This window comes from Strongylocentrotus purpuratus, unplaced genomic scaffold (genome assembly GCF_000002235.5).
Source record: "Strongylocentrotus purpuratus isolate Spur 01 unplaced genomic scaffold, Spur_5.0 spur5_scaffold_17, whole genome shotgun sequence".
NCBI classification, from domain to species: domain Eukaryota; kingdom Metazoa; phylum Echinodermata; class Echinoidea; order Camarodonta; family Strongylocentrotidae; genus Strongylocentrotus; species Strongylocentrotus purpuratus.
In genome coordinates this window covers 13880488-14016436 of record NW_022145602.1, presented here as the reverse complement: position 1 = coordinate 14016436, position 135949 = coordinate 13880488, and the positions used below count along the sequence as shown (strand labels likewise).

The 135949-nt window shown below is 38.5% G+C and overlaps 3 protein-coding genes across 4 annotated transcripts; all 3 read right to left on the bottom strand.

Moving 5' to 3' along the window:
* Nucleotides 1-36250: 36250 nt before the first annotated feature.
* Nucleotides 36251-80890, bottom strand: LOC115924910 (fibronectin-like). The gene is made up of 7 exons (XM_030987761.1): nt 80742-80890; nt 74594-74864; nt 68504-68770; nt 66866-67138; nt 46848-47114; nt 37337-37606; nt 36251-36647 (listed from the first exon to the last, which is right to left on the bottom strand). Exons 2-7 carry the CDS (start codon nt 74721-74723, stop codon nt 36337-36339), a joined length of 1518 nt encoding a protein of 505 aa, XP_030843621.1. The 5' UTR covers nt 74724-74864; nt 80742-80890; the 3' UTR covers nt 36251-36336.
* Nucleotides 80891-91422: 10532 nt separating this feature from the next.
* LOC583153 (synaptotagmin-1) lies at nt 91423-98781 on the bottom strand. The gene is made up of 5 exons (XM_030987760.1): nt 98285-98781; nt 96387-96628; nt 95128-95309; nt 92171-92351; nt 91423-91455 (listed from the first exon to the last, which is right to left on the bottom strand). The coding sequence occupies exons 2-4, from the start codon at nt 96424-96426 to the stop codon at nt 92220-92222; spliced, it is 354 nt and encodes a 117-aa protein (XP_030843620.1). The 5' UTR covers nt 96427-96628; nt 98285-98781; the 3' UTR covers nt 91423-91455; nt 92171-92219.
* Nucleotides 98782-102259: 3478 nt separating this feature from the next.
* LOC105437023 (fibronectin-like) lies at nt 102260-134200 on the bottom strand. 2 transcript variants are annotated; one of them, XM_030987759.1, is made up of 7 exons: nt 133775-134200; nt 132031-132276; nt 116406-116660; nt 114051-114329; nt 108262-108516; nt 106522-106800; nt 102260-102421 (listed from the first exon to the last, which is right to left on the bottom strand). In XM_030987759.1, the coding sequence occupies exons 1-7, from the start codon at nt 133815-133817 to the stop codon at nt 102369-102371; spliced, it is 1410 nt and encodes a 469-aa protein (XP_030843619.1). In that variant the 5' UTR covers nt 133818-134200; the 3' UTR covers nt 102260-102368. The 2 variants fall into 2 exon arrangements, 1 of the variants encoding a protein (XP_030843619.1); XR_004064466.1 differs by lacking the exon at nt 102260-102421 and adding an exon at nt 103042-103186 and having other exon boundaries at nt 104154-106800.
* Between the last annotated feature and the right edge of the window lie 1749 nt (nt 134201-135949).

The following is a 135949-nucleotide window of genomic DNA, read 5'->3' as shown; positions in this document are numbered from 1 at the left end:
AATGTTGAATGGCCTTGGGGGGGATACAAAGGCATATGGCATTAGCTGGCAAGCATAATTTACCAGTCCGCAAGATGGTTTTTCTCACATACCAGTGTTTTCTCAGAAATTGCGAGGCAACTTCCCATGAACAAGCCCCAAAACCCATCTGTGATATGAATTTATATAAAACGGCAGCAGAAATTCCACCACAGAGCAGCGGCAAGTCGCGCAGGCGCACTACTCACCAAAAAAAAAAAGAACAAACACTTACAGTTTTTATGGGGTTTTCCTTTAAAGGTAAAGACCAGTATTGGTAACGCCCCAATTTCAAAAAATGAAATGGAAGCTCTCATTACCAATCATGTGAAAGACTATGTTTTGACTAATACATGATGAAAAAAAAATTGCCGGGAAACCGCCTACTACTTCATATATTTGGTAAATTTGTTTCTCTCATGGTCCTGTGAGGGATATAGGGTAGTCCCATATACATCTTTCTGTGTATAGTGCTTGTAACTTTACGAAGAATGGGCCAAATTTCTTATCATTTTGATGATTCCAGAACCTTGCAGATGCTAGATGCTAGATGATCAACCTTTTCTGATCGATTCCACAACGTTTCTTTCACAATGCAATCGCATGACCATTACTGGTCTTTACCTTTAATGTAAATGGCAGTAAAAAAAAAGGTAATGGTTTTTAACAATATTTCCTGCCCCCCGTCTATTATTTAGAAAATGGGACCTACTGTTACAAAGTCACGTGACCCTTTTGTCTTTGCATGTCAGCCTGAAAAATGCTAATTTTCGTGATCCGTGTACAAAACAAATGGAAATATCATTTTTTCAAAAAAGAGATAAAACATTGGTTATTTGGTCTTGTTTAAAGTTTAGGTGTTTGTTTAGGGGTCAAAATAGTTGAATCAAAGTTAGAAATGAAAATTAAACGTCAAGCGTAGCATCCCCTACCAGGCTACAAATGGCCTATATACAGTGTGTCTCTAAAAAAAGTAAACCCAACTTCAACGGCAAATTTTCAGAAAACTATAAAATATTTACACATTATTTTTTATGGTTAGATAGTCCAATAAGTCCTCTGTCCAATGATACCACGTAGGTTATGTAACTCTCATGCATGACTGAGCATGATTCAACTTAGTGAATGGGTGTGAAATCATCACTGTGGCAAGTTAGAATTGGACTGGAAGTTCATCAATCAAATGACATAGGAAATGTCTGATTTCTTACAAGCATAGCTTAGGGATGTGTACCCTCGACATGACCGCCATTCCTTTCCATGCAAAGCTCGCAACGCCTCCTCATGTCCCTGATAGCACGCCTGATCATTCCCTGATCTTGTCGTAATCGGTTCACTTCACCTGTTATCTGTTGCCTCAGCTCCTGAATTGTGGCCGGTGGGGTTTGGAACACTTTTCCTTTAAGATACCCCCAAAGAAAGAAATCGCATGGTGTCAGATCTGGTGAACGTGCAGGCCACTCAACTGGGAAATGAAGAGCAATGATGCGATTGCCAAAGAGTTCAGTCAAACGATTCCTCACAGCAATAAGTCTGTGGGCTGGGGCCCCATCCTGAGCCCACCAGGCCCTGCGGAATGCTCCACGTCGTTGTCGGGGGAAGATCTGTTCCATCTCAGGCACAATAAAATTGTTCAGCATGTCAAGGTACGCCCTGCCATTGATGTTGCCTTCAAAAAAGTAAGGTCCCACCAATGAACCATTGCCACAAAGACCAATCCAGACACTCACTTTCTCCCTGCTCATGTTCTTATTAAAAGCATATCCCGGTGGATGATGGAGTTCAGCATACTCGTGCTCATTGTGGGTGTTTACCATTCCATCCATGGAAAACGTTGCTTCATCCCCGATGGTAAAAAACTGGAGGAACTGTCGATCTCGGTTGCACCGGTTCACAAACCATTGTGAAAATTGAAGTCGTCTGGGAAAATCAGCTGGTAGAAGTTGGTGCTGAACATGAACATGATATGGATGGAGATGCAAATCCAGTCTTGCTATTCTGTTAAAAGTTGCGCGTGGTATTCCAGTATCATTTCTCCTGGTGCTTATGCGTGGGTTGGCTTGGATGGCCTCTCTTACCACTTGGATGTTTTCAGCAGACCTCCCAGTTCGTCTGTGGCCAGAGTGTCCTTTATTCCTGTTCAAACTGGTTCCGTGATCAGCATACTTTCTCACATTGTACCAGATGGCTCTTTTTGTTGGAGGCTGCCTCTCGGGGAACTGCACCCGAAAAGCATCTTGAACTTCCACGAAACTTCTTGTTTCCTGGTATCGAGTTACCAGGAATACTCTCTGCTCAATTGTCAACTGTACCATGTTTGGAAAGCATGTGAAGTGTGCCTGTGTTAGGAACCACCTTTGCTGAAGTTGTTATGTAATCATAGGCCTAACATGTGACAAAAATTTAACTTCAAATAGGCCCTGAATGCATGACAATAGCAAGAAATAACTTGCCACAGTGATGATTTGACACCAGTTCACTAAGTTGAATCATGCTCAGTCATGCATGAGCGTCAGATAACCTAAGTGATATAATTGGACAGAGGACTTATTGGACTATCTAACCATGAAAAAATAATGTGTAAATATTTTATAGTTTTCTGAAAATTTGCCGTTGAAGTTGGGTTTACTTTTTTTAGAGACACACTGTACAATGTACGTCAGAACAAGTTACCTCTATGAGACTACACTAGTACACTACTAGGCAAGAAAGTTAACCACATTTTCGCATATATCATTAGGTATTTTTGCATATTTAATGAGCTTTGACCTATCATCTTTTACCTACATACTTCGACATCAAACTTAGGCTGTGTTTTGATACCATGTTCCCTTATATCAAATTTGATTTAAATCTGTCAAACATTACTAAAGTTATCGAACGGAAACCAGATTCGTATATTTAACGAGTTATGACCTTTGACCTACATACTCCAAAATCGAACTTAGGCTGTGTTTTGATACCATGTACCTTCATATCAAATTTCATTAAAATCCGTCAAACATTAGTAAAGTTATCAAACAGAAACAAGATTTATATTTTTTCACATATTTAATGAGGTATGACCTTTGAACTTTGACCTACATACTTCGAAAATCGAACTTACGCTGTATTTTGATACTCTATGAGACTACACTAGTACACTACTATATAGGCAAGAAATTTAACCACATTTTCGCATATATAATTAGTTATTTTTGCATATTTAATGAGCTCTGACCTATCATCTTTTACCTACATACTCCGACATCGAACTTAGGCTGTGTTTTGATACCATGTACATTCATATCAAATTTCATTAAAATCCTTCAAACATTACTAAAGTTATCGAACGGAAACCAGATTTGTTACGAAAAGAAAGGACGGACAAGTGGACGGAAGGACGGACGGAGTGGACGGAAGGACAGACAGCAGCGTTTCTATATCCCCTCAGCGACAAAGTTGCTGAGGGGATAATAAAACAACAGAAACCATAAAATACCTAAGTTTAAAAAAAAAAAAATACATAAGAAATTATCAAAACAATAGATAAGATAATGAATAACCTGGCTCTTCCCAATGTTTTTTGTTGTATTATTATTCCAAATGGATATATGAAGTGAAATCGAATTTTTAAATATGAAGAATATATGATTTATGAGTAAAAATGTGAATTGAATGACCTTATTTGCATTAATTACCATAAATATACAAATTAGTGATTTGTCAAAAAAAAGAAATTACCATAGTATTCTACACACTTCACTCGACATGCATGCACAATTTCGCAGCGATCAGCCTTAAATCTTGGGGTGGGGGCAATAATGCCCCCCCCCCCCCCTCCGGTCGTAAAAAGACCTCAAATACCCCGGCCTCATCAGGGTTTAGCAGCTTACATTCCAGAAGATCCTGATGAGAACAGGAATTAAGAGGCAGTTTTTAGACAAGTTCTGCTTGACAAACTTTAAATAATATCTTCAATTTTTAAACAAACAGATGAAAAGTAGAAAGAGAAATTTTTCTTGCTTTAGTTCATCTTTGCAAATACTATTAGAGTAATAATGTATGACAATCACCACAGAGGCACTTAAAAGAAAAGATGAGAAAGTATGTGTGTCTAGATTCACAAACTAAGCAGGCTCAAACTAGGGTCAGATGCAGTTTCAAGATCTCTGTTTAAAAGACAAAGTGGGGTAAAATGCAGTCTCTTTTCAGAAAATTGGTTTTCCTGCATCAATTTTGTTTGTTTAATGTTCTTTTTCAGGTCTCTGTAACAAGACTGAGAAGATGAAAGCAGAAAATATGAAAAATATGATAGTATAGTAATAATGACTGCTATGAGAGACATAGTTGTTTTTATAAGCTCAAGGGGAGATTACATCATGCTATCGCCCTAAGGCGTGCATTCCGAGGAGTGATAGCACGATGTAACCTCCCCAAGAGCCTATAAAAACAAGTATGCCTCGAATGTTAAAGCAGTCATAACTTTTAAATGACAGCAGCTTATTAAAGCTATTATCTTCCTATTTATCATCTAAAATTAAAGATATCTGGCCAAAAAATTGAGAGCTCACTAAAACTGTGCATGAGCTTTAAAGGGATAGTGTTCCTCTCTGTTTTCTGCTTCTATTGAAACCAACTTTTTATCAGGTTGGACTTCCCAGTATATTAGAAGAAAAAGTTCTTAACAAGATGCATGCCTGTTTGAAATGGATAGTCTGCTTCTGCTTCTTTATCACCGGTCTTGAAAGTGACAGTGGCCGTGTACTCTGTGTCTGGTTCAAGCCCTGTTATGTCCCGAAAGAGGAATATTGCTCTGTCACCCTGGAAAGTTCTGCCTGATGGACTTGTAGTAATCTTGTACGTTTCATACACTCCTTCGTGTACTCTAATGCCCACTGCAAAAGTAGTTGGAGAAATCATATATCTAGAAATTCCTGGTCTCACTGGTCCTGTGGGTACAAGAAAATATGTTTGTTTGCGTTTACCATAATAGTTCAGATTCTTCTCATTTACTAAATTAATCAGCTTTCCATCCTCAAATTGACAACAATTAAACATATTTTCCACTCCTTCTTACTTTGAAGAAAAAAAACTGAAATGTAGATTAAATGAACCAATGTAAAAGAAAATTGCAAAAATGTTAACACCAAAATTTGACCATTTATACACTAAAATATATATTTTATATTTAACACTGTGTTGCCAATAAAAAGACTTTATTGACTAGTTACAACTGAATTGCTCTTAATTGAGAATGGCACAGAGTACTGCATTGGAAAGACACTCAAAATTTGTAAGGATTTTTAGCTCAAGTATAATATATAATTCAGAGCATTTTGGATCAAATTATAATGCAAAAAAACATCACTAAAAGGAGACACTGTTCTGCTATGGGTTAAAGTGTACCAATTTCCTAAATAATAAATTGTTTGTTTGTTTGTTTGATTGATTTTATTTCTGCGTTCAAAAATATACAAAAATTCAAATTCAAAGTACAAAAATTTGAACAATAACAAATACAATGAATAAAATGTTTACAAAAGTAATTAAATAGAAAATCATGTACAATTATATCATACGATAAACATGTACGAAGCATACAAATAAGATAAGAAGTACGAAATATTTTTCAATAAATTAGAGAGGTAATTTAGAACGCAGGAGACCGCCATCATGAGCACCATTGTGTACAGATAGAAAGTATAAAATCAACATAAAAAAAAAGCTTTCAACTGCACTCGTTGGACTAACGGAGTATGAAGAAAATAAAGAATAACCTAAAAATTGCGCACATAGAACCAAATTCGGCCTTGTGCTCCATGCAGGCCCTATCTTAATACTTTTCAAGTTATCGCAATAACAAGATATTTTCTGGCATTTTTCAACACTTTTCTGACCCTATGACCATTGAACTTTTCCACCCAAAATATAATCATTTCATCCTTGTATGTTCATTCATAATTCGTCCAAGTTAGGTTTAGATTGCTTTAACGCTTTTCATATGATCATGGTAACAAGATATTTTCTGTTCTTTATAACATTTTCATGACCAAGTAACCTTTGGCCTTTGACCTTTTCCGCACATATTTGAGGAAGACAAATTTGACTCCATTAGACGTTCAAAATACTCTGTCAAGTTTGTGCTGTGTACATGTACTTAAAGCCCATAGGAAACTTTCATGATTTTTTTTCTCCACCTTTTCATGCTTACGTGTTTCTGGCCATGGCACAAATATTGATGCCGTCCTTCCCTATCCCTTAAAAAAACATTGTCAATCTTGTCAGATATTTTGACACAAGAAGAAACTCTGACATGCTATAAATCTGACTTTTGCAAACGAACTGTTGCTGCCCCTCCCTATATACTCCCTGGAAAATAATCCTGGACCCACCACTGAAGCTCCCGACTTACTGACAGTATATGAAGTCTGCGCTAGCAAAGCGCTTTGTCCGTCCATGCCATTAACATACAGAATAAAGACATATCTCTTGCCACGGGTCAGGCTACGGATGGTCACCGAGAGGTCAGTGAGGTTGGTCAGATCACTATTGTTTAGGTTGCCGTTATCCGGAATGTACACCAGGTTGATGTAATCAGCGCCATCAGGTCTCTGCCAAGAGACTGTCACAGCCTGGCTATCACCAGCCACGGTTGAGGTCATCACAAGATTATCAGCTGAAAGGAAATAGTATAGAGGAAGCTAATTCTTAATGTGCTATGGGGTTTTCTTGTTTCAAGATTTTACCAAAGATTTTGCTCAAAAACTGTTGATTCAGAGCCCTAAATAATATACCAGTTCAGGAGTACAAAAGGCAGAAGATTCTGCATGCACTATCCATTTTTGTTGTATGACCACACTGAGTTTCACACCAGGAATTTAAAAAAGGAAAATATGATATAAAATCCTTTAATTGGCAAAACGTTTTCGGAGACATTACAGAACAAAATGTGATCAATTTAGCCTATACAAATTCCTGTCCTGAAAGGTGTGAGACTAATCTTTCATTTTTTATTAATTTGTATTATTTAATACCCCAACAACTTTGTTTTACCTGACTTTTTCTCTTCCTCTAAAATATTAAGGTTTAAAACTTGCCCATTCTTGGGCCAATCAGCCTGTCAAGCCTCAATAGGCTTTCAATAGGGACTTTTAGATTGAAACGTCGACATAGTGGACTGCTACGTATGACGTCCTTTTAAGGCACTGCCAGTGCCTTAATATGGTCCTTTTATTCGTATTTTATATGAATTCATTTAATGTTCATTGTATTTTACATTCCAAATGCTTTGTATATATTGTATTGTTACCCATAAAAGTCATTTTAGCTGTAAAATAAAAAGTCATATTTTGCACGCTACTCCGAATACGAAACCGGAGCAGGCAATATTTGCCATATTGCCCTCTTCCAGGTTTTGCCCGTAGACCACTGTACTAAATCAGATGGCAATATTCTGCCATATTCCACTCTTTCTTGTCAGTGCGCTTTTATTAAAGCGCATATGTGCAGTATCGTGTACGCATTATTGCACGCACGGTAACAATTTACGTCACAATGACATTTTCATATACATTTTCATCTCTGGACAAGCGTAGGGGAAATACATGCATACACGGTAAGTACAAATCATGTTTGATACCAAAGTTGTTTATCATTTGTAAAAAATGCCTTGTACAGGTAACAATGATTTTATTGACAGGGCTTCTTTCGGGGTAACACCACATTGCCCTCGTCCTCGACTCGGGTCAATATGATCTAAGCTTGGTCAATATGTCTGATGTACCCCTCAAGCCCATATATAATAAAAATGTTGCATGTCTTTTAAACTGAAGCATGAATAAAAACAGAACTTGATTAATTCACACAAGATGCATGAGTTACTAAGGTGTCTTTTTGTTTGTTTCTTACATGCAACAAATATCCTACATGTCCATGTACTCACTTGTTTGCATGTTATGAGAAACATAAATGTAAAGGGCATTACACTTTAATACATTTATGTCATAAAAAACACTGTGGTTTACCCCATCATATTTTGAATGAGCCTTAAAAGGGCTACCCAGATCTTTGGAATAAAAAGATTAAAACGATTACTTGTTCGCTGAGTGGCGAGGGCCGGCTTCCCCTTAAATCCGTCAACAACGGTGACCACACCGATGGTGTAGAGTGTGCTGGCATCAAGGTTCTCTACCAACACATTCAGATCATCATCTGGATAAACAGTTCGCTCTAAGACAAACACTGGAGGATTGCCATGTCTGACAAAAACCTTATAGCTGCGTTCAATCAGAATTTGAAAAAAAAAAAATACAAGGACGGTGTCCAACAATTGCTCCTGGCTTGATACCTTTAAAAGTATGGGGTTAGGGTTAGGGTTGCAATCAGGTTTTAGGTTAATAGGTTTAGGGTGAGGATTAGGGTTAGGTATAGTGTTGAAGTTGATACTGAAGTGGTGAATACCTAATACTGAACTTAATACGCATGGTTGCTTGGAGCTTGCATTGGATATGGATATGGTAAAACCTACAAATATATTATTTTGAACAAATGGTCAATAATCAATATAACCATCGGAAAATGGCCAAGAGCATAAATATGCTAATTATGATCATCGCAATCTAGATCATGTGACAAGCTGTGGGCCAATCGCCCCCTTGTATCTGTAAGTAAGTAGGTAAGATAGCAACTCGAAGGGAGTGTTAATTTGGTCAGGATTGTAAAATTTTAATTTTTAGTATTTCCTGAATGAGTATACATTCCTCTATGTAATATCAAATTTTGAAAACACCTAATAGTCTACAAGTTGAATTTTGGGCAGTTTTGTACACCTGTTTGTCTGATCTTTAATTTGTTGTAGTAAATTCTTTATGACCTTGGCTACTAGTCTCATAATCATAGGTTTTGTTGAGCTGGGTCACATATTAACATGTATATGTATACTACACTCAGCAAAGAAAGAAAGTAGACACTATTCATAATATAGATTTTGAAATAAATATTGCAATTTGACAATAAATGAGTCTCTGAACAAAATTGCAAAACAGACAAGCATTTTCATCCTGAGTCAAATTAAAACAATGAAGAAAAAAAATATCACAAGAAACATGAAAGAAGAGGCTTCTATACCATGCTTACATTGGAGTCCTGACACTTCAGTTGACATCCATAGCTCAATCCTCCTCATACTTTCTCAATCTTTCTTTTCACTGTTGAACAAGAATGTCTAACAGATGACATGTCCATTAACATTTGAATGCCTATTCGCTCTCTTTTTTGCAATTTTCTTAATCAGACCTTATAACTGTTAAAGCATGACAATTCAAAACTTCATCTTAATGATGTTGGTAGAGTATCAATTTTCCTTTCATTCGCTATATATTTTATTATATTTTTTTGTTGTTGATTTGATTTGATTTCTGCATTTTTTCCATATAAAATATAACTGAATAACAAAGTACATATAAATGTAAGGTATAATACAAAATAAATAAACTATAATTTCTTCATGTCAAAATGTTTTTTTACATAATATATGTACATATAATAACGAAACTTAATATTTCCATAACATATAATCATAAATTTAAAGTATTAACCGAACTATTCTGTTGGAAAAGTGCAGGAGACCGCAATCATAAGCAAAGCTTGACAAGGATGGCGGCCTCAAAAAAAAAAACAAAAAAAAAAATCTTAAGGTAAACCTTAAAATGAAAAAGTGTTTAAACGATCTTTGTGTAGAGTTGGTGAGGGTATTGTGCAAATGTATATATATATATATATGTATTGTGTTTGTGTGTGTGTGTGTGTGTGCGTGTGTGCGTGCGTGCGTGTGTGTGTGTGTGCATGTGCACGCGAGCGTGCACATATAATATAATATAATATAATATATTATATTGATGCTTTATGTGACCATTTTTACAATAAACAGTAAAGAGTGTCCACTTTTTATATTTTTTTACTTTTTTGAGAGTAGAAATTTGAACACACCTGTGAAAGTTCCCCTCTGGTGGAAGCCAAGCGAAGGTCAGGCAAGTTTGGGAAGAGAAGATTACAGTTACATTCTGGGCATCACTTGGACCTGGAAACAATATATGAAGTTCATAATTTTTCAAAACTTCATACCATTGTGTTCTTTACAGCCCTACATGTATTACTGGTACATCATTTGTATTTCTATTTCTGATAATCTGTTTATTACTTTGTAAATTTCACTCTTTCTCTCCTTCTCGAAGACCTAAAAAAAAAATTGTATTGTCCTTTAGGTGCCAAAACATGGGTTGGTCGGTCTGAATTTTTTTTTCTTCCCCTCTTTGGGTTGATATTTCTCAGTTTTGAATGCTCAAATATTCTGTTCTCTCTAAAAAACTGTTAAAACAAAAAAAGCTGACCGTAGATTTCAAGATTTTAGGGTCGTTCGCAAAGGGCAATACAACATCTTTTTTTGTTAGGCCTAATTATAAAGCACTTTAACCTTTAAAGAAAAATCCAACCTTTATAGACATCTACTCAGAGAGAAACCACCATTAGAAGAGAAGCATACAGGTAAAGGAAATCAGACAAATAATTAAAAAGTAATGAGTTTTAGAAAGTTGTAATCACTATATGTATGGGCACTTTAAATTGGCTGAATCAATCACTGTGATGAAGTGTCAGAAAACTTTCCTATTTGTTTCAACACACACAAGTACTACAATGTGAATTTTTAAACATGTATGACTCAGGAGGGTTATTTTCTTTTTAAAGGACCTAAACAAATATGCTACTCATAATACATTTTGAGTAGTGCTCCAAGGGAATAGAAAATTAATTATATTTTTGTACATGACAAATGGAGGAGTTGTTCCTGACTGTATCACAATCAAATGAGCAAATAGCCAATTTGGGATTTGCATAGATTTAGTGATCACAAATTTTTCAAACATTCATAACTCCCTCATTATTAGTCAGATTTAGTTCATTTCAAACTTTTGTCAATCTGTTTCTCCTTACTTTTAAGCTTTCATAAATATGAACTTATTACAATGGTTGGACTGCCATTTAACTGACCAAAGTGCCTTATAGTATTAGTATCCTGGTCAGTGGATTCGATTACTTTCCTATACATTACAGTACACATTCTCCACTCCCTGGAGAGCACTCCAGCTAGTCGCCTGTTTACGGGCACGCACAATATGCCAATCTAACCACAATGACGTTCACATCCTCCTGGGTACCCAAATAACACACGAGTGGAGAGTAACAATGTAGATGAAATGCCATGCTCAAGGAGATAAGTGCTGAGCCATGGGTCTAACCTTGCATTTGCAGTCAAGTGATTAAACCACTCAACTACAACACCTCTACGATAATTCAGGCTCGTTCAGATATGACGCAGCGAAATCACGGCAGTATTTTCATGACGACATCAAGTGTAATACGCTTCATGTACAAATCCTATGTTGCACACGGTTGCCAGTCATTTACACGTTTACAAAAACACAGCAGCATTTTTTGCGGCAGTTTACCGCGCCATAACTGAACAAGCCATTATTGAGGATAAATGTTTGCAATCACAGTGGTACACAGTGGTATCGACATGACATACATGAACTCTCTTGTACAATCCCAAAAATAAAACTAGAAATTGAATTTGTCATGATGACGAATTAGGTGGTCTGTCTTTAATTCTTATGATCATGCTCATCTTCAATTCAATGATCCAATATAATGTTAATGTAAAATTATGTATTAATATATGAATTGATGAATGACGTACTGATGAAATGAACTGATAGATTAAACTGATGTGAAATGAACTGAATTGATGAGCTAAACTGACGAACTGATGAATGAACTGATAAACTGATAGATTGAACTGTGACCTGAACTGAAGTGATAACTTAACCCTTACTGTACTGGGGGGGGGGGGGCCTGGGAGGCCCCCCCCTCGACATTTTCGGAGATCGCGCCGCAACCACTTGGAATTTTGAATTGTTGTTTCATGACTTTTTTCCCTCAAGTCTTGCGCACATTTTGATCCCATTTTCGTCAAAATCGGATATACCTGTAAGGTGTTACATAACAATTAGTATGCGCATGTCATCAAAAAAGTGCTATAATTGCATATATTCATGTACAAGCAGAAATGTGAAGATATGAATTGATATCAAATTGCTTTTATATGTTTCTCAGAGTAACTTGATGTATTCCAGAACAAAAGAATACATTAGAAATAAAACAATAGATATTATAAGAAATAAAAAACAATAAAATACATAAGAAAATAAATAGTTGAAAATCGCATCAAATTTGCATAAATTATCATTATTAATCACATCAAATATAAATAATGAGTTTCAACATTCAAAAAGTGGAGTCTGACAATTTTTGTAATGATTCTAGTTCCCTAAATATAGTTCCAGATTTCATATTCATGAATGCGTATTCATAATTTATGCAAATTAACCTATGCATCTTCAAATATCATAAAAATAATGAAACCTCATGAATTTGAGATGAAGGAAACATTTATTCAATACATTTTCAAGATTCTTCACAAGTCTACGGTCAAATATGTAGAGTTTTCTGTAAAATGCATAAAATTAGCATTTTGCATAATTAATTAGGCTATAACGATAAAAATTTGCATATTAGGAAAAAACTAATTATACCATCTTGTTCCTTACGTAAATATCTACAAATATGCAAATTTTCGTGTTCATCGGACATTCGACGGCCGAGATCATAGGGGGGGGGGGCCTCCCAGGCCCCCCCCCCCCCAGTCAGAGGGTGCTCAAAATAGCCCAGTACAGTAAGGGTTAACTGACGAACAAAATATTGAGAAAGTATTATGATCAAAATCATGATCATAATGACATTTAATGAAACAAGACTGGAATGTAGAATGCAGATTTTAGAAAAAGTCACCTCCCAGAGGCATGACACGCAAATTAAGAAAATTCTGACATGTCGCATTTAATCAAAATTTTGACTATGATGACGTCATCAAAATGAAAAATGGTGAGAAATAGAAATAGATAGAGGGGAGAGGGAGACGTGTTATAGTCATGTAAAAATACATGAGCTAGACAGAGGGGTGAAATAGGAATCAGAATGCACTTGGAAGGAGAGAGGATAGTTATTAGTATAAGGAATCATGACAGGGGTTAAATAAGAATACTAAGGGCAAAGGAAAGAGCTAGAGAAAATTAAGGAATATCCTAAGACATAAAAGACGAAGTAACGTAAGGCACACTTACGATAGCTCACCAGTATCATATATAACATGCTTAAATGGGGGGGGGGGGTAGAGCAAAAATAAGCGAGATACTGCTCAAAGAACAATAACATGTAGATGCATGACGTGAATGAATTTAACCTTCAATAGGCATAACACGCAAATTAAGAAAATTCTAATATGTCGCGTTTAATGGAAATTTTCATAATGATGACGTCATCAAAATGAAAAATAGTGGCTACTGATCTTGTAGACAATCATCTTAGCTACAACATATCAAAATTTGGAGGAAAATCGATAAATGTTGACAGAGTTACAATCCCTTTTGCACAAATATGACGTCATAAAATGCAAATTCATATTTTGAGTTCCAGTACAATTATGATGATGTCATGATATACTTAATTGCCAAATGAGACATGAAATCATATCTCTGACTCATACTCTATCCAATCATGAACAAAGTTGGGTATCCCAAAGCGCCGTTTACTAATGTTTTTCAATTCATGTTTCTGTCCATGGTAAACATTGTAGGGGTGAAATAAGAACAGAAAGGACAAAGGGTAGAGCTGTATGAAATTTCTGAACATTACAAGACATCGTAGATGGAGAACGAGAACCAGAGGCGGGAAGGGCAGAGGCAGAGAGAGACAGAGCAAGAGAATAAGAGGGAGGCAAGGCAAAAGAGGTAGAGTGAGGCACAAAGAGAGAGAGAGAGGGGGTAAAAGAGTAGAGAAAGAGAGATCGAAAAAGAGAGAGAGAGAGAGAGATGCAGAGACAGAGCAAGAGAATAAGAGGGGGGGGGGGCAAAACAAGAGAAGGGAAGAGAAACAAAGCAAGAGAGAGAGAAGAGAAGAGAAGAGAGAGAGAATGCAATGGAGAACGATGCACTAAATATTTCCAGCATAAATAGAATTGAATATTTACTCTATAGACAAGAGAGAAGTTTGTAAACTGTCCGTGAGAGAGAGAGTTAAACATTATACTTGAACTGAAAAGCTGGAAAAAGTATAAATGTCTGGAAAGGAGACTAGCATCGAAGAAATTGGATGATTTGATATTGTTTTAGACTTGGGAGATTAACCTTATATAGGTTTAATCCATGACAAGGAATCCGATTTCCCATAGGGTTGTACAAAAATATTGACATTCCTCTCCCACAGAGAAATAACATGCAAAATTAGGCATTCTATTGAGTTGTTTGTGATTGTATATGTTATGACAATCGAAGAAGGTGATCAAATCATATGTAAAATGGAACCACAATTTTTGTTTGGACCCACTGGGAATCAAACCTTCGAGCCTTGGTCGATTGAATGGGAGGCAAGTGCTTTAAAGTAAAATTTCACTCCACTGAAAAGTTGAGCTGATTAGATAGACACAAATCTAAAAAGCCCATATATAATTTTAAAAATGGTGCTCAGACTTTTTTTTTTATGAGTAAAAAACAAGTTAATGATCGAGTCAGTTTTCCCCCCAATGCATTTTTTGTGACGTTGGGTCCTCACAACACAGATTCGTAATGTAACCGAATTTAATACATACGTCTTTGTGAGGTGCCTCGATACAAACTATTTAATTCACCTGATATGACTAATAAAATACTATTATTCTTATCAGGTAAATGAAATAGTTTACGCGCGTTTTTTGACCTGACATTGACCGGACAGATATTGACCTTAATCATGATAAATATGAATAAGAAATGCCTTTCCGTTATGAAGATATGATCCTGAGTAAAAAGTACCCCAAAAAAAACACAAAATGGCGCCTGGATGACGTCATGAAGACTTGATGACCTTGAAAATGTTCCTGTCACGTCTCATGACAATGACCTATGACTGTGCCAAAATTGAACGAAATTGACTGAACTGATCTTGAGTTATCCTCTGAACAAAAAAGGGGGGAGAAATAAAAATAAAGGAATAAATAAATAATGAAGAAAGAAAATTTGAACAAAAACAATAGGTAGTCTGTCGAAGACAGACCACCTAAAAATGCATTTACTCACACATAGTCTGTGTAACAGTATCAGTGATTGTGGTGCCGTTTACATAGAGCACTACAGTGTACTCCACTCCACTCATCAATCCATCGAATATGTATTCTAACACAGACAGATCCAGCTCCCTGACGATGGGGGTGGAAGATTCGGGCGTGGCCACAAGTGTGAAACCGGTTGCAGTGGCCTGGTTAGTGTTTCCCCAGGTGAGGGTAATGCTGTCTGCCTGCACAGAGCCCACATTGAGTTTCTCCTTTTCAGGGCATGCTAAAATGAACAAAGAGAATAGATAATAACTAGAAATGCAATCGTGTCACAACGATGTGCGTGCAATGACGCCATGTTTCTACGTGTCAAACGAAAGAGCTTCTCTCGGACTAGCCAGAGCAATTTGTACGAAGTCTGTAGCCTCTGTGGTACTGGAGATAGGTAGGGCGAAAGAAAGGCCTCAACAGTGACCTTGATGGGATGGTAGTGACTATGCCTACAAAGTTTGAAAGAAATTGAGATAGGGGAAAGAACCTAGAAAGGGCTCGCAAGCACTGCCTGCAAAAACCAATGGGATTTGGTGCATGTTCGTCATTGCAATGAAGATCGTTCTGGGGGCCAAAAGCGTGAACCCGATATGCCCCATAGACAATGCGTGTAATGCATGGGCGGAAACGTACAGGATCTGTATTATGACCGGAGTTAAATTGTTTTTTCTCTCTCTCTTTACGTCTCTTTATGGGCCGTATTTGGTATCATTAGAAAGAGAATTTCATGGTTGTTATTGTAAACTACTCTCTTTTTTTCTATGATAATCCTATCGAAACACGTGATGTAAAATAGATTTAAAGGACAAAATGGCGTCTTAAATGGCCCCCTTGACCAATTTCAAAAATCCGGCTAGAAGGTGCCCTGCGTATTGGAACTCGGCATGTCACTGCAAATTTTCAAGGAAAAAAAAGGACGTTTGAGGGGCGAAAAGCAGTCTGAAAAATTACGTCATAGCCGATACGTGTTAGATTCGGGCGGAAACTCGGCGGAATTCGTGTAGTGACCTTTGTTCAAATGCAATTTACTCACAATTTTCTGTGTGAACATATACTATACTTGGTATCATTCAAAAGGGCACTTCATTGCGGTCAGTTTGACACCATTGTTATCTGCGCGCAATGTATTGCACGCATTAAACGCGCTATTACGTAATGCATAGTAAATTCATCATTTTTGGCGATAACTTTGCGCTGACATATTCGAATTTTACCAAACTTTGCAAACAGTTGTCAGGTATATCGATACATATGTCTGCCAAGTTTCATTGATGTAGGTATAAAGATCGCCATTTTAGAGCAAGTTGAAGGTATTTTGGAATTTTCTTGAAAATGGCGAATTTGGAGGGCATTTTTCTGAAAGTCGGTCAGTGTTAGGGTATATAATTTTGTATATGGCTGGAAAGGGCATATCTTGTAGTATCTAAATCCAAAAAAGGGTACGGGTTTGCCAAGCCATAATGGAGATACGGCCACAGAAAGAAAGCCAATTCCAGAACTTTAGAGGGCGCTATTTATGTTTTGCACAGCCATTGGAGCGTGAAATTTTGCTTTAAAGATTTAAATACAAAACGGAATTTATATGAGAAAGTTATGGCAGTTTTAGATTTTTAGGGGTCCATTTTTCAAGAATTTGAGAGATTTTTGACGGAGTCGGTTTCAGATTTTAATTTTGAGTACGAAGATGGCATTTATAAGGTCAAGTTATACGTCGCAGATAAAAGAACATCTCTAAGACTATCTAGAGGAATTTGTTAGAAGTTTGTAGGATCTAGGATAGTGGAGATGGGAAGGAAGAAAGAAAGGCCTTAAAAAGGACCAGAAACAGACAAAATGGCGCCTGGATGGTTATGCATGAGTGATTTCGAAAATCGAAGAATGTAGTGACCTGGACGAGATGCTAGAGATGATGCCTACGAAATTTGAAAGGAAAAGGACTTGAGGAAAGTACCTAACTAGGAATGACAAGCACTACGTGCAAAACGAATGGGATTTTTGGACGATAAGGAAAACAAGAATACTAGAAATGCAATCGTGTCACAACGATGTGCGTGCAATGACGCCATGTTTCTACATGTCAAACGAAAGAGCTTCTCTCGGACTATCCAGAGCAATTTGTACGAAGTCTGTAGCTTCTGTGATATTGGAGATAAGTAGGGCGAAAGACAGGCCTCAACAGTGACCTTGATGGGATGGTAGTGACTATGCCTACGAAGTTTGAAAGAAATTGGGATAGGGGAAAGAACCTAGAAGGGGCTCGCAAGCACTGCGTGCAAAAACCAATGGGATTTGGTGCATGTTCGTCTTTGCAATGAAGATCGTTCTGGGGGCCAAAAGCGTGAACCCGATATGCCCCATAGACAATGCGTGTAATGCATGGGCGGAAAACGTACAGGATCTGTATTATGACCGGAATTAAATTGTTTTTTTTTCTCTCTCTTCACGTCTCTTTATGGGCCGTATTTGGTATCATTAGAAAGAGAATTTCATGGTTGTTATTGTAAACCACTCTTTTTTTTTCTATGATAATCCTATCGAAACACGTGATGTAAAAGAGATTTATAGGACAAAATGGCGTCTTAAATGGCCCCCTTAACTAATTTCAAAAATCCGGCCAAGAGGTGCCCTGCGTATTGGAACTCGGCATGTCACTGCAAATTTTCAAGGAAAAAAAGGAAGTTTAAGGGGCGAAAAGCAGTCTGAAAAAATGACGTCATAGCCGATACATGTTAGATTTGGGCGGAAACTCGGCGGAATTCGTATAGTGACCTTTGTTCAAATGCAATTTACTCACAATTTTCTGTGTGAACATATACTGTACTTGGTATCATGCGAAAGGGCACTTCATTGCAGTCAGTTTGACACCATTGTTATCTCCACCTAATGTATTGCACGCATTAAACGCGCTATTACGTAATGCATAGTAAATTCATCATTTTTGGCGATAACTTTGCAACAAGGGCATTACAATTTATTAAACTTGGCAGACAGTTGTCACGTATATGGATACATATGTGTGCCAAGTTTCATTAATGTAGGTATAAAGATCGTCATTTTAGAGCAAGTTTAAGTTATTTTGGAATTTTCTTGAAAATGGCGAATTTGGAGGGCATTTTTCTCAAAGTCGGTCAGTGTTAGGGTGTATAATTTTGTGTATGGCTGGAAAGGGCATATCTTCAAGTATCTAAATCTAACAAAAGGTACGGACTTGCCAAGCCATAATGGAGATACGGCCACAGAAAGAAAGCCAATTCCCAGAACTTTAGAGGGCGCTATTTATGTTTTGCAAAGCCATTGGAGCGTGACATTTGGCAGGACTATGTGCAATTATGAGATAAAGATACTGTGAGATTTAAATACAAAACAGAATTCATATGAGAAAGTAATGGCAGTTTTAGATTATTTAGGGGTCCATTTTTCAAGAACTTGAGAGAATTTTGACGGAGTCGGTTTCAGATATGAATTTTGAGTACGAAGATGGCATTTATAAGGTCAGATTATACGTCGCAGATAAAAGAACATCTCTAAGACTATCTAGAGGAATTTGTTAGAAGTTTGTAGGATCTAGGATAGTGGAGATGGGAAGGAAGAAAGAAAGGCCTTAAAATGGACCAGAAACTGACAAAATGGCGCCTGGACGGTTATGCATGAGTGATTTCGGAAACCGAAGAATGTAGTGACCTTGATGAGATGTTAGAGACTATGCCTATGAAATTTGAAAGGAAAAGGACATGAGGAAGGCACCTAACTAGGAATGACAAACACTATGTGCAAAACGAATGGGATTTCTGGACGAAAAGGAAAAGGAAAATATTAATGGGGCAGAATGTGAACGAAGACAAGGCAATGACGAAGGTCGTCATTGCAATAACAAGTCAACGCAAAGCGTAGCATCCCCTCGCAGGGTACAAATGGCCTATATACATCAGAACAAGTTTCCTCCATTGGACTATTTTATTATATTACTAGGCAAGGAATTTCACATTTTCACATATATAATTAGATGTTTTTGCATATTTAATGAGCTATGACCTTTCACCTTTGACCTACATACTCAGAAATCGAACGAAGGGGCTGTAAATGTATTTTGATATCATGTACCTTCATATTAAATTTTATTAAAATTCATCTAACATTACTCAAGTTATCTAATGGAAACCAGATTTGCATATTTAATGAGCTATGACCTTTGACCTAAATACTCGGAAATTGAACTTAGGCTGTGTTTTGATACCATGAACCTTCATATCAAATTTCATTATAATCCGTCAAACAATATTAAGTTATGGATCGGAAACCAGATTCGCATATTTAATGAGATATGAACATTGACCTACATACTCAGAAATTGAACTTAGGCTGTGTTTTGATACCATGTACCTTCATATCAAATTTCATTAACATTTGTCAAACATTACTCAAGTTATTGAATGGAAACCAGATTCGCATATTTAATGAGCTATGACCTACGTACTCCAAAATCGAACTTAGCCTGTATTTTGATATCATGTACCTTCATATCAAATTTCATTAAAATCTGTCAAACATTATTATCGATCGGAAACCAGATGTGTATTTTTTCGCATATTTAATGAGCTATGACCTTTGACCTTTGACCTACATACTCCAAAATCGAACTTAGCCTGTATTTTTTTACCATGTACCTTCATATAGAATTTCATTAAAATCCGTCAAACATTACTGAAGTTCTTGATCGGAAACCAAATTTGTTACGGACGGACGCACGGAAGGACGCACGCACGGAAGGACGCACGGCAGCGGATAATAATAGTACACTAGAGTGCACACAAGACATCTATCAAAATATGATCTTTGACCCTATAAAAGACAAAAAACTAAAGGCAGCAACACCAAAATCTATAGGCTTGTAGATTATACTAAGATATTCCTTCGTTCAAAATTTGAACGAAATTCCTTTAGAAATGTGGCCTATAGAGCGCACACAAACCATCCACAAAAATATGGCCTTTTACCCTATAGAAGACAAAACACTGGGGGCAGCATCACCAAAAGTTATAGGTGTGTAGATTTTACCAAGATACACCTCGCTACAAAATTTGGAAGAAATCCGTCGAGGAATGTGGCAGTCAGAGCACATACACAAGAATATGACGCAGCGGACGCGGCGGTGGACGTGGCGTAATGCTGCTAAATCCAAAGTACCCCACCGGCATGTTGCCGGGGGATACAATAATAGCCTGAGGTTATACAAGACTTAATACATCTATGATGTCTCTAGTGCTTCACGATATATGATTACCCCGGTATAGGATTCAGGCTTGCCGACACACAATGTAAGCACATTCTTCACTCCCTGGGAGGCATTCCAGCCAGGTCCTATTTTACCAATGCTTACATCCTACTAGGTACCAGTTAAAACACCTGAGTGGAAAAAAAGCAATGTAGATGCAAAGATGGAAATTATACTTCCTGAATTTCTAATTACAACAGTTTATTTTTTCATTTTGAAATACAGAAGAAGGGTTTTCACAACTGCCTACTGATAGCTTGATAGCTCAGTGGTACAACGTCTAGATGTACAAGCGCCCTTTAATAAGGCATTGATTCTCATTACCAAATCTCCCAGAGAGGACTTTATAGGCATAAGTCTCTTGGTTGCTTACTTTACAAGCATACATATGCTCTCTTAGCAGTCAGAAAAAAAAACCAACCAACATATAATCGTATAACAATATATGCTTCAAATTCTTCACCTCAACATTCAAGACAGACGTGAAATATCCTGCTGTACTCACTTGTGCGTACGCTGGCTACGTAGGGCTCGCTCCTGGCTGTCATTTGAAGGGTAACAAAGGATAACTGATATTCCTCGTTGGCTTGTAGAAGAGTCAGAGTGTACTCGTTGCCTTCATCGTGATTGAGCACAATTGGTGACGGGTTGGTGCAGGTGTCGGGGGCGTAACTGATCTCTATCCGGTCATAGCAGCCAGAGGGCGCCATCCAGCTAAAGGTGACTGCACTGGAGTTGATGAATTTCACGACGATGTTTCTTACTTGGTCAGGCACTGTTTGAAATTTTGGACAAAAACAAAACTTTTCCCATAAATTATCTGTGATTGTCTACCTGTAGCAACACCTAATGGTGTCTGCTTGTTAGTCTCTGTATTGAATGGAATCAAATACATTGGAAGGTAATCAAATTGAAATGAGTGGAGTGAAAATGAATAGAATTCAATCAAAGTGAATTGAATGGAATTAAATATATTACAATTATTATCATTATTAATACTATGACTACTGTTTTATCATCATCATCAACTTTATTACTAGTATTATTATCATTATTATTACTATTATCATTGTTAGTAGTATAATATCATTATTATTATAATATTATTATTATTATTATTATCCTTACTAGTACTACTTCTACTACTATTACTACTACCGTAAATCTCCGTGTATAAGGCGCACCTGTGTATAAGGCGCACCCCAATTTTTAAGACTAAAAGAAAAAATCAACAACAAAAAATCGAGAAAAAAAAAATCAGGAAGAAAACAAAAATCTGGAAATTCTTTTTGCTTTTTTTTTAAAACCAGATCAGATCCCGTCTTATTTCAGCGTTCGGAAATACTTTCATTTCATTACGAAGCACAGTTGAAGTGCTTGTGAACTAAGTTAGACCTTCCCTTACAAAAATGTCCTGTGGTAATTCCTGTGGTACCTGATTTTACCACACAAAATACCACAGGAATATTATGTACCACAGCAACTCGTGTGGTAATGTCACTAGACTCCTGTGGTAATGTCAACAGCTGGCTGTGGTAACTTTGTATTTCCTGTGGTACTTGATGTTACCACACAAAATACTACAGGAATATTTAGTACCACAGCAACTCGTGTGGTAATGTCACTAGACTCCTGTGGTAATGTCAATGGCTGGCTGTGGTAACTTTGTATTTCCTGTGGTACCTGATGTTACCACACAAAATACCACAGGAATATTTAGTACCACAGGAACTCTTGAAATAGTAACTCGACTCCTGTGGTATAATGTCAAAGGCTGCATGGCTGTGGTAACTTTGTATTTCCTGTGGTACCTGATGTTACCACACAAAATACCACAGGAATATTTAGTACCACAGCAATTCGTGTGGTAATGTCACTAGACTCCTGTGGTAATGTCAATGGCTGGCTGTGGTAACTTTGTATTTCCTGTGGTACCTGATGTTACCACACAAAATACCACATGAATATTTAGTACCACAGGAACTCTTGAAATATTAACTTGTCTCCTGTGTATATGTCAAAGGCTGCATGCATGGCTGTGGTAACTTTGCATTTCCTGTGGTACCTGATGTTACCACACAAAATACCACAGGAATATTTAGTACCACAGCAATTCGTGCGGTAATGTCACTAGACTCCTGTGGTAATGTCAACGGCTGGCTGTGGTAACTTTGTATTTCCTGTGGAACCTGATGTTACCACACAAAATACCACAGGAATATTATGTACCACAGCGACTCGTGTGGTAATGTCACTAAACTCCTGTGGTAATGTCAACGGCTGGCTGTTGTACCTTTGTATTTCCTGTGGTACCTGATGTTACCACACGAAATACCACATGAATATTTAGTACCACAGGAACTCTTGAAATATTAACTCGACTCCTGTGGTATAATGTCAAAGGCTGGCTGTGGTAATTTTGTATTTCCTGTAGTAGGCTACCTGATGTTACCACACAAAATACCACAGGAATATTTAGTACCACAGGAACTCTTGAAATATTAACTCGACTCCTGTGTATATGTCAAAGGCTGCATGCATGGCTGTGGTAACTTTGTATTTCCTGTGGTACCTGTTGTTACCACACAAAATACCACAGGAATATTTAGTACCACAGCAACTTGTGTGGTAATGTCACTATAGACTCCTGTGGTATAATGTCAAAGGCTGGCTGTGGTAACTTTGTATTTTCTGTGGTACCTGATGTTACGACACAAAATAGAGAGCGAGATCTTTATTTTCAATTTCAATTCCCAACGGCGCATTTCCACCATTACTTGCCATTTTGCCAGATTTGTCTTCCTTTAAAACCCAGAGTATGGAGGGAAAAGGTTAGATTTACCCCAGGAAAGACGAACTTTAAGTGTATTCCAGAGCAAGAATTTAACAAAATGGGGCAGGATCGCAGAGTTTACCATACCAGGCCAAGTTTAATACATGACTCAGACTGTACTCCCACACAGCCACTCATGTGTGGGGAAATACAAATAGTCTGTCTGCAGGAAACGATTAACTTTGCTGCTCTGGACTGCTAGCTGCTGGAGCTACTTTAAAGATCATCATTTTGTCCAGGTGGTGAGTAATAAAATTATACATAATTCAATACAGAATTGTGTATGCTTTCTGTACAAAATAGGAAATTTGGTTAGTAAATCTTACTCTTATAAATTTGGTTCATGAAAAAATGAAAACCGATCGCATTTGATGAAGGTCGTAGATGGCCTACTGTACTGCATCTATGACGGTAGGCCTACATAATTATAGTCACCTATATTCTGTGTACCTACATGTAAGGCTTTTCATTGGCAGTGAAATATCAAACATGAATCTTAATTAGTACAAAATGCGTCCTAAAAAATGAGGATCGTCCGCGAAAATTTTGCCGAAGTTTTTTTTTTTCTTCTGCGGGTTTTGGGTTCCCGATCAGTCTACTTTCATGGGTTGTCCGTCTTCCCTAGGATTTATCGCTCAAAACGTAAAAGTCTCTGTAGACAACAAAGTAAATGTAAAATTATTGCGGAACCCGTTTTTCGCATCGCCAACGTGCGGATCGGAAATCAGAATCTTCAGCGAAAATGCGAAATCTGAGAAATAAATCTTCAATACACATCTTTGTACCAAGGCAATTATCTCGACGAACATAAATTGAATTAACTTACAGCGTAATAAAATATTTACATATATCCAATATCTGTGTGTGAATATATCTTCATAACTTTATTTCTCTACACTTTTGGCCATGACAGCTCATTGCTGGTATAGTTGATGCCAGTATTGTGTAACACTTTATAGATGTGTATTCATGTATCTATAGCTTTTTTTTAGTATTCATTTAAATGCATCTGAAGACTATTCATGTTTGACAATTGACATCTTTTGACACTTGACAGATAGACCTAGCTGCAAGTGCTATTAATTAACACTTTTAACATTGTTATGGATGTAAACTTATTTATGTATTGTATACCTTTAATTGCCTTCACATGTATTCATTCATATACATTTTTTAAGAATTAATTTTTGGACTGTTTATGTTCGTCATGATATCTCATTGAAACTTGCCAGATAGCCTTGCTACTGGTATGTAACATTTTATAGTTAATATACAGGGCGTATCATAATAAAGGATATTGAAGTTTAATGACGATTTATATGAAAACTACTGATTTCATAATCAAGCATTTTATGTCTGTTAAAGGACAGAATGTCCTCTTTTTAATGACACCCCGATCATACTACTACTGTCACAGTTGACTGAATAACAAAGCATTGCTGTCCACCATGTGAAAGGTGCACTGTGCCAAGTTTGATAACATTTCCTTCTTAGACACATAATCCACTCATTGTTCAGCATTTCAATATGTCTGGGCTGACAAGCACTAATCTTTAGAATTTATCTGTGAATGCTAACTTGTCACAGTGCACCTTTCACATGGTGGACAGCAATGCTTTGTTATTCAGTCAACTGTGACAGTAGTAGTATGATCGGGGTGTCATTAAAAAGAGGACATTCTGTCCTTTAACAGACATAAAATGCTTGATTATGAAATCAGTAGTTTTCATATAAATCGTCATTAAACTTCAATATCCTTTATTATGATACGCCCTGTATATACATGTACATGTGTATCCATGGACTTGTACACATATCCACTTAAAGGTAGTGAATCCTTTTTGCTGCCAACATCAATTTCTGTAGAACTTTGCAGGAATTTTAAATATATCACGTATGTCCTATCTGTGAAACTAAACCCTATTTAGCCCGGGGGGGGGGGGGGGCTTTAGAAGCCCCCCCCCCTCGACATTTTTCGCGATAATTTTTTAACGCAAGAAAATCTTGCACTGAAATTTTGTGACTTTTTTCTTTCGAGTCTTGCGCATCTTTTGAAAGAAATTTTTCGAAAATCGTACCTACCATTACAAAGTCACGTGTCCTTTTTTTCTTTGCATGTCAGCCCGAAAATCGCTCATTTTTGTGATTTGTGTACAAAACATATGGAAATCTCATTTTTCAAATAAAGAGATAAAACATTGGTTATTTGGTCTTGTTTATAGTTTAGGTGTTTATTTTGGGGTAAAAATAGTTGAATTATAGTTGGAAATGAAATTAAAAAAAACAAACAATAAAATACAAAAGTTAAAAAAACAAAGAAATACATAAGAAATTAATAAAGAATAACCCTGATTTTTCAATTTTTTGTGTTGTATTATTATTCCAAATGGTCTAACAAATATATGTAGTGAGAAAGAATGCTTAAATATGAATAATGTCTGATTTATGGGCAAAAGTGTGAATTTGATGACCTTATTTGCATAAATTACCCTAAATATGCAAATGAGTGAATGTTTCAAAAAATTGAAATTACCATAGTATTCTATACACTTCACTTGACATGTATGCAAATTTTCGCGGCGATCGGCCGTTTCACGGCCGAGATCATAGGGGGGGGGGGCCTTAGAAGCCCCCCCCCCCCCCCTGGGCTATGCAGTTTCAAAATAACCCGGGCTAAATAGGGTTAAACGTTAGCAGTATCCAAGTATTCAAATTATGCAAGGAAACCCATTTATTTTCTAGACTTCACTGTCAGACACTATGAGTGACTGACTGACTTCTTTTTTTCTTGGGTAATATCCTTGCATAAAATGAGCTGTAAAGGGTACATGAGCATTTGTACACATCAATAACCTGTTTCTAGTAATGCATGGCCAAAAAAAACTGCATACATTTCCAAATTTGAACCAAATCTGACCTTTTTGTGCATTGAATGTATCTAAGAATATATCAAGGGTTTTATTCTAAAATGTTTGTTTTGCATGTTATTTGTTATAAGTCTAGTTTTGTCATCTCAAATTCCTGTGGTAATGCCTGGTATATGGTAGGCATGCTAGGTAGTCCTGTGGTACCTGCAATGCGGGAATCCTGTGGTAACTGGCGTGTGGTAATTCTGTGGTAACTGGCGTGTGGTAATTCTGTGGTAACTGGCGTGTGATAATCCTGTGGTAACTGGCGTGTGGTAACTGTCCTGTGGTAATGTCCCCCAAAACCACACAAATTACCACATAAATATTCCTGTGGTAATTTGTGTGATAATTTTATGTGGTAACTGGCATGTGGTATTCCAATGGTAACTTGCGTGTGGTAATCCTGTGGTAACTGGTGTGTGGTAATTCTGTGGTATTCTGTATGGTAACCGGTGTGTGGTAGTCCTGTGGTAATGTCCCCCAAAACCACACAAATTACCACATAAATATTCCTGTGGTAATTTGTGTGATAATTCTATGTGGTAACTGGCATGTGGTATTCCAATGGTAACTTGCGTGTGGTAATCCTGTGGTAACTGGTGTGTGGTAATTCTGTGGTATTCTGTATGGTAACCGGTGTGTGGTAGTCCTGTGGTAATGTGTGTGGTAACTGCTGTGTGGTAGTCCCTGTGGTAACTGATGTGTGGTATTCCTGTGGTAAATTGGGACATTCCCACAGGACCATTGTATCTAGTACCACATACTAATCCCTTCTGTGGTATCTGTTACCACATGTTAATCCATGTGGTAACTGGCGTGTGGTAATTCTGTGGTATTCTGTATGGTAACCGGTGTGTGGTAGTCCTGGGGTATTCCTGTGGTAAATTGGAATGTCCCAATTTACCATTATTGTATTTGCCGTCGTAAAGGCCGCACCGCCGCATAGGCCGCACCCCCAACTTTGACATTTCGTAGAGAGAAAAAAAAAAAAAAGGAAAAAAAAAAAAAAGGAAAAAAAAAAACGGACCAAAGAAAATAATCATAATTTTCTTGTAGAACTCTATTTTTCCTACAAACTAATACCAAAATTATCAATCATTTTATAAACTTACAGGAAGTTTACCTAAAAAATGATCGTAATTTAGCAAATCTTCATCGATTTTTAGGCAGATTAGCACATTCATTGGACACTAGAGGGCGCTTCGCATGCATACAGAAACATGAATGGCCTGCCATAACCAAGCTGTGGCCATAATGTTATCCGGTCTTACCCCTATCCTACCGCCGAATGGAGAAAATAAACAAGCTTTTGTATTGTTATTAGAGATCTACCGAGGTTAGTTTGTCGCTTTAATTAATTAGATAGTCTCAATTATAATTCAGAATTATCTTACTGAAAAGTTAAGAACACCGACGATTGCGCGCTATGAATCTCCGAAGCTGCGTTGGATTTGTTGCAACTCCCAGCCCGGTAGCTCCCCACCACAGAGTGTGTGAGCGAGGTATGATTTTGGTTACCGGGCCATGCGCTGTCTAAGCCAAGGACATTTTTACAAAGTACGATTTTTAGTACGAGTTTCTGGTCAGTTTTCTTCTTATTTCTTTGGTTGCACAACGATTAAAAAGATAACTTCTTCAAATTTGCTGCTGACGTGGTTCAGACTAGATCTTGTCCGATGTGTTTTCAAGTCAATTTTGTTAATATATTTTTTTGTATGAAGTTGCCTACAAATAATGGACGTGCTGTTTTGCCTTGCGATTTTTACTGTTTCGGCGTATACGCCGCACCCCGACTTTTTGATATTTTCTCTTCCAAAAATACTGCGGCCTTTACGCCGGCAAATACGGTATGTGGTAACTGGCATGTGGTAATCCTGTGGTAACTGGCGTGTGGTAATTCTGTGGTATTCTGTATGGTAACCGGTGTGTGGTAATTCTTTGGTAACTGGCGTGTGATAATCCTGTGGTACAGTCCTGTGGTAAAGTCCTGTGGTACAGTCCTGTGGTAATCATGTGGTATTACCACAGGACATTTTTGTAAGGGTTTGTGCAACAACAACAAAATTCAGCGGTGAAAACAGCACGTCAATTTGAACATATGGGACTATGAACGGTAGGATGACTAGAAAATGGTACAGGACAATTCTAGAATAACTCCACACAACTTACCAACAATTTTATGTTGCATTGTTGATATGAAGACGAAAATAAACTGCATAACTTATTTTTATAATAAAATCTGCCGGTAGATTTAGATCTAAGTCTGTACCATTGCATCGCCAAAAAGTTAAAGAAGGGACGTGAAAGATCGTTACTCACGGAGCTAGCTGCCGCGCAACGCAACTGCGCAGGTTAAAGTCGCAATTCCGTATTACACTGCACATCGTGGTAGGATACCAAATCTGCCCCCGTGTAAGTGAGCTGCATGATACAGGTGAGTGAGCTGAAGACACGGGAGAGCTTCGGCCGGCAAAGTGCTTTGTGAAGGGCATAATTTATCGAGACTAAAAAAAAAATACTAAAAAAAACTTCAAATAGTAGATTATATTCTTTATTTGCATTATGTAATTCATGTTGAGACACAGAGATTTTTGAAAACCACTAAAAAGTAGCATTTCGAGGACTCAAAATATCCTATACATGTGTATAAGGCGCACCCCGACTTTTGATTTTTCCCCCGACGGAAAAAGTGCGCCTTATACACGGAGCTTTACGGTACTATCATTATTATGAAGTTGAACGCACCTGCTATAAACTCTGCATTATCTCCACCAATGCCAGAAATAGCATATCTGGCACCAGGCGTAAGGTCGTCAAATGTCGCCGCTCTAGAAGTCACTTCCTGTTCAGGTGGTCTTTCCGCCATGCAGCTTCCGATGGGAATGAGTCCGATGGGGGATTCAACAAATCCAGTCCCCCACCAGGTGAAGGATACAGACGTTGAAGTAAGGTCGCGGATATTGACCTCGTTTTCTTCGCCATAGCCTTGTAGACATAGAAAGAGTGTACAGTTAAGAACTAAATTAGTCAATCCTTACAAAGCTTTGTCATTGAAAAAACGATTTTTCCCAAATTCTTGTTTCTTGAGAATGTGAGATATTAATGCTTACATCTAAAAGTATTCAACAAAACTATGCAACCAGTTCACCTTTCATTCTTGAGATACAAAAAAGGAAAAAGGAAAAAGAAAAAAAAGGTAGAAATAATTTAGTCATTTTTTGTACATGAATGAAGTACATCACGAATCAGGTTTAAATCTTTATAATAATAATAAAATACCGTTCTTGTAAACAGCATATCACATTATGGTATAACTTCTCTATGCACTTCCAAAGGACATTGGATATTATTACCCCGACTTTAGCTACGGCAACCATAGTGCTATGTGAATTCAAGATACATGGACGTAGTAGTATAACGCAGTGGAATTTTGTTTATTTAAAGTATATTATGCTTCACATTTCCATATTTTATAACACATACCAGTAGCAGAGGTAACAAGTAGGACCTTCGTTGCACATTTGCCATGCATTTACAAGAAGAAAACAAATCTTGGGGGAAGGGATTGTTTTGGGCGGATCTACTGCATCATATACATCACTGTTACTCTTAAAAACTTTAGTAGCAGAGAGGTTTGCCAAAAAGAGAAGCTTAGAGAGGACCTGTTTTTTAAAGTTGTTATTTAGAGGTGCTCTGTTTTGGAGAGAACAAGTTTGAAATTCATCTAAGTACTGTTTTTCTGTTTCCTAGCTGGAATTCTGTTCATTGCCCTCCACATAATGGCAAATTGGGACTACAAAATCATTGGAATATTCAACAAATTGTTTGACTTTGATGGAAAGTCTATTAAAAAAAATGTAAAGGTTAGGGGCTTCTTTTTGGCAGTTTACTGCATCATCTGAATGAGGCTTCACTGTTAATGAAAGAAGAGCTAAATGTACAGAACATGTACCTGTTGTAACCATGTCAAATGCTGGGTCACTCTCAACGTAGGTGCCTTCTTGCCCCATGATCGACCTAATACTGACATTATACATCTGGTTAAACTGAAGTCCAGTGATGGTCAATTCTTCTTCATCCGGCCCTAATTCTATGGGCGAGCTCTGGTCTCCGTTGGCTGGCGAGTACGATACGAGATATCCCTGATACAGGCCAACAGATGGCGCCCTCCACAGCAGCCGGATGCTTGTTGATGAATCGGTCTGTCCTCGGAACATTGACACCGTTTCAGGCTCTATACATGATGAGAATACATGTATTTCATCAGATTAGATAAGATTCATTCATGAATTCACTTTTTGTGCATAGAAAAAATATTCAAGGAAAACAGTCATGGGTGTATAAGTTGCTTTAAAATGAGCAGACAAATCAGAGACTCTGATAAAAATAAGTTTGAGGATAATCAGACAACTAATAAACAAGTTATGAACGTGTTAAGGATATGAAGATCACTATTTAATGGAGACAAATTGGCAACACTGTGATGAGGCTGGGATGTCATAGGCTCCCTATATTATACATTGTGACATAAGGTTTTAATATCCTAGATTTCTCATTTTCCCCCCATGAACCTGATTTGTTTGTGGCTTTGCCCAAGTAAGATTTAGGACACAATAGTCCGGCAGCCAAATCCAGATTATTGGCCTAACCTTGTTTTATGGTCTATAGTTTTTTTTCAATGGATTTTGATTGCCTAAAGCTTCTATTTCAAGAATCCAATTGCTGACACTCTGTCAGCCTTGAGCAATTTAAGATATATGACGTCATACAAAATGGCCGCCAAAGTACATGATTTTCCTTTAAAAATGAATAATAAATATATAATAAGGATTTTTCTACAATTTTGGGCAGCCAAATGTCTGTATCTCTCTAGGACCATAACTAAAAAAATGTTTTGTGATGTTGCATGGCCATAGATGACCAGCTTATTTGCATATTTTGAAATAGCGACCTCTATAAACATATTAATTTGAATAAAATATGTGTGCCAGCCAAATGCCAATTTCATAAATCTATGTCACGTTGAAATCATATTAAATGCTTTTTGGGGGGCAACAATTGCAGTTTTGCTGCATTCATCTTTCATCTTGTTTGGTCCAAATTTAGATAGGGTAGGTGTGGGGAACTGGAGACCCTTAAGCACATCTGCATAATTTACATGAACATGAACAATGTTACACATGTACAGAAAGTTTTGTATTCTTTTCAGTAATTGGTTCTCTTTATTTGGTAACAAAATTGTGGTCATGATGTAACTGATTAATAAGATAACAATGATTAATGACGTCATCACCAAAGGTCTCTCATTACCTACATGTGTAGGTTATGAGGGACAGTTACAAATCAAGACATTTTAAATACAATTTGAATGAAAATGGGATTGTTATAGTTAGTACAAACACTTTTTGAAAGAGATACATGGAGCCAATGAACTTACTGTAATTTTGAAACGATTTTAAGACAATGTGGCCCAAAATATTTCTGTAGTTTTTTGTTTACAGTAATAAAGGTGCTCTAAATTATGTTTAAATACTTTCAGAATAATGTTCTGGCAATGTGACTTTAACGTGGATCAAACTCACAGCATAGAAACAACTTCTTAAAATGAAATGCATTCAAATTAGAATGGTGACACAAACAACCAAATATATCTCATGATAGTGCCTTTCAACATGAAATGGACAACTGGGAGAAAGTAGGCCCCCATCTTGGACCTGGTGTCCCCCATTGCCTACACACATTTCTGATCAGACACCATTCATAATGTGCATTGCAACACCCATTCACAACACACGATGGCCATAAGTTTTCTGTGATGGTTGGCACACTTCATAAACTTCCTTTTAAAACAATTTTTTAAGAGCCACCCCTAAATATCTGCATACACCACAACATTAAGTGAAAATTGAGTTTTTATATCAGAGCAAAATTTTAAATCAAAATTGCTTATCTTGGTCAATTTTGCCAATTTTCTTGGAGAGAGAACACATTGCAGTCTTCGAAATAAATTGGATATATGCAGTAGTGTTGTTATAGGCCACATATGGCGCTATAGCAATATTGGAGCCAACACGGACAGACAGTGATGGGTTCAAGCTTGGTGGTCTCCCATTACCTACGATCTCCAATTCCCTACACCTACCCTACATATGTCAAGAAACAAAAATGGCTATGAAAGAATTCACTTTTCATCAAATCGGTGAGAAGTGGTTTTACGGCACACATTATTATTCCATTGATAGGCTTTATTTAGACCAGCATTGCTCCAACGTCAGTGAATGTGGATAAAGCAGTTGACATCTGTACTAGACAGATGCATGAGTTTCAAAAGAAATTACCTGGTGGATTCTATGACACAATTTCCAAGAAAGTTCAAACCATGGCAGCCATGAAGAAGTCAATTAATGTTGGGGTACGAAAGTCTATAGAAAGTTGATCTACTCCAAAGTAATAGGACTGCAGGCAAGTTCAAGAGAGGTCAATGTCAAGGACATTTTGTCATAAGAGCTTTCACCAGTCCCATCAGCACTCTTTGATGATTCTGGAAACGAGCACTCTAATGTCAAAGGCGGACTTATAGAATTTGACAAAAGTTGAGATGCCAGCCAGGCATGAGACACTGGAACAACCATGTACAGTCATTGATGGTTGTGCTCTACTGTAGATGAAAATGATGTTTGCTTGGTGTTTGACAGATCCAAGAGTATCTAGAAGTCACAACGGGTCGAAAGTCTTCCAACTGAGTCCCGCATCACTGCTGCCCTCCAAGAAACTATCTCTCACTGTTCGTCGTCGTCGTTGTCATATAGATCATGGCTCATCATTGTGACCCGTTTGATGAGCCCTTTCGATCGGCATCTGTCTCCTGTAGAGTGTATTTAGTATTAAGAGGGTGGCTAGTGATTTCCCTAAGGTCGTCACTCCATCTGAGCTTGAGTCTTCCTTTGTTACGTGTTCCTTCAAAGGTACCTTGAATGATAATTTGTCAAGGTTGTCTCCTGATCTTCTGCTAACGTGACCAAACTATTGTAGCTTGTCCTTTAAATGCTGGTAGCAAGTGGCGGTTGATCTCCGATGATGGACATTAATTGTGTCCATTGGTGATGTAATCTCTTCATGATATCCCAAGTAGCTTCCTCCAACACCACATTTCAAAGGCAGATATTACTCCCCTGTCTGCCTTTCCTAATGCCCATGTCTCGCAGCAATAGAGTTCCTACTTGGAAAAACAATGCCTTCATTACACAGATCTTAGTGGCCAAGGTGAGGTTCCTGTCCTTCCAGATGTTTGACAGTGTTGAGGCCGATGTTTAAGCCATGGCCAGTTGTCTCTAAGTTGATATCTACCAAGCTTCCACCCTCCTTGACAATCATTGACCCGAGAACATTATATAAACTTGTGCACTTGATCAACTTCTTCTCCATCAACCACCATGCTCTGTTGCATGTAGTTAATTTCCACCAATCATGATCTTGGTCTTTTTCACATTGAGGTAGGGTCCAAATTATTCACTTGCATCCTTCACTCTTTTTTAAGGAGTTTTAGTAGTTCTTCTGATGTTCTTGTTATAAGTGTTGGCAGTGGCATAAGGAGCAAAAACACTTAGAGGGGCAGAAAAATTATCTGCATCACCACCACTCATACATGTTACATGCAGGCCCCGCGGAACATTTTTTAAAGCGGGGGTGGGGGGGGGGGGGTAAAGTATTTACGATCAGGAAGAGAGCGCAAATTGGCGTAGGGTCAAGGGGGCAGGGCCCCGGAAGCTGTAGGCAGCTAATAATTGTCAGATGAGCATCCATGCATGGGCCTGCCTTAGGGCCCTAGGTGGGGTTCAAGGGGCACAGCCCCCGGAAGCTCAGGTGTTTTAGGCATTTAATAACTGTCAGATGAGCATATTTTGATACCTCATTTCGCCTCAGGTCACTTTCTTTCTTTTTTTCTAGTTCTCTTTAGCATACTTTATACAAAAAGTGAGGGGGGCTCGAATCCCCTGAGCCCCTGCCGTTCCGCGGACCCTGACATGTAGGCTTTTAAATAAGCATATTTTTTGCTTGACTGAGAATTTAGGGATATGTCATTTTCTAACATACGCTTAACAAATAATAATTTACTAAAAAGTGAAGAAAAAAACCCAGGAAAATCATGTCAATTCAGCAACATTTGTAAATCACTGGTATCGAATATGAAGAAAAAAAACAGTTTGAATTTTATTTGGGGTCAACTGTCCCCAAGCCTTGCCTTTATATCTTCATCCTCTGTTAAAATGTTCCCATTTTCATCCTTCAAGACATATAAGTTTGGGTGTATTCTTGGTCAGTGACTTGATGTGTTTAAACATGTCTCTAGTGTTGCTAACTTCACTATCTTTTCATGACAACAAACTACAGTTGATCGACATCATATATGCGCGAGTCTGCAGGATGATTGGGAGCTCAGAAATAGGCAAAAGCACAAGCTGGTCATTACCGTCAAGATGAGGTTTCTGCTGAAGTGATTCCAGGCAGTGATGTCATGCCAAGGACAGGTCTGTCCGCAACATAATTATGAAGAAGCAGGCAACATCATAGTACAGCAAGCGATTTGAATCGCTGCTAATAAGAAGAGGTATGTTAGGGTCCTAGTGGATGACACAGACGTCTACATACTACTTTTGCATCATTATCTACATGACGGACTAATAAAACGCCAATGACCATGGAGACGCCCGTAACAGATCAAACTGTTATTGATGTTCCTGCCAATGTAGACAAGGTAGGAGATATCATTCCATCGATGTTGGCAGGACATGCGTTGACGGGATGCGACACTCTTGGGGCATACTTTGGCATTGGATAGGGTACAATGCTGAAAGAGATGAAGCAGAAGATTCGACTCCCTTAGGACTCAGTTGGCAATGTTGATGCAGCATGGTCATATGTCATCACTCAACCTACTCAATGCTTTGCTTCATGTTATGGACAGTCAACAACCAGCTCAATGTCAGAGGCTCGTATCAATGTGTAGCTATCAAGGGTCCGAAGACTAGGAGCTACAAATACCCCAAACCTTGCCTCACTACCTCAAACTACTGAAGCGTTTGTAGACAATGTTAAGAGAGCTCATTTGCAAACATGTGTGTGGAAGCACGCCTTACAGTCACGACCTCACTTCGAACACATTTGTTTTGAATATTTTTGCAGAATTAAGTGTTAAATGACCCCCTCTTCCGCAAGGAATATTTTAGGTTTCCCAACACTCTAGAGGGCTTTTAAACAAATTTCAAGATTTTGAAGCAAACTTATAAACGGATATAGTCCTGTATCGTATTGGTAGTTCGTCATTTTTAGGTTCATATAAAAGAATCTAGTACCTTAGAATACAAATCCAGTTTATTAACGCTGTCACTGAAAACGGGCATTTATCACCATATGCCACCTCATATCTATGGGACAGAGAGCATAAAATTCAATCGTGTTTTCTTTGAGTATTAAATTACAAAATAAAAAATAAATGTGCAGCACAATTTTTACTCACTGTATCCAGTGCATCTGACTCATGACATATGATAATCTCATGTTAGAAATTGGTATTTGGCCATCATTTTGAACTATGCAAGTTAATGTGTCTATAGAGGGCGCCATTCTGAATTATGCAAATTTACATATCATATGTGATCTTACAACATCACAATTTTTATTTAGTGATGATTCTTGAAAAAAAATCAAGATATTTGACTGCCATTTAATGTATTAATATGCTGTTAACACTTTTTATATCATTAATTTGGGTTAAAAAGGGGATTTGGCGGGCATTTTGTATGACGTCACATATCACAAATTGCTCAATGCTGACAGAGTGTCAGCAATCGGATTCTTCAAATTGATGGTCTAAGGAACTATAATCCAAAAAAAAAAAAACTATAGACCCTAAAACAAGGTATATCGAGATGGCTGCCGGACTACAATGTTATTTTATGTATTGACCAATACAATCAAAGTACTTTTCTTTCATAAACACACACAAATTTGATACTTTTGATAAGTTTTTATACAAACTGAATAGCTACATGTATGAAGAAAAAATAGACTATTTTGGTGTTTTTTTTGTATTGAACTCACTTGTTCGGCGGACGATGGTGTCTACTAAAGTAGCCTGGCCACTTAACGTGACAGTCTCAAGGTTGAACGTGACAAGATCTCCTGGTACTAGGTCTGTGACTGAATGGCCGTACTCATTGCTGGTAGACATGGCGTCTTTGGGGATGAGGATTGAATCAGACTCCATCGAGGAGTACGAGAGTCTGAAAGTCTGAAAGGAGTTGACATCAAGCATCTCCGCTGACCACAAGACGATGATCTGATTGGTCTTGATGTTTGTAGCAACAAGAATTTCTTCATCTAGAAAATGTACGGTGAGATCAATGGATGATACATATTAGAGTAACCTGTATTTTGTACCATTTCACCCAAATAGCATTAACAGAGGAGTCTTATATAGCACCCATGTCTGCCACATTGCCACTCCTGGCGCTCCGTTGTTATGACCCTTAATTGCTTTAGCACGGCTGCCATTACAGCACTCAAGCATTCTTGGGAATTAATTCCTTACAGGTACCCATTCACCTTGCCTGTGTGGAGCGTGGCAAATGTAGATGAAAGACTTGCCAAAGGACATCTTTGGTGCCGTGACAGGGATTTGAACCATGTACCTTGTGGTGCAGAAACTTATCGAATGGACCACAACATCTTTTATTGCAAACCTGACCTTATGCCTGATTAGCACTGTGCTACGGTACTCAGAATATAAGATGATGACCAGTACAAGTTTAAAATATTTTCTATTAATCGTTGGATATAATGACAACATATCAATATCATTATATTTTAAGCTTTATCATTATACTTTTAAGCTTTAATGATAAAGAAAAAAAATCATCTATTATACACCCTGTTTTTAAATACCTAGTACATGTTAATGCATGTTTAATAGGGAATAGCTTGATGTATCCTGATGATATACATATATATATCTGGTTTTTGTTATTGATCAACTTCAAAGAGTTAATAGGTATGAATTTCATTCTCACCAGTAGTGGCTGTTGTTGAGATCGCATCACCCTCTAGCCGTTGTCCATTGCCTCCACTATAAGCAAACACCTGGATGTTGTACGTAGTATCACTTTGGAGGTTGTCCAGGAGATGCTCCCGCGTGTCTGGTTCGAGCAAGATGGGACCGCCAGTGGAAGGAGAGAAGGAGAGCTCGTAACCGTCAAACTCTCCCTGGGGTGGGGAGAGGAGGACTCTAATCTCATCGGAACCAAGAGCAGTAGCGCTGAGGGACTCTGGAGGGTTCGGTTCTGGAAAGAAATAACATATCCAAAATGATTTTCAACTCACATTTAATGCTAATTTCTCTTGCTGTAATACCAAAAGCCTGCAATTTACTTTTTACCCATTATGGACATAAACCCCAAGACCTCCATATTGTTCAGAGAATATTGCACATGCAAGTGTGATCTTTTTCATTAGGTGATACGTACGAAGTCTACGTATCACCTATTGATTTCGTCAAGATTTGTATTCCTAGTATTCTTATTATTCTTCCTCGATTTTGTTCGCAGGATATCTCAAGATTGAATCAAGCCATTGTCATGAAACTTTCAATGATGATAGATCTTAGTCTAACTTAGAACTGCGTGACTTTTCAAAGACTCAAAGTCATCGTGACGTCATCCAGGCGCCATTTTGTGAAAATCAACTTATGATCATATCTTCATAACAGAAAGTAATTTTTCATTCATATTTATCATGATTAAGATCAATATCCGTCCGGTCAATTTCAGGTCAATAAACGTGCGGAAATGCGCATGTACGCGTTTGTCCGCGCGTTTACGCGCGCGCAAAAATTAAAAATGCTCTAAATCATCCCAATTTTTTGGCCATATGGAGCATTTGATAACAAAATCTTGCACACGCGCATGCGCGCACGTACTGGCATTTTGTAACATAGAATCGCCGAATTTTTTCTGTCATCATATTTGGTACATTTTTCCAAGCATTTTGATAATTTGTTCACCTTTTAATAACGCAATGAGCGTCCGTCAAAGTTGACAGCACGTGGATCTGCGTTATCTTTATCCACAATACACGGGCAAAAACATGCCTAGAAAAATTTCATTGTAACTCTTCAGAATGGATGGGAACTCCCAATATATTTTTATATTTGGATAGATTATGAGTTGGAGATATGATTTCATGTCTCATTTGACCCTCAATTAACTCATGACGACATCATAATGGCCTCCAAACTCAAAATTTCAATTTGCATATTATGACGTCAGCATATTTTTGGAAAATTGATTGTATCTCTGTAGATATTGATCGTTTTTCTTCCAAATTTTAATATGTCCTAGCTGAGACAATTTCCTACAAATGTAGTGACAACAATTTTTCATTTTGACAAAGGCATCATGGCGTATTTTTGCGATTAAAGGAGGCATGTCAATTTTTCACATTTTGCGTGTATTCTCTATGGGACATGACTTTTTCTCAAAACCGGATTCTACATTCCTGTCTTTCGCGAGCAAAATATCTGTTGTTTTCGCTGAGCTTTGAGTATGTTGTAGCTGAGACAATAAGCTATCACAAGTTATTTTTCGATCAGGTGCTTGGATTATGCTCATAGTTCACTTGCAAAGTAGGATTTGAGAATTCCATTTCCCATTTACGTGTACTCGCTATTGGAATTGTTTTGGTATATTGGTAACGCACTCAGGGGCGTCGCTAGACCTTTTTCAGTGGGGGGGTGTAGAGGCCAATGATTACCGACAAAACTAGCCACCAATTACCAACAAAATTAAATGTCCCAATATCTACAAATTTAACCCTATAAACCCGGGGCCGAAGGCTAAATTATTTTTCCTATGGACCATCTATAGTAATTGCGTATGCGCAATTGATCATTTTCCTCGACGACATAAATATACGAATATTTCGTCAACTTAGTCAGCATCAAAGCTATATATTTTAATGCAGGTGCGGAGCTAGGATCTTATTTTAGGGAGGGGCCGTAGTGAGCAAGCGAATCACTTAGAGAGCGCGCAAAGCGCGCTCATTAGGCCTCCCGCACGAAGCGTGGAAGCTTAGACGTTTCCTTAAATTATTAGGAAAATTATTGGCGTTTCATTGAATTATTAGAAAGTAGACGATTCGTTGAACCGTGCTCGACTCTTAGAAGAATCCTGTTAATCCTTGTCTAAATGAAGTCCCCCTCCCCCCCCCCCCCCCCCCCCCCCCCCCTCCCGCGCGAAAGCTTTGACGTTTCATTAAATTATTATGAAATGTAGATGATTTGCTATACCGTTCTCGATGTTAATCCTTATCTGAATTCAGTTCTGCCCCTCCCGCGCGAAGCGCAGAATTTTTGGCGTTTCATTGAATTATTAGAAAGTAGAGGATTCGTTGAACCGTGCTAGACTCTTAATCCTTGTCTGAATTTAGTTTCTCCCCCTCCCGCGCGAAGCCCGGAAGCTTTAGACGTTTCATAAATTATGAGAAAAAGCAGAGGATTCGGTGTACTGTTCTCGACTCTTAATCCTTGTATGAATGAAATTTCCCCCTCCCGCGCAAAACGCGGAAGTTTTGACGTTTAATTAGATTATTAGAGAAAGAAGACGATTCGTTTTACCGTTTTCGACTCTTAATAAACCCTAATTGTCTGAATTCAATTTCCCCCTTTAGCGCAAAGCGCGGAAGCTTTGACGTTTCCTTAAATTATTAGAGAAAGAAGACGATTCGTTGTACCATTTTCGACTCTTAATCCTTGTCTGAACTCAGTTTCCCCCTTCCAGCGTGAAAAGCTTAGACGTTTCCTTAAATTATGAGAGAAAGGAAGACGATTCGTCGTACTGTTCTCGACTCTTAATCCTTATCTGAATTCAGTTTCCCCCCCCCCCCCCTCTGCGCGAATCGCGGAAGCTTTAGACGTTTCATAAATTATGAGAAAAAGCAGACGATTCGGTGTCGGCCTACTGTTCTCGAGTCTTAATCCTTGTCTGAATGAAATTTCCCCCTCCCGCGCAAAACGCGGAAGTTTTGATGTTTCATTAGAGAAAAGAGAGATTCGTTTTACCGTTTTCGACTCTTAATAAACCCTAATTGTCTGAATTCAATTTCCCCCTTTAGCGCGAAGCGCGGAAGCTTTGACGTTTCCTTGACGTTTCCTTAGTTTCCCCGAAAATTTTAAACCTCTGATTTCTTTAGCTGATATTATAATAAAGTGAAACTTCGAGAAAATACAAGTATTGTAGTTGTAGTCACTCTCGAAGTCGTCACAGCGGATAAAAAGTCACAGTTCATAGGGAAAAAAACAATATACATCTCACCGACTTCAAACTTCTGTATTGATATAGTACACGAGGATCGAGCAAAAATACTGACACAGCTGACCCGACACAGCAATATAGTACCCATGTCTTTCTTGCTTCCTTGACGAGACGACTCCACCCACAACCCCCCCTTACTTTTACTCCCACTCCTCCTTTCTCAGGCTCTTACCTCCCCCCTCTCTCCTCTCTTCACCCCCGTTTCTTTTGTTTTCCTTTCTCTTTTTTCTTTTTTTCCTTTTCTTCCTTTTATTTCTTTTTCTTTCTTTCCTCTTCTCCCTCTTTTTCTTTTTTCTTTTCCTTTTCTTTTTTCTTTTCTTTCCCTTTCCCTCTCTTTTTTTCCCTCCCCCTTTTCTCTTTTTTCCTGACAGCAGCGCAATTTTACCGACAATATCCTGACAGGTGGAGGGGTGTCGCACCCCCCACACCCCCCCTTTGGCGACGCCCCTGAATGCACTTGACTTCCAACGTCGAGATCCCTGGTTCGAGTCCGGGTGTCTCCAACAATTTTTTTCTTCACTCTTTTTTTTGTTTTGACCTTTCACTGTACCATCTCCTTTGATTATTAAAACACGTAGATTCGCAAATAATGTATAAAACAACCCTATTTACTTTATTATTATGGTACCCTATTTTCACTTCATCAATTACTTTTTTCGTGTAATCCCTATGGGAGATGTTGTAGCTGAGACTATATGTCAAAGTTATCGTGAAGTCATCCAGGTGCCATTTTGTGAAAATCAACTTATGATCATATCTTCATAACGGAAAGGAATTTCTCATTCATATTTATCATGAAAAAGGTCAATATCCGTCCGGTCAATTTCAGGTCAATAAATGCGCGCAAAAATTGCTCAAAATCGTCTTAAATTTTGTTTGTATACGTTTCAGGCCATTATAAGCATTTCAAGCGCAAAACAGGCATTTTTGCGCGTTTTCGTTCGTCACGGCCGAACGAAAAATAATTACCCCTCAATTTTTTTGAAGGGATATTCCTCATATTTTTCTGAACAATTTGATACCATGTTCATCTCTTTATCACTATTAATAACGGAATGAGCGTCCGTTGAAGATAAATATCCGTGCGTGCTAGCTCATGTATTACATAGCATATATGGGCAAAAACATCCCTATAAAAAGTACATCGGGATGAATAAGGATTGCCATTTCTTTTTTCATATTTAGATAGAGTATGAGTCGGAGATATGATTTCATGTCTCATTTGGCCATTAAGTATATTTTTACACAATCATATTGACCTTGGAACTCAAAATACGAATTTGCATATTATGACGTCAACATATTTACGGAAATGATCGTATCTCTGCAAATATTGATCAATTTTCCTCTAAATTTTGATATGTTGTAGCTGAGACAATTCTTCACAAGATTATTACCAATATTTATTCATTTTGATGACGTCATTAGTTTTTGCTTAATATGCGTCTTATGCCTATGGGAGGTGATTGATACTACATTCCAGTCTTGACTTGTTCATTATGTTGCGTATGTAGTGCGTCAAAATATCAGTTCGATGATTGGTAGGCTCTGCAATCAGGCGAAAATTTGAGCTTGTTTAGTAAATTAATAATTTAATCATATAACAGTTCTCTATCGAATACCTGAAGGGGGCGCTATACCACTTTTAATCATGGTCATCGTCATTTAAAACCAAAAAATTAATATCATCAATATCGTCTTTATGGTATTCATGAATATTATCATTAGATCATCATCGGCACACTTTTATGATACAAAAATAGCTTACGTATCACCTAATTTGTCAAAGTGACGAATTAAAGTCTAGTTCTTTTTATGTTAATAGTGTGGAACAATTACATTTTAAAAAATGTCTCCTGAAAAGCATTAATTGCTCTTAAATTGCCATTATATTCAAAATATGACAAGATATAGCTGATTCAGAAGTGATTTGACTCATCTTTCATGCCACATGTTTGTGTAGTCCCACACATTCCAATGTTGAGTGTATATGACTATCAGCAAGACTGAATCAATTTCATATCATTTTGCTAATCCCAAAGCCCCATAGTATACACCAGTTCTTATGTACAACATAATCAACCTTTCTCTATAGCTTCTACACAGTTTTCCTCACAGTGCACTTCCATGACCAGAACTAAATTTATGTTAATTAAAAGTGTACCGATCACCAAAACACATTATAGTGTTGATGTACAGAGTTCCATAGCGCTACACTCTCAGAGATGCCAACCCTAAAGGATTGTTGTCAGTAACATTTACCTCATTTGTCCGTAACAAATGGGGGTCTTTCCGGAATGCAAGACAACGCAGCATATTTTTCGCGCAAAATGTACCCAAGCATCCATTTACTCTTACTGCATTTCGAACCTACCATTCTTAAGTTCAAAATAAAGATGTGCATCAAAACGTTTTTTAAAAATCTGTTTGCAGTCATAGGATCTCTTCCTCGAGTACTTGCTCTTTTCAGTGAATCCATCATAATATTCAGGAAGAAAACATCTCGTTCAAGCGTCGAACAGCAAATCCTAATCCACAGTCAAAATGGCAGAACTTGTATCCTACACACTAATGAACACCACACGCACACCGTAACGCCTGTACCAGCCCAGGCCGCTAGGCCCGCCGTTCATGAACATCACGCACTGTAGCGCACTTGCAATGCGCCTGCTTGAATCACTGCGCACATGATCGTCCACCATCATGCTCCCCCAAAAATGCACAACCGGGCGTAAGCATACTAATATCAAAACAATAATGACGGCAGCCACGTTGTTTCGGAATTAAACAAGATGGCGGTGGACGGACCATGTGCACAATTAGCGTGTAGAGGGCGAAAATGCCCATCCAGTGTAGTCAAATTCAGTGAACTTTTGAGTAAATGCGTGCGCGACATGCAGCGCTGTGTACGGAGGCAATGTGTATGGATAGGCGGCATACGCTATGATCATGGACCTACTATAAATGCTATAATGTACTTATTTATCGTTTCCCGTAACATTTGGTTGTTTACCGTAACGCCGTAACAAGAGCAATAAAACCGGAACAAATACGGCAAAACTGTAACAGTTGGCATCCCTGCACTCTATTCACAATATCAGCTACAAATATCACTTTAATATATTGTCAGTAAATACAAAAAATGACTTGGGAAGTACACTAGTCGACACATGTGCATGTACGCTCTCATATAGAATAGGGGGCTTACAGAACCTAAGTCAGACCTAGACCCCTGTTACACATGCGTCGGCTTTTAAAGCGGGCCCCGGAGGCGGCCTCACACCGGCAATTTGAAGCCGCCTCGAGATCATCAAACCCCTGTTACACATGATCTCGGGCCCGCAATTTTGCGTCTACACATAGGCCGGCCTCACGTCGCCTTTTCACGAGCTGATGTTGGGGCGGACTCCAGAAAGACAGAAAGAGAAAGTGATAGAATGATAAAAACAAAGAATAACATAAGAGAAGGTAATAGAAGGGAGAAACAAAGAATAACATAAGGAAAGACAGAAAGAGAAAGTGATAGAATGATAAAAACAAAGAATAAGATAAGGAAAGACAGAAAAAGAGAGTGATAGAATGATAAAAACAAAGAATAACATAAGAGAAGATGAAAGAAGGAAGAAACAAAGAATAACATAAGGAAAGACAGAAAGAGAAAGTGATAGAATGATAAACACAAAGAATAACATAAGGAAAGACAGAAAGAGAAGGTTATAGAAGGAAGAAACAAAGAATAACATAAGGAAAGACAGAAAGAGAAAGCGATAGAATGATAAAAACAAAGAATAACATAAGGAAAGACAGAAAGAAAAAAGGATAGAATGATAAAAACATTTCACATAAGGAAAGACAGAAAGAGAAAGTGATAGAATGATAAAAACAAAGAATAACATAAGGAAAGACAGAAAGAGAGAGTGATAGAATGATAAAAACAAAGAATACAGGTTACGTCACTTCCGCTTATAAGCCGGCCCGAGTCCACTTTTGGTGTTACACATACCGATTGCGGGACTGAGGCCGGCCTCAAACCACATCCCGAGGTGGACTGAGTCCACCTGGCCTCAGTCCGGCTTTTCGAAAAAAGTTGGTGTTACACATACGTCGAGCCGACTCCGGGGCCGGCCTCAGTCCACTTTCAGACGTATGTGTAACAGGGGTCCTAGGTTCCTTGCATGACGTGTTTCATGACATCCTTTACTTTCTTAATACAAATTAACTGTTAATCTACAGATAAAGTCTAATGAGGTTGATTTTATACATTCTAGCTGTACACAAATCATTTTTGCAGGTGATCAGTAACCCTTACTAATTTGTTAAAGGAACTATGTCCCATTTGCAAGCCAAAAAAAAGAAAAGGTTATATTCCAACAGCCTTTGAAAGATAATACTAATTTAGAACTTCCCTAACAAAAAAGGAGGCTTGAAAATGTCTTTAAGTGGCAAAATAACGACTATTAGTTGTCGAATCGACTTAAGAGCTATAGAGCCAGTAAGCAACAGTCTGGTTTCAGACCATTGTACCGAATGGTTGTACGTTTTATGCTGCGCAAATATTCAATCAGTTTAATTTTGGCCAATACAAGAAGTGGGTATTGATGTAGACATATGCTCATGTTCCCTTTATAGCTCATTTTATGTATGTTATTACCAAAGAAGACAAAATGCCAGTCAGTCACTCAATAGTGTCTGACAGTGAAGTCTAGCAAGTAAACAAGTTTCCTTGCATAATTTGAATATTAGGACACTCAAGCCTTCGATTAAGCGGGTGCAGGGCGCAAATTTGCGCTCATAAACCACCAATTTCGCCCATAATCATCCAAAACTAGACGGCAAGTTGCAAGTGTTTGCCGTGAAAATGCGCCCATAAATTATTAGAACAGAAAAAATACATGAATCACGAACAGTTTGCCGCGCACGAGCTCTCTACTAGCTTCTTATGTATGCTTTAATAAGGCGCAAGTGTTTCCGTGAAAATGCGCCCTTTGTTACTAGAGGCTAGCGCACGTACGTATGTAGATCTACTCACGTTCAGATCATGCGATCGCTAGATGGTGCTGTGGCGCACCCACGTACGTACATACAAATGTATCGAAGGATCAAGAAAACAAATCGTCAAATGAAGAAATAAACAAGCATTCAAATAGTCATTAGAGATCTTTTGAGGTTTGTTTGTAGGTCTAGTTTATTATTTCATCTCAAATAGAATTTAGAATTCTCTTATTGATAAGTTAAGAACACCTACGATGTTCTCGATCATAGTTACTCTCATTTCGCCAGCAGCCGACCTAACCTTGTTTTGGAAAAAAGCTAGCCGGCAAGCTTCCACCCGCTAACTTTTCGAGTCCCGATAAATTTGCGCGCTGCAAATCTCCGAAGGTGCATTGGTCTCGTTGGCAAACTCCCAGCCTGCTGGCTTCCCACCAAGGACCTTTCGCGGTATGGCGAGAGTGTTTGTGCAAGGAACGATTTTGGTTTCGAGAACGCACGTTACGCAACTTCAGCTGTCGATGTCTAAGGACATTTTTACATGTACGATTTTTAGTACGAATATTTGGTCAGTTTTCTTCTTATTTCTTTGGTTATACAACAATTAAAAAGTTAATTCTTCAAATTTGCTCCTACTGCCGAGAGTGTGGCGGAAGGTTTGTGTTTATGACTTTCGATGTTTGTGAAATTGTCAATTTATTTATTCATTTGCTCATCAATATTTTTAGTTACTTTAAAATACTGTTTAATGTGCAAGTTGATGTTCTTAATCAATCTTTCCTGTTGATCTTGTTAAGATTAAAAAGTAATTAAATTGATCGTAGATCTGGATCTATTCACATTATGAAATTAACATTGTATCTTTGAACTTATTTAACTTGTGTAATTAGTTGTCATTATCTGCTCTTAGGAAATTGCCCCTTGCTCCTGGCTGCTTAATCTAAGGCCTGAGGACACTGCTAAAGTTTAAATTTGACAGATAGGACTTACATGACATATTCATAATTCATGCAAAGTTCTACAGAATCTGATGTTGGCTGCAAAAGGGACATAGTATCTTTAAGGCTAGTTCGGATATAAGGCGGTAAACTGCCGCATTAAAAACAACGCCAGGGTCTTTTTTACTTGTAAATGAATGGCAACTGAGTGAAACAAAGATCCTGCGCATATTCACTGAGCTCTTATTTGCTGCAGTATTGAAGGTCATATCTGAATGAAGCTTTACTTGTTTGCGTGAAAATGACATCCTCCACTGTCCCGTCATTGTATTCCACGTAGACCACGTATCTCCTGCCGGGTACCAGCCCCTCGAAGGTGTAGAACAGCGGGCACGTCTGGTTGGTTGGGAGACACATGGGTGTGTCACCTCGTAGGTTGCTGCAGAGTTCCTTCAGACACACTTGCTGACCGTTGGTGGCAGCATCCAGCCAGTTGACTTGAAGATTGGTGTTGCTGGTGCTGGAGACGTAGGGCTCGTTGTTGTCGTATTGACCTGTTGGAAGGTTCAGGATTCAAGATTCAGATTCAAGAAGCAAGTTTTATTGTCAATATATTGTTTAATAGAAACATGACTTCTATAGGGTTACATGCCTTCAGGTTGGCCCCAGGGTAGACCTGGTCTGTCTCCTCTCTCAGGATGAGGTTAAAGCTCACTGCGACAGTAACAGAAATAATAACAACAATAAAAAGAAAAGGAAGTAATCCGTATACTAGTGCAGCATTTTTCTCTAACTATTGAACTAAAGAGCTCATGACTCAGACATAGATATGTATGTATGTAAAGGAAGTAATATCAAGTAGTTTAAGTAGTTTAATTAAGCCACCTTCACAGCTTGACTTGTAATATGTTCTACATGTACAGTTTAGTATCACTTTTTTATGTTTATAACTTTCCTATAAAACTTTTACAGCTTGTAATATATTGTAATATATTTTTGTAAGTATTATCTATTTTTATACTGCAGTTTAAAATAAAACAAAATTCATATCATTTTATATTACACATATACCTTGATATATTTATGTATTTGATTGAACTCTCATATCCTGAAAAGAAGTTGAAAGAGTCAATAAAATAATTTCAACTTCTACTACTACTTCTACTACTACTACTTCTACAACTACTTCTACTACTACTATCAATTATGATAACTAAACAATCAACAATAATAATAAAAACGTTTCTAACGTGTACATATATCCATTCCAAGGGATGCTTAAGGCATTTAACAACATACATACAATTATGAAAGAAGCAGTTCAGAAAACTTCATAAGACAAAGTACATACATAAACTATTGTGGAAAACATGGAAATTATAAAGTGAAACAAGATGAATGCCACTGCATCTATGATATGCCTCCACCTATGTGTGTGTTCATTTAGGTGCCTTGGATTAATTCTCATGTGCGAGAAGCTGCAGCTTTTTAACCAGAGAGCGCATGCATCAAAGCCGATTGAGTTAATCCCGGATGCACGATTTGCCTACGAAAAGCTGCATTGTGTGTGTCCGAAGACCGTGACGTCTTTTTCAAGCCAGAAAAACCGTGATTAATTTTCAACCCATTGAAAGATTTGTCATACTTGTTTAGCTCCCTCTGCGGCTAAACTAAGTTATTTAGCTTAGCTTGAGTTCGTGTCTAATTAGCACTGTCCTCTGTATATTTGGAATGGATCATTATGCACAATAAAAACACCGTTTAAAAGGGTTGTTTACAAGTAATAAGACCTGTTTAAAAAATTAAACAAGTTGTTGTATTGTAATGAACTGTTAGCATTTTAAACAATTACGTTTTATCTGTGTATATATAACCGAATGAATTTTTAAAAAATAGATTTTTTTCGGGGAGGTAACTTGGAGGTGTCAATCTAGACACACGGGTTATGGGAGCCCCATTCAAATTTAATTCTCCAGCAATTAATGGAAATAAAGACTAGTGGTTTTTTTTCTCTCTCGCCGGTATAAACAATTGCGTGCTGGCCATAAAGCCAATGTGTTGATTCATGAATTCTTGTTTGGAGACTATGCTATTCCATTGTCATTTAACTCATAGAGGCAAAACACATTTTACGGAAGGTTTTAAATATTATTTGTTTCTTTGAACTTGGTATAAAGCCCTCTCCAAAGAAAATATTTTCTCTTGCTCCTGTTCATCTCTTTTCCTCCCTCTCTTCTCTTTCTCTCTCTTTTCTTTCCACTCTCTCTTTTGTTTCTTCACTGGCCACCCATTATGGGTGCAGTCTGCCTCCCTATCCGCATTCTGCCCCGTGCCCCCCCCTCCCCCGTACGCTAGTGTTTCTCCGGCTTATTATTATCATTATAATCATCATCATCATATTATTATTATCATTATTTAGATGGGGAGGGTGATGAATAATGAAAGGAAAGCAATGAATTATAAAAATTATAAAAAATACTCTTGCACAAGATTCAAGATTACGATTCAAGATACTTTATTTCTCCAATCGTGCAAAATATAAACTAACATTATCAATTGCTCCTGTTTGTTGTACTTTCAAATTATTCATTATAATCGTTTTTTTTCTTCATAAGCATGTCCATTTTTCTTTCACATGAAATTCTGATACTGCTGGTACTTCATTGGGAGCAGCGTAATCCGCGCTCGCCCTGAAGAAATCTCATGACGGCAAGCACCCTAGTACCTCATAATCCGCCCTTCTATTGTTCGAGTTTATAACCATGACAACGAACTCGACCTTTGGCCAAGTTCACTGTTCCTCTTACGTAACATAGATGTAGATAGGCCTCATACATAACTCTTTTCGTATAATCATTCTATATACCGGTAGTTCTAAAATGCTTTCAAATATTTTGTGTCGTTTTTGTTTGTATATACTTTGTCAATTTACTTACAAACTATTATTGTCAATATTTGCCAATACTACCAAACTATTACGTTTTCCCTATCATCTTCCGCTCTAGAATCCTATTATTTATTTATTTTTATTTGTTCGGTCCTTTTCACATTTTTCTTGTCTCTCTCTCTTCAAGATTTCTTCTGTTTTTGTAAGGGTATTTATGCTGTTAATTTTTGTATAAATAAAAGAGAAATCGTTATTCTTTCTCTTATAATGTTGTCCACCTTCTTCTATAGATAACCCTTTTGTGCTCAAGTATAATGTCCGATGTATATTACTTCTGTCAATAACATACAATGAACGTATATTTTTATTTTGATGCAACAGAGATTTTTATTTTTATTTAGGAGTACGTCGAATCGTGATCTCATTAAAAGGGTTGTTTAAAAATAATACGACCTGTTTAAAAATGCAATCAGTTGTTTACAATATTATCTGAACAACCAGCCGTCTACGTAGTTCATATTGTAATAAACTCTTAGAATTTTTAACAACGATTTCTCTATGTTTAACCGAATGATTTTTTTTTTAAGGAGATTTTTATCCGGTGGGTAACTGGGAGGTGTCAATCATGTCAATCAAAATTATTTCGTTTAAAGGCTGTCACCAATATGCATTATTACATTTAAAGTATTGACACTTGTGGTACTTTAGGTGTATATATACGTCATGTGGTATCATCAATATTCATGATACGCACGCACCCAGAAACTGATGCGATAATTTATCAAATATTGAGATTTCACATAAAAAATACAAGTGCACTGAAAGCTATATTTTATTAAAATAAATGACATTACGAGAATATCGGGAGGCTTACCGTAAACGAATGACTACCTGGGTTGTAACTTGTCCATAACCATAATTGCGACATATAATGCATGGTACAAGCCCGGGGGGGGGGGGGGGTACTCACGTATATTGGGTATACGGGGATGTGCCGCTCGGAAGGGTGACTTTTTCAGGAAAGATCCTTAGACATGGGTCCCCTTTTCATAAAAAAAATCCTTAAACATGGGCCCCTTTTTTCATTTATTTCTTTTCCCTCTTTTCTCCCTCATTTTCTCTGGGATTTTGGGATTTGCTCCTAAATACTCGAGCCTACATTGTAAATGCCTACATCTCTCCCATCTCTAAATAAATCCGGGGCCTAAACAATATTGGAGAATCCTTCGGTGATTGCATTTCCAGTGTACGAGGTGTACGTAGCTCGTAAACTCAACTAGACCCCGGGGTACCACATATATCAGGACCCCATGGGCCCTATACCGGGTACTCATATGGCATAATGCGCGCTAGGTATGGTATCCGCCCGTATAGGGGTCGTACCCCCGGGAACTTGTAGCGCTTCACACGCTGAAAATGATATGATCGGCAGCTATACCCTGCGTACCCTCTGCCCAGCAGCCGGCCAGCAGCGGGGCTCAAGCGGGGAGCTATATAGCCGACGCTTGAGAGCTCGTGTACGTACGGGTACGTTAATTAAAACGGGAAAATTCCTTCAATTAAAACAGATGCTAGCACAGTATAATTATGTTGCATGGTGTTTTCATCTTTATGTGTATAAACTACTTGTAAACTACATGTAGTATGGTACAGTTTACTAATAAAGAATTTTATCGAGAAAATGCAAAATGATTGGCCATTATTATTACACACAAAGGTGCATTAATATCCTGGCTGTGTATTAAAAGCTGTGCTATTGATTCTCAACATTTCAAACACCACTGTACAAAACTCAATCAATTTCACTCAAAATCGGTACTTTAGTGACAATTGATGACACCTAAATAGCAGTAAAATAGATTTTCTTCCAACTTTCCGATGTTAGAAAGAATAATTAAACAAATCTAATTGTGAGTTCACTGTCAAACTTGCTGATCAGCCGCATCGGCATGATTGTGTCCACCTGTGTGTTATGAGTGTATTGACTATTCATGTATCTAAATGCTGCCTACTAACGCGTAATGCAGTGCTAAAGGTTAATACGAATGAGCGTTGACTCTCTATATGATTTGCTGGAGTGTATTATTACAGCTTTAAAAAAATGTAATATTTGAAGTTTGAAATCCTTAGACATGGGTCCATTTTTCCCAAAAAATCCTTAGACATGGGTACCTATTTACAGCAAAAGGACCCTTGGATATGGGTATGGGTTCGGAGGTCTCTGCCGCACACCCCCGTCCAACTATAATCTGAGTACCCCCCCCCCCCTTCCAGAATCTGGCCGATTTAATTTGATTAATTTTTTTTTTTTAATTGTTTATATGAATATCTTTGTTGAACATTATATTTGTACTATTCAACTGTATTTCTTCCATGCCCCAGAAGGGGCTGTTAAAGAAATTTAAAAAAACGTTGTATGATTGTCATTGTCATTGTTATTGTCAATATCCACAACACACATCACACTAAGCATGGCATTGCCTTTCATGATACAACAGTCTTTGAAAAAAATCAAAGAGAAAGAAAATAAAGAGGAAGAAGAAACGAGGGGGGGGGGGGGGGGGGGGGGGGGGGGGGGGTAAGCGGAATTTTTTTTTTTTTTTTTGTTCTTGAAAATTTGACATTTGTCTTCGTTGGGGGGGGGGTAAGGTCACCTTTTTTTAGGTTAGCCGTGGGCATAATTTTTTTTTTTTTTTAAATAATTAAAAAAAAAAAAAAAAAAAAAAAAGAAGGGGGGGTTTTAGGTTTTTTTTGGGGGGGGGGTTTACACACATAAAATACCAAAGGGGGGGGGTTTAACCCCCAAAACACCCCCCCTGCGTACGCCCCTGATGATCACCATATTATTATATGGAAATAATATTTAGATCATGAATGATTATGTTAACCGTTAATTATACCCTGTTCATGACACTGTTAATAAATATCATGAATAAATCAAAACAACGTTTAGATACTGTTAATAATAGTTTCCCCTATTTTCAACAGATAGGTGAAATTCAAATTCTAGCATCGCTTCAAATATTCATGTTAACAATAAATTTTAACATGGATATTAGTTTTTTTCAGGCAGAAAGAAACTCAAAAAAAGATCTTGCATTGGCATGTGAGTGTATCATTATAATTATTAGGTGATACGTATGAAATATACGTATCACCTTTTGATTTCGTCAAGATTTTTATTATTATTATTTATTTATTTATTTATTTATTTATTATTATTCTTCCTCGAATTTGTTCGCAGGATATCTCAAGACTGAATAAAGCCATTATCATGAAACTTGCCATGATGATAGATCTTAGTCTAACTTAGAACTGCGTGACTTTTTAGAGAGTAAAAGTCATCGTGACGTCATCCAGGCGCCATTTTGTGAAAATCAACTTATGATCATATCTTCATAACGGAAAGGAATTTCTCATTTATAATTATCAGGATTAAGATCAATATCCGTCTGGTCAATTTCAGGTCAATAAATGCGCGCAAAAATGCGCGTACGCGTTTGTGCGCACGTAAAATTCTAAATTGCTCAAAATCGTCTTAAATTGGTTTGCATACGTTTCAGGCCATTATAAGCATTTCATAAAAAATCGCGCAAAACACACATTTTTGCGCGTTTTCATTCGTCACGGCCGAACAAAAAATAATTATCGCTCAATTTTTTTTGACAGGATATTCCTCATATTTTTCTGAACAATTTGATACCATAATCATCTCTTTATCACTATTAATAACGGAATGAGCTTCCGTTGAAGATGAATATCCGTGCATGCTAGCTCATGTATTACAAAGCATATACCGGTATGGGCAAAAACATGCCTATAAAAAGTACATCGGGATGAATAAGGACTGCCATTTTTGTTTTCATATTTAGATAGAGTATGAGTCGGAGATATGATTTCATGTCTCATTTGGCCAATTAGTATATTTTTGCATAATCATATTGACCTTGGAACTCAAAATACGAATTTGCATATTATGACGTCAACATATTTACGGAAAATGATTGTATCTCTGCAAATATCAATTTACTTCTAAATTTTGATATGTTGTAGCTGAGACAATTCTTCACAAGATTATTACCAATATTTATTCATTTTGATGACGTCATTAGATTTTTGCTTAATATGCATCTTTTGCCTATGGGAGGTGATTGATACTACATTCCAGTCTAGACTTGTTCATTATGTTGCGTATGTAGTGCGTCGAAATATCAGTTCAATGATTGGTAGGCTCTGCAATCAGGCGAAAATTTGAGCTTGTTTAGTAAATTAATAGTTTAATCATATAAAAATTCTCTATCGAATACCTGAAGGGGGCGCTATACCACTTTTAATCATGGTCATCGTCATTAGAGACGTCATTGATGTATTGATGTATTCTGCACAAGATTATTACCAATATTCATTCATTTTGATGACGTCATTTTATTGTTGCTTAATATGCGTCTTATGCCTATGGGAGGTGATTGATACTACATTCCAGTCTAGACTTGTTTATTATGTTGCGTATGTAGTGCGTCGAAATATCAGTTCAATGATTGGTAGGCTCTGCAATCAGGCGAAAATTTGAGCTTGTTTAGTAAATTAATAGTTTAATCATATAACAATTCTCTATCGAATGCCTGAAGGGGGCGCTTTTCCACTTTTAATCATTGTCATCGTCATTTAAAACCAAAAAATCATCATCATCAATATCGTCATTATGGTATTCATGAATATTATCATTAGATCATCATCGGCACACTTTTATAATACAAAAAATAGCATACGTTTCACCTAATTCGTCAAAGTGACGAATTAAAGTCTAGTTCATATTGTTTTATCAATTCTTGTGAAATAGTATGCATTTAAGCTTTTGGAGCTTTGTTGGGAGTACTTGTATGAAAGAAAGCGTTATTAACTAATAATGCACATGATATGTATGAATTGATATTGATCGCGATCACTTTGCCATTCAGTCAAGTAATGAATAATGTAGGGATTTATTTTGAACTTCTGAAACTCCCCCTCATATCCATGATTCATCCCTTTCATATTAATAGGTCATCCCTCATTCACATTCACCCTTTTCATCCACCATCCTTTCATCTGTCTATCTCTCTCTCTCTCATTGGTTTCAATGTTCACCTGATGCAGTCAAGCTTATAGTATAATTTACATATACTATGAATATTCAATATATACCCTTTGTTTATGTTTGAATATTCAAGAATACTTTGTGATGCTGATTTGTACTTGTATGGGACTTTATGAATATTTATTGGTTTCTTCTACTTTGCATGGAATGTATGTGGAATGCTCCATAGCATGCTGTTATGCTTTTACACATTAAAACCTGGTCAGTTAGCCAGTAGTTATCAATCGTACCACATGTCTGCTGGGCTGCCTCTGTGTACTTAAGAGAGCTAGGAAATTGTTAGAACCGCAACCCTACATTGGTGGCAGCGGTGTTTTTCTGGCCTCTTCTTCCCCAGAGCTTTAGGCAGCTTCATCCAGCGGCGGCTGATAGTCAAGGTTTTGGTTATCTTTTCATCCTGCTTCGATTGATACAGTTACGCCCTGCTTCGTGAATTTGCTTCCTACTTCAGGTAATTTAGTTCACCCTTTTCGAAAGGCGCTGTTTCTACTGTGCTCCTGCCAATGTTAGTTTTCATCCTGCTTCAGAAGAATTCTTCCTTCGCGAATTCTTCTACATGCATAGTTTGAAGTTAGTGGAATTTCCGAGTGAATCGGTGCACCTGGATCCATGTTTTTCAGTATGAAACCTGTATGGACTCAACACATTTCATAGTGGGTTAGATGTGTTCTTGCAATTTCAGGTTTGCTAATGCGTGCAATTCAAGACTGACTTTCAAGTATTACTGATTTTAGGTATCATGAGTACATTTCGTCTAGACCTCCCTGAGGTCTTCACTGGAGAAGACGGTAGGAATTTTGGGCAGTGGGTACGAAGGCTGGAAGTAGCGGTTGAAGTTCTTCCCCAGACAGAAAGAAAACTGCATCTCATCCTCCCATCGAGACTAGCGGGTGCGGCATTCACAGTTTGGGAGAGTATGCCGAGCACAGAACAACAACAGTACAGTGTGGTTAGAAAGAAACTTTCTGCTGTTTTTGGGAATACTAATTATTTGACCACGTTCAAGTCATGTATCGATGCTCGGAAGCGGCAACAGAATGAGGTTTTGGAAGTTTTTGCGGCAGCAATTACGACACTAGTGGAGGAAGCCTTCCCTAATTATGACACTGCAGGAAAAGATGGGGAGAAATTTCGCAGATTTCTCGCCGGTATCGACAAACCCCTGCAAATCAGAATTCATGAGATGGGGGCAACGTCGTTTAATGAGGCGCTGGATGTTGCGGTGCGAGTTGAAAGAGCGAATAGGTTGGGACAACCATCAGTGGCAACAGACTTTTCTGTAGCGTCAACTTCTCTGAAGAGGGATGCCACCTCGGCGACGCTTGACAAGGTCTTGAAACGGTTGGATGAGCTGGAGCTCAAGTTGGAGAGAAGCAACTCTACACCAGGACCTCAATACTCTGATCGTCGTCTCCAAGGACAAGGACAAAGGTCACCCAGTCCTTATGACCACCCGTCTCGGTCGAGTCGCCGATATTCAGATGATCATTGGCGCGAACCATCTCGATCGCCTAGCCCATACCAACCACATCAACGATGCTTCAGGTCGCCCAGCCCCCTACGTCACCACCGCACTCAGAGCCCTTCACATCATCGCACACTTCGCGGGTCAACCCCACCCAGGCGTAATGCATACGATGATGGTAGATCTGCTAGCCCGCAACAGTCAAGATACTCAAACCAAGCTAACTGGCAGTCTTCACGTTCTGACAACCCCCACCCATCTGGTGCAAGAGATACCCCCTATCATCAGTTGGACAGTGAACAACACAGACAACACAGACAAGTTCGTTTCGATGACCAGGGAAACTACTGGTAGTTGGTGAGGAGAGTCACTCATCAACTTCACCACTCTTGACCAAACAGACTCAAACTGAAAACAAATCTCATCCTCCATCTACTTCGGCCGTTAATGATCATTCTTCTCCTTCACCTCTGCCACCATATATTCCAGCTATCGTTGACAACTCATATATTTTGGCTTTTATTGACAGTGGTTCATTTATATCACTGATGAGTGCGGATTTCTACTACTCCATCCCAGAAGGCCAGCGAAGTATGTTACAGAAGTCGACAACTCTGGCTTCAACGATAACCAGAGAAGGCATTGACATCATTGGCACAACCTCTCCCACCATCCATCTTGGTAACAAAACAACCAGACATATGTTCAATGTTGCAAGGAACATAACTCATCCTTTCGTCCTTGGTTGGGATTTCATGTTCAAGCATGATGCCACTCTATCTACTACGACATTCACTATGCCTGATGTGAGTATTCCACTGGTCGACCGTCGTCAATATCAAGTACCACTTAAGTGCAATGTTTCGCTGATAGGAAAGGCAACTCTTCCTGGGATGAGTGAGGTACATGTCCAAGGCCGACTTATTCCCCCTCAGCCTGATGTGATTCCACAAGACTACGATGGAATCTTTGAGCCTTCCATCCATGAACATCTCCATGTAGCAGGTGCAAGGTCTCTATCTCGACCGCAAGATGGTATCATCTTACTCAGGCTGATCAACCCTTCATCTGAGACAGTACAGTTAGCTGCAGACACCACCCTTGGGCAGTTCTATTCTACTACTGGAGACGATGAGGAAGAATATGAAATCATCGACAGTATTGTAGCTGGCACACAGAAAAGTTCGTCTTTTCAAGCTTCGTCGATGCTTCCTACTTCTAGTCTGTCCAAGACCGAGTATGAGTGTGCTGAAAGTCTACTCAATTCATACTCTGTTTTCAGCAGCACATCCGAGGATATTGGACAGACTAACTTCGCCTACCATGACATCACTACATCAACAGAGACACCAACTCGTAAAAGGGCATACAGGACTTCACCGACTATGAGAGTCGAGATCCAGAACCAGGTTGATGAGCTACTTCTTCGAGACATCATTGAGGAAAGTTTTAGTCCATGGGCAAGCCCCATCGTTATGGTGCAAAAGAAGGACAAGACTTACAGGTTTTGTGTTGACTACAGAGCTTTGAATGCTGTTACGGTACGGGATTCGCATCCGATTCCACGACAGGATGATTCTATCGATGCTTTGTCCTCCTCGTCCTACTTCAGTGTAATTGACCTATCTTCAGGCTATTGGCAGATCCCTTTGGATCCGAAAGACAAGGAGAAGACCGCATTTACCACTGGAACTGGCCTCTATCAGTTTAAGGTAATGCCATTTGGTTTAGTCAACGCGCCAATGACGTTCCAGCGAGTAATGGAAGCCGTTCTCCATGGTCTCCATTGGTCGACATGTCTTATCTACTTAGATGATTGCATTATACTCGGCAAGACATTTCAAGATCACCTACACAATCTCAGGGAAGTCTTACAACGATTCCAAGAAGCCAATCTCAAGCTGAAACCTTCGAAATGCCAATTCTTTCAAAAGGAAGTAACCTATCTGGGACATGTGATCAGTACTACTGGAGTTCGCCCTGATCCAGTCAACACCAAGAAAGTCTCATCCTGGCCTCAACCTAAGACTCCAACCCAAGTGAGAGCATTTCTAGGACTTGCCTCCTACTATCGTCGGTTTATGCCAAGTTTTGCTCAAGTAGCATCTCCACTCACTGACTTGACTCATAAAGGCAAGAAATTCATCTGGACTGATGATTGTGAGGAAGCCTTCAACCAACTGAAGTCGTCTCTCACAAGCCCACCAATCCTTGCATACCCAGACTTCAACAACAAGTTTAGCTTAGCCACTGATGCTTCACAAGATGCTATTGGAGCCGTACTCTCTCAGTTGCAAGATGGTACTGACCGAGTGGTTGCTTTCTACAGTCGGAAGCTTACAGAGTCCCAGCGTAGATGGTCTACCTACGATAGGGAACTGTGGGCAGTTATCTCGTCAATCCGCCATTTCAGACATTATCTTAGGGGCCAAGAATTTAACATTCTCACTGACCATCGCCCTCTGTTGGGCTACAACAGTGTACCTATCCAAGACGATGTGACAGGACGGAGAGCAAGATGGATTGTTGAGTTGAATGCATATTCTTTCACCATAACTCACAAGAAGGGCACTTCACATCAAAACGCTGATGCAATGTCACGTATGCCAGAAAATGTAACACACCCTGTTAGTATGGTGAACACACGTTTCTCTACCACTCAACCAGTCCAAGAATCAACCGTTCCAAAGTCATCCAACTCGATGGCTGATAAAGCTCCCGAGAACTTTATCCTGGCTAGCCATCATGCTGATTTACAATATCATCAGCAACACGACAAAGACATTCAGAGTTTAATCAAGTACATCAAGGAAGTACGTCATCCAACAGTGAGAGAAGTTTGACGGCAATCACCTCGGCTACGACGTCTCCTATGGCAACTCCCTCGTTTTGTACTTGAGAATGATCTCTTATACCGACGACGACAAGACAACTCAGGTTCGTCCTCTCTTCAGGTAGTTGTGCCAGAATCTCTTATCCCTCAAGTCCTGCAAGAGATACATGGTAATCCATCCTCTGGACACTTCGGAGTTCAACGCACACTACACAGGGCGGAATCTATGTGCTTTTGGCCATTCATGCACAAGGATATAACCGACTACTGCAGAACTTGTCCTGCCTGCGAGTCGATTAGATCTCCAAGTCCTAAGCACCAAGCTCCACTCCAGAGCATAAAGACCGATCACCCTCTACAAATGGTTTTCGCTGATATAGCCGAGCTTCCTACTTCAAGAAGCGGGTACCACTATATTTTGGTTGTTGTTGATCACTTTAGTAAATACACCAATATTTACCCCATGCGAGACCAGACCGCCCAGACTGTGGCTGGACACTTATTCGAAGAATACATCAAGGAGCATGGAGTTCCTGAGTCACTACACACAGACCAAGGAAGACAATTTGAATCCAGACTAGTCCAGGATCTCTGCAAGAGGCTCGGCATTCGCAAATCTCGATCATCCCCTTACCACCCACAGGGAGCTGGCATCGTTGAAAGAGCGAACAGAGTTATCAAAGAACAACTTGCTAAGTACATAGCAGACCAAGGAGGTGACTGGGACAAGCACATACATCAATTGCAGCTAGCCTACAACACCAGTGTCCATACAAGCACTGGCATGACACCCTATTTCATCATGCATGGTCGTGAAGCAAGGACCCCAGCTAGTGTCACTTGTCCTATCATGACTCAGTCATATGATTCTCCTCAAGAGTATGTCACTGATGTGTGTTCCCGGCTAAGACAGGCTTTCCAACATACCAGACAGAAGGCAGAACAAGCTCAACTCAGGCAGAAAAGGGACTATGATGCCTCAACTAGGACCATCAAGTATGCACCAGGAGATCTAGTTTGGTTACACAATCCCGTCAATGCTAGACGCAAACTGGAGCCCAACTGGAAGGGACCTTTCATCATCGTCTCATCCTCATCAGATAACCTTAACTATCTGATAGCCGACATTCATAATGAAAGTGCAAAGAAACTAGTTCATCACAACAGACTCAAACTCTTCAGATCTAGAGCTTTTCTACAAGGGAAAGGACCTTCAACTTCACGTCCTCCTTCAGGTAGTCAGAAAAGACCTGAAGTTATCCCTCCTTCCTCAAGTCCTCCTTCAAGTAATCAGGCAAGGCCTGACATACCTCCTCCATCTCATTTGGCATCTCACTCTTCAATAGAGATGCCATGGTCAACTAACACTCCAACACAAGCTGATCAGTTCCGGCCGCCAGAAGACCTCCAGGTTCCAGCAGGTCAACAACCAATCCACTCTGAGTTAGGCAATTCTGACCAGCCATCTTGGTCAGAGGCGTCTAATGGACAGTCATCAACTCAATCCATACAACGACAGACTCGAGAGCGACAGGTTAACTCCCCAGACCATTTCCATAGACCAGGGCCCTCTAGAGAAAACCCTGATGTCAACCCCGATGTCAACCCCGATGTCAACCCTGATGTCAACCCCGAGGTCAACGACCAGCAACACACCACTCAACCATCAACTGGTGCATCAGCGAACCAACGTACACCCCACACTATGCAAGAAGACACCACGACGCAAGAGGACGCCACAACGCAGTTAACTCAAACTCGCTCTGGTAGACGCGTCCACAAACCGCAGAAGTATAGCGATTACCAAATGTGACTATTTTCCGATATTGCGTAGTATTAGACATTTCATTGGTCTGAAGTCGACATTTCCGTCAGAAGGAAAGAACGTTTCAACTGTCAACTTTCGGTTATGGAAAATTACAGTATTGATTGGACTATGATCATGAATGACAGAGACATTCAAACTCATTTGAACTTTAAATGCTAAACTGGACTGTTCCGACTCTATGGAATCAGCAACAATTTTGAGCGGTTTTGATATTGAATGGACTGTGAATTTCATGAGTTCTGTACGGGTCAGAACATCAGAATTATGGACTGAGAATTTCGGGCGTTAGTCAGATAAGAATTGAAATGGACTGTAATTCCTTCTGCATTTCTCGCGAATTTTTGTTTAATTACAGAACTGCTACATGGGAGTTAAATTTGTGTGTGTGTAATTAATGATTGATACACTGTACATCATATGGACCATTGATTGTTAACAATTTGGAGAAAGATCCAAAATAGATTGGTATATTGTTCGTGTTCATATATTGCAACTTTTGCAAGATACGTATTTACATCTGGTGATGGAAATGCCAAATTGGAATATTTTTCTTTATTTGTATTCATAGCATTGGGAATTCTTGAAGTTAAGACAAAACCAAGAAAAAAATATGGATTTTCTTAATTTTGCATGCGTCTTGACAAAGTAAATGGAAAGTTGTTGATTGTCAAGAGAGAAATATCATTATTTTGGTGGTTGGTTAAAAAAAAAAAAAAAAAAGACGGAAAAAGAGAAATTGTGATTGTTTATAGTCTTCGTGTGAGGATATGTTTGTATTTTGTTTGGTCGATCCAAATATTTTTGACGAAAAGAAAAGAAAAATATTGCATTTGAATGTAACCACTTCTCATGCATTATGTAATATTCAGAGGTACAATGTTATTGAAGGGTACGAGATGTTTGAACTGATAATGATTTTTTTTTTTTGTGGATTTAATCTTTGCTAGCTACAAGTGACAAAGCAGGCGCTGGCTCAATCTCAGTTGGAAATGTTTTATTCTTTTCAGGAGTCATTTTGCTCATCAAAGCAAGGATGCTGTAGAACACTTTAAATGACTGCATGTGATACAATATGTTTAGATATTGCGATAGTGTGATAATCATGTGTTATGGATATTATGTAATTAAATATACTCATGTAACTTCTATAAACAGAAAGATTTCTATTTTCAAGTGATAGGATTTTTCATTTTTCGAAGGTACAAGAATATATATATATTTTTTTTTCTTCAAAGGTTTTTGGAGGTATTTTTATTAAGTGATACGATTATTCATTTTTCGAAGGTACGAGAATTTTTTTTTTTAAAGGTATTCACCTCTAATGATTTGATTCCCTTATTGTTCGCTCAAGATAATGCATGAAGGTATAACAAATTTGAAACTTTGTTTGACTTTAGAAGCAAAGGAAACAGCATTTAAAAGAAAAAGTATTTTGTTAGGATTGCTACAACTTTGTGTAATCGATTGTGTTTATTTTTTGTAAAGGCAAATACACCGTATTTATAGTTGTTTGATTTTACCATTGAAATCTGGAAGTGTTTCCCCGAGATAAAAGTGAAACAGATTAGAAGCGAGAAAGCTCAGATATATATAAAATCATGTGTTTTTTACAGATTTTTTTTCTTTTTCTTCGGCTTATACATGTATGTTAGGCCAATACTCTGTACATTTGAGTCGTTAGTCATAATTCATCTATATACGAGTGAAATTCATTCGTTTTGTAAAATTATACATTTATATGCTTACGGGTAGGGAGGATTTTATTTTCTTTAAAAGGAAAAAAAAGGATATTATATTGATAGTGATTCTCTGTTTACAAGAGGAAAGATAGAAGTATCATTTCGATAGATGTTTAATGTGTTATATATTTAGGTAATCAAAGAAAAGAGAATGCCTTATAAAATGAGGACATTTTTTTGTAAGGGGAAGACTAGTTTGTAGGGATTTATTTTGAACTTCTGAAACTCCCCCTCATATCCATGATTCATCCCTTTCATATTAATAGGTCATCCCTCATTCACATTCACCCTTTTCATCCACCATCCTTTCATCTGTCTATCTCTCTCTCTCTCATTGGTTTCAATGTTCACCTGATGCAGTCAAGCTTATAGTATAATTTACATATACTATGAATATTCAATATATACCCTTTGTTTATGTTTGAATATTCAAGAATACTTTGTGATGCTGATTTGTACTTGTATGGGACTTTATGAATATTTATTGGTTTCTTCTACTTTGCATGGAATGTATGTGGAATGCTCCATAGCATGCTGTTATGCTTTTACACATTAAAACCTGGTCAGTTAGCCAGTAGTTATCAATCGTACCACATGTCTGCTGGGCTGCCTCTGTGTACTTAAGAGAGCTAGGAAATTGTTAGAACCGCAACCCTACAATAATATTATAGAAATTCAAGTATTTATTATGTGTTTCTGTTCAAGCTTGTATTATAGAAAACAATATAGTATAAAGAAAATACAAATTCAATTCATTACGTCTGTACGATGAACATAGTACAATCTTAATGTAGTTCAAGCAAAGCGTGACCAAGGAAAATCATTATATTATTAGTATATCTTATAAATATATATATTTGTGTTTATTATTCATGTATATTTAATTTGAATTCAAAACAAATTGTTCATAGTATTCGGCAATAATGGTCATAAACTGACTTGCTAAACAACAACAACAACAGCCCATTCACCGGCCTGTTTGTGTGTGAAGATGGAGCTGGGGGATTATTCCAGTGAAAGAAACAATAGCCGGATTATCTGAACTACGGTCTGCGCCCACATTGCATTCGCTTTGTCATGATCTGCAGTGATCTGCAATGTTTTGTATGCATCCACTGAATACTAGCTTCAGGTGTTTGTATCCGGAAGGGGGGCACTGTATCCAATGACCGGGTATTTTGTAACGCTTGTATTAAAGGGATAGTTGAGTTCTGTTTTCAGACCGCAAATGCCTTCAAAGTGCATGGTTATTGCTCTTATTCTTATCTACATGTATGACATTTATAGTGCCCTGTTAGAACCTAAAATTGCTATGGAGGTAATTTTAGACCCCAAAATGTGTGAAATTTAGCCAATACGATACCAATCCAGCTACACTTAAAAAAAAACCACGGCGACCGTTAATTAATTATTTAATTAAATGGGCCAGCTAATTGTAGGTAATAAAAGCAACACGAAAATGCCAACAAAAAGGCCAACATCGGCATTGGCTGAAATACGACGTAAAAGGTGTTATTTCGTTTTTTTCTCATCTCTCTCTCTCTCTCTTTCTCTTTCTCTCTCTCTCTCTCTTTCTCTCTCTCTCTCATCTCTCTCTCTCTCTCTCTCTCTTACTCTCTCTGTCTGTCTGTCTGTCTCTCTTTGTCTATATCTGCCAATGTCGTTTTCCATCATCATCTTTCATATCGTTTTCTATTCCGCCATTTGCTTGCAATATAATATAATGAAAATACACATTCAATTCATTCTGTCCGTATGATGGACATAATCATAATCTATTTTAAGCAAAGCGTGACCAAAAAATGTAATATATAATTATATATCTTAAAAACAAATATTATTTATATATTATTCATAATATACACGCATATTATGTGAGTGCATATACGTAAATTAGAATTAAAAACAAACTTGTTCATATTATTCGGCAATAATGGTCATAAACTGACTGACTTGCCTAAATAAAACAACAACAACAACAACAGTACATTCACCGGCCTGTTTGCGTGAGAAGATGGAGCTGGTGGATTATTCCAATGATAGAAAACAATAGCCGGATTATCTGAACTACGGTCTGCCCATTTTCATTCGCTCTGTTATGATCTGCAGTGAAAAAGCAGGAAGTCTATTCATGTTTTGGATTTTCGAACCCACCAGCTGCAATGTTTTGTTTGCATCCACTAAATACTAGCTTCTGGTGTTTATATTTCATCAAGAGATTAAGAAATATAGCGTAAACATTCAGAAGAAGCTAAAATGAACGGAGAGAAGAATATTAAAGTACAATAATAATTATAAGAAGTAAAACTTTTGAATATAAATCTCTGTTGCATCAAACTGATATGACAAAAAATGTTTATTATGCTATATTGATGGTGTTAATATACGTCGGAAATTATACTTAAGCGAAAATATATAAACAAACACAACAGAAAGAAAAAAAAAGAGCCCGGGGGGGGGGGGGGGGGGAGGGTGATTAGAGAGACAAATATCATAATGATGAATACAGTACAGACTTCGTCCAACTTTCTGTCTCTCCAACCCCTCTCACTCATATTGTTTATTTCTGAACTCTAAATATGAAAGCCATCTTCCTTCGCTTGCTTTTATTTCAACCTCAACTGGCAATATGATTTTGTGTGTCTTGTTTCCCTGTTTAATACTTTTTTCTTATCTAATTATCATTCTTTCGCTCAAAATCTATCACAATCACTAACATAATGGCGCATAAAATGTTAACGCAACGTAGCCATAGCATGAAAGGCGAGTTTGATAGAGAGAGGAGAGGGGAAAGGGGGGGGGGGAGGGGTCTATTCAATAAACTACTGTTTAATGCGCAGAGTTGGGCAAAGGCAACGTTGAATGTCCGAGATAAATCATTAGGAGCCAGAGCAAATAACACTGAGTTCCTATAGGAAATATATTTATTCAGATGGTCATATCTCAGCCAATACTTATATTCAATTGATATCAATATTAGGACATTATTTTTTATGCTCTTTCGGAAAATAGAGAAAAATTGAGAAATTCAAACCATAGATTATTGATGACGTCACACTTCACCACTTATTTTAATTGTGTTTATTACCTGTGTAACTGTGTTAGATTCTTTTCATTTCATATACCTGGGGACAAACCTTTGATAGTCTTTTGGTCTTTTTTTGTTCCTCACATTTTTATATAACTTCAAGTTGATTGTTTTATTGAATTCTCTCCCACGATTTTTTTCTATTATTTTTGTCTTAATTCGTCTCCTACCTCTCTTTTTCTTTCCTCTCGATCACTCCTATTGTTTCATTTCATATTGTTTATTTCTGAACTCTAAATATAATATCCATTTTCTTCGTTGATAAAATGTTACGTTAAAACGATTATCTAGTCTGGGTCGTTGGTAAGATTTTTTTTAGGCATGATTGTGCATTCAAAGAAAATAATACTAAGCTGGTAGAATTGTTGTATATACTTTAATTTCTATGTTATGTAATATGTTTCACTCGTTTCACTCAATCATTGAGTTATTAATGTAAATATGTATTGAAATTATGGAAATAAAAACCTCGCTTGAGGATAAAAGAAAAAATGAAGGCTGCTGCTGTTGTTGTTGTTGTTGTTACTTTTTTTACGGCGCTTTCATTCAACAAGCTCATATTTTGCGCCATTCATTTATAACTATTAAACAATCTTTTCATGATTAGTCAAGCGTATTGCCCATAAGTTTATAAATCTTCCAGAAGTCAAATATTGTTTAAGATAACCCAACACAGATTAATGAAGTTTGGAAACGAAAACGAGACAAATGAAGCTACAACAAAGCGAAACATATTAAAGGAAGAAAAAGCATTAATGTATGACTTGTATAAATGTGTGATAAATATTTTTTCTTAATAAGTTATCCCTTTGAGGAAGGGAATCTGAATTCTGACCCTAAATACATGTAGCAGGGGCCGCGGAGCGTTTTTGAGAGTAGGGGGGGGGGGGGAGGTCTGAGCATGCGAACAATCTATAAACCCCTTTTTCAGAGCTTTTATGAAACGTGTCTACTAAAAAAAAAGCCACAGCCACCCGCTTCCGCAGCCCCTGCATAGTTTGAGAGTTACATGGCCTATAGAGGGCGGTCACTTGGTATCAGTTGAAAGCATTATGAGTAGGTCGAGCTCTGTTCTGGAGTCGTTGAAGCATACGCTCTTTTATGCGGGATTTTTGCACACGTTTTTTGAATAGAGGGTTTTGGACGATTGTGGCTTTCACGCAAACTAGGCCGCGTTGCATAAAGCCGCGTGATTACTGCCACTCGAATTGATCCAAGGCGCCTTATCAATGTTTCTGTAATGTTAGTATCTGACCTCAAGAACTTCTCTCTTCATGCTCATACATACTTGAAAAATAAAAGTAAGTGAGAAAAATACAACCTCATACCTAGAATTCTGGTGTCACTGAAGATTTCGCTTTCTGCTTCATCCCCACCGATACCCACAAAAGACGTCACATTGAACGTATACGGCGTATTTGGGGCCAAACCGTTGATGATCACTGACGTCTTGGCACTGCCCATCAGAGTCTCCCGCACTTCGTCGTTGACACGGATCTTAAATCCGTCATAGTTGCCACCAGTTGCTGGAAGGTCGAAGGTCACTTCAAAAGCATCGCATGACGATGGATTTACCATGACATTCTGGGGGGGATTTGGATCTTCGATGGAAGGAATAAAGGGATATTCATCATCAACACAGCTGTCAAAACAAACCTTTATTATAGACAATCAACCACTGGTATCACTTCATATTGACTTAATATGCAGGATAGTTTTGTAACACATATAGTACAGGGGCTGTTTCACAAAACATTTCATCAGTGACAAATGACAGTTTTTGTATAAGCTACTGAAATCCTTGCTTCTGATTGGTTATCAGCAGATTTGTCAATGATTTTTGTCATTTGTCATTGAAAAAAGACTTTGTGAAACACCACCCTGGTGTATACTGTGAGATTTTGGAATTATAAAAATGATAACAAATTAGCGCAGTCTTGCTAAAAGTTGTATGCAAGGTAGACATAGCCTTAATGTGTACATGTCACTACACACACGTGTGGCATGAAAGTGCGGTCCACACATTTTGCGAAAAAAAAGGATGTTCAGGAATGCTGAAGACTATTTCAACGTTTGCAGATTTGAAAAAAAGTATGTTGGATTGGATTTGAAATTAAAAGGTTTGTTTTCTTTTATAGAGTAAGTTTGATTAAAAAGGGTCACATTTTCACATTGTATGCTTGAACAAAGTTTGTGAAAACGGGGTACTTGTATACTCGATAAGCAGGTATAAATAGGGAGAAAATTAGAAGGCATGTTTTAATGCAACAAGGAGTCATATTTTGTGGGAACTGCATTAAAAATGCAAAATAGGGGTATTTGCCAAAATTATAATTTTTAGCATTGTATTTTGCCATCATACTTTTGATAGGGTGAAATCTGAAAGTAAAAATCTTCTAAAATTTGTCTAAAGCTGCAATTACCCAATACGGCTCATTAAGATATGAAACAGAAAACCTGTGACTTTTTTCTAAATCACGCAAAGTGAAATACACTTCATATTTCTGTATTTCACAACACAGATCTCATTTTGCCTTTCATTTACATGTGTTATAAAAAAGTGTTTTTTGTATTTTTTTGCAACAGCAGCAGTTTACAATGCCATATCTGAACTAGCCTTTAGGAGTAAAAATTGTAGTCACATGAATACAAAAATGTGATAATCAAAATCTGCAACTTCATGGTAAAACACTTGGTTTTCACAAAGCACAAAGCTATTTGAAATGTCTTTTGGGGTTCATTATCTGTATATTTTAACTATCATTCAACATTACAAAGACTATTGAAAACTAACGAAAGGCTAATTTCAGCACCTTATGCTGTATCATGTTAGGATTATATAATACATCTCTGTAATGTACACACACTACAACAGGTGATGTACAAGGCTGCTGGAATGCCTTGACTTCATTTTTTGAAAGTCTTTGCGATTATCTCATTCCCAGTTTCCTGGAAGAAATACTTACGATATCTGAAGTGGATCTCATTCAAGTAGTTGGTCGGTTCATCCGATGGAGCATTTGATGCATACAGTAGATCTCCCGGTGAGACAGCGGGAAATGAAGGGAAGAGGACGTTCCCCATATTATTTACTGGCTGATTACCAAAAGTCTGCAATGTACTTCCGAAATGACCAAGTCTTATTTGCTGATTGGAAGACGGCTCGTCCTCGGGCAAGGTGTAAGCAACACTGATAAAGGTTTTGCTGTTTACCGTCACCTCTATGCGGGAGACTTTGGGAAGAAAAAGTGGGAAGAAAAAGAGGGAAGAAAAAGTGGGAAGAAAAAGTGGGAAGAAAAAGTAAGTAGAAACAAGGTAAAGGACTAAATAAATCAGTTCTTCAGCCTCAAATTGGCAACAATTATTTGTATATTCCACCCTTTCATAGTTAAAAAACTTAAAGGGATAATTGAGTTCTTGTTTCAGACCGCAAATGCCTTCAAAGTACATGGTTATTGCTTTTATTCTTATTTATGACATTTCTAGTGCCCTTTTAGCACCTACATGTAACATTTCTATGAAGGTAATTTCAGACCCCAAAATGTGTGAAGTTTAGCCAATACGATCATACCACTTTAGCTCTAGTTTAAAAAAAATACGGTCCCGGTGACCGTTAATAATTACCTGTACCGGTAATAATAACAATACATGGGCCGGCTGGTTGTGCGTATTATAACCAACACAAAAAAATCAACAAAAAGACAACAACGGCATTGGCTGGAATAAAACGTAGGTGCTATTTAATTTTTTCTCAACGGCTGGTTCAATTTATCTAATATTTGTGGTGGTACACCAATATTAGAAATGGTTATATTTATGGAAATTTCAGCCGTTTCTGAACCAATTTTGATCAAACAAAGATGATTTTGTCATTAAAATTGTATGTTCTTTCATATTTGAAACTCAGTTTTTCATTATCTCACCAAAAAAATATATTTTGTGTAGCGCCCTCTGCAACAGAACTCAACTATCCCTTTAAAATGTATATGAAATGAAGCAGTATGAATCAAAATTACTAAAACTTCAACAGCAAATTGCCAATTTATACATGAAAAAAGTTCAATTACAAATGTTTACACTGCATTGCCAGCTTAGAGACTACAGTACATTTACAATGATTATTTTCTATTATTTTGCTCTTCATGAACGGCACAAAGTACTCCAACAGAAATGGACTCATAGTGATGTTTTTCAGCAATGTTTCCACTTTCTGCAGATGTTTAATTTGTCATCCAGAGCATTAATCTGGATCGGATCAAAAGATAAAAATAATAGGGGCTTTTAGATTTGTATGTCGACATAGTGGACTGCTACGTGTGACGTCCTTTTAAGGCACACGTACCAGTCCACTATTTCGAAGTGCAAATCTAAAAGTTCCTAATGAGAGCTATTTGACTGCTCACAGTCAACAACCATGCCTCCGCCCTGCGTGCAACTCCAACTTCCTCACATTTCACCAGAATCCAGACCCCCTTCTAAGGAATTTGTGTAAAGCCCTGTCTATAATGAGGAAAATTATCTAGGGGGAGTCGATACTGTTTTTACAAAATGAAAAACAGAGCCTCTGTGGTGTTCTAGATTGCCGGTCTTAAGGTAGCCCTGGTCTAAAATCGTTTCTCGAAACCGTCATAACTACAAGATCATTGACATCTTGACGCTGTCGCTCAACTTGTTTTTACTTTTTAAAACAGTATGAATGAAATTAAGCCTCATAATCTCTTTTGAAAATTCAGGATAAAATCTGATTGATCGTGACTAGAACTTCATCTTTTTAGCCGATAGTATCAAAATCATGAATTTGCCGATAATCATGGCTTTGTGAAACAGATTGTCCAGTTCCTGACACCTCCATAGGTCGTGGACATAGATTTGACTGTCATGGAGTTGGTTTCATGAAACGACCCCTGTCCGGGTTGCCATGCCCTGTGGTCCGGGCCTCAAGCAGCCCTGGTACTAAAATCACCTGTTCCCCTTTTAATATCTCTATACTCTGTCAGGGTGGTTCACAAGGGATTAACAAATGTAACATCGACAGGTATGAATGTTGATTGTACAGGTTTGAAATTCAGGAACAAGTAAATTGCAGGTTAATATTCATTCTCAACGAAAATTATTCAGGGAATTTTAGTACTAAAATTTCTTCAAAAATGCTTAAAATTATGACTCAGATTTTACTACAGTTCATCTAAGAACCTGAGAGCCCATAAGCAAACCCTTGAGCCCGGCTACAAGGGAAGGGACTCTGTGCTTCGCATACAGTTCATACTCCTTCCATGTTTCAATTTTACATGCTTTAATGGTACAAGAAACATATTCAAAGAATGATTATTGATGTATTTTACTTGTATTAAATTGGCATTCCAATTTCCAAACACAAGCCTTAATTGCTTTCCAGGTATTTGGCTTCTCCTATTGTCTGATCTATAGGCCTACCGGCAATTGTATTGTACACACTGACCTCTATGTGCTAACTATATTACATGATAAATAAACAGGAAATAAACATGAATTTCAATTCAAAATGACTTAAATATCCCACATAAAGTTTGGGGGTTATCATTCTTTATATACCGCATGTCTAGATTCTATGCCTCTGTTTGGTTAAATTTGCGGGCATGAAATTCACTACGGACTGCCGGGCGGTATGGTGAACTTGATGGATCTTTGATTGCGCGCAGTAGAAAATGATGCCTCCGCCTAGAGCGATTTAACAAACCAAAACAGAAGCAATTTTAAAATTCAAGTTTGATTGTAATCCATTAACAGGTGCGCAAAATATCGTGATTACAAGCTATTTTTCATATACTGTTCATGAATAACCCTTTGTAGCGGAGGCAAACAAATGTTGACCGGGCATAGTATTATGTCTTTTTACGGGCGCGCGTAGCTATAGCATTCAAAGAATGATTATTGATGTATTTTACTTGTATTAAATTGGCATTCCAATTTCCAAACACAAGCCTTAATTGCTTTCCAGGTATTTGGCTTCTCCTATTGTCTGATCTATAGGCCTACCGGCAATTGTATTGTACATACTGACCTCTATGTGCTAACTATATTACATGATAAATAAGCAGGAAATAAACATGAATTTCAATTCTAATTGACTTAAATATCCCACATAAAGTTTGGGGGTTATCATTCTTTATATACCGCATGTCTAGATTCTATGCCTCTGTTTGGTTAAATTTGCGGGCATGAAATTCACTACGGACTGCCGGGCGGTATGGTGAACTTGATGGATCTTCGCAATAGCAATAGCTATAGCAATTTAGATACACGGGCGCGCGACCGGCACCATATCAGACATGTACATCGATGAGAATCACGTTACGGTACCGTATTTCATCTGTCTTTGAAATTAATTTCTGAGCTAAAGAAGGATGCGGTATATAAAACAAATGTTGACTGCATGCTTCACTTCGTGTCACGGTAAAAACCATGGCCCTCTGTGATCTCGCAACTGCGCTTTGCCCCACGACTGTCGTCTCGGGGCATAGCACAGCTGCGAGATCATCTCTGGCCATATAGTTTTTACCGTGCCCCTCAAAGCAGTCAACATTTGTATAATGTCTCATGACGATGAACACATTATACATTTTGCATGATTGGTTCACTAAAAGTAGTAGAACTCCAGGCTGAAATTAGAGAATATATATTCTTACTCTTGAGACCAACACCTTTGTGGCATAATGTGGGAGTGTGTTACAAATCGATTGCTGGACTACCGTATTTGCCGGCGTAAAGGCCGCAGTATTTTTGGAAGAGAAAATATTAAAAAGTCGGGGTGCGGCCTTTACGGCGAAAACCAGCACAAATTTGTACATATGGGACTAGATCTACAAACGGTATAATAACTATATATTTCCACACATCTTACCGACAATTTTATCTTGCATTGTTGACATGAAGACGAAAATAAACTTCCATAAACATCTGCCGATAGATTTTGATCTAAGTTCGTGCCAATGCATTGCAAAAGTAAAAGAAGGGCCCGTTTAACGGAGCAGCCGCGAAGCATCCAGCACGCGAAGTCGCCATATTCAATCCATTTCAATGACTAAATCACAGAAAACTGCAGAATATGGTATCAGTCCGTGATGGCCGAGAGGTTTAAGGCGGTGATTTTAGTCACATCAACATTTGTACGCAAGAGATCGAATCCCGACTTTGGCAAAAGATTTTTTTTTTTTTCTTTTTTTTTTCTATTTTTTTTTTTTTTTTTTAAATGTGAAAATCGGGGGTGCGGCCTATACGGCGCTGCGGCCTTATCGCCGGCAAATACGACTTCAAAATGAACACTAACATCAATTGAAGTAAATTTTAAATTACTTACATTTGCTAGTTGACCTGATTGGGAGACTTTTCAACTATTACTCTACTACAAATTTGGAGTTGCTACCGGGTAAGTTGAAAATGAAATTCTAAAATATTATTTCCCTCTCCTCCTGTATGATATACCCCGGACGAATCTGGGCCAATAAACACCAGGGCCCGTATTCAATAAACTTCTTAAGCTTGAAATCTAAGTACTTTTTCTTAAATTTTGGCTAAGAAAAAATCTTAGCCAAAAATCGTATTCTATAACAGCAATGGGGACTTAAGAAATTTGCCTTAAGATTAAGAAGGATTCTTAGATTTTATCTAAGATTTTATCTAAGAAAAGGGACTTAAGTAGCATGTCGTATTCTAATACAATCGAGATATCTAAGATAAGTAAGAAATCTACCCTATATTTAAGCATACTACGAGGATGCTTAAATGGGGCTTTGGCACCGGCAGCTCAGTGATGCTGCAAGCAACCGCTTCGGGTTTCGATCAAATGGAATAAAAACAATGCATGCAGCGCGCGCAGCGCGAGCGCAGGTTATCAGTTGACCTATATAACAACGTAAGCTTCGCGTAATATACAGCGTCGACGGCGCAGCGCGTAGGAGCGCCATAGGCTCTTTGTACTTGTACTAGTAGTATGTTTGTTTGTAACTAAACGAGTAGTAGCATAAGTATGCATAACACTAAATCATGACATGGCTGTCGTATATAAAGAAACCGTCTCTTACTTTATTAGTCTTTGGCGCTAAAGTATGGAAACAGGGAATAATGTGCAATCGGCATAATATTAGGTGAGACAAAATTTGTTATAGTATGAGTCTGATAAAGGTTACATTTAGCCATTTGATTAATTTTAGGCCATCATAACAGTAGACTCTAGACGATGTAAAACAATGAAAGGGTAGCTCCAAATCCAATGCTAGCTAGCGCTGGTCGGCCGGCTAGCGACGGCGCTCCCTTCATACTCACAGACCTGCGGCTGCGACATAATAAGTAAGCCCGGTTGGGCTCCTCGGAGTTGTTTGACAGAAAAGTATAAAAAGCCTACAGTGGATGTTAGATCTAGCCTCAGGTGGTCTTGACTAGACTGTTTTAGTGTCAGTTGGTCAATCCCGAAATAATTATGTGAGCATCGTTCCTCCCTTACGCTCTCCCATACATGTTAGTGTATAATTTTCGTGCGGTGCGATTTTTATTTTAACACGCAAATTACATAGGCAAATCGAGTTGCAATTAATTCAGTTGTAATTCGCTCGAGTCGACCACATCAACTTTCCCACATGACGTCATCGGGTCTAAGAATTTGTCTTATCTTTCGTCTTGGCTAAGACAAACTGCTTTACGTGTTTAGAATACGGCTAAGGCAACTTTCTTAACCTAGACAAATTCTTAGACATTTTCTTAGACTTAAGAAAAATGTCTTAGAAGTTTATTGAATACGGGCCCAGACCCATAGGAGCCAATTCTACACGTAAAGCTACATGTATTTAGGGGTCAAAGGTTATCTCCAATAACAATGCACATGTATAAGCAGGGCTCAACTCTAACAGGCACCTAGGACACCGGGTGCCCAAAATCTACGCCCCGGTGTAAGACGTAGAATTTGGGAGCCTAAAATCTAGGTCCGAATTCCACAAATTTAAAATTCTTACAAAGGGATCAATCATGCATACAGACTCTAAAAAGTTAAATCCAGTATGTGACATTACTATGACAGTTATTACCATCAGTTGTGCCAGATGTTGTGTCCAGTTGGCCTTCTTCTCCATTGTTCAGTTTAGGTTGTACCTGAATATCGTAAGCTGTATCAGGGAAAAGATGGATCAGTTGTGCAGACGTTGAGGTGGTGTTCATAGGATATCCAGGGGATTCCTCACCAGATCCTAGATAGGCAGTAATGACGTAGTAGTCCCAGGCTCCTGATATCGTCCATGAGATTTCAAAACCGAAGGAAGTGGTGCTGTCGATCTGGAGGTTCGAGACTCCTTGTCCATTCTGGAAATATATATGAAATGCATGTACATGTATTATACATGGCCTTAGTGCACGTACCTACCGCCCCCCCCCCCCCCTCTCCCCCCCCCCCCTCCCATTCGGGCCGCTAAATTTCTTCACATGCATCATTGGTTTCTTCATTCCCACTCCATAGAAGCTAGAGCACTTTCGCATGTGGCATGCTTTGACATGCGCACTTGTGTCTAGCTTCTATGGAGTGGAATGAAGAAACCAATGATGCATGTGAAGAAATTTAGCGGCCCGAATGGGAGGGGGGGGGGGGGGGCGGTACGTACGTACGCCGCACCCCAACTTTGATATTTCAAAGAGGAAACCAAAAAAAAAAGCAAAAAAAAACAATGGACAAAACAAAATACGGTAATCGTAATTTTCTCGTAAAACACTATTTTTTTTTTACAAACTGATACCAGATTCATCAATATTTTTATGATTTACCGGAAGTTTAGCTCAAAAAGTGATCGCGGGCAGATTTGGTGTCCGATATATACCCCTACCACAATGTACGGTGTAATGCGAAACTGCATGAAATGGAAAACAAAATGGCGACTTCGGATGGATCCTTGCGGCAGCTTTGTTAAATGGTCCCTTCCTTTACTTTTGCAATGCATTGGCACGAACTTAGATCAAGATCTAATTTAGCAATTTATTTTCGTATTCATGTCAACAATGCAAGATAAAATTGTTGGTAAGATGTGTTGAAATGTCCTGTACCATAGTGGTATAGTTATTGTACTGCTCGTAGTCCCATATGTGCAAATTCGTGCTGGTTTTGACTTGATTTTTTTTTTTTACTCTTTCGCCGTAAAGGCCGCACCCTGACTTTTTGATATTTTCTCTTCCAAAAATACTGCGGCCTTTACGCCGACAAATACGGTATTTTGATTTTAAGGCTTTAATTTCAATAAACATGCTTGTGAAGGGTCTAGCTGGCTAGGTAGCTAGTTTAGTTACGAAAGCTCGGAAAAGGGTCACAAACAATGAGACTTAAGAGTATTTATTGCTTTGCCTCACTATTTATAAAGGCAAAAAAAACAGAAACTGAATGAATACTGACATCGAAACCACAACTCCATCGTTGTATTACGCTGTCCCTACCGATTGAGCTAACGATGGGTGGATGAAAGGTTGGTTTGCATGATTATCATAACCCTAACGGTTACCATGTGCGCATATATTTTTAACAATTTACTCATTCAAGTTCAGTTCATTAATTTGATATCATTTAATATGAATGTTTTTATATATTGTATTTTACATTTGTAAAACATTGCCCAATTCGGCCTTGTAGGCCGCGATGCATTGTTGTTCTTTTATTCTCAATAAAACCATTATCAATTCAATTCAATTCATGCGCAGGTTTTAATAGGGATCTCTCAAGACGTCAAAATAACCTCTGCGTCGCATTAGTGGTACGGCAAAAAAAGACGCAAACCGGCCTATAGTAAAAAATCTCTCATCCACTGCACTCATCTCTACATGTGGGACAACGGTATAGATTTTGCATTGAAATTAATTTTGGAGGTGTCGTTTCTGAGATTTTTTAACACTTGACTGGAGATTGGAAGCTGCACGTTCGACCCCTGGGGAGGCACTTCAATCCCTTATTTATTAGCAAGACATTATTCTAGATTTGCCACGTTCTCTCCACCAAGGTGTTAAATGGGTATCAGATACTAATACTACCGGTAGGAAAGATCCTTGAATGCTGTGACCATGCACTGACATCGGTAGCCAAGCTAGAGCAGTGGTGTTACTATTCCGACTCCTTGAGCACCTTCTGTGGCATATCGTGCCCCCCCCCCCTTTTACATTTTTCGTGCTACAATATAAAATATAAATATCTTACGATTCCCTGCGCAACGTAACGCGCCGGTCTGGCAAGAAAGTGTCCACTTTCAGTGATCGGCCTGCTATGGATCATGGATTGAAGATCTTTCTCCCTTTTTTATCCTCCCAAAACACTTTTTTAAATTATGTATTTTATACATGCGCGCCGGAAGCAGATTGGGATTGGAGGGGCAAACATTCCAGCTAGGGTGCTCATCTGCATCACCACCACTCTTACACGTTACATGCAGGCCCCGCAGAACGTTTTTCAAAAGTGGAGTATTAACCATCAGGTAGAGCATAAATTGGCGGGAAGTCCAGGGTGCAGAGCCCCCGGAAGCTCAGGGGTTTTAGTAGGTATCACAGCTAAATTTTAAAAGTATCTACATTTCATTTCCCCTGCCAATTTTCTTTTAGAGCACATGGAAAGAGGAGTTTTGATACCTCATTTGTCAAATTTGAGTACTTTTGAAAATACGGCCACTTACATAAGAGACGAAATGGTCAAATTTTGCGTAATTAGGCTATAACTGACAATTAGCCATTTTCAAGGTGACGTAATTTTGTAACTAATTGATGAATCACCTTTCTTTTCAAGAAATCTGTATGGATTTCTACATGCCTATTTTTTTCAGGTTCTTTAGACAAATATATTTTTTGGTGGAATTTTTCAAATAATTATATGAAGCCCATTTTGATGCGTGTGACAAATGGCTATTTTTGCGTCGCCGGAACAAGTTTTCATGGGTTTTGAAACATGGCTAGATTTAAGAGTGTCTATCAAGAGGGGCTGAATTTCAGCATATCTGGGGTATATAGCTTAATTTGTTCTGTAAGTTTGGACCATAAAATCCATTTAAATTAATTTTAAATGGCATTTGAAAATGGCTCTAAACTCTTAAAACTTCATATTTTAAAGCACACTTAAGCTTTTTTGTGCGTTTTCAAGTCTGCCTAAATTGAAAACCGTTAATGGTAGGGGAATGAATTTTGGCACATCAACAGAAGGTATGGGACTCACTTCTTTTTAGCATTTTGAGCCATCAACCTACTTTAACTAAAGTTTAAATGGCTTTTGAAAATGGCTCTAAACTTCAAAGAAATACACTCTTCAAGAAGTCCAGATTGCCATCATTTTGCCTTTGGTTGGAGAGAGGGTGAGGGTGAAAGAAATGAGGAAATTTGAGTAGGCCTACCTAACTTATTTACTATATAAACAAAAATAATAACAAATCCCTTTTAATTGAAATTCATGAATTGAATCCACGATCTTAAATTTAAAAACTCTGGGAAAACAATAAATGCCCTTTAAATCCTTGGCGTGGGTTCGCAATCACAACATGAGAATATAGAGACACCAGTATGGGCGGTGCACGGCCGCCGAGCTATCACCGAGTGTGTGTGTGTGTCATTGGGTTTTCATACAGACGTGCATCAATCAGATATGATTACTGAAAAGACACTGCCTGAATTTAATTGGAATTTAATGATTATTTTCCAAAGATCAGAAAAGCCGTCATTACAGTTATTTGATTTAGATTGAAACACACAAAAAAAAAAATTCTGACAAAATTTGATTAAATTTTCACTCTATAAATTGACAAAGATTACACCAGTTTGTTCTTGAATTTCTTAAAAAGTCACTTTGAAATTCAAATTTCACTCGCATGACGTGCGAGAAAAATTGCGAGTGGAAAAACACAAACATGTATTATTGGTCTTGTGATCGCTTTAAAATCTGTTTAGGTTACGTTAGCATAATAATTCCGTCGAAATATATATGTATTTACTAATTTGTTCGCCAAATGCTGCAAATCCTGCCTCAGTTACGATATTTGAAGCCTCAGATTCATGCTCCGCTTCGGATCTTGATGGGACGGCAAGCGGCGGGTGCGGTGAGGCGCCACGTGGCGCCTCGGGTCCCCGAGCGAAGATGGGCGCCTGCTCGCTGTAGTCACTTTCGCTCAGTGCGTATAGACTCAGGGTACTAGCTGTACTCATCGGATTTGCGCTCTAGCGCAATCTCGCGGTCATTCTTAATATTTACATGATCGTATTCTCCAGTAAATTCTCTTTCTTCTCATATCAAAATTGAATTAAAAGTATGTTTTTCTGATATAGAAAAATTGTTTCAACCTTTTCACTCTGATTTTTCACGATCTTTTTGAAACATACCCCCATCATTTTTTATATGAAAATAAAGCTTAAGATGTGCTTTTTCCAACCAGTGGATTTTCAAAACTCAAAGACAAATGGCGTTCAAGCGCATTGAGCTAAAACTAGGGATACAAATCGGCGATCAAATAAAAATAGCGACAAACGAAGTGACACAGTACGAATTAGAGGGTAAATCTCAAGCAACTGTGTCGTAAGTAATTGATGGATTTTGATGAAAATGACATGACATGAAAGACAGAATCCTGAGCTTTCGAGAGACATATAATTTTATAATATTTATTTTTTCCATGATATGAAAATCTTCCTTGAAAAAGAGAGAATTTGCGTGGTTGAGCTCTGCGTGTCCCCACTCAACGCAGCTCTTCTGTGATACCTAGTTTTAGGTATTTAATAACCGTTATATACATGTAGATGAGCAACTAGGGGCCCTTGTTAAGCCTATTTATGTGGTCCAGGGGGCAGAGCCCCCGGAAGCTCAGCATCTTTTTTCTAGATACTAACTATGGTCAGATAAGCACCCAGAGGCCCGCCTTAGGGCCCTTGGTGGGGTCCAGAGCCCCCGGAAGCTCAGGGGTTTTAGGTATTTAATTACGGTCAGATGAGCATCCAAGGGACTGCCCTTAGGGCCCTTGATGGGGTCCGGGGGCAGAGCCCCCGTAAGCTCTGGGGATTTAGGCATTTAATTACGTCAGATGAGCATATTTTGATACCTCATTTGTGACATTGGCAGGTCACTTATTTTTTCTCTCTCTCTCTCCTTCTTTTTTCTCTGTAACATACTTTTTCAAAAAGTGAGGGGGCTCGTGCCCCCGAGCCCAGCCGTTCTGCAGGCCCTGACATGAAGGCTTCTAATTTCAAATAAATATATTTTTTCGCCCGACTGTAAATTTGGGAATTTCTAATTTTCCAACAAACGCATAAAAAGGGACGACTTACAACAAAATTGAGAAAAAATACCGGAAAATAATGTCATTTTGGCAACATTTGTAAATCACTGGCAACGAATTAGAAATCCCCCCCCCCCAATAAATACGCCAGCGTTCAGGGGCTCATGTCCTCACCCCTTTAACAAAAAACACACAAGCTTTCTCATTCTCTCACAATATTTCCACGATATGCGCGTATCGCTATTATAAACACCTCCATCGATAAATATATAGGTGGAATGCGCAAGGAAATTGAATTCCTGAATCCTTTTAACTTTCCTTTTTCTTTGAATGGAATTTTATGTGATTTAATTCAGGTTTTTATTATTGTTATGTTCTTTTGGGTGAAAAATACAAACCATCTTTAGATCTACTCCTTTACTGCTTTTTTTTGGTGGAGGGAGCAAAAATTCATTTTGCCTCCCCCCCCCCCCCCCCCACACACTTTTTGGTTTGGGGAGGGGCGAGTGCCCACCCCCCCCCCCCCCCCACTTCCGGCGCCTATGTAGACTATGTGTGTATAAATGTAAACCCAAAAATAGCGAAGAGCATGTACTACAATTTTATCATACAAAGTTAATAAAAAGTTAAAGGCGTAGCTAGCCTATTAAACAATTTTTTTTTAAACCAAGCAAGCAGTCACTCGTCACATGTGTCCAAAATTGAATTGTAGATTCTCCTGAAGTTCTCCAAACAGTAGGCTACAAGTTCGCGCTCAACACTCAATCAAAGCCAGGCATGTCGCGATCGCCTGTATTACCGATTACGGAATACGAACACTCAGTGGCGCCGCGTCTCTCGCTTCATCACCCTCTGCGATACCAGCGGGAGGGATCGAGGAGCTCGGTGCCCGTCGAGTAAAATTCGTTTCCGACCTAACTTTCCAAGAGAGATGAGCACTTAATTCTTTACCCCTGATATTTACCTTTGCTTTTACACCTGGGAATTTGGGAGAATGTCGTACACCAGAGATTGGTCACTTTGATGAATCGACTCACAAAGAGATGCTCTTTTAAATGGAAAAATCTACCAACACTTTATGTTAGTCCGCTCGAATATCAGCTCATGATCAGCGTACTCCGGATCCACTAGTCACTCCACCAGCACCGCAAAATTTAGACGCTACTATACTTGTGCGTTGACTTTGTCCTCCCCGGTAATTACCTCCTCTCTGCCTCTTTACCTCTCTTTACCCCTCTCCCTGGTCTCCCACCTCCTGATGATCAAATGTTATGCTCTATATGTGTCATTTGAAAGAAAGACGAATAAATATCTTATCTTATCTTATATCACAGGGGGGGGGGGCAGGGCTGCCGCCCCCTATCATTCTCAAAAGAGGGAAGATGAAGAGAAGGAGAAAGAGGAAATTAAGGAGACGAAGGAAAAGGAAAGGCTGAGTCGTTGCGAAATTTTTGGCCCGATTTCAAAATGTTAACCCCCCCCCCCTTGAAAAAATCCTGCGTACTGATTTAACCCCATGCCATTCTGTGCCCCCCCCCCCCCAGTAAGAAATTCCTGGATCCGCCACTGATAAAGAGTATAATTGTTACATCTACCCTGTACTTACATGTATAGTAGTGAAACATGGACTTTAGCCTCTGATACTAAAAAGCGTTTGGAAAGTTGCGAAATGTGGTTTTTAAGAAGAATGGTGAAAATCCCCTGGACTGACAAAGTTAGTATAAATGAGGAAGTTCTTACACGAGCTGGAGTGCAAAGGAAAATGATACGTGAGATGTTGATTAAGCAGTTGAAGTTCATGGGTCACATTACACGTAAAGAAGGCATAGAGAATCTTGCTTTGACAGGGAAAATTGTGGGAAGAAGGAGTAGGGGAAAAAGGGGGATATGATGGACAGTCTGCAGAAATTGTTGGAAGAGAGAGGTGTGAAATAACTGGGAGTGGTACTAATACAGAAGGCTAGGAGCCGAGGGTTGTGGAACAACATGATCGCCAAAGTCAAACGATATGGCACTTAGAGAGAGATAATACATAATAATGGGGGGGGGGGGGGGGGGGGGGGGGAGTAGTGTAATATAGTGAAACTTTGTTTTTATATTAAATTAGTTCCCTGCATCGACATTCTTCCCACCTTCTTTACTCTAAAAACTCAGTAAAATCTCACTAATACACTGTCGCTCATAAAGTTGGAATATTTTTGTTTTACCCCAATTTATGGAATTATTTTAAAAATTATTTTAAAATAATAGATCTAGATAATAGTATACATTCTCAGATTTTATTGAATAATAATTTGCCAATGTGTGTTTTGCGTGACTGCTAAAGCATGTGTATGCTACTATGCTTATCAACTAGAGGACCTATATGCCCTTAAGTCATAAATGACAGTAATGAGGATTAATGCCCCACAAAAGGGCACTAATATAGCACATCGACATGGTTTTGATCCTGGGGCCTCATAGTTACGAGGCCATTGCTTTGTCACTGAACCATGACTGTACGCAGCGGGGGCTAGGGTAGGGGCATTTCCATAAATAAAAAAAAATTAAAAAATGCAATAAATTTTCAATAATTTATTGCATTTTACCCCGGTTCCCAACATAAAAAATCTTCTGTGTGCCCATGCCTTGAGCCATAATGCTTAGCCGTCCAGAGGATTTTTTATGTTGGGGACCGGGGTAAAATGCAATAAATTATTGAAAATTTATTGCATTTTCTGTTGTTTTTTTTATTTATGGAAACTGCCCCCTACCCTAGCCCCCGCTGCGTACAGTTATGGTTCAGTGACAAAGCTATGGCCTCGTAACTGTGAGGCCCCAGGATCAAAACCGTGTCGATGTGCTATTTTAATGCCCTTTTGTGGTGCATTAATCCTCATTACTGTCATTTATGACTTAAGAGCGTAGGTCCCCTAGTTGATAAGCATAGTAGCATACACATGCTTTAGCAGTCACGCAAAACACACATGGCAAATTATTATTCAATAAAATCTGAGAATGTATACTATTATCTAGATCTATTATTTTTTAATAATTTTTAAGATAATTCCATAAATTGGGGTAAAACAAAAATATTCCAACTATATGAGCGACAGTGTACAATGCACTGTCATAAATTATTGTTTTATAATTGTTCACACTCTGAACATGTTGAATATGACCTGCCAATCATTCTTTGAGCAGATTTTGCGTTTTGGAAATATTTTGTCCAGTGCTGATTGAAAAAGAGTAGCCTATTACTGCAAATTGAGAAAATTTATAAGCCTACCCACTTTCGCATAACACTTTCACAAAATTCGTCGTACATAATTATAATTCCTCCACCCCCAATGGCAGACATTTAAAACAAAAACTATACGCTCTAAATTGACTTCTGTTTTAATAATTTTATTTTACGTAATAGACACAACTTCTGATCATCTAACTTTGAAGTGTGTCAATATCTAAATAGCAAACTTGTTGCTAAATAGTAATAATAGTTATTACAATACTACTGCTACTACTAATGATAATAATGATAATGATAATAATAATGGTAATAATAATTATTATTATTATAATAATGATAATAATAATAATACGTATACAAAATAATAATAATAATGATTATCAAAATCTGTTCTGGCTTGGCGCATATCATATTATGATACATTGTCCCTATACGCTTCTAAATAAGTTGGGATATTATTACCCTGGCTTAATCTCTGGCAGCCGCAATCAGCGCTCATCACCTTTCAATGAATAAATCCTGCCATCAAGATGATGTCATTGACTTCCTTTTCTTAAATTTCCGTAGGTCTACATGATTAAATACCACGAACATTAAAATCACGATTAAAGATTTCTCCCTCATTTAATTGTGGTTATACAATAAATATAGTTATGATTAACTTTGTATTACAGATGTTTTTATAATTTTTTTAAAGGTTATATTTCCACATTAACTGCATATGAAAAGAATTTACAAAGTAAGGCATATACAACAAGGTAACAAAACATATACATAATATTCGATTGATAGAACAGTAATAAAAACTATTTAATGGCAAGTCATTAAATACAAATATTGCTAACAATAGTCTGCAGTAATAAGAAGGAAACCTTGGAAGCATTATGCTTGTAATTAAGGTTCCCTTTACATAATACATTTGTTACATAATATATAAAACAAAAAACAAAACAAAAGAACAAAAAACGGGTGTGTGGTGTAGCCAACCAACAAGTGTTGATAATACCAATGGTCTCTATCATGATGACTTTAAGCATTTTCATACTGGAGTAGAAGTTTATGTTTCAAGTGATATTTAAAAGTAATTAAACTTGGCAGCTGTCTGAGCGACATGTCCAAGGAGTTCCAGTACACAGGACCAGTATAAATCAAAGTTTTTTTTTTTATAGTAAAGTTCAATTCAATTCAATTCAATGAACATTTATTTTCTTCCATACAATTTGTCAACATATTTGACATCTGTTCAAACAATACAATTTATAAGTAGGAACATAAATATAATTAAAGAACTTGCATTACAAGGAATAAGGCGCGAAACCCGATAAGCATAGCTTGTAATGGGTACGCCCGAATACACACATACAATTATACATTATAAATGAAAAAGGAAGACTGTCGGGTTGGATAATTATGAAGTTGTTGATTCTTTTGGAATGAGGAAGTTCGTTAGAATTTAATCGAAACATAAAACATTCTAAAAAGAAATTATACAGGTCATATACTTTGAATATAATCAAAGGTAACATTTGAATGCAGTAAGATTTGAAACACAGTAGCTATAGGTTGTTTGTCGATGTCAACGCTACTGGTCATAGATATAGTATAATTCAACCATTACTATACTTACAGCATTTGTGAATAAGCAACATGTTAACACTCCCAGCATCCAAAAGACCCGGAAGTCTCCAGCAGTTTCAACAGCCATATGGTGTTTTTGTATCCGCCCAAGTTACAACGCCAATCCGAACGAGCTGACGTACAAAACGCCGTTCTCCACCACGCAATACTTGAACGGCCCTAAACAGCGCGTGGTTATCCCGTTATGGAAATGTATCCAAATCGGTGGATTTGTTCCCAAAACTTCCTTCTATAAATTGTGTTAAAATTGCCTTTAAGAACAGGAGAATCGAGTCCGGTTGAAGAATAAACCATCAACAAGGGAGAAGAAAGTACCCCTAATCGTGGAGTAGAGTACCGGTGGTGATTTTCTTCCGTGGCGTCACAAAGTTTTCAAGAATGTTTGGAAGCAAAATAGATCCAAGGTGTTGTCACGCCAGCCTTGGAGAAAGATAATTCATTATACCAGTCGGTATCATGTCATAATTATTATAATACCTGTATCGAATTCATGGTGCCCTCCCAAGCATGGGAGGTGCTATTATATTCCGTTTGTATATGCTCTTCATTTGGACGTGAACATTTCTTGTGTGGGATTCGGATGAATCGGTGGAAAGAATTGGGCAATTCCATTTCCGAATGTTGGAGAGAGGGAAGGAGTTGAAAAGAAAGAAGAGAAAAATAGATATTGAATAGAAAGAGAAAATAGGTGAGAGTTAAAGAGAGAGAGAGAGAGAGATAGAGAGATAGAGAGAGAGGGAGTGAGAGAGAGAGAGAGAGAGAGAGAGAGGGGGGGGGGGAGGTATGTTGACAGAGAGACAGAGTCAGGAAAACTTAGAAAGGGAAGACAAGAACCATGACAACTTAATGGCCCGAATTCACAAAGAAGGTTTGTCGACAAACCTCGGTTTGTCGCCAAACCTCCTTTTGTTTTTTACAAACCAGGTTTGTAAAAAACGCGTAAAAACGCGTCATATGACGTACGAAAACCAAGGTTTGTCGACAAACCTCCTTTGTGAATTCGGGCCATTAAGTTCAGAGTAATTGAGGACTACTGATATAATCGAAGGAATAAACATGTGCAAGATAATGAGAAACACTTAATATTATGAATGAAGAAAGAGAGCAAGAAGAAATAGAGAAACGAACAGCATGAGAAAAGAAAGGGAGAAAAGGGGATATAAAATATGGAAATATAATTAAAAAAAGAAGCGAAATGAGAGAAAAGATTGAATTATTAAAAATGGAGAAAATAAAATAGAGAGAATGGGACACATAAAGAGGAAAATGAAGAGAGAGAGAGAGAGAGAGAGAGATAAAGAGAGAGAAAGAAGAATTAGAACTGTAGGGAATGAGGAGATACAGTTTTTTTTTTTTTAATCACCAGTTTTCATTACAGTTACGTGAGGGATAGTCCTACTGGGTACCTGCTGATCCCCACTACTTAATAATCCTGGGTAATAATCTCCTCACAGGTGAAAGTTCTCTAACTATCGAAGGCGAGATGTACCTGCGCCTTTTCACATTACCGGGACTGTGGCTAAGCTTTCAGGTCCAAGTCGCAGGTCTCTCGTCTAGTGATTATACGATTGTATTTCCTTGTTTCTTTGCGGATTTCACGCTAGGTACACGTTTTTCTCTATACCGCAAATCCTTTTATCCATTCTGCATGAGTGCCCCGCATACCCTTCTCATTCATATTCATAATGATAATTTCGCGATGATTCTCTCTCTCTCTCCCTCTCTCTCTCCCTCTCTCTTTGTCTCTCTCTCTCTGTCTCTCTGTTCCTTTCTCTCCCTCCCTCTTTTTTTGTTGTTCTCTCTCTTTCACCACTCGTGCTATTACCATCATTCTCTCTCACATCCACTCCTACTGTACATGATTTCTAATCGTTTGGGAAGCTACAAACTTCGTAGTTAGACTGCTCGAAGAAGTCCCTTGCAGTCCCTGATTAAAAAGGAAATAGCCCATACTAATATCGGTGATGTCATGCACTTTGGTAACTGTAGGGCCTCATGCACCTAACTGAAAGGACCATGGTCCCATCCTCTTCATTTTTTTCCCAATATCATTACACAACTAATGAAACAGATACCAGACCGACACCAGGACCCCATTGCACAAAACTTACCATTGATGGTAACTTTGCCATCAATGGTGACTACCATGGAAACCTTGATTTCGATTGGATGTTGAGCCCTGTTACCATGGTAGTTGCCATTGATGGCAAAGTTACCATCGATGGTAAGTTTTGTGCAACGGGGCCCAGACCAAACACAACATTACATGACCATGAATTGCCAAGAATCGGTCGGTTCGAAATCAGTTAGAGGTCGGGGAGACGCCCTCTTCAAAATATTGGTTAAGCATTTGCCCAGCAAGAGGTTCATTATCCACCTCACCAAATTTGGGCATTTAATTTTTACCCAACCTGAGTAATAAATTGTCCAATTAGGGACAAACAATTAATAATTGATTTAAAATGGGCAAAATATCAACCAACTTTTTTTTAATTTTTAATGCAAACAGATGGTGGACACGTAATTACCTTCATGGAACATTTTAAACCCAATAATTTTACGAGTGAGGCATTATTGGTTTCACAAACTTGTACCCTGCAGGGCTTCAATTTAATCCATCTATACACTCACTCTCACCCACAACTTGTCACTGCAATTAAGACTATGGTCGTAGTATAAGTATATTAGTATAACTTTATTAACAATTGAAATTGATATATTCTTTGCATTCATAGCTTTTTGACCTGTTTCATATTGGACAAATATAATCATTTATATATTGTGGACATTCATTGCGATATGAAAAGAAATATACACATATTTAAACAAAAATGGAATATGAGAACAACAAAAAGATAGAGAAATAAATGAGGCGTAGAACCTCTCTAAAAGCTTTTTTTTCATGACCACACGACCCCTTGAAATATAATCATGAAATGGTCAAACTTTAATGGTCATATCATTTAACAATAAAGGAATATGCAGGATATATAAGTGCACCACAATCACTACAAAATGATGCAGTTGACAGTTGTTTGCATGGCGTTCTTGCATAAAACACATAGCTTTGCATAATTGGTATAGTATGTTTTCAAAAGTACGCGGAAGAAACTGTGAGAAGTAATAGACATAATGACATTTCCCCCAATTTAACCACTAGTTACTTACTGTAATTCTATATTTTATGTAGTAACATTTATAGGAGAGTAAAAGACTGTTGATTCTTACACCCTCAAACAAGTTGGGCAAAATCTTACCAAATATTGCGGGAAAAAGAAAATGTTGATAGATAGTATTCTATTATGCACGCTATTCGGGTAAAGATTATACCTAATGGTATGTTCCATTTTACCTATCAAAACAAACGTGCGTGTTTTCTTTTCATCAGACATTGTATAAAATCTTTGTCTAACTGGATTTGTTGGGGTAAACCCCTTATGTTGACGCTTTTTCCATGCCTTTCTGCAAATGAAATAAAATAGCATATGTATCAAACATAACGTGTCAATCTTTCTGTACAGCCTGGGCAGTGTCGTGCTGGTTGGATCTCCAAATGCTTGGGAATACACAAATCTCAGTTTTATTTACACATGACCATTCTACAGTGACAGTGTTTGACTTGCAAAAGTTGTTGCAATATAAGGAAAGTCTTCGTGGCATATGATGTATTGTTGCAGCGCAACACGAAGAAAATTATCTAAACATGGCTGAATACAAATGGTAGGCCTAAATGATGTTCAGAAAATCATGTATTTTGTGGGGAACATGTACATGTAACCATCGAAGGAGACATAGACATTGTAATATTTGAAATGTAGTGGAATTGAAGTCCACTTTTATCGAGATTAGGATTCTAAAATAATTAATGTGAAGAACATAACAATATGACAAGTTAAACGTTGCATTTGCGAGACTATTTTGAGGGTAAAAGAACACAGACAAATTTACCTTTTAGGTAAATATTAGGCAGTAGAATCATCTGGATAGATACTGGTAGTAACCTATACAACAATATATAACTTAATGCTAAATATATTACTCATTGCGGATATAGTATCGAAAATAATATCGCTAGTGATATTCGTTTGTCTCGCAATGTGGTCAATAAGGAATCTAAAAGATCACGACGTTTCGTATGCTACTGCGATACTTCGTCAGGTGATAAAAACTATTGTAAGCAAGGGTCTTTTATACTTTACGGGAGGACCGGCGGAGCGGTCTATAATTCGATCGATAATTGGAACAATAACGCCCAATGCCTATTGGTCGACGCACACGGTGATCGACCAATCACCAAGGCCGCTGGTTCGGCTGATGCACCAGGCCTATTGGCCGACGCATACGGTACTCAACCAATCAACGGGCCGCTGGCTCGGGCCGTCTGCTGAATGGAATCGACCGTTGTTGGCTGGCAGGACGGCGAGTGTCATGGCGGCGTATCGTCCGCATCCAAAATTTGGGGATATCGATCCCGTTGTCTCTGTTGAAATTATTAGGATTGAGACGGATATTGATAGCTTCTTTTACCCTCCGTGTATACCAATGCCGTTCCTGGGAAAGGCACTGAACCCCGTCCCAGTCTGGTTGATGCTGGTTATCCCAAGCATGTTCGGCTACGGCTGAGTTGTCAGTTCGACGGAGTCTGACGTCCCTCTTATGCTCAGTGATTCTTTCTTTTATCGGACGGGCAGTTTCACCGATGTAGGATCTATCACATCCTTTACAAGGGATGTTGTACACAATGCCGTCCCGTCTATGTGGAGGAATTGGATCCTTGGGGCGTGTAAGTTGTTGACGTAGGGTGGTATCTGATCTGAAAACCGTTCGAATGCCATGGCTCTCTAGGCGGCGCTTGAGTTGTTGTGAGACCCCATCAATGTACGGCAAGACTGTAAAAGTCTTGTATACCTTCTGGGCGTTATTGTTCCAATTATCGATCGAATTATAGACCGCTCCGCCGGTCCTCCCGTAAAGTATAAAAGACCCTTGCTTACAATAGTTTTTATCACCTGACGAAGTATCGCAGTAGCATACGAAACGTCGTGATCTTTTAGATTCCTTATTGACCACATTGCGAGACAAACGAATATCACTAGCGATATTATTTTCAATATATAACTTCATATAATAAACCCGCATATTATCATTCTCGAGATCCCCTCAAGGGATAAAAAGCTTTATTAAACTTCAATTATTTCCTCTTAATTTATATTTTCTTATTTCTTACAGTAAAAATACATTTTAATAAAGAAATTTCCGTCTCTTATTTACATATAAAACTTTCTATCAAGAACATGTTCTGTCAACTGCAAGTGTGATGAATTCTATACATATTAATTCTAGATTCAATCTACTGTAATGGTTTGGGGGAGTTTATTTGTCAAGTTTAGAGTTTCTATTTAATAGATTCCAGCGTATGTATACATAACTTTGTAAATCCTTTGAAATGTATGCTATAAATTCATCCTCATGCAGCCCAGATTAATAATGATGATAATAGTGGGTTCTTATATGGTGCTAATGTCTGTCAGATATTACACTCCTGGTGCTCCACAATTATCACCCTGGCTTTAGCATAGCTTCCATTATGGCGCTCTAACATTTCAAGGAATTTATTCCCGCCAGATACCCATTTACCTCACCTCGGTGGAGTGTGGCAAATGTAGTTCAATGTCTTGCCAAGGGACATTAGGGCCGAGGCGGGACTCGAACCACGAACCATGTGATCCACAGTCCGGCGTTGTACCCAATAGACCACGTCATCTCCAGCTCAAGCATCAACTAGTCTTTACTGGCTTCCTTCTCACTAGAAATACTATATTCTTAGATGCGCAGGTCATGGGTTCGAACCCCGGCACTGCATTTCTGCCCTTAAGCAAGGCGTTTGTATCTACATTGCTTCTGTCCACGTGTTGAATGGGTCAGTACACGGCAGAATGCGAACGTTAATGTGGTTAGATTGGCATGTGAGCACCTGTAAAATCGCGACTGGCTGGAATGCTCCCCAGGAAGTGGAGCATGTGCACTCATTATGAACGGAATAGTATAAAGTTATATCGAATGACGGTAATAATAACAAATTACATTGTAAGGTACTTTAAAGAAACGAAGTTTTAAGCGCTATACCAATTTTACTAGTATTACTGTCACTATAGTAGTCTATTAGAATTTCGACAATTATCTACAGCCTTCTTAAGTTTAATACACTGTCGTCATAGGAGGGATGTTTGTTGTGGAGTTGTTAAAGGTACTATGTCCCATTTGCAGGCCAAAAAAATGAAAAAGTTAAATTCCAACTGCATTTGAAAGATAATACTAATTTAGAACTTCCCTAAAAAAGGTGGGGCTTGAAAATGTCTTCAAGTGGGAAAATAACGACTATTAGTTGTCAAATCGACTTTAGGGCTATAGAGCCCAAAAGTAATAGTCTTGATTTTCAGACAATTGTACCGAATGGTCATACGTTTGATGCTGCGCAAAGATTCAATCAGTTTAATCTTGGCCATCACAAGAAGTGGGTTATTGATGTAGACAAATGCTCATGTACCCTTTACAACTCTTTTCATGTATGTTATTACCAAAGAAGAAAAAAAGCCTGTCAGTCACTCAATAGTGTCTGACAGTGAAGTCTAGCAAGTAAACGGGTTTCCTTGCATAATTTGAATATGAGGACACTGGTAACGTTTAAATTTCACAGATAGGACATACATGACATATTCATAATTCCTGCAAAGTTCTACAGAATTTGAGGTTGGCTGCAAAAGGGACATAGTACCTTTAAAAGGAATGTCTTCTGGTACATAGAGGATACCTGGATAGAAATATACAATGAATTATAAATTAGGTATATTAAATACTTATTGATTACTATTTAATTTCATCACTGTGAATTCTTTCTCAAAATAGATAGATAAATAAATAAATAAATAAATAAATAAATAGGTAAATGAATACAATATATATATGTGTGTGTGTGTGTACGTTTGTCTATGAGTATTATATTTATCAAAATAATGAATAAATAAACATTACCAGAAGGACGTTATGGCGTACCAGTCTTTATAATCTTGTACATGTACAGGATTTTACTTCAAGACGTGTACTTATAATCCCTGGTAAATGATAACGTTGGCTCGATTTAAGAATAGTACGGGCAGACAATAAAGGGTATTTATTTTAGTAATGCAGGGGTGTTTCACAAAGATCCTAAGTTGAACTTATCTCTATATATAAGTTGGACTTAACAATTATGGAAAGCCATTAGCATCCTTGAAAATATTTTATAAAAGTTATTTTAAAAGGCATAAAATGTTGATTAAAATCATTCATATTTTCTATTATCAAGGAAGATTTCATGTTCTTGATGTGGAATTTATGAAAAATCTAAAATACTTGAATTTTTGCTTTTGAATATATTTAATTATAAGGCTACAAATGGCTCTCCATAATTTTTAAGTCCAACTAAGAGTTAAGTTCGACTTAGGATCTTTGTGAAACACCCCCCAGTAGTTTAAAGTATACATTACCTGCGATGCATGCAGTCATGAAGCAAGCGACCGTTCCAGCGATTAGGGCTCAAATTGCCACTGCTGCTAAGTCACCCTTCCTTGAGGGCGCCATAGGTCCTAAAGCACCTAGTACAATGCCTACAGAGCCTATGTTGGCAAAGCCGTAGAGGGCGTAGGTAGCAATCACTTCCGATCGAACCTGTAAAAAAGATTCGGGGGTTGGAATGTTAATTATTGTCAATGGTCGCCTTTAAATATTAAATTATGGCTAATGTCAAAATTGCTCTTGGCTGACGACGGAGAGGGCAACACCAGCAAAACCAGTAGTGTCGCCCGCACAGGCCTTTCTGACTTTTCTGAAGGTTTTTCAGGAGACTGAGGGTCCATGAGACCGCCAGTAACAGCAGTATATTGTTCTCATATCTTTCTCAAGGTTTTTCCGAGTTCTCATATTATCGAAGTTGTCAGTCTCGTTGGCTCTCCAGCAATTGATCTACTGTCCAATATATTAGCAACATTTGTCAATCCCAATATGTGTGTGATTGCAGATGGATAGTAGTAGGAAACCCGGACATCACTGCAGCAGGTAATTACACGCTGCATGCATGCACACTCCTACATACGTCATAGCAAAAGCATATTAACACTCACAGCAAGATGCATGGACATGCAGTATCAGGCTACATAATTATGTACAGTGCATGCATACTACAGTGAATAGGGTGGATCACGTGTCAAAGTGTATAGCTTGTCAATGCCCAATGAGAGTATACAGATTTACTGATTTCATACCCGACCAAGTTTTGTATAAACAAATATACATGTATGTGAAAATTTGATATTTGGTATGGGGTCATGAATATGGTTCAAATGATATTGAAAGCATACGATTTTACAATCGTTGAAATCGAGTCTAAAGTGATGAAATTGTAAGTAATAAAATCGTTATGTTGTGTAGCTCCATCTCAAGACTGATATTACATGTACTTTAGCTTTAAAATAAAACAATGTTTCTTGACTACAATCGAACGATTTGCTATTCCCATTTCGAAATTGTATCAGAAATGCATATTCTGAGATTTTCATGGTTGCAGCTACCATGGAATGGCCTTAGGTGCTATTTGAAATATTTGAAATTTACTGGGAGAAATGTAAACTAAAACAAGAAAACAAAATTACAAAAATTACCACAAAGATCTTGGTAAGATGTTAAAAAAGGAGAAGTTACACATAGCTGCCAAATCTCAATCGCTAATAGCTCACATAGAGAAATAGAGAAATAGAGAAGAAAAGGACAACAGCTTCAAACTGTGAAAAGTTTGGTGAGCGTTTGTTAATGTATTTTTCATTTTGTTTTTGCTTGTTTGTTTGTTTGTTGCTTTTCTCTATTAGGGTAGTAGCATACATACATGTACATGTACAATACTGTCCAGACTTTAGCCTAGGCGTTTAGGTACTACAATTTGCACGAGTACATGTACATGTACATGTACAGTGTAGTTACTCTTATAATTGGAAGGGATACCAAATTAATACAATGTATGTATCAAACATCCACAACTGACACCTTTTACAAGAAATCTAGAGTGAAGTAAAGAATCATTTAAAAAGAAGTACATGTACCGGTACATGTACATTATCAACACTAAAAATGTATGCTAGAAAAATCCCAACACATGCTTTTACAAGGAGAATATGAGTAAAATATTTTTAAATTTCGCACATGGGGTATCCAATATTTGTTACTTGCATATTATTATCAGAACTTGAAATGAAACACAAACAACACTTTGAAACACAAACAAAACATGTACATGTACATTGTGTATGTACAGTATTAGTGAAACATGGAATAACATTAATTATAAGTATACCAAGGAAACACACCACTACATGAAGTCTACAAAATATATGAAAGCTCACTATAAACCTGCTATTAACTTTCAAAGAACAAATTCAGAAAGAAAAATAAACCAAACAGACAAGTACATGTAGGGTAATACAGAAAATATGATCATTAAATGTTACTGTTTAGTACAAGGTGTTACAAATGAAAAAAATACATGTATTTGATAAAAAATCAGAGTGAAATTATGTATAAAAAGCAGCAAACCAAATTACATTGACTGTTATCATATAAAAATGGCAACAAAAAAAGAAAACAAAATTTGAAATCAATTTAAATTGTCAAGATTGACATTTTTGACAATACAGCAATTCTTTTGAGATAGAGTTAGAGCAGAATACTATTTATTGCTTCTTTGTGAATAAACTGGAAACCAAAGAAATAATGAAATGTTTTAATAGATTAAGTTGACAAAAATGTCATTATGATATGGTTTGACAAGTACATGTACATACTGACAGTACACTGAGAAGGGAAAAATATGCACTCTTATGACTCTTTGATTGGCATAATTGTCTGACCCAGTAAAAATAAATTGAATAATTCAGGGCCAATAAATCAAATACTGCTGTTAATTGAATTTGCTTTGAACAGGAAATTTGTATTTGAAGAAAATGTCAAAATATTGTACTTTAAAATCCAGGGGTAATTGGGATTCTGAGTAAGTTTTTTTCTCACTAAAATATTTTATTTCATTTTTTTTTAAATAACTGGTATTCTGAGACCACTTTTTACCTCAAACTTCACCTTTCATCTTATCACGCGTGTTCATTACAGTTTATACGCATGATATGCGCAGCTTCAACCCAACCTTATTTTATGTAAAAGATAAAAATAACATTCAAAATAGGGTAGGGGGTATTTTATCTCTCGGATAAACAGTAAGTGCAGCATTTTTGGACAAGTATGCTGCTAGTCCTGTGATCAAAATTAACACAAAATACTGACTATTTATTGACTATATTTCTAATGGTATGGCAACATGATTTGGGCTATGCAAAAAATGAAATATCCCTAAATAAAGCGAGCGACTTGACAACAATAGAAATCAGAATAACGGCAAACTTACCTTCTCTTTATAACTGTTGCCCAGCATCTGGACGCTCTTCAGGTCGACGGCCCCCTTAAGGCCTTTCTTGCCTTCCTTCTTTTTCCTCTTCTTACAGCAACATTTTTTACAGATACAGAAGCAGCAACAGAGGAGTATAAGGCCTGCCACAATGGCAATGGCTACCACAGCCCATGTTGGAACTAGAAAGGGACAAAACAAGATTTTTAAACAAATTAAAAAATCACCATCTAATCTGCAATATACATGTACGTCTCTGAACGGGCCGAACCTGAATAATAATAAGGTGTATAATTTGTTTTTCCCATCAACATGTTAAGACTCGTTCAGATACATTGTACATGTATGATGATGCAATATTACAACTTTTTTATTCACTTAAAGGTAATACAAAGTTTTCGTATGGGGTCATGAAATTGGTTCAAATTAACGTATTTGAAGCATACGCAGTCTTACAATATTCAATGATCGTTGTCGCGATTGAAATCGAGTGTGAAGTGATGAAATTGGAAATAATAAATTCTTTACAGTGAATATAGCACCCTCTCAAGACTGATATTACTTCAGCTTCAAAACAATTTTTCTTGACTACAATCGACCAATTTGCTATTCCCGTTTGGAAATTACATGTACATAACAGAATTATCATGTACAATGATTTGTGAGCTTCTTTTTTTTTTAGGGGGGGGGGGGGAAGTGTAAATCTGGGAAAAACTTGGGATAGGCCTACTCTTGAAATTGCTGTTTATTCAAGTTATGACAAGCTGAAAAGTTTAGACCATCCAAGCATTTGTGAGTAGTCCCCTATACCCATATATGTGTGCAGTGCCTGTGATCTCCAGCAAGACCAAGTCCATTTCAATCATTTCGATCATTCCCAAACTTCACAAGACACATCAATTCTTACGTACATACATAACATTTACATGTACGTAATCAACCTTGCATCCATTGCTTCCAACCTGTTTCTATCACATTGTTCTTGCATGACTAAAACTCATCTTTGTCTTCAAGCTTTTTGAACTTTCGTAAAATAAGAAAAATAATATTGGATTCTTATATAGCGCACGTATCGACCTTGCAAGGTCCTCAAGGCGCTCTAACAGTACCCGGCTATGCTAGGCTGCCGATTTCGACGCTCACAACATTTAAGGAATTCCTTCCTACCGGTACCCATTTAACACCAATGTAACTGTGCAGGTATATTTCATGCCAAGACGGTTGGGCACGAGAATAGGGGAAACATTGTGTTCACTTACAAGGAATTTTATCCATCACGTCGCTTATCTTGTTCTTCATGTTGGTGCCCGCATTTGCAAAGGCACCTCCAATGCCTCCTCCTCCTCCTCCCCCGCCATCCGCAGCGCCCTCTGTGGGGCGGGGGGTGCAGCTGCGGACTCATTAGGGACTGCTGCTTGTGAGACCTCTGGGTCGGCCATTCTTTTGTGTGGTGTTTATACTACGGTCTGGATGGATTTGCAAAGCACGGCGACATCAATATCTGCACAAAAGAAATAAAAGGATGGTTTTGTAAGAATTTGAATTTTAAAGGCATCATTTAAAGCCCCACTGTCCTACTTGTAGCTATTTGCTCCCTCTATACACTGTATCTATAAAACTTCCCCTATCAGTGCCTGTTGGTTCCCCATGATCCTCTATTTCTTACATGTATGTTATTTGAGAGCTGAGTTGAGCCACCTGTTAGTGACCTCGCTGTGTGGTCTAATCCCTCCTAGTCACACTAGTGTTGATAAGCTGTAACAATGTTAAATCTGAGATGCATGCCCCTACTGTATGTGTTATCAGTGTCTGTGACATGGTGTAATATTGAAGCCCTAAACAAATTGCTATTCAAAATGATCAAGCAGTGCCTCAAAAAAGTAAAAATCTTTGAGTGACCGGTTTTACCATACTCGTTTTCTCCAATAGACTGTAGTGTTATGAAAACCGTCAGGAAAACACACAATTTGATTTTGATTTCCAGTCATAAATTTTGATAATCAGACAGAAGATCGGCTTGTAAAAGTCATGGGGTTCCTGACTGACTTTAAGGTTTTTAATTATCATTGCAGCATTCTTGAGCTAAATCCAGGATTTTTTTTCAGAATCTGAGACAAAGTTACCCAATCCCTTTAAGGTTTGTAGAATAATAAAATACATTTGTAAAATGTACATGTCATGAACATGTGATTACCCCGACCAATGAAAATTTTCTGCACAGTATAAAGAACTGTTGGTTTACAAATGCATTGTACATGTGTACTGTGAACTTTCGGGTGCATGAAATTTTTCTGAATATTGCGAGTGGTTCAGAAAATGTTCAAGCCGTGTAATAATTGACTCATAAATGACAAATCACTAAATTCTTGCAATTTCCTAAAGTTTTGTGTTAAGAAATTTTTCTGGTTTTACAGTTCTAACTGTATGGCTACATTTATGCAATCCACTATTAAACTGATAAAGAAATGGGTTGCATACACACTTGAACAGTTAACAGATGTTTAATGAGGCCCCAAACAGCCGATTGTACACCATATACTGTCACATTAGGGACTGTTAGATTTGCACAACGACAACGTGGATTGCTACGATCGACATCCTTTTAATGCACTGCCTTGAATGGACGTCACACGTATCAGTCCACGCAAATCTAAAACTCCCTAATATCCCCTTTTAAAGAGCCTGTCACTTACACATGAACTTGCCATTTATAACACTTGTGTAAGTGTAGGAACAATAGTGCAGTTAGTGATGTAAACGCGGTTGATCCCTATATAGATTATTGATTGTAACAGTATGGCATCATGCTGTGCATGTACATGTACATGTATGTACTGTATACATGTATGCATGTATGCACTGAATACCAGTAATCTTTACTTCATGTACATGTACAGTATCTCAATTAGTCAATCAAAACAATTCCAGCACACATTTTTTTATAATACTTCTTGCATTCCAGCAATCTAACATGTAGCTTTAATAGTGCCAAGACAATGCATCTCCAATTACAGATTCCCATGGAGTTTAAACGAAAGCAAAGGAATCATCAAATTGGTCACATAACATGACACATCTAGCAGCTGACTCCTGATAAGAAGCCAGCAATATTGATAAAATGCTCTCCCTGAATCATAGATAGAAACCATCTTCCTACCTGTGCTGATTTTCCAACATTTCAACCACATAAACACTGCAATGCACCTCTGTAATTGCGTACAGTATGTTCAAATGTTCAATACGAAGCATAAGAATACAGCACTATACACACAGCTGAAGAAAAGAAAAAGAATGTATTTCTATCACAAGCCTCCGTCTTAAGTGTGTATTGGGTGTACAAAATGACATCCACCCCTATTATTACAATGCCTTCGTCATAGCAAGCTGTAATCTCGTTCGCTGGACTTCGTACGACAACGAAATGATATCAAAAATGAAATACAAACAAATTGAAACTACATGTACCAAAGGAACAAGAAATTTACAAAGTTACAAGTTAAAAAAAAAAAAAAACAGTCATTCACCATTTTTCTTTGCATCAGATATTTCAAATTGTCAATGAAAGCATTCCACAATAAATGCCAAAACATGTGTACTGCTGATTGATTGTTATGTTTGATTGGTATGTTTAATTTATTGAGGAATGTCTAAATCGTGTAGCCACTCAAATGTAGTTGAAGTTGTTCCACATGCACTAGGTGGTTGGTTTGCTCACTACTGTTATGTGTAAATAAATGACCTAGGGCCTACATGTATAAAATGGACCCATACACTTTTATCAAGAACACAATTCCGGAGCTTAACGTGCAGCACAATAAGATATTGTAATGAACAACAGTCTTTAGCTTAAAAATCCATATTCATTATGGCGGTACAAACAAACTTCATGTACATGTACAAGTACATGTATGTTCAGTGTGAAGAAATAGTATTAATGAAAATGAAAATCAGATGTGGTGTTCCTCAAGGTTCAGTTTTAGGACCGACATTGTTCAAACTTGATCAGTATCTGATAATTTCAATTTCAGATTATTCCTGATGACTCATTTATTTCATACCTTCATACAAATCTAGAGGAATACACATGTAGGTGTCAATGAAGCGAATGTAATCAAGAAAATACAAGAATGATGCATTAATGGTGCAAATACATGTAGGCTTACTGCCAACTCAATGAAAACGAAACGCATGATAAAGATCAACTTGAGTTTCTGGTAAAAAAATTATTAAAAAAATTCTCACAGAATCAAACGAAACTTACACTGAATATTCAAGATTACATATAAATGTCATTTGCCAAACAATTTTGGTAGAAAATGTATACTGGCTGAGTAATGAGCATAGAAAGATAAGGAAATCAAGGTAAGTAACCCTGACACCATTTGTGTACTGGTAGTCCAATATACATCTTTCTGTGTACAGTGCTTGTTACTTTACCAAGACTGGGCCAAATTTATTATGATTTTGATGACTCCAGAACCTTGCAGTACACACCAATACTTACAGTACATGCTACATCAACTTTTGATCCATTTGATCTGATCCATTCCACACCTTTTCTTTCACAATGCAATCGCACGACCAGAACTAAACTTTATCTTTAATTGGCAGCAGAAGAAGAAAAAAAAATGATTTTCTTGAAAACTGGAAATACTGTAGCAGGAGAGGAAGTGAAGAGGTTGATGAAGCAACCTTTGAACAAGTACATGTACATGTAGGTATAACAACTGATAAACATCCAAGTTGGCACAGTCACATTTCGAAACGTTAATTCATGTAAAATGTTTACGAGTAGGCATTCTATTCCGGTTGCAACATTTTGTCCCAAAATATTGGTTTTTATTATAAGGCATTCAGAGCTGCAACCATATGAAATCCAGGTGTGGGGGAGTATGTATATACCGTATTTGCCGGCGTAAAGGCCGCAGTATTTTTGGAAGAGAAAATATCAAAATGTCGGGGTGCGGCCTATGCAGCGAAAGAGTAAAAAAAGATTTTTTTTTTTTTTTTTTTTTTTTTTTTTAAGTTTCGATTTATGGCGCTATGCCTGGCAATGTCTCCCAGCTCAGTAATCAGTGTGTTGACTCACCACTCGGAAACTACAACAACACTAAAATTTGTCTGTCATCTTGGTTTGAAAGTAATCTTTCTAATAGATCTCAATATGTAGTTTATAATAATAATTCCTCAATTTTTTTTATATAACAAATGGTGTACCACAAGGTTCTATCCTAGGACCTGGTACTCTATTGTTTTTAATTCACATTAATGATCTTACACATTCTTCTAATAACGACATTGTTACTATTATTTGTGACAAGTTTACAAGCACAAATCAGCGCTTTTAACTGCACCTCGATATTAAATGAAGGTCCTTCCCCGCGTGGGTTTTCGGCAACAAAACAACAAAACAATCGCCGGCAAATACGGTACTGTACATGTACTGTACATGTACTGTACATGTACATACATGTACAAGAGTATCTTTAATTGTGAATTGTATACCCCAATATGGCAGTGCGTGCCATCACATCTACATGTACATGTAGTTACTGGTGGCCTTGGCGGGCTCATGCTCACTTTCTATTTCAAGATGTAAAAATCCTCAATGTTTTTTATACGGTATGCACCACTTACATGTACATGTACATGTAACTGTACAATGTATGACCAGAGTAATAATAACATACCCTACTCTTTGTTAGATTATTGTGATACAATTACAGCGCAAATGTTCAACAAGACAAAAAGAAGTTTGACATGTACATGTACAAATAACAGTTTTTTCTAGAAACCGAATGGCCCAAAGGCAGTCAATTGGGAGTTTGTTGGAACATGTAGTTGGTTTGGCGGTGTGACCGTGAGTAATCGAAATTCATTGTTACCTCGAAGGTGAGTTGTGGGTAACCGACGAGTCCTCCGAAGTATCCAAGCAAAGCGTTCACGAGGGCCAGGAGAGAAAGAAAAGCTATGAGGTTTGCAGCGACGTTCAGGACCAGTGGAATGGCTTGCGATGCTCCATTAGCAGCTGCTTCAATGACGTTTAGCTCGTCCCTAAAACAATGAAGGTATTTATCTTTAAACATCCTTAAAAATGGGTTTCGACTTCTGAAAAGGGCGAAAATGTGGAAAATATCACTATAGAACTGCCACAGTTGGATGCTTTCTTTTGAAATGTCCTCATAGTCCAACTGAAAATGCGTAAAACAGTTTAAAGGAATCTAACAAAAAAAGTTAAAAAGTTATATAATTTAATGACGTAATCACTATACGGATGGGCACTTCAAATCGGCTGCATCTGTAATGACCCTGCGAGGTAGTGCAAAACAACTCTCCCTCTTGTTTCATCATACAAAATGACTACAATGTCAATTTTTCTCAATTTATATCTCAGGAAGGTATTTCCTATTTAGAGGACCTATATTATGCTATTCATAATATATTTTGAGTAGTGCTCTAATGGAAAAGGCAATTAGGAGAAAAACAAATGTAATGATACTTTTTACGAAACGAGCGGGAGATTTGTCCGTGGCAACGTTACAATCCACTGACAAAACTGGCAATTTGAGATTGTCATAGATTTAGTGATCTCATATGCCAAACATTCATAACTCTCTTATTCTTGGAGTGCAATTTATTTCAAGCTGTCACTATTATGTTTCTTTTATTTTTCTGCTTTCATACAAAAAAGTGCTCACTAACCCCCCCCCCCCCCCCCCCCCCCCCCCCTACTGAGCGAATTTTCGGCCGGCGCGATTTTCAAATCTTCGGGAGGAAAAAAAAAAAAATTGGGCCCCCTCCCCTAATAAATCCTGGATCCGCACCTGGTCCCACGAACCCATATATATGTGCAGTGCTGTTCAGTCAACTTAGAAAAAGAAAAAAGGGAATGATTCCAAAATACTATAGATGCAATACACAATTATTCTTGCAGTTATAAGACTCGAGCCAATATAACTATTATTGTTTTACGAACATGTAATCCTGATATCCAGCTCAAGGCCATCCAATATTATATAATTATAATTCCTCCCTACCCTTTATCCAACACCATGTCCTCCTCGGTGATGTGCTTCGATTTCTCGGTCTCTGGGTAGAAGAGCTTCGACATCGCCAGAGCTGCGGGGGCCGACATCACCAAGGCGGTTATGAGATGGGTCGCATCGATACCGTAGAGAATGTACGCTCCAAGGGTGCTTCCTGCAACGGTCGCGAAGCCACCCGTCATGACGGCGTGGATCTCAGAGCGCGTCATGTCCTTCAGGTACGGCTTGATCAATAGTGGCGCCTCCGTCTATATAGTAGAGAAAATGTGTTGGTTTTGTTACCTGAAATTATGTTTCATGTCTTTATGAACGAATTTAGGCGCTTAAAAACTCCCCAAAATAGAAAACTGTAATCATATCTACGTAATGGCTTGGAAAGATATTACTCCTGTACAATATACATTCATGTTATTTCACATATTGCTTTTCTAATGATGCTTTTATAATTTCTTATTACCATGCGTTGCCTGCTTAGTTTAGTGATTCGAAGGCAAATAGAAATCTTTTATTTTGAAAAAAATTCTCTGAAATTTGTCTTATGAAGAAAAGAAGAAAAAAAAATCATTTAGTTTTGATAGCTATAAAAAGATAGTAACCCACTGTATAAATTCACATTTTCTTCTATTCCACGATGTTGTTTCAGCATTACTGTTACCATGCCAACAAAGATCTTGACTTCTTTGTTCATTGATTCGAAGGCAAACATTAATGTCATATTAGAAAGAAAGTGTCTCTAAGATTAACTTTTCAATGGAATGATCATTAAGTAGTCATAGCTTGGAAAACACTACCGTAGTATCATGTTACTATGCCAACGAAAATGTTGATTGCTTTTTTTTATAGTGATTCGGAGGCAAACATTAATGTTGCCTGCTGCATTGAGAGATTCCATGTCTTCATAGTGCGTTGCTTCCACCAGACTACTTTCTGGATGACAGCCTGCATCACGCCCAGTACTAAAGCACCGAGATGACAGCGCTAAAATAGATGTAGTCAGAGATGATGGGAAAGACCTGAGAAAAATTAAAATGTGGAAGAGAAAAGATATGGCAGGAATTAATTCCTTGAAATGCTAGAGCGCCGCAGTGGCTGCCTTGCTAAAGCCAGGGTAATAATCAGGGCGGCGCCAGGAGCGTCACAACGTGACGGACATGTGCGCCATCTAAGAAGCCACCATTATTATTATTATTATTATTATTATCACAACAGCCACAGATGCGGGGAAAGAAAATCTCGATGTTGATACCGTTACAGAATATCCAAACATAAAGATTAAATTTAAAAGTTAGATAATTGAAATGTAAAATATATGATGATGAGTTTAATTCGGAGCAGTTTATGTTCTGTCATCCCCTCCCCTCCCCTAAATAATAATAATAATGGAAGCTTAAGGAGGTCAGGCTCTTGCTGTGTTGCACATATGTTATTTAGAAAGGCATTATGATACATAAAAACACATTGAACACATTGGTATAAGAAATGAGCCATCCTCCAAGAAGTATGTTTATAGTTATGCAATGATAATGCTATTTGGAGATGAAAGATTATGCATGAAACATCAAATAGTTCTTTATTGTATCAACGGCTCATCGTTATGTCCCGATACTTTAATTTCGGGATAAGTAGGGTTTGCTATTTACTACCAATCTAAAAGTGTCCAAGTATCTTGCCATGACCATGTCGTCGACTAGGTTAAACTTAATAATGTTCCTGGAAATTTTCACCGAGTAGGAAGATTGCGCCAGAAGAGGATAAATTGAGGAACTAGTAAACTGAATCACTGAGTCACTCGAATAGAACATAGCATGGATATGTCCTTAGGATAAATAAGCCCAACAACACCTGCAGGGCAAGTCCCCAAAAGTCGCCCTCCACGCGACCCAGAAGCAGGTTTGAGGAGAATAAGAGCTACATCTATATTGCGCACGTATCCGTCCTACTACAATTACAGGGTCATATCTGAACAAAGCTGTTATTTACTTGTTGGCGTGAAAATGACATCCTCCATTGTCCCGTCGTTGTATTCTACGTAGACCACATATCTACTGCCGGGGACCAGCCCCTCGAAGGTGGAGAACAGAGGGCACTTCTGGTTGGTTGGGAGACACATGAGCATGTCACTTCATAGGGTGCTGCAGAGTTCCTTCAGACATACTTGCCTACCGTTGGTAGTAGCATCCAGCCAGATGATGACCTGAAGGTTGGTGTTGGAGACGGTTGGTGTTGGTGTGGCTTGTTGTTCAGGATTCAAGAAGCAATCTTTAATGCCATGTATATGGTCAGGAACATGACTTCCATAGGGTTACATACAACATAGATATTTGTAAATTAATGGTTAAGAAACTGAGAAACTGTGGTGGAAGTGGTAATGATGCCCAACTCTATGTGGCATTCAAGCAAGATGTTGACCATACATCAGCATGTCTCTGTATTGAGAATTGTATCAGCGATATGCAGCAATGGATGGAGAGAAACTTCCTGAAACTAAAAAATGAGAAAACTATCTTGTACTCATCGGCTCTCTTCACCAGCATTCTGTCTGTGACTTGCTAGAACTTACAATTAATGGTGTTGTCCTGCCTGTTTCAGATGCTGTTAGAGATTTAGGTGTCTATCTTGACAAATTCCTGGACATGGATGGACATATCTCAGCTATCTGTAAGAGTGCATACTATCATTTGTGGAACATTGCCAAAGTTTGAAAGTATCTCTCTATTTCAGATGCTGCAAAAGTCCTCCATGCCCTTTTCACATCGCGAGTGGACTGCTGCAATGCGGTCCTTGCTTGCATTCCTCAGCCTCAAGACTACAGAGAGTCCTAAAGTTCAGACATTAGTAAGAAAATATGAACAGGTTATTCCAATCTGGCTTCCTGTGTCAAAGAGAATCAAATATAAGATCCTAATGCTGGTTTTCAATGCACTCCACAATGCTGCTCTTGATTATATCAAGGATCTCCTTGCCATGAAGCAAAGCCTATTATTTATTCAACTAATTTATTTTATTTCAATATTATTTCACTACAGTTGCACACTTCAGCCAGAGGTTGTTCTTCAGAGCGCCCGTAAAACACGTCGTACAACAAAGAAATATATAAACATATACACATCAAATCAACTTAAATAGATAGACAATACTTCACAAATAAACTGCATTTGAAAGGATTAAAAAGAAATGAAATGAAATGTCTTTATCCTTTTCGACCTTCTGCATCCCCTCTGTTTGTAGTCCTTTGTAGCCAAACCACCCACTACGGCCATTGGGCATTTGGAAACGTGGCTCCAGTTATGTGGAACAGACTGCCCAGTGACGTTAGAAACATCACTTGTCTTACTAGTGGGGCTCGTTGTTGTCGTTCTGACCTGTTAGAAAGTTCAGGATTCAAGATTCAGAATCAAGATGCAAGTTTTATTGTCCACAAATAGTCAGAAATTTGACTATCATAAGCGTTACAAAGAACATAAGACATATGCATAGACATAAAGGCAAAGAAACTGTGTTGGAAGTGGTAATGAGAAGTGGATTGAGATTTGAGATGGATGGGTCATATGTTGAGAAGGGAAGATGATGAACCTGTGAAAGGAGCATGGGATCTGGAAGTGGATGGCATAAGAGGGAAAGGATGACTAAAGATTTTATGGAAAGATATGATGAAGAAAGCAGTGAGGTTGCTCTAAATGAGGAGGATGATATTCGATGTCACCGTTGTAATGTTGAAGGCACTGCCAAGGGAACCTAGTGTATTTCAGAAATATATAGGAATGTGAAGACAGTAGAAGAAGGTATCTTGAGGAGAACAAAAAGAGCCATGACATTGGGTAGCCTTCCGGTCTTCAGTATCTGCCTGGGGGAGGCCATATGCTCTCATATAGTGTCTTCTTCCAGGTTTTGTGATAAATTTCTAAATTGATTTTTTTCTTTCTACGTATCTATGCTTCGCGGCTGCATACTATTAATAATAATAGTAATGCAGACATTTATCATGCGCAAAATATCCACCCAGATGGTGCTCAAGGCACTACTAATAATCAGATTAAATGTATTACAAATAATATGCTGAAAGTGCTTAAAATAGAACAGAACAAAAGATAATTAGGGGAAAATACTTTTCATTAGATAGATGTTTTTATATTTGTCTGAAAGTGATCGACAGTTTCAATGATTTTGGAAGTCTGTTCCACGAGCGGAAAGCTGCAGAGATAATCGCTCCCCCCTGATCGTTTAGCTTTGTGGACAATTACAATAGATTCATTTTAAAAGCAGAGACCAGAGCGACATGGCTTGTGATGATTGATGAGAGAAGAGATGTATTGTGGCTCTGCTTAAAGCTAACATTGTAGTTACTCACTTGGACTGATCTTGACAGGGTTGCTTCTGGTCTGGGCCATTCCTGCACCAGCGAGCGTGGTGATGTTCACCTCAACACCTGGTCCGTCCATCAAACCCATGATCGTTCTCTCCAACTGCAAAGAGATCCTGTCGAACACATTGATAGGACTGTATGGACCACTGCCGTCGTCGTACATGATCTCGTAACCGACGAGCTGGCTTTCAGGACGAGACCACTGCAGGGTGACAGAGTCTTCGGTGACCCAAGTAAAGACAGCGCGCACTGGCTCCAGAGGTACTGTAACAGATAAGATAATAGTAATAAAAATAGTAATAATAATAACAATAATAATACTAATGATAAAAATAATAATGATAATAATATCAACAATTATAGTTCTTTGTGTCACATTATGTCTCTATGTGCTTCGAAAGGACTTTGATATCATTAGCTGGCTTTAGCTCCAGCACCCGCAGTGCTCAGTGTATTCAAGGATTACATCCTATGCAGGTACCCACTTACCACACCTTGGTTAAGTGTGGCAAATGTAGATTAATATCTTGCAAAAGGATGATGGTACTGCGGCAGGGGTTTGAACCTTGGACCTGGTGGTTCACATTACAGAGACTTATCCACTAGACCACAACACCTCTCTAGACATGGAAGGTAATTGGAGCACCAAGAATGTCAAGTCTGACCAACATGAGCGGTATACAAGAACGGACTATTATTGGTAGAAGAAGTGATAAATAATGATAATAATATTTGATTCTTTTATATCGCACGTATCGACCTTGCAAGGTCCTCAAGGCACTCCAACATTACCCGGCTATGCTAGGCTGCCGATTTCGACACTCACAGCATTTAAGGAATTCCTTCCTACCGGTTCCCATTTAGGACGTGGGTGGAGAGTGGCAAGTGTAGATTAATTAATGTCTTGCCAAAGGACATTAGTGCCGCGGCGGGACTCGAACCGGGACCCTGTGATTCACAGTCCGACGACTTATCCACTACGCCACAACACCTCCTCTTGCAGATAAACATGTACATGTACAGAGTTTCAAAGGTACACATGTAAATGTATATTGCTTTAAATAGAATAGCAAACTTCAAGGAATCCTCCTGAAAATGTCATTCATGTGATAATACCCTGCCAAACACAATTATATGTGTGTGTCTGGCGTAATTGGCAGACGTGGAACAGCGCCCCATGCACATCGATCTGGTATATTATAAGGGTTAAAGGCTCCGTACAGTTTTGGTAAGCCCTCAAAAACCTTTCGTCAAATTTCTTTGATTTTAGATGATATAAATAGCAAGATACTAGCAATACTGTGAAGTTATCCTCCTCGAGTGAAATAGAAATATAGAAAAAAAATTAAATACTATCCTGGGATGTAAATTCTCACAACAGTAGCCTGCACTACTCGCATGTAAAACCTATGAGGATTGTGTGTATATGCTAGCTACAGTCAACACACACACTGTCTCAAACTGTCTCACACTGTCCTTAAGCCAAATGCTTGGATTAATGTGCCAGGAACCTTTGGGGGGGGGGGGGGAGGGTCCTATCGTAAGGGTGTGTATAGCCATTATCTATCCATTCCTTGTCGATATTTACACTACATTTCATCTAGAATCATGGATAGAATACCAAATCATCTTGAATATACATGTATGCTTTGATACAAGGAGAATTAAATTTCTTTTTTGATACCAAACATGCCCATTGTACAGGAGCTTTAATAACTGACTTACATGTAAACTGTCGAAGAGAGAGAACTTCTCCGGCGCACTGCAACTCAATCTCGATGATGTACTCCTCTCCCGGCATCAGTCCTGAGAAGCTAGCCTTGAGGGAACTTCTGATGACTTCTGAGAACAGCTCAGTGTTGTTGCTTGCCAGGTTGAGGTTGACAATGTAGTCGGTGATTCCTGCAATCTCGGTCCATGTGATTGAGATGGATGTCGAGGTCACCTCTTCCACGTTAATAGTCCCAGGCTCCCTTGGGTCTGTGGGTGCATGGATGGATCACATGATATAAGTACTGCATGCTCAGGCATTCAATATAACAAAATATATGAACCAACAAATTCAGAATTTCCTGGAAGATGTTATATTGCATTAGGCCGCAGACCGAGGTTGAAATATAATGGCATGAGGGGAACTTTGATCTCGGAGGTAAGTATTCATATGTGTTTATTGCACATAGAAATGGTGTCGAACCCTCTCCTTAATTTACCTGCCTTGAGGTCAGATGCGCGCAGCTAAGCAATTGCAAACAACAGGTACGCACAGAGATAAGAGGTGCACTTTTGAAAGATAATAGCTTCCTAATTTTTTGGCCCATTCCATCTAAAATTTCACCTGTCTACTTTCAGATTGTTCTGCTTTCCTCAAGGGGAGTTTGACAAACTTGGGTGTTTACTGGAGGACAGGAGTTTTCAATCACCCAAAGTGGACTACACTTTATTGACAGACAGATCTTAGATAATAAGGTCTTTTTCATTGTGTCAACAAGAACGCTGTTCTATAGTCGGAGCTTATGTTCACTCAGGTAGTCCACGTACGTCCCTTGCTCATTTCTCTTTGAAATCCTTTCAATTTCAGTAAGGGCCTGTTCGTCGCCCTTGTGAACATGATATGATGATCGACGTCATGTGTGTGGTGTACTAGTATTTGGCTTGCATATCTGAATTTCCTGCGCCCTTTCCACTTTGAATGAGCTCAAATTACTTACAGGTAAACTATGACCACTATGGCGCTGACCCCAAAACTGTACAATCTGCAGCTCGATCCCCTCTGCATGTCATCCGCAGAATATGCTTGCACAGTTTGGAGCAGATCAGCCCATGTGAAGAAGCTTGATACCATGACGTAAAGTCCCCGTAGCAAAATTGAAATACCCCCTTGCTCCTTGCTTGGATGGAGGTATTGGGAGGCTGCTAAGAACCACTGAATATTTAATTTTTTTATATGCTTTATACTCTGGGTAAACGCTCTTTTTATATGTTATATAGTGTGTTTCTACATAAATTGCTGAACTCTTTTCTGTCTGTATTTTTTCACTTTCGATGTAAATTGTACGTATTTTGTCTTGTCTATTTTTGTTTTTGTTTGGTAATGTTAAAAAAAATTGAGGTCAACTTAAGAGTGCAATGGAGCTGGTGGTTATATTTTGTACTTCCCCCCCCCCCCCCACCAGTTCCAAGTACAAGTACAGGCGAATAAACATGAGAAAATGAGAAAAAGAGAAAATTAGAAAAAAAGAAAAAAAGAACCACTGATCCCTAGGTCAACAATGTGGTTTTGCCAGTGATCGTTGCTGGAAGGGAGATTGCATATTAACCCCCATAGTAACCACTGACCTAGAGGTCAGTGGTAGTAACCCTAACGTGCCTGCACTGAGTTGGGCAGCCGAGCGCAGACGAAGTGTCCCCCTATAACAATCCGCACATAAATTAGTAAGGCTTCTGGAAAGACATTAGTGATTGCTTAAATGAAAAATGGAGAAGAAAGAAAGTGAAATGCAAGAAGTCTGCAGACTGACTAGGGAGAATCGATATCGGCGGCCGTGCCAAACAAGTAAAATAAAATAAAAAGACTAGGCCACAATAGACTGCGAAGGCGAGGAAGGAATGGAAGAAGAAGTAGAAGAAAAAGAAAGAGCCGCGAACCGGAGAGAGAGAGAGAGGGAGGAGAGAATTAACATTTCTGAGAGAGGGGGAGAGAGAGAGAGAGAGATAGGCGGACACCCGGGGAATGGAAAGACAGACATAAGGGATTGAGAGAGAGGTGGGAGAGACAGAGAGAACAAGGGAAGGGAGAGATAGATGGAGAGGAGAGAGAGGGGAGAGAGACTGAAGGAGGCAGCCTGAAAGAACCAGAGTCGAAGAGAGAGAAAGAGAGAGAGAGACGGAAAGGAGTGCGAACGCTACGATGTTTGGAAAACAAGTTGATCAGCTGTGTTAGGCCTCCTCTGCAGCAAGTAAAGAAGGGGGTGATTTAATACCCGACTTCATGGCCATTTACTTGGGTTTGCGAGCTACGAGGGTCAGACGTAATGATACACTCAATAACACATATCGAAAGCTAACAGGCTGCCTGAAACCAACAAAAGTTGAGGAGATATATCACCTCGCTGGCATCGGATCTCCTAACCAAGGACGCTCTAACAACTGCCTAAAGGAACGTATGAAACAGGCGACAGATGACAGACACATGTTATACGGCTACCTGCCACCCAACAGACACCATATGTACCTCAACACAGCTTCCTCGATTCTGTCCCACCACCTGAGCAGATTCCTCCACCACCAGCCAAGCCCATACTCATCAAAGGACTAAACCTGAAGTGGCCAGAGATTGGAAATGCCTAAATCTAATGCGGACAAGAATGTGGCGGTGTAAGGCTAACATGGCAAGATGGAGCTATGCCCATGCAAAAGATACTCTCTGAAACTTTGGAGAGACTCAGACGAAGGACCACATCTTGAAGTGCGGCGGAACAAGTCGCACAGATGAAGACCTGGCCCTTGTAAATGAGACAGCCATCTTAGCCATTGGGCGATGGAAGAATTTAATTTAAATGAATTTAATTCAATTAAGAAACTGTACATTAATCTTGATCTAAGGAGACACGAACGAACGAACGACGTACAGGTACAGAGACTAGATACCGACATTGCTATAGAGAACGGCATTCAACATTGAGGTGATCGTCAACACCGAGCTGAACACACATTCTCTACAGGGTAGACATCATGGCGCATGTGCAGGTCGTCAGAACGACGCAATGTTGCAATTTACTATGTAGATGTGACAATCGAAGAATCCTTAATGTATGCTGTCACCACTCTCTTCAGAATCATTCTCTGTGAATCACCTTATACTTCTCGACAAGCTCTATACCATGACAAAGGACTCCCATCTGACTAAGCTTATCCAAATGTTCCTGGAAAATGTTGAGCTCAACGGGAAGCGCAGCAGAGGGAGGAAACAAAAGAATGGTATACCTCAGGGCAGCGTACTTGCTCCTGTCCTATTTAATGTTTATACCAACGACCAGCCAGTGTACCCAGGGACAAGAAGCTTCATCTATGCTGATGACCTTGGCATAGCAGCTCAGTATTCCCACATAGACAAGATAGAAGCCACTCTTTCATCAGCCCTAGACAACCTGATAGTCTACTACAAAAACAACCATCTGAAGGCTAACCCTGCCAAGACCCAGGTTAGCTTGTTCCATCTCCGCAACCACAATGCCAGGAGGAAGCTGTCCCTGAAATGGAACGATGTTTAATTGAAACACTGCGAAACAACCTCCTACGGAAACTGGCAAACTCATCTTGGGGTGCCAATTCCTCTACGCTGAGGTTAACTGCTCTTGTGTTGTGTTACTCTGCAGCAAAATATGCCTGCCCTGTATGGGGGGAGATAATCCCATACAAAGAAAGTTGATGCAGCACTCAACGACAGCTGCAGATGCATCACTGGCTGCCTCAAGCCCACAAATGTGGACAGCTTGCACACCCTGGCCGGCATTGCTCCATCCGATGTCCGCAGAACAGTTGCAAGTAGGACTGAACGCAGTAGACAAGTTGAGGGCACCCGCCATCCCCTTTACTCCCATCAACCGGCCCCTACCCGCCTGGAGTCAAGGAAGAGCTTCCTTCATACAGTCCAGCCACTGTCACAACCTCCTCATTCAACCAGAGTGATCTTGTGGGAAGAGAAACGTTGTGAAAACCACCACCATGAAAAGCTACCAATCCCAACCAAGGAACAGCTGCCACCTGGCCATATATCTGACTGGAAGACGTGGAAGTCCCTCAATAGGCTTCACACAGGGGTGGGGCGATGTAAATACAACATGCATAAATGGGGATACACTGCTGTCACAGACACCGACTGCGAGTGTGGAACATCCGTGCAAATTATGTCCCACCTATTAAGATGTCCACTCCTAATTGACCAATGCTGCCTGGAGGACCTAGTGGCAGCAAATGAGAAGGCTCTTCAGTGCGCACAAGCCTGGCAGAGCAATTGAGGTCAGATGATGGACACGAAAGAAGAATACAAAGTGTATATATCCTTTTCTTTAACATGATATTATTTAGTTTTGTTGCTTGATAAATCTTTATAGATATTTATCACAATTATGAAATTTTAGATGTTTACCATTTCGTTTAAAAAAAAACTTTCATTCAGTTCTGAGTTTTGAGTTTTTGATCGACCGGGTGGGTAGTTCATGCACAACATTACTTATTATAGGCTCTGTATAAGCTTGGCCTTTTAGAACTCTTGTGAGTAATGTGCGGCGGGATTCCATATCTTAAACTGCTCGCGAACAGAGCAACAAGACCAAGCTCTGTAATTATTAGGATCTCTGTCCAGTAGTGCCGTGTTTGTGCCATCGAACGGGATCGACCAAATCAATTGATTCATAATACATATATATATAATATCTTTTCCGTAACATGAGAGTAATTTTAATAGTTTCATACTTTTAATTAAAAGTAATATTAATTGTTATTGTATAATTGTTTTAAATGGGGGCACGCTACAAGAGTCCTATCTCGCACCCCGGGGCAGCGTGTCTGACACGGCCGGTTGTAGCAACTACTCCGAAGATCAAGATTTAATCTTGATCTAAGGAGACACGAACAAACGAACCACTCTCTTCAAAAGATTCATTTGTAAAGGAAAGGTCAACTGTAAGAAAAGGCCATCATGTTAAATTCTGGAACTGAAAGACGATAGAAAGTTAGATACATTAACTGTACATTAATAAATAAGACCCATCACACCAACAAAACACCATAACGTCACAGATATGATTTTAAAGACCATTCTTAAACAGAAGAGATTCTTAGCTTTACAATGACATAAAACTCATCAGAATTGAAGGGGGAAAAGAGAATAATAGTAATGCAGAAATTTACAATGCCCAACAAATCCGTCCAGATGGTGGTCATGGCCCTTTTAAGAATCAGATTAAATGTAATAACAAAAATACGCTGAAAGTGCTTAAATAGAACAGAACAAAAGATACTAAGGGGAAAACACTTGTCATTCTGTAGAGGTGTCGTGGTCGAGTGGATATGTCACCGGACTGTGGATCACAATTCCCGCCGCAGCACTAGTGTCCTTTAGCAAAACATTAATCTACATTTGCCACACTTGTTCCAGGTGAGTTACATGGGTACCTTGCAGGAATTAATTCCTTGAAATGCTAGAGCGCCGTAATGGCAGCCATGCTAAAGCCTAGGTAATAATTTCCAAAGCTCTTTGGGAGCGCATAGAGAAGTTAAAATGTGATATGCACTATACAAAAACCTAAAATACTATAATTATTATTAGATGTGTTTTTCTTTGAAAGTGATCTACAGTTTTAAAATCTTTTAATGATTTTGGGAGTCTGTTCCCCAACAGGGAGCTGCAGAGATAATCACTCCCCTGTTATCGTTAAGATTTGGCGTGTGAAGGTTGATAAGAGAAGAGATGTATTGTGGTTAGGCTTAAAGCTAACAGTGTAGTTACTCACTTGGACTGATCTTGACGGGGTTGCTTCTGGTCTGGGCCATTCCTGCACCAGCGAGCGTGGTGATGTTCACCTCAACACTTGGTCCGTCCATCAAACCCATGATCGTTCTCTCCAACTGCAAAGAGTTCCTGTCGAACACATTGATAGGACTGTACGAACCACTGCCGTCGTCGTACATGATCTCGTAACCGAAGAGCTGGCTTTCAGGACGAGACCACTGCAGGGTGACAGAGTCTTCGGTGACCAAATTAAAGATGGCGCACACCGGCTCCAGAGGTACTGTAAAAGATAATATAATAATAATAAAAACAATAATAAAAACAATCTATTGATGATGATGATCTACAGCACTTGTATGGGGCCATTTATCTGTTTCAAACATTCAAAGGCGCCCGCTCTTCCAATAGTCATGGACTACACATTTGCTTGAATTAAAAAAAAATGTTTTTGAGGCCTGACTTCAAATCTTTCTAGCTTGTTGATGTCGCAAAGAATAGAAGGGAGGGAGTTTCAGAGGCCTATACTAACGATACAAATACAAATGAAAATAATAATAACAACAACTACCATTCTTGTGTCACATTATGATATTACATCTATATGTGCTTCCAAAGGACTTTGATAACATTACCCTGGCTTAATAGCTCCAGCACCCGCGGTGCTCATTGTATTCAAGGATTAAATCCTACCAGGTATCTACTCTCTACACCTTGGACAAGTGTGGCAAATGTGGATTAATATCTTGCCAAAGGATGATATAGTGCAGCGGCAGGGATTTGAACCTTGGACCCGGTGGTTCACAGTCTGGCCGGAGATTTATCCACTAGACCACAAGACCTCTCTAGACATAGAAGGTAATTGGAGCACCGAGAATGTCAAGTCTGACGACATGAGCTGTATACAAGAACCGACTATTATTGGTAGTAGGAGTGATAAATGTCACTTTCCTCTTGCAGATAAACATGTACATGTACATGTACAGAGTTTCAAAGGTACACATGTAAATGTATATTGCTTTAAATAGAATAGTAAAGTATAAGGAATCCTCCTGCAAATGTCATTCATGTGAAAATACCCTGCCAAACACAATTATATGTGTGTGTCTGGCGTAATTGACAGACGTGGAACAACGCCCCATATGCGCATCAATCTGGTATATTAAAGGGTTATACACCTCTTCTTGCATGTACAGAGTTTCAAAGGTACACATGCAAATGTATATTGCTTTAAATAGAATAGCAAAATATAAGGAATCCTCCTGCAAATGTCATTCATGTGATAATACCCTGCCAAACACATTTATATGTGTGTGTGTGGCGTAATTGGCAGATGTGGAACAACGCCCCGTGCGCATCGATCTGGTATCAAAGGGTTTAGGGCTGTGTACAGTTTTGGTAATCCCTCAAAAACCTTCCGTCAAATTTCTTTGATTTTAGACGAGTACATAGCAAGATACTAGCAATACTGTGAATTTTTCCTCCTCGAGTGAAATAGATATATAGAAAAAAAGAAAAAAAATTATATCCTGCATACTAAGAATCTTGCAATCTGATTGGTCTAAACGAGGTCACATGATAAAAGATAGATAAGTACTATCTACCTGCGATAGGACTTTTGTTGGGGAACTTTTTGCTGCTGCCCCACTTGCCATTGAATACGCGTAGCAAAGTAGGTTACGCGAAATGTCAATGTCAATGTCAAATGAACGCGCATCAACTTTGTTACATTGTATGTATGTTGCACTTTGTAATTTCTAGCTGAAGCTAAACTGTCTGCAGAATCAGTTCTTTTAATTATGTAAAATTCACTTTAAATGGACCTTATTGCGGATGTGGGATATAAAACAAATATTAACCTCCTTTACTCGAGTAATGGATACAAACTATCATCGCCTCAGTGATTTCGGGGCTACCATCATACCTCGCCTTGCGGCTCGGGATGATAGTAGCCCCCCCGAGATCACCTCGGTGATGATAGTTTGTACCATTACCCTCGTAGTCGATTAATATTTGCTTACCATCATGGGGTGTAAATTCTCACAACAGTAGCCTGCACTATACTCGCATGTACAGCCTATGAGGACTGAGTGTATATGCTACAGTCAACACACACACTGTCTCTTTAAGCCAAATGCTTGGATTAATGTGCCAAGAACCTTAGGGGGAAAAGAGTCCTATCGTAAGGGTGTGTATAGCCATTATCTATCCATTCCTTGTAGATATTTACACTTCAATTCACCTGAAATCATGGATAGAATACCAAATCATCTTGTATATGCTTTGATACAAGGAGAATTAAATTTCTTTTTTGAAACCAAACATGCCCATTGTACATGAGCTTTAATAACTGACTTACATGTAAACTGTCGAAGAGAGAGAACTTCTCCGGCGCACTGCAACTCAATCTTGATGATGTACTCCTCTCCCGGCATCAGTCCTGAGAAGCTGGCCTTGAGGGAACTTCTGATGACTTCTGAGAACAGCTCAGTGTTGTTGCTTGCCAGGTTGAGGTTGACAATGTAGTCGGTAATTCCTGCAATCTCAGTCCACGTGACTGAGATGGATGTCGAGGTCACCTCTTCCACGTCAATAGTCCCAGGTTCCCTTGGGTCTGTGGGTGCATGGATGGATCACATGATATAAGTACTGCATGCTCCGGCATCCAATATAACAAAGTATATGAACCAACAAATTCAGAATTTCCCCGGGTTTGTTATATTTCATAAGGCTGCAGACCGAGGATGAAATATAATGGCATGAGGGCAAATTCGCAGTTGGAGGTATTAGTATTCATGTATGTTATATGCAATTTTGGTTATATACCTAATATGTTGAGGGTATTTCCGAACTCATTCCTTGCTCCTCTGGTGTCGAACCCTCTCTCAATACCTGCCTTCAGCTAATAAATTGCAAACAATATGCACGCACTGAGAAATGAGGTGCACAGTCCTAGCTATTATTAAACAAAAATCATAACTTCATCATTTTTTGTCCCATTCCATTTAAAATTTCACCAGTCCACTTTCTCATTTTTTTTCTGCTTTCCTGTAGAGTAGTTTGCTATCAAGGTAGGATTTCCTTTTAAAGAGAGTAGTCGTGTTTCCTTAAGAGGAGTTCGATGCACTTAGGTGTAATTTACTGGAGGACACATGTTTTTAATCACCCAAAGTGTACTTCACTTTATTGACAGACAGATCTTAGATAATAAGGTCTTCTCAATTGTGTATACGAGAACGCCGTTCTAGTCCAGAGCTTATGTTCACTCAGGTAGTCCACACCCCTTGTTCATTTCTCTCTGAATTCCAGATCACACAACCAAAGATAGTATTAAAAAAAAAAGGGGATTTTATTTTTTGGTGTTTCTTAACTTGGCATTACATGAGAGGAATGTATACTCTTCAATACAGAAAATACCCCAAAAATTAACAAATTACATCTTAATAGTATTCAAACCTAAATTCAGGTCATCAGTCAGACACAGATTCTGAAAACAGAGAACAGGCAAATACTTAAAAAACGGCAAAGGAGAGCCTTCATCGTGCAATGTGAGGCAGTGTGTACAAAAGGCAATGGGGAAGTCTGGTAAATTAAGTCACCCAGCCTGTTGTTAATAGAATATTTTTTTAAAGAAAAATAGTGTGGCTCAATTAACTTCAAAATCCTTGAATGGTTAGTTGGACAGTAGATAACGAGGTTTGGAGTTTGAGTCCCACTCCGATAATAGTGTAATAGTGGGAAAGCAAGATCTACATAAACATTTGCCACTCTCCAACCAGGTGAAGTATAAAATGGGTACCTGGAAGGATTACCCGAACTAATGTGCCACTTTTTCTCTCTCACTGATATGCTGTGGAGATGTCAAATTAAACCTGGGGCCTGAAACAGTAAAAACATATAGTTCTGACAGTCGCCATGTATACCATACCCCCAGGCAGCATTACTATAGTTCAGAACAACTTACTGCCATCGGTTTATCATCGAATGTAAAGGTAACTCTTTCACTTCCTGTATGGGACAATTAATATAAAGCTACTCGGCATTCAAAGACACGAACCTCATACCCATCGTGGATGTCGAGCTGGTAAGCGTAAACAAAAACATTATCGCAATACCATCCCCACGATCATCAACCAGGTTGAGAGAAGACCCCCCCCCCCCCCTTATTCCAACACCGGGAGTCAAACGCCAAAAACCTTACCAAAATTCAAACAGTTCCAACCAGGAAACATAATATTCCACAACTCCCCACCGTGTTTCTATGCAACCCCCGCTCAGCAAACAATAAGTTTGATGAACTATGTACTGTAATCCTAATAAGTGATGCTGATATTTGTGGAATTGTCGAGACGTGGTATAAGCATGACCTACCGGCTCAACTGGTTTCCATACCGGGATATGCGCTAGTAACTAAATCAAGAGTCAATCGCATTGCTGGTGGCGTAGCCCTGTATGCAAAACATGATATTTACCCGTCCCAACCCAGCAATGTCTCCGTTCCCGATGACCTCGAAGTTACATGGATACAGGTTTGACCGACTCCTCTTCCACGATCTATCTTGTGCTTATTCTGTGCCGTGATATACTATCCGCAGCCCGATAATGCAGTCGCAGAACGGTTGACGGACCACATTCAATCAACCTTGGACCTTCTCACTACACCCCTCTTCTCACCCCTCTTCTGTATGACCAGCGGTACAAACAAATCGTGCACCAACCAACAAGGGGCACACGCACACTAGACAAAATAATTTCTAACATTAGTCAGTTTTATGACAAAGTTAAAATTTTGTCACCGATTGGACAATCTGACTATGCGACATTCCTCTAGCAGCTGAAACATTACAGTGCAACGCCAAATTTGACAAGAACACGCATAAACCGTCCGATGCCTACCAGTGCAATCTGTTCTTTCGGTACATGGGCGAGCTTACATGATTGGAGAGAAGTTACTGAACCACGTGACGTCAACGCGCAGTGTCACGCCTTCTATAAGACCCTCTATGCTGCCATCAACGTCCACTTCCCAACTCGTAAAATGACACTACATCAAACAGATAAACCATGGATAACTGGTGAAATAAAATACCTGATTCACAAACGGCAGCGTGTATATGACCAACATAATTATAATGCTGATTGGAAACGTCTACGTAATAAAATAAATCAAATGATGGAAAAAGCATCATTGGAATACTACCCAACGCGTGTACAGCGACTGAAGAAGAGCAACCCTGCTGCCTGGTACCGCGAAATTCGCGAGATGACAGGCGGGAAACGGGACCAGCCGCCCATTGCCGTACCTTGGTTAGATACAGAGGCAGCAAGGAGATTACTAACGCAATTAATGAGCACTACATTTCAATTTCATGAGACTTGGACCCACTAAACGCCTCCTGCCTACATGCTTTTCTGCCATCGCCCAAACCAAGTCCAACATGCTACCCTTGGGAGGTACAGAAGGCCCTCGCCAAAGTTAAGCGAAATACCGCGAGTGGCCCGGATCGCATTCCCTCTCGTATCATACTACGTGAATTCTCGTATGAACTCGCTACTCCCCTCACTCACGTGATCAATTCGTCTTTTCAACAAAATATAGTTCCTGATGAATGGAAAAGAGCAATTGTAGTGCCCATCCCCAAATCGAATCCCCCATCTGTTGGGAAGCTCCGTCCTGTATCACTCACAGATCATTTTGCCAAAATAACAGAAGGTTTCGTCGCAAAATGGGTAATTAACGACATAGAACCCAATTTGGATCAGTTGCAGTTTGGAAACCGAAAAAACATGTCAACGTCACACTGTATTATCAATATTCTACACAAAGTGTTTGTTAATTCAGACAAACCAAAATCCTCATCAACGATAGTTGTGACGGACTTTTTGAAAGCCTTCGACCGACTCGACCAAACTATCGCCATAAGAAAACTTATATCAGCTTAGGAGTTCGCCCCTGCATTGTGCCATGGATCATGATTTTCTTGCAATCCCGTCAACGTACCCGTTACAGATCAGTTCTATCTGATTGGTCGATGTTGCAGGCTGGAGTACCACAGGGAACTCGCTTAGGGCCCATTGTCTTTCTAGCCATGATTAATGACGCCCCCGGCCCCCCCCCCCCCCACTCAGAGGTCGGAATGACCGCATGCGTGTTGCCAAAATGTCCGGTAAAGGGGTACTTTTCGTGCGACAAAGTCCGGCCCGAGATTTGTAAAAAAAAGGGGTGTATTTGACTTTTCACCCGGAGATTTCTTTAAAAAGGGGGTGTTTTTCTTTTTTTCTCTCATCTCTTTGGAATCCTGAGAAATTATTCCGAATTTAGGGGGGTACATTGAGCATTTTTCCTGATTTAGGGGGGTCTCCAAGGCAGGAAAAGCCCGCAAAAAGCCCGCGAAAGGGGGGTTCGGAAATGTTGGCAGTCCTCAGATAGGGGGTGCTTTCAAAAAGAGGGTACGAGCATATGCGTACCCTAAATAACACTGAGTGGGGGGCCGGGATGACGCCGCACCACCGACCGGAATGAACGCCTACAAATACGTCGACGACATGACGCTCGTCGAATGTCGTACTCGAGATGAACCGTCCAGTATATGCAGAGTGCCGTCACTGATTTCGCCTCCTGGTCAGACGCCAACCACATGAAACTGAACGCCACAAAGTGTTTCGCAATGGAAGTCAACTTCACACGAAATCCTACTGTCCTACCCGCAATTCGCGTTGATGGCCTAGAACTACAATCCGTCAATACTATAAAGCTTCTCGGCATTCTGATCCAAAGTGACTTGAAATGGGAATAAAATGTTAAAGATTTCATTAAAAGAGCAAACGGAAAACTTCACATGCTACGTATCTTAAAAAGGCACTGCCTTCCAGTTCGCGATTTGTTAACCATATATGATGGATATGTTCGGCCTATTCTGGAATATGGAACACCGGTTTGGAATAGCGGCATCACCAAGAAACAATGCGAAAGCTTAGAAAAAATCCAAAAGCGAGCCCTCCGCATCATCGTCGGTGCTCGGTATACATCTTATTAGAACGTTCTTACCTGCTTTAATATGGAAACACTTGAGCAAAGGAGACATTCGCTGTGCACATCTTTCATTGGAAAAAGTATTTCCAGGAACCAATTAAAGAACATCCTACCCCAGATTACTCAGAAAAGAGTCCTTAGACATACTAAGAAATTACCTGAACTACGTTGCCGAACAAACAGAGTGAAAAACAGCCCCATACCATCACTTATACGCATCTACAATTCTAGCTAACAAGAATTTTTTTTACTTTTATTTATTTTGTAGAATACTACCAATATTATACTTGTGATGTAATCCCATAAGTGCAATACTTGAAGGCAAACTATGGTTTCAAATACTGATACACACAATGTATGAAATCAAGTTTTTAGGCAGATATTTTTTAATATTTATACACATATACCAATTTTATGTTTATACTGGGGTCTAATCTTTGTATCTGTATATTATAGAATCACTACATTTGCTGTACCGAAGTTAAAAATCTGTGTTAACCATTTATTTCTAATTGTTTAAATGACTGAAATTATCTTCCATGGCCAATGTCACAGTTGTCTCCTCTTCCTATACCACTTCTACTTTCCCACCTCCTTTCTTCATCTCACCCTTATCCTTCCTTCTCAATCCTCTTTTCCCTCTTTCTCCTCCTGCTTTTGCTTCTTCTAATTGTTCTCCTTTTTTATAGTCTGGTTGAAACATTATAACCTTTTCTTTAGAGTAGCTATTACCTAGAGTAAATTTTAATTCCTACAATTTTTCATATAAGTATTTATTCTCTACATAAACTTCGCCTCTATCATTAGTAGTTTGTTAATGTGTAATGCCTGATTTTTTATATCGATACATTATGATAGTGTTACTATTTGCACTACCCGCTGTATATCATCTTACTATCCCCACTTGAATCTTCTTCTCCCTCTTCATCCTCTTCTTAATCTTACCATCCTCTTTCTATGCTTTCTTTAATCTACACCACCATCATGTTCTTCTTCACTTTTCTTTATCTCCTTTTTATACTGTCGTAATACGGATAAGGCAGCAATAAAGAAACTTGAGAGCAGCTTATTGATGGTAGGTTGGGTGATGAGCCCATTTATTTGTTGATCATCATCATCGCATAAAGAAAACCCTGCAAATCAATCAGATGTGCCAAACATAAATACAAGACAAGTATAGATTCTTATCAACATATATCTGATACATAGTATACAACAATGTGGGCGAGATAAACAGACAGTAAATTATCACGCTGTTGGTTTAGGCCTACATTACATAAACTGTGGCATTAATGTATTCTACATCAATGATAATATAATAATTAAGACAATATCATTGTCTTTAATTAACACATATTATATGAAAGTACATATTCAAAATGCATTAATAAACAACATTATACCAATTAAACAATGTGTGTATTAAATCATATCCTACCCAAGGTCTCTGAAGCAACAAGCCGGAGCAGCTCCCGGCTCCCAAAATACAACGCAGTCCCAGCTAGACCACACTACAGCTTCCAGCAAACCTCGCTAGCATGTCGTCTATAACAAATCATTAAAACATCCTTATAGTATACTAATAACATATTATATAAAGTAACTCACCAATTAAATTATCATACAAATATTCCATGGGCGCCGCCATCTTTATCACAATATTAACACCATTCGCCCTCAACGGCGAAATCATTACAATCAATTATTCACGCACTAAATACAGGTAGGCGTTAACCACTAACCATTTAAATGACAATTTATCTAAACATCATATAGAATAAATGTAATAACATTTATTTAAACGATCAATGTAATTTGATTAACTGGATACCATATCCCTATGAAGACATACTATTCTGACTAACGGAAGTTGTCAAGTACAAAATCAAATACATTCTCCTTCCAAAATAATCCTTATTTTCCTCTCCTGAAGGACATAAAAACATTTCATAGACATGTATCAAAGCTTACAATCTTTACTATCAAACTGACATTTAAAGAAAACAACTTACTTCTTTCAAAGGTGTAAAAACGTAACAAGGGCGTTGCACACTATATACGGCCCGACACACGCACAACCTCCTTCGCCCATGACAAGATGCAATGTGTCCCTACGTATCTGCTATGTCAGGCAGATTCCCGCGCCCACATATAAAGACCTATCACAATTCTATAAACAAAATATCCTTCCTCTTTTTGCTATTCTTATACAAACACCTTTTGAATGAAGTAAAATTAAGTTATTACACATTATATGCAATCTTATTCCTTTTTTACATAGACTCACAATATATCAATTCTTCCTCAAGATAACAAAACAAACTTATAAATCGAGGAACTACATTTCATTCACCGTATTTTTAACGGCAGTTTTATGCAAATTATACAAAGTCATTTGCATAAGAAAAACACGTATAAATCCAATTTCCTACATTTTTCCCCGCTTGGGAATCTTTTGCCCACAAAAGAATAAAATGAATTACAGGTCTCTCAAATTCATCTCTGTTTACAAACATACTTGTATATGATATACATTATTATAAATTGTTTTACATATGTTATACACATACCAGTTTTGTTTATATATACATGTAGTTTACATTCCAAAACACTCTTAATACAATTTGTTGCACTCAGATGACCTGGAAATAATCTGTAATCCAACATTAATACCTGTATGCAAACATCTGATAAAACGATATTCTTTTTCATGCATTTACACATACAAATTTAAATGCCAATAGAATAAGCATACATATGCAAAGTATCATCAAAACAGTAATTTTCTTCTCTTCTTCTCACATATATATATCCGAAAGTTGACATTCGTTGTTTCAATACTCGAAGCTAAACTCCATATTCATCAACTCCACAAAATACATAAGGTATTGAATTTGAACACAAACATTTCAGCAAATAGGAAATAGGAAATAGGAAAGGGTAGAATATATATAAACAGGTCCAAGCTCTTCCCCGCTTGTTTCAGGATACACACTTCCAACTCACAACATTGGCTACCTTATTGACGATCTGGGTAGTTGATGAGGATTACTGTGCGTTCCCTTTGATGATCTACTTGATCGCCTTGGATTAGGTATTTCCTGATTGACAGTTACTTGTGAATCTTCTATTTCAGTTTGACCATCGTATATCCATTGAAAGTCATTCTGATCATCCTCATCACTACTGTCATCATCTTCATCACTACTCGAGTCACTTTCTTCGACATCGTTCTCATGATAGTTGTCAATATCGTCTCTGCCATCATCTGGTAGTACTTCATCTAGTTCATTTACTTCTGCTCGAGGATCCAAAATCAACCTTCTACGATTCACCCATTTAGGTACTCCTCCCATGGTAGGTCGTATCTTGAACAGATCATTCGCATCATTCTTCTCGACAATAACGTAAGGTATCTCATAGAATTTGTCTTCTAGCTTGTGTCTCTCAGTGAAAGCATTTCTCTTCAGGAGCACTCTATCACCAACTTCCAATGCAGGATTAGTGACGTGATCATCTTGCGCTCTTGCTGCCTTATCAGCTGCTTCACTCAGTCTATCTGAAACAATCTGGTAGGCCCTGTCGATCAAGTCTGCTTGTGTCTGGATATAGTCTTGTTCCCATTCATTGGACACATGGTTCAAAAGTTGATCAATGGGTAGGGTCGGCTTCCTAGCAAACATCAAAAAGTAAGGTGAGACCCTGGTTACCTTGTGAGGGGTGGTATTGTAGATGTAAACAATATGCTGCAAAAGTTCTGGCCATCGACGTCGTTCCCCTGGTTCTAGAGATCGAATCAGCCCACACAACGTCTTGTTAAAACGCTCGCACTGACCATTACCAGCAGGGTGGTACGCTGTAGTACGTGATTTCTTCATACCGTACAACTTGCAAAGTTCCAGAATAATCGCATTCTCGAAAGACCTTCCTTGGTCGGAATGGATTCTTCCTGGAATTCCATAATGTGTAAACCAGGAATCACGCAAAGTCTTGGCCACTGTCAACGCTGTCTGATCCCTGCAGGGCACTGCTTGGCAATACTTGCTAAATACATCCGTGATTACTAACACATCCTCGTAACCACCTCTGCCCTTATCCAGCTTCAGAAAGTCAACAGCTACTATCTCCTGGGGCCGAAATGTAAGTAGATGCCTTTGGGGAGGGCAGATAGCTGGCGTAGGTACCTTTGACATAGTACATCTATAACACTTCTTGATGTAAAGTCTTACTTCCCCACTCATTCCTGGCCAGTAGCATCTGTCTCTCAGCAGGTTCACTGTTCTGTCCACTCCTTGGTGGCCCCATCTGTCATGAGTCAAATTCAGCATGGTTTCTCTCAACACTTGGGGTACTAACAGCTGTCGTACCTTGCCAAGAATGGCATCATCCACCTCCCTATACAAAACCCCTCGATACTCTCGATATCGTGACCACTGTCTCAGCCATCCAGATAAACACGGCATCGAGGTATCGAAGTCCTGACCAGGCATCCATCCCTTCTTCCACAAACGCGAGACCTCTTGCAGAACTTCATCTTTCTCTTGGAGATCCGCAAGCTCAGCATAGCTGTAAGAGGGCAATACATTGACACTGTGCTCTTCACTAACCCTTCTCACCTCAATCTTCTGACATCCTCTCAAAGAAGATTGATCATCCTTGGGTAGCTCCGTAGAACATGTCACCTCACTTAGCACTGATGCGACTTCTGCACTCGACATGTCTTCTGGTCTCCTACTAAGAGCATCAGCGCATCGGTTACTCTTACCCGACCTGTACTTCACCTCTATATCAAAGGGTGCCAGTTGTGCGACCCATCTGGACTCAGTGGCTCCTAACTTCGCCGAGTTTAAATGCGCCAAAGGGTTGTTATCTGTCAACACAGTACAGTGAGCTCCTATGAGATAGGGTGCAAACTTTTCCGTCACAGCCCATTTAAGGGCAAGTAGTTCAAGTTTGAAACTGCTCAAGTCTGCATAGTTCTTCTCTGCCCCTCGCAAACTCCTGCTTGCGTATGCAATAGGATGGGGTCGACCATCATCTCCTTTCTGAAGTAAGCATGCCCCTAAGCCTTTCAGGGAAGCATCCGTCTCCACGATGAAGTCCTTGTCAAACTTGGGGTAGGTAAGCACTGGGGCACTAGTAAGTCGCGACTTCAAACATACAAATGCGTCTTCTTGTTCTTGTCCCCACTCGAAGTCTGTCTTGCTGCTTTTCCCTTTCAGAGCAACCTTATGCAGAGGACCAGCCATGTGAGAGAATCCTTCCATAAAGCGACGATAATAGGATGCTAATCCTAAGAACGAGCTAACTTCCTTGCCATTCTTGGGTCGTGGCCACTCCTGAACTTTATTCACCTTTTCAGGATCTACCCTGACTCCTTCACTTGTTACTACATGTCCAAGGTACTTGACTTCTTGGCGGAAGAATTCACACTTCTTGCCTTTCACCTTGAGTCCGTTCTCTTCAAGTCGTGTTAAGACCAAGTCCAACCTCTCCAAGTGCTGCTCAAGAGTAGAAGAGAACACCAAAATATCATCCAGATACAATATAACTTGGCTAAGATTAAGATCTCCCAGTATATACTCCATCGTTCTTTGAAATGTACCTGGACTATTACATAGTCCTTGGGGCATCCTGGTAAACTCGAAAAGTCCCCAAGGAACCCGGAAAGCCGTCTTGTCCACTGATGCAGGGTCCATCACTACTTGGAAGTAGCCATGTGCTAGATCCATTGTGGAGAAATACTTGGCATCTGTCAGTGCATCCAAAGTTTCCTCTATCCTAGGTAATGGAAACGAATCTCTTACAGTGCGTTCATTAACCTTCCTGTAATCAATGCATAATCTGAGTGATCCATCCTTCTTCTTCACAAGAACAATGGGGCTTGCATACGGACTCTTTGATGGGCGGATTATCCCTTGATCCAACATCTCCTGGAGCATCTTCTTGACATCATTGACCAACGTTGGGGATATGCGCCTGTAAGGGAGCCTAATCGCAGATCCTTCAGTCATCTGTATCACGTGAGGCACAACACTGCATTCCCCTAAATCAAAGCTTCCTGATGAAAACACTGTAGCATGCTTGTCGAGCAACTGTGTCACCAACATCTTAGCTTCGCTGGAAAGTCCGTCCAACTTGACTCCAGTAGGAAGATTCGGAAGACCGTCATCTGTTTCCTTAATGTCAATATCCGACATTACACTTTCAGACACCTTGTCATCTTCTGCTTCTTCTGCAACCACATCACGAACAGAAACCAATATCTTGTCCTCCTCAAGGTCAAGACAAACCTCTTTCCTTCTTTGGACCATTACTGCTTCTGCTACCTGAGTGTGAGATGGTAAATGAATAATGTTCTCCGATCTGTTAGCCAGCAGCACTTCCACTAATTTCCCATCAGGTTCTTGGCACCCTTCTACGGCATTGATTGCGTAGACTGGGCGTGTTGCATCTCTCACCAATATCTCTCCTATTGAATGATCATCTGTCTCTATTTGACACCTTACCCTTCTTATGCTAAAGGGTTGGAGAACTTCAACACGCCCAGTCTGTACAGGGATAGGTGAGCCGGAGGCCGCTGTTCTCTCATTCACTTTCTGCTTCGCAGACTTCAGAACATCAATTAACCCTGACGGACCGATAGTGTCAAAGATATTACACCCTATCAGGACAGGATACTCCGGTGTAGTAGCCGTAGCATTGTGGCATGCCCTGTCCGCTGCAATCATAAAACTTCCAAAGAGGGAATGTCCTTCCAGGTGTATTGGGACTTCGATGTAGCCCTCAATTGGGATATCTATCCCACCAATTCCCACAATATCTAGAAATAGTCCAGACATTGAGTGCAGCTCCCCCAGATGTACCTTCAGCTGTTCATGGTATACCGAAGCGGGTATTATGGACGTTTCCGCTCCCGAGTCTTATACACATCCTATGTCCAAGCCCCCGATGGTCACCACCGACTTTGGACTTCGTGATACAAGTCTCTTTATCAATGGATCTACTGACCCCTCCTTCTGACCTTGGATCAAACTGATGTTTGCTTGAGAGTTCTCTCGGGTGTTCTCTGTACTCTTGTTTAAGGGACAGTCCTTCTTAAGATGCCCAGGCATCTTGCAAGAAAAGCACCTTCTGCTAGATGAACAATCATTCCTGTGATGGCCCTTCTCACCACAGTTGTAGCAAATGAGCTTTCTTCCTTGCCATTCCTTCTGTCCACCACTGTATTCCTTCTGTCCACCACTGTTCCTTTGTAAATTCTTTACAGCCTCTACTAATTCACTCACTTGTCTCGTTAAAGAAGATAGGTCGACCTTCAGTTCTCTGACTTCATTTCTCTCTGTAGTTGAGGGGGTTGCCACCAGTGCTTCCTGGACTTTCACTTTTGTTGAAGGCTCCTGATCCCTGAAAAGATCCAACACTTCCTCACGCATTTCCAGGAATTTTTTCCTTTAGAGGCCATCTCTATTCGTCGCAGTTCTCTCTTTATCCCGGTGTCTCTCACTCCCCGTACAAAGTTTTCCCTTAGAGAACTGTCGCGAAGAAGCTCAAGGGCCCTCCTCTCATCTGTAGAGGAGGCTGCCTTTTCCATGCGTGAATACAGTCTCATCAATACACGGCTATAATCAGCAAGACCTTCACCTTCTCTCTGGGTTCTCGTGTGAAATTCAGCACTCAGTGACTGAACAGATTCTGCAGGTCCAAACAGTGAATTTAGCACATCTACTAGCTGATCAAAGTCCTCTCTTACTGACAGATCCCTACACAGAACCTCTTCCTTCACGACACCGACAAGATGATCGATCAATGCTTGAGCCTTGTCTTTCCCTTCAAGTCTGTACCTCTTGGCATAAACAGCAAAATCATCCAGCCATTCCTTTAATGAAGGTTCCCCTGGGGCTCTTGGTGGACCTTTAAACTTTTGAAGTTTAATCTTTGGTGCAGGAGTTGTCTGTCGTAGAGCTAGTCCTTGCATGACACCTGTCAACGCCTGCAGCATCTCTGCCATACTCGTATCTTCAGCCATCGTTACAAGGGCTACATGAAACTAAATCTGCAAGTACAAGTTAGTAAACAATTGGCAATAATTATGTTTATTGGCAATAATGACTGTGTTTACAACTAAACTTACACCAATACTTGGAACTGCAACAAATTAATATTGCATGCAAAAAAACTTTGACTCGTTAAAGTCCTGTGACACTCCAAGTGTCTTTCTTGACCAAGGGGTTTTCCTCCTTCAGCTGATGAACTCAGTCGTAGCATCTGCGATAATCTGCGATGATCCACAAACATCCGTATCCCATCCTCGTCGCCATTTGTCGTAATACGGATAAGGCAGCAATAAAGAAACTTGAGAGCAGCTTGATGGTAGGTTGGGTGATGAGCCCATTTATTTGTTGATCATCATCATCGCATAAAGAAAACCCTGCAAATCAATCAGATGTGCCAAACATAAATACAAGACAAGTATAGATTCTTATCAACATATATCTGATACATAGTATACAACAATGTGGGCGAGATAAACAGACAGTAAATTATCACGCTGTTGGTTTAGGCCTACATTACATAAACTGTGGCATTAATGTATTCTACATCAATGATAATATAATAATTAAGACAATATCATTGTCTTTAATTAACACATATTATATGAAAGTACATATTCAAAATGCATTAATAAACAACATTATACCAATTAAACAATGTGTGTATTAAATCATATCCTACCCAAGGTCTCTGAAGCAACAAGCCGGAGCAGCTCCCGGCTCCCAAAATACAACGCAGTCCCAGCTAGACCACACTACAGCTTCCAGCAAACCTCGCTAGCATGTCGTCTATAACAAATCATTAAAACATCCTTATAGTATACTAATAACATATTATATAAAGTAACTCACCAATTAAATTATCATACAAATATTCCATGGGCGCCGCCATCTTTATCACAATATTAACACCATTCGCCCTCAACGGCGAAATCATTACAATCAATTATTCACGCACTAAATACAGGTAGGCGTTAACCACTAACCATTTAAATGACAATTTATCTAAACATCATATAGAATAAATGTAATAACATTTATTTAAACGATCAATGTAATTTGATTAACTGGATACCATATCCCTATGAAGACATACTATTCTGACTAACGGAAGTTGTCAAGTACAAAATCAAATACATTCTCCTTCCAAAATAATCCTTATTTTCCTCTCCTGAAGGACATAAAAACATTTCATAGACATGTATCAAAGCTTACAATCTTTACTATCAAACTGACATTTAAAGAAAACAACTTACTTCTTTCAAAGGTGTAAAAACGTAACAAGGGCGTTGCACACTATATACGGCCCGACACACGCACAACCTCCTTCGCCCATGACAAGATGCAATGTGTCCCTACGTATCTGCTATGTCAGGCAGATTCCCGCGCCCACATATAAAGACCTATCACAATTCTATAAACAAAATATCCTTCCTCTTTTTGCTATTCTTATACAAACACCTTTTGAATGAAGTAAAATTAAGTTATTACACATTATATGCAATCTTATTCCTTTTTTACATAGACTCACAATATATCAATTCTTCCTCAAGATAACAAAACAAACTTATAAATCGAGGAACTACATTTCATTCACCGTATTTTTAACGGCAGTTTTATGCAAATTATACAAAGTCATTTGCATAAGAAAAACACGTATAAATCCAATTTCCTACAATACAAAAATGAGTTAGGGAGATCAAATAATAATGATAAGAAATAAGAATTTTAAAGTTAAATATTATTTTTAACAATTTACTCATTCAAGTTCAGTTCATTAATTTGATGTCATTTAATATGAATGTTTTTATATACCGTATTTGCCGGCGTAAAGGCCGCAGTATTTTTTGGAAGAGAAAATATCAAAAAGTTGGGGTGCGGCCTATGCGACGAAAGAGTAAAAAAAAAAAATTAAAAAAAAAAAAAGTACCGGTAAGTCAAAACCAGCACAAATTTGCACATATGGGACTAGATCTACGAACGGTACAATAACTACACATTTCCACACATCTTACCGACAATTTTATCTTGCATTGTTGACATGAAGACGAAAATAAACTTCCAAAAACAACATCTGCCGATAGATCTTGATCTAAGTTCGTGCCGATGCATTGCAAAAGTAAAAGAAGGGCCCGTTTATCGGAGCTGCCGCGAAGTATCCAGCACGCGAAGTCGCTATTTTGAATCCATTTCAATACAGAAGAGAGAGGCGCAATGTATACATCACAAAAAACTACATAAGCTAGCATCAGTGCGTGATGGCCGAGAGGTTTAAGGCGGTGATTTTAGTCAAATCAACGTTTGTACACAAGAGATCAAATCGCAACTTTGACAAAAAGTTTTTTTTTTTTTTTTTTTTTTTAATGTGAAAATCGGGGGTGTCGCCGGCAAATACGGGTATTGCACTTTACATTTGTAAAACATTGCCCAATTCGGCCTTGCAGGCCGCGATGCATTGTTGTTCTTTTAATCTCAATAAAACCATTATCAATTCAATTCAATTAATTTACTCCTTGAATTTTTATAGCGATAAATCTACGGTAATGATAGTACTTAGTAGGTGCCTTGATCGTCCTCTTGGATGGACACCAGCACAATATACAAATGCAGCTATTATTATCATTATCAAAATAACATTTAAATGGCAACCATTTGAAAAAATTGTATCCACAGTATTGTTTCTCAATAAATACAAGTATCAAAAAGAGGTTTACTTTACCAGATTCCCCCTTTGCCTTTTGTACATGATGCCTCGTATTGAGCGATGAGCGCTCTACCTTCCTACACACTATTCACTGTTTTTGAAGAGTTTATCTATTTTTGGTTTTTCAAAGTTGTGTCTGCCTGACCACGCCATTTGTTGGTAGTTTGAACGTGGCGCGGGGTCACAAACTCACCTTTGATGACATTCAGTGTTGAAGGCTCACCAGGCTTTCCTCCGGCTACGGTGAATAATGAGACTAGGAACTCTGTATTTGTGTTGCCCTGTATGGTAATCTCCTTATCATTGGGATGTATACCATGAGTGGCGAATGGTGTATACAGAGTAAATTGATCAAAGTCTGAGGATGGGCCACTCCAAACAATAGTGGCGTTGTTGTCAAAAATTTCCTTCACTTCAAAGAACAAGACTTGTTCTGGTCCTGAAGGTAAAGAATTTGAAATTTACTTTATAGAAATGCAAATGTTTTGTTTTAGAGTCCCACAATTATGCATATGTGCAGACAAGGGTGCTGTGAAGACTTGGGCATGCTAGCTATCACAATGCTGTCACAATGACAATCATAATACACAATATAAAGCACAATTTAAGCTAAAGCCCATTTTCACTTGGAGGAGCTTTTTTAGCTGCTTTCCAAGAAACTGTACTGCATTCCTATGCCAATAAATCAATAGAGTTGGTAGAACAATATGCTGCTATAATAATCACACTGAAGATTACTTTTTCTAGTTTTGGTACAGTAATATTCCAATAAATTTTGTTAACTGGGGGGGGGGGGGGGTCAAATTGACCCCCCCCCCTGTAGTAATTTAGCGACTACTCCAGAACCGCGGCAGATATAAAGTTTTCCTTTCATGACTTTTTTCTTCTGAGTGTTAAGCATCTGACCTGAGTCACGTGACCTTTTGTCTTTGCATGTCGGCCCGAAAATGGCTCATTTTTGTGATTTGTGTACAAAACATATGGAAATAGCATTTTTCCTAAAAAGAGATAAAACATTGGTTATTTGGTCTTGTTTAAAGTTTAGGTGTTTGTTTTGGGGTCAAAATAGTTAAATCATAGTTTGAATTTTTCAAAAGATTGAAATTACCATAATATTTTATACACTTTACTAGACATGCATGCAAATTTGTGCGGCGAACGGCCGTAAAACAGCAGAGATCTTAGGGGGGGGGGGGGGGGGTAGGGGGGGTCAAATTGACCCCCCTCAGTAAAAACCTGGTCTGAAATAGCCCAGTTAAAATAGGGTTAACTCATAGCCTGCCATAAGGCTGCATGCACGCTATCGTTATAGTGCTTTGTACATGCGAGCAAACCATTGCTTCTCTGCCTTGTGCACGATTGCACGCATTGTATTAGCAGTTACCAGTATTGTTCATGCTCATTGGACTGTGCTGTGTGTTTCGCATGGGCTATTCATAGAACTAACGCGTTAAACAGATTATCTCAAAATAAACTTGGCACAGGGGGGATTTGGGGCTTGGCACAATGGGGATTATAGCCCTGTGGCATGATAAGAGTCACTATTGTAAGCCCAATCAATAAAAAGTATTAGGTCTTTTTCCTTTTCTAGGTTCCATATCAAATTAAAGAAGATGGATGTGACTACGCCTCTCAAATATCTCAGTCTCCAAGTACAGCATGTTCATTGAACAATTCTCCTAAGAGCTTTTACATCTGACTTAATGAACTCAAAGTCTTTTCAATTTTAAAAAAAATTGTTATTTAGGTTATTTCAGGTTAAAATAGGTGCAATGGTTCTCAAATTATGGTGGTAACAGAAAGCAGGATGGAAGGACAGACAGACGACTTGAAATCATAATTAATGCCATCTTAATTCCCTGATGCGCTACTCATGTTAAGTTTAAAAAAAATGACTTAACATCAAGAGCCAAGATTTAATTTCACAATTTACTCACGTGTATAAATAGCGGCGGTATTCAAATTATCTAATTCAGTCATCCCCGTCTTCCTGACCAAAAGAGTAGGGGAATACTCGGTACCAGCCTTTAAACCAGTCAGTACATATGAAGTCTGAAGAGTGAAGAATAATCTGTCGTCGAGTTGAATGGCATATGTGTCTGTGTCAGGAATCTCTTCCCAGACAAGCCGAATAGAATCGATTGTCACCTCATCTGAATAAAGTTGGCCCTTTATAAGAGGATCTGTAGGAATATTGATGAGATGATTGAGAACTGATCAATATTCATATAATGTTGAATGGCCTTGGGGGGATACAAAGGCATATCGCATTAGCTGGCAAGCATATTTTACGAGTCTGCAAGATGGTTTTTCTCACATACCGGTGTTTTCTCAGAAATTGCTAGGCAACTACCCATGAACAACCCCCAAAACCCATCTGTGATATGAATTTATATAAAACGGCAGCAGAAATTCCACCACAGAGCAGCGACAAGTCGCGCAGGCGCACTACTTACCAAAAAAAAAAGAAACACTTACAGTTTTTATGGGGTTTTCCTTAAATGTAAATGGCAGTAAAAAAAGGTGATGGTTTTTAACAATATTTCCTGCCTCCCGTCTATTATTTAGAAAATGGGACCTACTGTTACAAAGTCACGTGACCCTTTTGTCTTTGCATGTTAGCCTGAAAAACGCTAATTTTTGTGATCCGTGTACAAAACAAATGGAAATATCATTTTTCCAAAAAAGAGATAAAACATTGGTTATTTGGTCTTGCTTAAAGTTTAGGTGTTTGTTTAGGGGTCAAAATAGTTGATTCATAGTTAGAAATAAAAAATTAAACGCAAAGCGTAGCATCCCCTACCAGGCTACAAATGGCCTTTATACAATGTACGTCAGAACAAGTTACCTCTATGAGACTACACTAGTACACTACTAGGCAAGAAAGTTAACCACATTTTAGTTATTGAACAGAAACCAGATTTGTATATTTAACGAGTTATGACCTTTGACCTACATACTCCAAAATCGAATTTAGGCTGTGTTTTGATACCATGTACCTTCATATCAAATTTCATTAGAATCCGTCAAACATTAGTAAAGTTATCAAACGGAAACCAGATTTATATTTTTCGCATATTTAATGAGGTATGACCTTTGAACTTTGACCTACATACTTTGAAAATCGAACTTAGGCTGTCTTTTGATACTATGTACATTCATATCAAATTTCATTAAAATCCTTCAAACATTACTAAAGTTATCGAACGGAAACCAGATTTGTTACGGAAGGAAGGATGGACAGAGTGGACGGAAGGATGGACGGACGGACGGACGGACAGACAGACAGCAGCGTTTCTATATCCCCTCAGCGACGAAGTCGCTGAGGGGATAATAAAACAACAGTAACCATGAAATACCTTAGTTAAAAAAACAGAGAAATACATAAGAAATTATCAAAACAATAGATAAGATAATGGATAACCTGGCTCTTCCCAATGTTTTTTGTTGTATTATTATTCCAAATGGATATATGTATTGAAATCAAATTTTTAAATATGAAGAATATATGATTTATGAGTAAAAATGTGAGTTTAATGACATTATTTGCATTAATTACCATAAATATGCAAATGAGTGATTTGTCAAAAAATATTCTACACACTTCACTCGACATGCATGCACAATTTCACGGCGATCAGCCTTAAATCTTGGGCTGGGGGCAATAATGCCCCCCCCCCCCTCCGGTCGTAGAAAGACCTCAAATACCCCAGCCTCATTAGGGTTTAGCAGCTTACATTCCTGAAGATCCTGATGAGACCAGGAATTAAGAGGCAGTTATTAGACAAGTTCTGCTTGACAAACTTTAAATAATATCTTAAATTTTCAAACAAACAGATGAAAAGTAGAAAGAGAAATTTTTCTTGCTTTAGTTCATCTTTGCAAGTACTATTAGAGTAATAATGTATGACAATCACCACAGAGGCACTTAAAAGAAAAGATGAGAAAGTATGTGTGTCAAGATTCACAAACTAAGCAGGCTCAAACTAGGGTCAGATGCAGTTTCAAGATCTCTGTTTAAAAGACAAAGTGGGGTAAAATGCAGTCTCTTTTCAGAAAATTGGTTTTCCTGCATCAATTTTGTTTGTTCAATGTTCTTTTTTCAGGTCTCT

Bases quoted from the DNA above. Each gene is read 5' to 3' on its own strand.
- LOC115924910 (XM_030987761.1), bottom strand. From the start codon at position 74,723: ATGAACACCACCTCAACGTCTGCACAACTGATCCATCTTTTCCCTGAT. The intron at 47,115-66,865 runs GTATGAGGTTGT...ACCTTCCAACAG, and splicing joins CAGTGACACCAGAATTCTAG to GTCAATACGACAACAACGAG. The intron at 36,648-37,336 runs GTGAGAATGAAA...TACATTTTCTAG, and splicing joins CTCAACAACAGCCACTACTG to ATGAAGAAATTCTTGTTGCT.
- LOC583153 (XM_030987760.1), bottom strand. From the start codon at position 96,426: ATGAAGAACAAGATAAGCGACGTGATGGATAAAATTCCTT. The intron at 95,310-96,386 runs GTAAGTGAACAC...GTCCCTTTCTAG, and splicing joins CGTGATGGATAAAATTCCTT to TTCCAACATGGGCTGTGGTA. The intron at 92,352-95,127 runs GTAAGTTTGCCG...TCTTTTTTACAG, and splicing joins GCAACAGTTATAAAGAGAAG to GTTCGATCGGAAGTGATTGC.
- LOC105437023 (XM_030987759.1), bottom strand. From the start codon at position 133,817: ATGACTGAATTAGATAATTTGAATACCGCCGCTATTTATACAC. The intron at 116,661-132,030 runs GTGAGTTTGTGA...ATGCACCCACAG, and splicing joins AACACTGAATGTCATCAAAG to ACCCAAGGGAACCTGGGACT. The intron at 102,422-106,521 runs GTGAGTAACTAC...TCTACTATATAG, and splicing joins CCCTGTCAAGATCAGTCCAA to ACGGAGGCGCCACTATTGAT.